Below are 142,870 nucleotides of genomic sequence, written 5' to 3'. Positions count from 1 at the left end.
CCAAGGGAAGAGGCTTAATGGCCCAGGTCAGAGGTTCCCATACCTGGACTAATCAGCTAAGGCTAAGGATGGGATCAGAGTACAGACAACGAGGCTCCCTGGTTCCTGGCTAGCCCTCTGTGGTTGCAGAAGGCAGACAATCCCAGCATCTAGAACACCCTTACAAAATGAAACTCCCCTAGGTATGTGCCCTCCACTCCCTCACCTCATCCCACCCGGCCCTACCCCTGCTTTCTTACTTTCACAGTCTCACTTCTGCTCCTGAGAGGCAATCTTACGGCCTATGCTCCAGCTCAGTCCCAACTCTTTAAAATAAATAAATATATATATATAATTTAAAAAAATTTATATTATTGACTAGAGTCACCCTGTTGTGCTATCAAATAGTATGTCTTATTCATTCTTTCTATTTTTGTACCCATTACCCAACCCCCACGTTCCCCCTACTACCTACTATGTCCATGAGTTTGTTTTGATTTTTAGATCCCAAAAATAAGAACATGCAAAAAATTAAAATTAAAAATTAAAAAAAAATTTTTGTAGGGATAGAGTCTTGCTCTATTGCCCAGGCTGGAGTGCAGTGGCGGGATCATAGCTCACTGCAGCCTTGAACTCCTGGGCTCAAGTGATCCTCCCACCTCAGTCTCCTGAGTAGCTGTGACTACAGGCATGCACCACCATGCCTGGCTTTTTTTTTTTTTTTTTTTTTTTTGGAGAAACAGGGTCACATCACCTTGTCCAGCCTGGTCTTGAACTCCTGGGCTCAAGCCATCCTCCCACCATAGCCTCCCAAAGTGTTGGAATTACAGGTGTGAGCCACTGCACCCAGCCTCAGTCCCGACTCTTAAGGTCAGTCTTTGAGGTTGACCTCAAGTGAGTCCCACTCACTTCATGCATGACCCCAAGTCACCACCAACACCAGGCTACTGTGTACAGCAGGTTTTACTGAAGGTCTGGGGTTGACAGATGGGGAACATCCCATAGCTCACAAGACCAACTTATGCTCCAATAGAATCATTTCTCAGTCTTCCAGGGCTCAGACTAAGGATGTTGCATTGTTTGCTCATTGACTTCTCCCCCAGGGTGCACCCTGAAATTCCTTGTTACTTTCTAATGCAGAAGTATTCACTTTTCAGCTTCCATCCAAATCAACCTCCTGAGCCTACCTTGGCATAGTCTCAAAATACATTAAGTGCTTTGCTAAACAAAGGAATCTTCATTGTGAGCCTCCAAAGGACAGGAGAAGCTTTGGGGCTGTAGATATTTTTTTTAATTTATCTGCTCTCAAATTCTTAGGGGTCCTATTCCCAACAACCACAGCAAACACAGGAGGTGGGATGGAGCAGGGTTCACACATGCACTCTGATGTGGCCCCAGGATAAAGTGCTGTCCTACTCAATATTCAATAAAGTGCTTTCCCCATCTTGTAAGGTTGATTGGGGAAACTTAGATGTGTTATATTTTACTATGTCTCCTATCTTAGTCTGTTGTGTGCTGCTATAACAGAATACTTAAGACTGAGTAATTTATAAAGAACACACGTTTATTTCTACTGTTCTGGGAAGTCCAAGGTCAAGGGTCCTGCATGTAGCGAAGGCCTTCTTGTTCCCATGGCAAAAGGTGGAAAGCAAGAAAGCGTGGGAGAGAGCCAAAGAGCAAGAGATGGAACTCGCAGCCTCAAGCCCTTTTATAATTGGCATTCATTCATTCATGAGTGTGGAGCCGTCATGACCTAAACATCTCCCATTCAGCCCCATCTCCCAACACTGTGGCATCGTGGATTAAGTTTCCAATACATGCTTTTTGGGGAGACACATGCAAACCATGGCAAGGACAGGAGTGAGAGTGGGAGAGTTCATATATCCTGACGTGGCCCCAGGATAAAGGGCTGCTCCCCTCAATGCTGAGCTCTTGTAAGGTCGATTGGGAAAAACTTGTATGTGGTATAACTCACTAAGTAGAGTTACATCGGGGTTAGATCGGGGCTGCATGCTCAGATCCCTTAGCATTCCTTTGAGGGATGGGTTCAACAAGCTACACACCAGCCCAAACCCCGACAGTAACACAGGGGAAGAATGAGTGGCTCCCAGACTGTAGAGGTGGGGGACACCTCAGCAAGAGACACAGATCAGAGAAGAGAAAGACTTATGAAACTTGGGGGGAGTCACTCCCGCCGTCAGTTCTATTTTCCAGCTAAAGAAGTTCAAGTGCATGCTTGCATTTCCAGAGCCTACCCTTTTCCGTCTCAGAGCTATGGGATCTGCAGACGCTAAAATTCTAAGAGTCATCTCCTCTGAGTCTCCCTATTGGATCCATAAAGATTCAAAGATGACAGGCATCTGAGGCTGGGCATGATGGTTCACGCCTATAAGCCCAGCACTTTGAGAGGCCAAGGTGGAAGGATAACTTGAGCCCAGGAGTTCAAGACTAGCCTAGCCAACATAGTAAGACCCCAACTTAAAAAAAAATTATAACTTTTAAAAAAAGAAAAGAAAAAGAATTTGAGACAGGCATCTAAGAAGGTGTGCCCTTACACCTTTCCAGCTGCATGAAGTAGTTTCTATGAACAATGAAGGCCCTCTCTGTGGCCTCCCAGGGCCTGTGCAGGGGTAGACGCTCTGCCCGGGGCACTCAAGCATGGGTCTGCTGCTTTGTCTGAAGGGCCATTTGCAGTCTTCTGGAGGGATGGGAGGCAGCGGTAGGAACCCAGATGCACACTTTGCTCCCCCAGAGAATTCATATGAAGAGAATTACCAAGATCTTGGTGTTCATTCCTTAGAAATCTCCTTCCACCTTATTAACTCTAAGCAAACTGCAGGCTATTTCTGAAAATGCACTTGACTTTGAATCTAGGGGCTAGGCTGCATGGTCATTGAGATCTCTTCCCCTTCTCGCAAGAGGGAAGTAGCAGGCATATTGGAGTAAGCACTGGGCCAGGAACCAGGGAATTTTGTCATCTGGTTTTAGCCCTGATGAGGTCTGACCTTGAGTAAGTCCCTTGCACGGCAGGGCCTTAGATTCCTCATGTGTTAAATGCATGTTTTGACTGGTGTAATTTTCTATCATCTCAGCCACTCATATCCACCATCATAATTTTTGTCATACCCGGGTGTCACCTGTATTTTTATATACTTAGTATGCTTCTGAAAATTGAATTCGCTTTTTAACTTGGCTTCATGCCAGGCAATATGTCCAAGAAATCACATATTTAATGTACTAGTTTTATTTTTACCACTATGTACTAGAACACTTTTTTATTTTAGGAGACGGAGTCTCATTCTGTCACCAAGGCTGGAGTGCAGTGGCACAATCTTGGCTCACTGCAACCTCTGCCTCCTAGGTTCAAGTTATTCTCCGGCCTCAGCCTCCTGAGTAACTGGGATTACAGTGACATATCACCATGCCTGGCTAATTTTTTTGTATTTTTAGTAGACACAGGGTTTCATCATGTTGGCCAGGCTTGTCTTGAACTCCTGACCTCAAGTGATCTGCCTGCCTCAGCCTCCCGAAGTGCTAGGATTACAGGCGTGAGCCACCACGCCCAGCTTATAACACTTACTTTTAATCATATTTATCTCTATAACCTCTGAAACCATCCTGTATCACCCTTTGGGAAATACTGGACCACAGCATCACTTTGATTACCCAATGTCTTCTCCCCTACTGAGAAATTGTAATAATCCCAAAAGGAAATGCAATTTCAGAAACAAAAAAGGAAAAAAAAATGTATATTTGTGTGTGTACATATGTGTGTGTATATATGTGTATATATACATATACAAATATATATATATACACACATATACATATATATACAGGAATTATATATATACATATATATGTATATACACACACACACACACACACACACACACATATATATATATATAAAATTCCTGAGCCAACAACCAGCATGACCCTTGGAATAAAATGGTTGTATTTTGACAACTTTTTGTGTCCCATCACAGGTATGGGACCCAACTCTGACTCCCATTTTCCCATTTGCTGAGTCTGAGGAGTCTCCTGGGCCCTGCCCACTTTCCCTTGGAAGCACCACAGAATTCCTTCAGCCTCCTGAGTAGCTGGGATTATAGGTGTCTGCCACCACACCCAGCTAATTTTTGTATTTTTAGTAGAGACAGGATTTCACCATGTTAGTCAGGCTGGGCTCGAACTCCTGACCTCAGGTGATTCACCCGCCTCGGCCTCCCAAAGTGCTGGGATTACAGGCATGAGCCACTGCACCCGGCCACTCTTAGGTATTTACTCATGATAAATGAAAACATATTTATAGCAGCTTTATTCATGATAGCCCGAAAGAACCCTCAAAGGCCTATATAGATGAAGAGATAAACAAATTGAGAAATAGCCAGATAGCAGAATGTGATTCGGCAGTAACAAGTACTGTACTATTGATATGACACACGCAGCAATGGCTGATTCTCAGAAACATACGAGAAGCAAAAGAAACCAGGCACATAGAAAAATGATTTTTTTCTTTTTTTTTTAATGTAAGTGAAACTGTGAACAGAAAAGAATGCATGTTGTATGATTCCATTAATACTACTTTAAAGAACAGGCAAAAATATTCCGTGGTGTCAGAAATCAGAACAGTGGTCATCTATGCAGGATGGGGTTGAGCAGAAGGGGAAATCTTCCGGGGTCACGGAAATGTTCTATATCTTCATTGGGGTGTTGGACATGCAAGTGTATACATTTGTTAAAATTCATCCAGTTATACTCTGAAGATTTTTGCATTTCATGGTTTGCAATTTTACCTTAATTTTAAAAACAAAACTAAAAAAATACATTCTCTGGCCCCACCCTACTGAATTCATACTGAATCCAAATCCCTGGAGGAAAAACCTGCAAATTTATGTCTTACAAACCTCCCCAGGTGTTTCAGATACACAGTCAGGTTGGGGAACCTTTGGCTCCTAAGTAAGCTTCTGCTGACTCATAGTTAATCAAATGTGGGGAAGTTATAGGGCTGCTATTAGAAAGCGAGACCATAATAACATTTATTGCTTATTGAGCATTTATCTTCTCAAATTCTTCCAGTAACTCAGCAAGGCAGGTATTATTGTCTTCATTTTGTAGATAAAGAAATTGAGGGCAAGACATTTGCTCAGATCAGCTGGTAAGCAGCAAAACGACTAGCCCAACTCTTCCTTAGCACAAATATCTCATTCTTTCTATCATTCATTCATTCATTCATTCAGCAATCAAAAACAGATGAGTATTGTGTGCCTTCTTGGTGCCAGGCACTATGCTGGGCATGATGCCACACCAACCTCCCTGAGAAGGCTGCAGTGAGCAGTGATGGCTGTGCTAGATGAAGGCTGTAAAGCAGCTGTTACCTCTGCTTTGTAGACTTGGGCAGGAAAAGGGTTCCCAGGCCTCTTGATTTTAATTATTCAGGTAGTTTCAGGGAGAGGCAGGAGGTTTATGGTTATATAAACATGACTAAAGAAAACCTCTGTGTTGTTTACTTTGAGAACTTTCCAGAAGCTAACACCAATAGCAGGTCATGTTAAAAATGGGTTAAAATCATTATCAGATTATGAATAATTCACCAGGCACCCCCTGTTGCCCATTACGTTTTATACTACATAATTGCTTCCTGGAAGTCTGCTCCCAGTGCAGGGAATTGGGAGTATCCATGAAATTGAATATTTCTGCTTTTGACAAGTAAATTTAAACAAAATTGTAGATTAGTTTCAGTCCACTGCTGCCTGTCCCTTTTGAGTTGATAAGACCGGTCCTTTACCCCCAGCAAAATAGCTGAGCGAGTAAAAAAGGGTCCAGCTCCTTTGAAAGGGAAATTAGCCCCAGATCCTATTCATACCAGGCAGTGTTCCAAAGATTCTAAGTATTTTGGAGGACTAAGTGTGGAAGTGGGGCTGGGGGAGGGATGTCTAAAGGAGAATCAGAGTCAGACCACAAAATGTACTCTGGATACTGTGATATAAAAAAGGGAATGATCAGAATAAGAAGAGCAATGATACTTAAAAAAAAAAATTGAATTAGGCCAGGCTCCGTGGCTCACGCCTATAATCCCAGCACTTTGGGAGGCTGAGGCGGGTGGATCACTTGCATTCAGGAGTTCAAGACTAGCCTGCCTGGGCAAAATGGTGAAACTCCGTCTCTACAAAAATACAAAAATTCGCTGGGCATGGTGGCGCACGCCTGTAGTCCCAGTTATTGAGGAGGCTGAGGTGGGAGGATCACTTGAGCCCAGGAGATTGAGGCTACAGTGAGCTGTGATTGCAACACTGCACTCCAGCCAGGGCAACAGAGTTGAACCCTGTCTCAAAAAAAAAAAAAAAAAAAAAAAAAAGAGTTGGATTAGATGTAACTCGTGTACCCAACCCAAAATTCATCCTTTTCAAATATACATGCCACTGTTTTTTAGTATAGTCACAAGATTGTGCAACCATCACTACTATCTAATTCCAGAACATTTTCATGTCCCAAAAGAAACTGTATATCCATTAGCAGCTACTCTCCATTCCTCTCTCTCTCTAGCCCCAGCAACCACTAATCTACTTTCTGTCTCTATGGATTTGCCCATTCTAGACCTTTCATATACATGGAATCATGCAATTTGTTGCCTTTTGTTACTGGCTCCTTTTGCTTAGCATGATATTCTTAAAGTTCATCTGTGTCACGGCATGTATCAAAACTTCATTCCTTTTTATTGCTGAATAACATTCTGTTGTATGGATAAACCATATTTTGTTTATACGTTCATTCACTGATGAGCAATTGGATTGTTTCTACTGTTTTGGCTATTATAAGTAATGTTGCTGTGAACATTTATACACAGGTTTTTGTATGAAAATATGTTTCCAGGGTAGGTGCAGTGGCTTACACCTGTAATCCCAGCACTTTGGGAGACTGAGGTGGAAGGATCGCTTAAACCCAGGCATTTGAGACCAGCCTGGGCAACATAGCGAGAGCCCCATCCCTACAAATAAAAAAACATTAAAGAAAATATGTTTTCAGTTCTCTTGGGTATACACCTAGGAGTAGAATTGCTGAGCATATGGTAATATATGTATAATCTTTTGGGGAACTGCCAGACTCTTTTCTACAGTGGCTGTGCCATTTTACATTTCTACCAGCAGTGTTCAAGGGTTCTGCCCTTCTCTACAATGCCTGATTTCTCTAGCAATGCCCTTACTTTATCTTCCTTGTCAAAACTTATCTGTTCTATGTACTATTCACAGTTTATATGAAAAGCTCATCAACATTACTGATTCCATGTGTCATCCCTTCTAGATAACACATTTGCAGTTCAAGAAGAGCCTCCTGGAGAGGCAATTAATCAGGACTCTCTCAAATCCAAGTGGTCTGAAGCAAAAAGAGAATTCATTTACCTATGTAGCTAGAAGGATAATGGGGTAGCTTATAGACTTTAAGGGGGAGTTATAGGAACAGAGACTTCAGGGTAAATTTCTCTCTCCCTCTCTCTCTCTTCCCCCCCACTCCACCCCCCAACCCCTCCCTTCCCTGTGTGTTTCTTTGGGTGCCCCTTTTGTTGTTGTTGTTGTTGTTGTTCTTCTTCTTCTTTTTTTTTTTTAGACAATGTCTCAGTCGGTCACCCAGGCTGGAGTGCAGTGACGCGATCTCAGCTCACTGCAACCTCTGCCTCCCAGGCTCAAGCAATCCTCCTACCTCAGCCTCCTGAGTAGCTGGGACTATATGCGCACACCAGCTCGCCCTGCCAATTTTTATATTTTTTGTAGAGGCAGGGTTTCACCCTGTTACCCAGGCTGTTCTAAACTCCTGAGTTCAAGTGACTGCTGGCCTCAGCCTCCCAAAGTGCTAGGATTACAGGCATGGGCCACCACGCCCGGCCTGGTGTCCCCTTTCTATGGCTCTCTCTCTACCTCTCATCTCTGTTGCCTCTGCCTGGCCTCATTCCATAGTCAGTTTATTTCCTTATAAGAATGATGTCTGGCAGAAGACTCAGACTAACACCCTCCCAGCTTAGTAACATAGGGACAGGGACCCTCTCTCTCCCTGCATTGGCTATGCCATGCCCATCCCTGGACCAATCATGTGTCCAGGAAAATGAAGTCTAATGTTTGGCCCAAGCTGGCTCCCATGCCTGTCTCTGTGGTCAGATCAGAAGAAGGGGAATGGATGTGTGGAAGTAGGTGGTGGGAGGCACACACTGGGGAGCCAGAATTAATTGCTGCCCAAAATCTTAATTTAAAGGAGAAGCTCCAATGATAGGAACTTCAGACACCATGGCAGACAGGTAGAAGGATATTTGGGGACAGGAAGAGCTGGAAATCAACTCCAGAGCTTACTCTGTCTAGGTCTGGAGGCAGCCCTGCTCTGGACAGACTCCTGGAGTAGTAGAGAATACTGAGCCCCTGAAAACCCAACAGGCACTTTCCAAATTACAGTTCAGCATGCACCACCACAGCGAACCTGGAGACCAGGGCAGGCCCAACACTTAACCGCATTACCACCTCCCTAGTCATCTCAATCTGTGCAATTTTACTTTTTCCAAGTGAGTAGAGCAGTCTTTTTTAGAAAATGGAGGAATAACTTCAGTAATTGAAAACATTTTCTTTACTCTCAGTGGGTTCCAAAATCTGACAAGGACTCTTAAGGGACTTCAAAACACTTCTCAATTACGATTAAATCAGATATTAGAGTCTACGCTTTAAAAAGAGGAAATGAGCTGCATCCTCAGATGTCAGAGCTGGAGGAGCCCATGGGACCACTTAGTTCCCTCAGTTGTTTTACAGAGGGAGAAACTGAGGCCAAAGGCTGGAAGGGACCTGTCTGGTCCTCCAGAGCACAGGCGGCAGAGCCAGCACTTAAATCCAGATCTCCTGGCCCAGCATCCTTTCCCCCTGACCAGGTCTCTTGGCTGCACTCTCCCTCATGAGCACCAACTCAGATAAAAAATACAGCTCCAGATACATAGTAAGGGTCTAAGAATGGGGTGCTGAATGAATGCAAAGACTTTCCTGTTTTACTTTTCTCTTTGGGCATCATTGCAGGAACGCAATCTATGCCTTGGGGACGGTTTCTTGCTGAAATCAGCACTGCCTGTGCCATAATCTAGCTGTGAGTCACAGATTGCACAGGAAGCATCTTAATGACATTGCTCTGAGAGAGACAAGAGGAGAGTACTTGAGGGGAGGAACAGAAAGAAGCACAGGCATTTTTGGAAGTGGTATAAAGAGCTGCAATCAACAGACTCTATCTGAGTACTGACAATGTGTAACATTCTGTGAGCAGTAAGAAGACATTTCAGACACAATGCTGTCTTCCATGGTTACAATCTAGTTACCCAGGGAAGGAGACATACTGCTGGGACATGTTTTGGAGTCCTGTTGTTGTTGTTGTTTTTACATGAAATTGTAAAAGTTCTTTATTTAAGGGTTTAGTTCTTGTCGTCTTATAGGTTGCAAATATTTCTCTTCAGTTTTCGTTTGTCTTTTGACTTGTTTTTTTCTCTTCTGAGGTATTTAATTTGCATATGTAATCACGTCTATCAGTCTTTTCTTTGGTGTTGCCTAAGCTTCAGTGTCATATTTTAATATCCTTTCTATTTCAATTTTTTTTTTTTTTTTTTTTAACAGGGTCTCACTCTGTCACCCAGGCTGGCCAGGCTGGAGTGCAGTGGTGCAATCACAGCTCACTGAAGCCTTGATCCCCGGAGCTCAAGTGATCCTCCCTCTTCAACCTCCTGAGTAACCGAGAAAATAGGCACACGCCACCATGCTCAGCATTTTTTTTTTTCTTGTAGTATAATCAAGATCTCCTTATGTTGCCTAGGCTGGTCTTGAACTACTGACCTCAAGTGATTTTCCCACCTTGGCCTCCCGAAGTCCTGGGATTACAGACATGAGCCACTGTACCTGGACTCTACTTCAATTGTCTTTATCGAAATTTTTTCCAGTAGTTTTAAACACTTAAATATTTAAACCATCTGGAATTTATTTTGGCGTAAAATGTGAGGTAGAAATCTAAGTTTTTTTTTTTCCAATGGTTCATCAGTTATGACAATAATATTTATTGACTAATAATTCTCCTCACTTGCCAGTAATGTTTTATAGAGGTACAGAGAGAAAATGTATACTTGTTGTTTTTTTTTTGAGACAGAGTTTCGTTCTTGTCACCCAGGCTGGAGTGCAATGGCACAATCTCAGCTCACTGCAACCTCTGCCTCCCGGGTTCAAGCAATTCTCCTGTCTCAGCCTCCCAAGTAGCTGGGATTACAGGCAAGTGCCATCACACCTGGCTAATTTTTGTACTTTTAGTAGAGATGGGGTTTCACCATGTTGGCCAGGCTGATCTCAAACTCCTGACCTCAGGTGATCCACCTGCCTCGGCCTCCCAAAGTGCCGGGATTACAGGCATGAGGCACCGCGTCTGGCTTTTTTTTTTTTTTTTAAAGTATGTACACAACTTTCATGACACTACTTTTTTCGAAGGGTGCAATTTAATTTCCTTTTCCTTGAGTGTCAACTGGACTTAGTAAGTTCCTCTCTCTCTCTTTTTTTTTTTTAGAGACAGCTCTCCTCTCTGTTACTCAGCTGAAGTATAGTGGCACAATCATAGCTCACTGCAGCTTCAAATTCCTGAGCTCAAGAAATCCTCCCACCTCAGCCTCCCAAGTAGCTAGCACTACAGGTGTGCACCACCACACCCAGCTAATTAAATTTTTTTTTTTTTTTGTAGAGACAGGGTCTTACTATGTTGCCCAACCTGGTCTCAAACTCCTGGCCTCAAGTGATCCTCCCACCTTAGCCTCCCAAAGTGCTGGGATTATAGGCATGCGCCACCATGCCTGGCCTGGACTTAGTAAATTTTAATGACTAAAATATTATGGATAGTGTAAGTGATGTGTGACTTCTGAGACTAAGTCATATTATAAAAGGCATGCAACTTGCTTCTTGCTGTCTTGAATCACCCACCCCAGGGGACACTCAAGCAGCCCTATGGGAAAGATCCATATGGGAGGAACTGAGGCCCCCCAGCCAACAGCCATGAGAGTGCACCTTTTAGAAGTGGATCTGTAGCCCTTGTCAAGCTTTCAGATGACCGCAGCCCCAGTCAATGCCTTGAGCGTAAGTTCATAAGAGACCCTGGGGACTGGGCACAGTGGCTCATCCCTGTAATCCTAGCACTTTGGGAGGCTGAGGCTGGAGGATCACCTGAGCCCAGGAGTTTGAGACCAGCCTGGGCAACATGGCCAAAACCCATCTCTACAAGAAATACAAAAATTAGCCAAGCATGGTGTCATGTACCTATAGTCCCAGCTACTCAGGAGGCTGAGATGGGAGGATCACCTGAGCCCAGGGAGGTTGAGGCTGCTGTGAGCCGTGATCATGCCACTACACTCTGGCCTGAGCCAGATGCTGTCTCAAAAAAAAAAAAAAAAAAAAAAAGACCTTGGGCTATAATTACCCAGCTAAACCACTCCTGAATTCCTGGCCCAGAGAAATTATGAAATAATGCGTGTTTTTTATTTTAAGCTGGTAAGTGTTGGGACAGTTTGCTATGAAACAATAATCAATACAATGGTTATAAGATATTCATTGAATGAATCAATTAGTCTGTAGTGAGTTTCCATCTATCTCTTCTTTTTCTCACCTCTTACCTTTCATTACATTCCCCTTGTGCTATTTGCATCATCTAAAAGTCTAGTTAGACCATTCTGTAAAATCTCCCTGATCTGCAGTAAGTCATATTAGTTGAGACGTTTGTTCAGCTGTTTTAACAAAGACCGAATAAAAATAGTTTTGAAGAGGTAGATACGGCCAGGGGCGGTGGCTCACACCTGTAATCCCAGCACTTTGGAAGGCCGAGGTGGGCGGATCACCTGAGGTCAGGAGTTTGAGACCAGCCTGGTCAACATGGCGAAACCCTGTCTCTACTAAAAATACAAAAATTAGCTGGGCACCTGTAATCCTAGCTACTTGGGAGACTGAGACAGGAGAATTGCTTGAACCCAGGAGGTGGAGATTGCAGTGAGCCGAGATCACACACTGCACTCCAGCCTGGGTGACAGAGTGAGACTCAGTCAAAAAAAAAAAAAAAAGGTATTTTTATATCTTTATAAAAAAAAAGATATTTATATCTCTGCCATGTAAAAGTCTGAGCCTAGGAAGCCTGGAGGAAAGGGGAGGCTTTGTTACTTGAGGGGGCCCCAGGCACCCAGATGCCTTCTATCTTGTTGCTCTGCCATCTCTAAGAGCCATGCTATCCAAAACTGCAGCCACTAGCCACAGATAGCTCTTTTACTTAATTAAAATTAAATAAAATGAAAGATTCAAATTATCAGTTGCACTTGTCATATTTCAAGTGCTTAATAGTCACATGTGGCTAGTGGTTCTACGTTGAATAGTGCAGATGTATAAGATATGTAGTATTTCCATCATCACTCTGCTCTAGAGTGTTACCTTCATTCACAAGGTAGACAATTCTGCTCTACCATGTCCACATTCTAATTTATAGAAAGAGATAAAATAAAGTATAAACAGTTTCCTTCCCTTTTTTTTTGAGACGGAGTCTCACTCTATTGCCAGGCTGGAGTGCAGTGGCGTAACCCCAGCTCACTGCAACCTCCGCCTCCCGGGTTCAGCGATTCTCCTGCCTCAGCCTCCTGAGTAGCTGAGATTACAGGCATGCGCCACTACGCTCGGCTAATTTTTGTATTTTTAGTAGAGACAGGGTTTCACCATGTTGGCCAGGATGGTCTCGATCTCTTGACCTTGTCATCCGCCCGCCTTGGCCTCCCAAAGTGCTGGGATTACAGGTGTGAGCCACCATGCCCGGCCCAATTTCCTTTCAGTGCCATGACCCAGAGGGTGAATGCGTCACTTCTGCACTCACATCCCATTGGCCAGATCTAGTCATGTGGCCACACCTAGCTATAAGAGAAGCAGAAAGATATTGCCTCCTGGAGAGTGGCTAACCTCAAGTTGAGACAGCCTCTTCCTGGAAGGAAGACTCAGAGAATGGACATTGGGGAACCATTAGCAGGGTCTGTCCAGTCACGTTCCTCCAGGAGTCACCAGGTGTTCTCACGCAGCATGCACGTTTCTTCCTGCAGCCCATTAGGCTGCTGGCTCCACAGCCCCCACCTGTGCAACAGTGGGACCTCTGCCTTCCTCAGAGTGTCCCATTGCTTTCTGAGAGGCTCTGAGAGGAGCCTCACAAGGGCACGCAAAACCAGTCTATCCCTGGAGTCACCAGGCAGCCTCTAGTCTTTTTTTAATCTTTGGCCCCATTTCTGCATGTCTGTGCCCCTGAATCCCCTTGGAAAGGCATCACCTCTGCCTTAACCATCATGAGGGGCCTGTGGCTTTTCTGGGCCCCAAGGCAGAGCATTTCATGCAGAGCTGGAGACTGGATTGGCTCCCTCTGAGCTACACCAGCTTGCCTGGGCTCTCAAGCAGCTCTGCCTGGTCCTGAATTTTGGGAAGTCCCATCTTGAATTGTTCCATCAGCTTATTCTTGCTCTAAGTCCCTCTCTTTATAGAGTGCTTATGTCGAGTCTGAAGGAGTGAGTAGGGGGCACAAGTACTTCCATCTACTTCCAGACATTTCTTCCCCTCTCACAGAGCAAAACTTCCCACACAAATGGATAGAGATCAAGGAGAGCTGTTGGGAATATGGATTGTCAGAAGCAACAGCTGCCAAGTCACAATGTGCTGTTATTCCCTGACCTCTGTCTGTAGACCTCACCTGAGAGACCCCTCTGGCCTCTCTGACTTACTTGGTTAGCATCTGCCCTCTCACAGATCCACATTTCCCTTCCTAGACTTCTCCGGAAACCCAACAGCTCCTGCTCGGCCCTAGAGACACCTGGCCTGACTGTGCTTTTGTGTTATAGATTTACTTCACATTCTTGGGGAAGGAGTGCCTCCTGCACGAGAGAAGGAGCAATCCTGTGTTCTAGAGGGGATCCTCTTCAAACTGGCAATTGTTGATTAGAAATAGGTTTTTGTCTCAAGGGTGGGGAGGCAGCTGCTCGGGAGGACAGCTTGGCAGCCTTCAAATCATGCATACCAGCCTTTTAACAAGCAGCTCCACTCCTGGAAATTTTAAAGGACATAAGCAAAGATTTAGTGGCAAGATACTCATTATAAATGTGTTTATAATAGTGAAAAATTGGCAATAGTCTAAATGCTGAAGAATAAGAGGATGAAATTATGGACAGCCATATGACGGAACACTATTTGGCTTTAAAAAATTATGCTGTATGTAAATATTCATAGACATGGAAAGACGGTCATGGTAAACTGTTAGAAAAAATATTGTAGTATGTTGCCATTTTTGTCAGTTTACACACTGATACACATGCAGGTGGATATATAGCAAATGTTAACAGTGATTTGCTTGGGATGATGAGTATTTTTACTGTCTTCTTTTTGCCTATGTGTATCTTCTAGGTGGGTGTTTGTTACCTTGCAAAGGGAAGAAAATGATTAGAATTATTTGCAATTCAAAACTAGACTGCTGGCTGGGCACGGTGGCTCTCGCCTGTAATCCCAGCACTTTGGGAGGCCAAGGCGGGTGAATCACTTGAGGTCAGGAGTTGACCTGGCCAACATGGCAAAACCCTGTCTCTATTAAAAATACAAAAATTAGGCCAGCGTGGTGGCAGGCATCTGTAATCCCTCCCTACTCGGAAGGCTGAGGCACAAGAATCGCTTGAACCCAGTAGGCGGAAGTTGTGGATAGCCAATATCGTGCCACTGCACTCCAGCCTGGGTGATGGAGCGAGACTGTTTCAAAACAAACAAACAAACAAAAACAAAAACCCAAAAAACAAAAATGAAAAAACTACACTGCCTCCCAATCAGACTAGATAAAATCAAAAGGACTGACAATACCAACTGTTGGTGAGGATATGGAGCAACCAAGACTCATCCATGGCTGATGGGAGTGTAAACTGTAACAACCACTTTGGAAACCTCCACCTCTGGGTTCAAGTGACTCTCCTTCCTCAGCCTCCCAAGTACCTGGGATTACAGACGGGGTTTCAAAATGTTGGCCAGGCTGGTCTCCAACTCCTGACCTCAGGTGATCCGCCCACCTCAGCCTCCCAAAGTACTGGGATTACAGGTGTGAGCCACTGCACCTGGCCAATGGCTTCTGTATTGAATAGCACAGGACTATATCTTGAGTGGTAGCCTTAATGGTATATACTTACATATAAAAATTCATCAAGCTGTACACTTAAGATATAAAAGTTATATCTCAATAAAATAATTTAAAAGAATTTTTAAACCCTTTTTTTTTTTTGAGATGGCATTTCGCTCTTGTTGCCCAGGCTGGAATGCAATGGCACCATCTCGGCTCGCTGCAACCTCTGCCTCCCGGGTTCAAGCGATTCTCCTGCCTCAGACTCCCAAGCAGCTGGGACTACAGGCATGTACCACCATGCCTGGCTAATTTTGTATTTTTAGTAGAGATGGAGTTTCTTCATGTTGGTCAGGCTGGTCTCAAACTCCCGACCTCAGGTGATCCTCCAACCTCGGCCTCCCAAAGTGCTGGGATTATACGCATGAGCCACCGCAACCGGCCTTAAAACCCTTTTTAAAAAGAGGTTTGAGAGGCTGAGACAAGCGGATCACCCAAGGTCAGGAGTTTGAGACCAGCCTGGGCAACATGGTGAAACCCCGTCTCTACTAAAAATACAAAAATTAGCCGGGCATAGTCGGGGGAGCTACTCTGGAGGCTGAGGCAGGAGAATCTCTTGAACCCGGGAGGTGGAGGTTGCAGTGAGCTGAGATCGCACCACTGCACTCCAACCTTGGCAACATACGGAGACTCTGTAGAGGTTTAAAAGTTATATCAAGCAAAGAAGACCAGCTGCTCCAGGCCCAACATGGTTCAGCATTCCAAGGGCAACCCCTCAGGTCAGCTGACTTGCTCGAATGACAGAGACTCCACCCAGGGTGTGGTAGAGCAGAAACCAGTTCCACTAAAAAAAGGAAGAACAGAAACTTGGGGAGAATGTCCTAACGCTAATAGAGCTGTGGAGCGATTCTAAAGGTCTGCACTCAGCACTTTATTACTGTTTGCCCCACAGTTGAAGACAATGATTGGAGACTCATGCAGAAGAAAAGCAGGGCAGATCCCGAGAAGGTCCTCATGGTAACAGCTGGTCCTTGTTCCACTCAAGCCTGAGAAAATCCACCTCCATAGATCTACTCTGAGCCCCACAATTGAGGCCAGTGTTCCTGAGATGGGGTGCACATATCAGATGATTTTAGTGGTATAACAGTACTTTTTTTTTTTTACTAGTTATGTATTTATTTAAAATTATAAGGCCAAGTGCAGTGGCTCACACTTATAATCCCAGTGCTTTGAGGGGCTGAGGCGGGCGAATTACCTGAGGTTAGGAGTTCGAGATCAGCCTGGCTAACATGGTGAAGCCCCGTCTCTACTAAAAATAAACTGGGCGTGGTGGTGCACACCTGTAATCCCAGCTACTGGGGAGGCTGAGGCAGGAGAATCACTTGAACCTGGGAGGCGGAGGTTGCAGTGAGCTGAGATCGTGCCACTGCACTCCAGCCTGGGTGACAGAATGAGACTCCGTCTCAAAAAAAAAAAAAATTATACATATATAAGTTTGTGTGTATGTATAATGAAACATAAAATCCATGACTGTATAGGCAGCAATTGATTAGGGTAATGTTAAAGTTTAAGAGATGATTGTAAGGCTGGATTCAATGGCTCACACCTATAGTGCCAGCACTTTGAGAAGCCAAGGCAGAAGATCACTTGAACTCAGGGGTTTGAGACCAGCCTGGGCAACATAGTGAGACCCCATTTCTACAAAAAAAAACTTTTAAAAATTGGCTGGATGTGGTGACACATGCCAGCAGTCCCAGCTACTTGGGAGGTTGAGATGGGAGGATACCTTGGCCCAGGAAGACGAGGCTACAGTGAGCTATAATTGTGCCAATGCACTTCAGCCTGGGCAACACAGAGAGACCTTGTCTAAAAACAAAAACCAAAAAAACAAAAACAAAAAAATCCGTAAAGAAAAATATTGAGTAAATAATGACACAAATGGTACCTAAATAGAGAAAAAATATCATGAAGTATGCAAATCTTTGAGGTTTCAAAAAAAGTGGTCTATGCCACTCTCCCTCTGTGAACTGATCCTGGAGACCCAGGATTTTGGGGGTGGGGGAAGGGGAAGCACATAAGGGGCTACTCCATGTGGGTGAATCAGGAGCAAAATTAAATCAGCAATTTGTTCAGAATCTAACAGCACAGAAACTGCGTGTTGGAAGTTAGAAGCTAATAGGCCACTTGCTAGAAAAACGAAGACCTTTGCAGGGATCAGGAGGACCTTTGGCTCTGAAGATTCACTGAAAAATTAACTCACAAAAGGCAGATTAATTGGAGAAAAGGTGTACAAATTTATTTAACATGTATACACAGGAGCTTTCAGAAAGTAGACCCAAAGATACAGAGGAAATTGTGCATTTGTATGCTTAGCTTCAACAAATTATGGACAGCTGTGTTGAAATATGATTGGACCAAAAAGATATGCTCTGGCTGGGCACGGTGGCTCATGCTGTAATCCCAGCACTTTAGGAGGCCTAGGAGGGCAGATCACTCAAGGTCAGGAGTTTGAGACCAGCCTGACCAACATGGTGAAACCCTGTCTCTACTAAAAATACAAAAATAAGCCAGGCATGGTGGCGCGTGCCTGTAGTCCCAGCTACTTGGGAGGCTGAGTCATGAGAATCACTTGAACCCGGGAGGCATAGTTTGCAGTGAGCAGAGATCATGCCACTGCATTCTAGCCTGGGTGACAGGGGGAGACTCTGTTTCAAAAAAAAAAAGATACACTCTAGACTGGATGGGATAACCCAGCCAGGCTTGTCTGTCTAGATTCTTCTTGGCCTCTCTGAGCAGCATTCTTTCCTTCTGGTGTGAGGCAGGACCCTCTCTACAATGGGGGTCTTATGACCTGCAATCAAACAAGGTAGGTCAGACCATTTCTTTACGGCCAGTTTTTTACACGGAAAAGTGGGGAGAAAGTTATAGTAATATTTTCAAGTTTTATGGCTGGCTTTAGGGAAAAGGGGCTCTGGTTGCTATGAATCACCTTAGGGAAGAGGGATCCTAGTTTCTATGGCTAGAATGGGACTGGGAGACAGAAGGGCAGGAGAAGGTCAGAGAAAAACTTTTGTCCCTGATGTTTTTTCTGAGGCCTTCATTTTGGGGTGTTATTTTCTGAGACCCAACACCTTAAAGACAGCAAATGGTGCAGATTTCTCTAGAATAGCTTATTTTGTAGTCACAATAGAGATTTCCTTTTTGTTTTCCTAGGGCAAAGGGCAAAGTCTCCCAATCCTCACCCAGGTGATATCCCCAGAGCCATGCTCTTCCCAGTTCAGGCATCTCCCCACATGGGAACTTCCTGTTTGTTGAGACCACAGACAAAATGGCTGCCCACAGGGCTGACCGTCAGCCATGGGAAAGTACATATACTAAACCATTAAACGACCAAAGACATGGAACAGTACTCTAACTTTGAGTGGACAGTCTCTTTCTTAAATCCTATCATAAATCCATTTTAAGAATTTAGGTTGCCAGGCTGGGTGCAGTGGCTTACGCCTGTAATCCCAGCACTTTGGGAGGCCAAGGTGGGTGGATCACCTGACATCAGGAGTTTGAGACCAGCCTGGCCAACATGGTGAAACCCCATCTCTTCTAAAAATACAAAAAATTAGCCAGGCATGGTGGCAGGTGCCTGTAATCCCAGCTACTTGGGAGGCTGAAGCAGGAGAATCGCTTGCACCCAGGAGGCAGAGGTTGCAGTGAGTCTAGGTCATGTCATTGCACTACAGCCTGGGCAACAAGAGCGAAACTCAGTATCAAAAAACAAAACAAAACAAAAACAAGAATTTAGATTGCCTTTCAATATTCTGAAATCTTTTCTTTTCTTTTTTTCTTTGTTCTTTTTCTTCTTGTTTCTGAGTGAAATGCTTCCTAACTTGGATAAATTTACCGTCAGATACCAAGGCTAGCTGTCAAGGTCAAGGTCATGCAAGAAATGGAGCAAGTAAGGGCGTTGCCCCAGACTTTAGTTCCTCTGGGCACTCTCAGAACTCACTGGGAAGAGTAGCCCTGTCCCCCAGCCCTGTGCACAGGGTGCTGTAGAGGAGGACGCAAAGATGCCACCACCTTGTTCTTAGTGGAGCTCAGTGCAACTGGGAGCAGAGAGGCACACAAACAATACAAAGGCAGAAGGAGGCTGAGAAGGAGGAACACATAGGGCCAGGCTGAGGATGGAAGAGTCACCCCCAGGGCCGTACCCTGGCTCATAAGACAGGGCTGGAGGAGGGTGAATTTTATATCCCTTCTCAGAGCTCCCTGCCATACAGACAGGCCCATCATAGCAGTGACCATTACTTCCATATACTGACTGTTCACCACGTGCCAGGCACCACTCAGAGTGCTTTCCATGCATTATCCCATTTGGCAGAGAGACAATCATGCGCTCTGGAGTTTCTTTTTCAGTCAGCAAATTGTTTTAAGAGCCTACTACGTGTCAGGCACAGTTTTAGGTACTGGGGAAACAGCAGTGCCAAGGCCAAGTCCCTAGTCTAAGAAATGGCCAGGCATGGTGGTTCATGTCTGTAATCCCAGCAGTTTGGGAGGCCGTGGTGGGTATATCACCTGAGGTCAGAAGTTCAAGGCTAGCCTGGCCAAGATGGAGAAACTCCATTTCTACTAAAATACAAAAATTATCTGGGCGTGGTGGCGTGCGCCTGTAATCCCAGCTACTCAGGAGCCTGAGGCAGGAGACTCACTTAAACCTGGGAGGCGAAAGGAAAGGGAGGGGAGGGGAAGGGAGGGGAGTGGGGAGAGGGGAGGGAAGGAAAGAAGGGAGGGAGGGAGGGAAAAAGAAAGAGAGAGAGAGAGAGAAAAGAAAGAAAGAGAAAGAAAAAAAGAAACTACACCAGAGACCAGGTCTGGGTATCATATCTGACTCTGCCTTTTATTAGATGAGTAGCAATTAGTGCCACTAGACTTCAGCCTCTCCATTTGTGAAACAGCAAAAAATATATATGCGAGAGAGATATTGATATAGCATATCTATATATCGTATATAACAGATATATATCATGTCTATATAAATTCACCTTAAAGGTTTGTGCAAGGATTAAGTAAAATAAATATGTGCCTAAAGTTCTTGGAACAGTGCTCACAACACAGTAAATGCTTAATAAATACTGGAAACTACCTACAACACTTGAGGTAGGTACTCTTATTGCCTCCACTTTTAAAAATTGTGGTAAAATATACATAACATAAAATTTACCATTTTAACCTTTTTTTTTTTTTTTTGAGACGGAGTCTCGCTCTGTCGCCAGGCTGGAGTGCAGTGGCACGAACTCGGCTCACTGCAACCTCTGACTCCCTGGTTCAAGCAATTCTCCTGCTTCAGCCTCCAGAGTAGCTGGGATTACAGGCACGTGCCACCATGCCCAGCTAATTTTTGTATTTTTAGTAGAGACGGGGTTTCGCCATGTTGGCCAGGATGGTCTTGATCTCCTGACCTCGTGATCCTCCCGCCTTGGCCTCCCAAAGTGCTGGGATTACAGGCGTGAGCCACAGCGCCCAGCCATTTTAACCATTTTTAAGTGCACAGTTGGTGAAGTACATTCACATTGATGTGCAACCATCACCACCACCATCCATCTCTAGAATTTTTTTCATCTTCCCAAACTAAAACTCTGTATCTTTAAACAATAACTCCTGTTCTCCTCCCTCAGCCCCCAGCAGCTACCCTTCTACTTTCTGTCTTTATGAATTTGACTACTCCAGGTACTCACAGACCCACAGCTATATGAATCAAACAGTATTTGTCCTTTCGTGACTGGCTTATTTTCACTTAGCATAGTCTGTTCAAGGTTCATTCATGTTATAGCATGTGTCAGAATTTTCTTCCTTTTTAAGGCTGAATAATATTCCATTGTATACATGTACCACATTTTGCTTATCCATTCATCTGTTGATGGACGCTTGGGTTAGTTCCATGTTTTAACTACCTGTATTGTGAATAATGCTGCCAGGAACATAGGTGTTGTTAAAGCAAACTAAATATGGCCTGAGAAGGACTCCGTACTTCTATATTTGAGTCCTCGTGGAGGAACTGTAACCTAGCTTAACAGGCAGACAAGATTGAAAACCTAACTTAGGAGTGTGCACCTGTAACAATAGCTGAGTCTTGGCCAGTCCCAGTGGCCAAACTTCAACCACTCATAGACTGCTAAGTGTTCAAATTGTGTTCAAATAAGGCAACGCCAACCTGTAACCAATCCAGCTGTTTTTATACCTCACTTCCAATTTCTCTACACCATTTCCCTTTTTTTTGTCCATAAATCTTCCGCCACGTGGCTGTGCTGGAGTCTTTCTGAATTGGCTGTGATTCTGGGGGCTGCCCAAGTCGTGAATCCTTCATTGGTCAATTAAACTCCTTTAAATTTAATTCGGCTGAAGTTTTTCTTTTAACAGTGTACAAATACCTCTTCAAGATTCTGCTTTCAATTCTTTTGGACATGCACCCAGAAGTTATATTGATAGATCGGCCCCGAGGTGAACTAAAGCCAGCAGCCCCACATCATGTCGAAGCTCGGCCGGGCCACCGGGGGCCTCAGGAAGCCGGAGGTCGGCGGTGTGATCCAGACCATTGTGCGGGCAGGCCTGGCCATGCCCGGGCCCCCCCGCTAGGCCCAGTGCTGGGTCAGAGAAGGGCTTCCATCAACCAATTTTGCAAGGAGTTCAATGCGAGGACAAAGGACATCAAGGAAGGCATTCCTCTGCTTACCAAGATTTTTGTGAAGCCTGACGGGACATTTGAAATCAAGATTGGACAGCCCACTGTTTCCTACTTCGTGAAGGCAGCAGCTGGGATTGAAAAGGGGGCCCGGCCAGCAGCCTCAGTTCAGAAGCGCTTGCAGCTTCCCAGAAGGAACAAGCCATCTTCCTGGCTGCTCAGAAGGAGGCAGATTTGGCCACCCAGGAGGAAGCTGCCAGGAGGTGACCCTTGCCCCCTAACTCCTAGATTTCAAAGGAGGCAGCTGGGAAGGGGGCCAGTTGCAAAGGCTGTGCCCAAGGGGAGGAAGGAGTCACACCAATATGATGATGGTTTTCGTGACTTTGAATGATATATTTTTGTACATCTAGCTGTACCGAGACATCAGGCCTGAATAAACATCTTTTCTAAAAAAGAAAAAAAAAAGGAAGTTATATTGATAGATCATATGGCAAGTCTGTTTGATTTTTTTTTTTTTTTTACTTAAAAAATAAATAGAGGCTGGGCACAGTGGCTCACGCCTGTAATCCCAGCACTTTGGGAGGCTGAGGCAGGCGGAAGAGGTCAGGAGTTCGAGACCAGCCTGACCAACATGGTGAAACCCCGTCTCTACTAAAAGTACAAAAATTAGCCAGGCGTGGTGGCTAACGCCTGTAATCCCAGCTACTTGGGAGGCTGAGGCAGGAGAATTGCTTGAACCCGGGAGGTGGAGGTTGCAGTGAGCTCAGATCGTGCCATTGCACTCCAGCCTGGGCGACAAGAGCAAAACTCCATTTCAAAAATAAAAAATAAAATAAAAAGAGACAAGGCCTCACTACATTGCCCAGGCTGGTCTCAAACTCCCGCGCTCCAGTGAGCCACCCACCTCAGCCTCCCAAAGTGCTAGGATTACAAGCATGAGCCACCACACCCAGCTACCTGTTTGATTTTTGACAAACCGCTATACTGTTTTCCATAATGGCCGCACCATTTTACATTCTTACCAACAGTGCACAAGAGTTCCAATTTCTCCACATCCTTGCCAACACTTGTTCTGTGCTGTTGTTTTGATAGTAGCCATCCTAATGGATGTGACTTGTATCTCATTGCAGTTTGGATTTGCCTTTACGTAAAGATTAGTAGGCTTGGGCACAGTGGCTCACGCCTGTAATCCCAGCACTTTGGGAGGCCGAGGCGGGCGGATCACCTTAGGTCGGGAGTTCCAGATCAGCTTGACCAACATGGAGAAACCCTGTCTCTACTGAAAATACAAAATTAGCCGGGCACGGTGGTGCATGCCTGTAATCCCAGCTACTCAGGAGGCTGAGGCAGCAGAATTGCTTGAACCCAGGAGGCAGAGGTTGCGGTAAGCTGAGATCGCGCCATTGCACTCCAGCCTGGGCAACAAGAGTGAAACTCCATCTCAAAAAATAAAAAAAATTTAAAAATTTAAAAAAAAGATTAGTGATGCTGGGCATCTTTTCGTGTGCTTATTAGCTAGCCATTTGTATATCAAAGTACTTCAACTCAAGTACTTTGCCCATTTTTTAATTGGTTGTTTTTTGTTATTGTTGTTGAGTTGTAGCAAGGTGTTTTACATGCATTTCTTTCTTTCTTCCCATATGCATGTGGCATCTCTTATTAATCCCCCACCCACAGCCAGGCACAGATATAGGTCCCCTCTGCATTCACTCCTCCACCTAGAAGGAGTGACATCCTCCAGGGCACCTCAGGCACCCTCAGATGATAAATGAAGTCTGCGATAGTAGCTAGAGACAAGAAGTACACAAACAGGAAGGAGGGAGGGGAAGGCCAGCCAGGGAGATAAAACAAACAGGCTCTAGTTCTCTCAGTCCAGTTCATATTAAATTAGCTACAAATTATCAGTGCCTCAAATCCAAAGACAAACTGATTTCATATAAATTTCATCTTTGAGCTTCACAAGGGGAATGGGTCTTTTGCACATTCTAGAGGTACCCTCCCAACCTGCTCAATAATTGAACACCTGCAGCAAAGACCAGAAGTTAGAAAAAGGCTGAGAGGCCTGGGAAGATGTTAGATAATGTGCAAACAGCCTTCTGGAAGGAGAAACAGAGAGAGTGCTTGCTCCCCCACCATATTCTTCAGAGGTGGAGTCTTAGAATCACAGTGTAATAAGGAAGTTGATGGTAACAAAATAAACGAAGCCATGACAAAAAGTTGTGCAGGGAAGACATGTGAGAGTGAAATCACAGACGCCTAGAAAATGTAACCAGAGACCTCAGTTTTAAAAATCACCCACTCTCCCAGCCTGGGCAACATGGTGAAACCCTGTCTCTACAAAAAAATACAAAAATCAGCCAGATGTGGTGGTGTGCACCTGTAGTCCCAGATACTTGGGAGGCTGAGATGGGAAGATCGCTTGAGCCTGGGAAGTCAAGGTTGCAGTGAGCTGAGATTGCACCACTGCATTCCAACCTGGGTGACAGAGGGAGACCCTGTCTCAAGGAAAAAAAACAAAAAAACAAAAAAACAAAAACTAAACACTCTCTTTTCTTTTTTAATTTTAATTTTTTAGTTCTGGGGTACATGTGCAGGATGTGCAGGTTTGTTACCTAGGTAAATGTATGCCATGGTGGTTTGCTGCACCTATCAACCCATCACCTAGGTATTAAAATCTGCATACATTAGCTATTTTTCCTAATACTCTCCCTGCTACCGCGCTCCCCCAACAGGCCCGGTGTGTGTTGTTCCCCTCCCTGTGTCCATGTGTCCTCATTGTTCAACTCCCACTTACAAGTGAGAATATGCAGTGTTTGGTTTTCTGTTCCTGTGTTAGTTTGCTGAAGATAATGGCTTCCAGCTTCATCCATGTCCCTGCAAAGGACATGATCTCATTCCTTCTTATGGCTGCGTAGTGTTCCATGGTCTATATGTACCACATTTTCTTTATCCTGTCTATCATTGATGGGCATTGGGTTGATTCCATGTCTTTGCTATTGAAACACCCACTTTCTTTTTCTTCCTTCCTTCCCCTCTCACCTCTTCCTTTCTTCCCCATCTGGTTATACGTGCTTATCTAATTATGCTCTTGCTTAAGAAATCCCAAAGGCTAACCTTGAAACCAGGCACGGAGTTTTCTTTTTGGAATCCTCCTGTTTAGGAGGAGTCATGAACAATTAGTCCACCACCATCAGGCCAAAATCAAGATAACACCAACCAGACCTCTGAACGGGCAATTACCCAAGATAGCCATAGGAACAAGACACACAGATGCTGTACCCTGCACCACTCCCTCATGCCTCCCATACCAAGTTTCCCTTTAAGAACCCTAAGGTAATGTTAAAATTTAAGATGGTATTTTAGAACACTAGCTCACCATCTTCTTGGTTTGCTGGCTCTCTGATTAAAACCTGCTTTTCCTCCCACCAAACCTCACCTCTTGTGTTTGGCTTTTGAATGGCAGAGCAGAGCAGAGCAGAGCAGACAAACCCGGGTCCAGTTACAAAAAGGCAGTAATCTATGAGGCGCTTTGTAAACGTACTCGCTCCTCTAACAGTGATTGCAGTCCTGCCCCAGGCTTCTCCCCATTAATGTTAGAATAAGACTATAGCTTAGGAAATGTGCTAAAAATGCAGGGTCATGGGCACCATCCTTGAGATACGGCTCTAGTAAGTCAAGGTGGGCCAAGGAGCCCGCATCTTTACCCAGATGCCTACAAGGAAGGTGTTGCTGGTGACCAGAGCCTACAATCTGAGCCATGCTGGCTACTGTCAGTGACAAAAGCTCCCCTGGGCTTTCCCCAGTCTGTGGAACAGTGGTCATAGACTCTGTTCCACCTTTTCCTCTTCAAATCCTGAAGAGGATTCCTGAAATTATGAACGGAAAAACTAGAGGGTGAGGACATCTATCCCATGACAACAGGATTCTTCCTTTCCCAAAAGAATTGCTAAGAGGTGCTCTTATTTTTCAGGAACTCGCCTGTAAGTGTTTGCCACGTTAAGAGCGCGAGGGAGCAGTTTGGCAGATGTTCAGGGAAGAGATAGAGAGCATTTAAGAGCTGTGGTGAACAGTGCATTGCTGAGCAATGAAGATAAAATGGGAATCACAAGCTAAAGTTACAAACGGAATAGGATTTGGCTTATATATTTGTCGAGAACACATCCATTTGCAATTGAAATAATAATGACAGTCTTGTCTAGGTGCCGTGGCTCACGCCTATAATCCCAGCACTTTGGGAAGCAAGGTGGAAGGACTGCTTGAGCCCAGGAGTTCAAGACCAGAATAGGTAACATAGTGAGACTTCTGTCTCTACAAAAGTAAAAAGAGAAAAAAAATTAGCCAGGTGTGGTGGTGCACGCCTGTGGTCTTAGCTACTTGGGAGGCTATGGCAGGAGGATCACTTGAGCCCAGGAGGTCCAGGCTGCAGTGAGCCATGATTGTGCCACTGCACACCAGCCTGGGTGACAGAGTGAGACCCCATCTCAAAATAACCACAATAATAATGACAGTCTCATGAGCAAGTCCTTGTGCTAATTATGCTTTATACATTAATTCACTTAAAAATATATTCGCATGTGAAATGTGCACATAAATTAACAAGTAAAAACAATAAAGAGGCTGCATGTACAGATGGTCGCAGATCAGCCAAGCAATACAGCCTGTAGTTTAGCCCAGGAGCTCTAGACAGCTTCTGGTTCAAGTCCTGGCTCTGTTATTTATCAACCGTGTGACCTTCATAAGGAACATCTTCAGGCCTTGGTTTCCTCATCTGTTAAATAAGATGACACATGTAAAGCTCTTAGCACAGTCCTTGGCATGTAGTAAAACAGCCTCTAAGTGTTTTTAGTTATTGCTATTGTCTTAGTGCTGCTGGAGCAGAGCACGAGTCCCCTGCCCCACAGCAGAGTGAGTTGGGTCTAAAGCCGCTTTGGACTTCACACACAGCCCCACGGAGATCCACAGGGATCCAAGGAGCGCTGTCAGGCTGGCCTAGATACCGAGATGGTATCCTGAGATGACAGCAACTGCCATCTTTTCCTTGTGTCCCTCTGACGAGTGGAACATCACCAGTACTCACACTGGAAGACGCTCCCTATACAGAAAGCATGTCCTAGAAACTGTGGAGACCTATAAAGTAAGTGTGAGTTTGCTTTAAGAATCAAATGAGGTAGTAGACATATCATGCCTGCCACACAGCAAATAATCATTATTATGCATTATTATAATCTATAACTTTATATAATTTGCTGTAGTATCTCTAAAACACAACCTCACGAATAACAATTAGGATTAATTGAGCACCTACTCCAAGAGCCATCCATTGGGTCTGGATGCTCAATACCTTCACCTTTTTCTGATGACCGCACTCCATTTTCCTATGGGGAATTGCCTACCCGTCTCCCATGGTTCTGGTGGGACTGCCAATCACAGTCCTCTATTCCAGTCCCTGACAGTTTCTTTAAAACCTCATCAGCCAGAGACCACCAGGAATGAGCCTACAGTCTGAGGAAATCAGATTTCTTTCCTCCAAGCAGTAAGGTGGAGCACTCCAGAGGATCTCCGGAAGGAGGGCAGCTGTCTTGCAAGATTTGGGTTCCTGCTCAAGGATTCTAAGGAGGGTTGAAGGGAAGCAGGCATCAGTTCTGGATTGGATGCTGTTTTGGATGAGGGATTAAGAAGAGCAAGGATTAACTATGGATTGAGCATTGTCATGGGGCCAGGGCAGCTGAGCAGCTGGTTAGCCCCAGTATTAGATGAGAATAGCAAAGCACGCCTCTGCCTTTGTCTTTGGTCATAGGTAGGAGAGCAGTGGCCACTTGCAGAGGGTCCTTACAGCATTTCACAGACACTACATGACATTGGGAGGAACAATGTTTCTTGCCGGCTTTGCAGCTGGCTTTAACTTTTCTGTCCTCTTAACCTGCTGTTTTCTTTTCCAGGACAAGTTGATTTTCACTTTCAGTCCTAGATAGAGTTTTACTCTTTTTGCCCTAGTGGTGACTTTCAACAAAGACACCCTTCCTCACGACATTTTACTGCTATTTGCTAGACAACTGTCATAATGGGTGTTCAAACCTCTGATGACTGTGATGGGTAACCCCTGAAGTTTACAAAGCCTAATTCTAAGTGTTGGCAGCAGCCCTGCCCCACGTGCCCTGAGCTGGGGCAATCAGGCATTGGGAGCTGGGGCAGGAGACTCTCAGATGGGAGGCAAACGTTGGAGCAGGCCATCTAAGGAAGAGCCCCAAGGGAGGCTGGGCCACAAACAGTTGTCGCTGAGATTGCTGTCACTGCCTGGGCTCTTCAGGGCCTCCCTGAGGACTGATTGTTTATCTCTTCTTTTGATTCTGGAGCAATCCCAATCATTTCCCTGTAATCCTTGTTAAACTGAGCTAGTCAGTTTCTGTTGCTTACAACCCCAGACCCCTAAATAACATATCTGTTTTTGTAGGTCTTCTGTTGGATGGTGGGATAGAGAGGAATAAAGTGCAGGCTCACAGTGGTATACTCACTGTGTACCTATGATGTAAGGGAGTGATTACTCCCAAGACAAAATGATTCTTCCCTTTGCAAAGTAATTCACCCCTGAGTCCTTCCCTTTCTCTCCTAACCCCTCATTCTGTAAATTCTATGAATTCTCACTATATCCCCAGTGACTGGCCCACAGTAAGCCCTCAACAGATTCACTGAATGAATTAATGAATAAATGAATGGAAGTTATCAACATCTCCATTTCTACAGATAGGAAAACTGAGCCTCAAAGAGACTCATAACTAAGCTTATGCACATGCTATTAACAAGTGGTAGAAGGCCAGGCATGGTGGCTCATGTCTGTAATCCCAGCACTTTGGGAGGCTGAGGTGTACCGATCACCTGAGGTTGGGAGTTCGAGACCAGCCTGGCCAACATGCAGAAACCCCGTCTCTACTAAAAATACAAAATTAGCTGGATGTGGTGGTGCATGCCTGTAATTCCAGCTACTCAGGAGGCTGAGGCAGGAGAATCACTTGAACCCAGGAGGCAGAGGTTATGGTGAGCCGAGATCGCACCATTGCACTCCAGCCTGGGCAACAAGAGCAAAACTCCGTATCAAAAATAATAATAACAATAATAATACAAAAATCTTAAAGCCACTAAACTGTACATTTAAAATGAATTAAATGGTGAATTTTATGTTATGTATATTTTACACACACACAACATTCACACTCCAGGAGCCACTCTGGCACTCAGAAACACCAAATGTTGCCCATGGCATCTCTCCTAGCCCTGAGGAACACAATAAGGACTCAATGAATGCTGACGTTTTTAACTCATTTTTAGGCTGTGCTGGAGAGAAGCCTTCTCCTGGAGGCAGTATAGTCGAATGGCTAGGAGTACAGACACCGGAGTTCAAACCCCAGGTCAGCCACTTATCAGCTTGGTGACTTTGGGTGACTTATAAACCTGTCTATGCAAGTTTTCTCATCAGTAAAATTGGAAAAACAGTGCCTACCTCAGGGGGTTGTTCTAAGGACTAAGTGAAATGATAATGTGTGAAAAGCACTTGAAACCATCCCTAAGACACAGTAAGTGTTCAGTAAGTATCAGCTGCTGGCACAAGGGTGATTATACACTACAGTGAGTTCTGCTGCTCCCAACCCCTCCATTTTCACCAATGTTTACCATACTACCTCTCTGTAATACATTTCGTGCTGCAGATAACTGTTTTTGGCAGGAAAGGAGCTATTACCTTCAAAGCAAGCTGACTCCCCAAAGAGGAGACTTTTTGTGATGAAATTCCAAGGAAGCTCCAGAGACCCCCTCCTTGGTGTTTCCGTCCATCAGCAGTAGGGAGCTCCCAGGAAATTAATTTTTCTTTCTTTTTTTTTTTATTGAGATGGAGTCTTGCTCTGTCACCCAGGCTGGAGTGCAGTGGTACGATCTTGGCTCACTGCAACCTCTGCCTCCCGGGTTCAAGCAATTCTCCTGCCTCAGCCTCCCAAGTAGCTGGGACTACAGGCGCACACCACCACGCCTGGCTAATTTTTGTATTTTTAGTTGAAACAGGGTTTCACCATGTTGGCCAGGATGGTCTCGATCTCCTGACCTCGTGGTCCTCCCACCTCGGCCTCCCAAAGTGCTGGGATTACAGGCGTGAGCCACAGCAACCGGCCTAGGAAATGAATTCTACACGGAATGATCAGAGTGGTTCCTGTGCCCTTTGGCTGCTTGTGCAGTTAAGCACATTTATCATGAGCTCTTCTTCTCAGTCATTCGCTATGTGGGATGAAGCTGTTCCCCTCTGGGATTAGGACTTCCCCCATTTCCACCCAGGGGCTGTTTCTTGTGCTCCGTGATATGGAAGAGACTTGGAGATATGGGAAGTGTCCCACACTGCTGATCAGCCAGGCGTGGAGGTCCACCCACCTGCAGAAGGGTCACCAGGCTCAGAAACATCCTGTCCACACCTGCAAATCTATCCGTGTCTCCTGTTCATGCCCAGCCCACACATTCGATTTTTAAAAATTTATTGTTTTCAAAATAATTAAAAGTCTCTTGCTCACTCTGACAAAATAAGCTGCCATGTTGTGAGATGTTCTGTGGAGAGGTCTACATGGCAAGGACCAAGGGAAGCCTCCAGCTGACAGCTCATGAGCAACTGAATCCTACCAATAAGCATGTGAGTGAGCCAGTGTTCCGCAAAGGGGCTGGATATGCAGAGCGACCCCCAAATGCCAGAGCCAAGAAACCAAAGGAGGCTGACAAATCCAGCTTGTTGGTAAAGGATGATTCGTTAAGGTAACTTAGACAGAAGTGTGGTCTTGCGTGGCCACAAGACAGGTAGATGTGTTACTCCCCAGATCCAAGGATTATATACTATGGGGAAATAGTAAATATGCCCTGGCAAGACAGTTAAAGGCAGCCCTCCAGAACAGTCAAGAATGCTGTGTGTGTCCTAGCCTATAATGTGTGCAATAACATCAAGGTTGCTTTTATCTTACACTAGGGATAACAAATAAAGTACAAACCAGGAGACAAAATTAGCCAGGTGTGGTGGTGTGTGCCTGTAATCCCAGCTACTTGGGAGGCTGAGGCAGGAGAATCGCTTGAACCCAGGAGGTGGAGGTTGCAGTGAGCTGAGATAACAACAAGAGCAAAACTCCATCTCAAAAAAAAAAAAAAAAAAAGTCCTAGATAGGGGCCAGGTGTGGCAGCTCAATCCTGTAATCCCAGTACTTCGGGAGGCTGAGGCCAGAAGACTGAGAGACTGAGGCAGGAGGATTGCTTGAAACTAGGAGACCAGCCTGGGCAACAAAGCGAGATCCTGTCTCCACACACACACACACACAAAAAAATTTAAGGAAACAAAAAAAGACCCAGCTAAGCTGCACCTAGATTCCTGACCTCCAGCAACTTTAAGATAATGTTGTTGTTTTAAGGCACTACATTTTAGAGTAATTTGTCATGCAGTGAAGAATGACTAATATAGGTTGAGGGTCAGTTTTATATGTTAACTTGTCTAGGATACAGTCCTCAGTCAATCAAATAGTAATTTAGTTGTTGCTGTGAAGGTTATTTTGTAGATATGATTGAAGTCCATAGTCAGTTAACTTCAGGAAATAGAGGCCAAGCGTGGTGGCTCACACCTGTAATCCCAGCACTTTGGGAGGCCAAGGCAGGTGGATCGCTGGAGTCCAGGAGTTCGACACCAGCCTGGGTAACATGGTGAAACTCTGTCTCTAGAAAAACTACAAAAAATTAGCCGGGCGTGGTGGCACATGCCTGTGGTCCCAGCTACTTGGGAGGCTGAGGTGGGAGGACTGCTTGAACCCAGGAGGCAGAGGTTGCAGCGAGCCAAGATCACAACACTGCACCCCAGCCTGGGCGACAGAGTGAGACTCTGTCTCAAAAAAAGAGAAGAAAGAAGAAAGGAAGAAGAAGGAAGAAGGAAAGAAGGAGAAATAAGAGATTGTCCAAAATAATCCGGGTGGGCCCGATTCAATCAGTTGAAAGGCCTTAGAAGAGAGGAGCTGAGGGTTTCCAGAAGAAGAAATTGGACAGCAGTTTCAGTTCACGCCCAGGAGTTCCTGCATGCCTTCCTCACAGCCTGACCTATGGATTTCAGAACTTCCTCGCCAACTCCCACAACAGTATCAGCCAATTCCTTGCAATAAATGTCTCTCTCTCTCTCTCTCTCTCTCTATATATATAAAATATATGTAATTAAAATTGTTTGATATACATAATGCGGCCGGGCACGGTGGCTCACGCCTGTAATCCTAGCACTTTGGGAGGCCAAGACGGGCGGATCACAAGGTCAGGAGATCAAGACCATCCTGGCTAACACCGTTAAACCCCGTCTCTACTAAAAATACAAAAAAAAATTAGCCGGGTGTGGTGGTGGGCGCCTGTAGTCCCAGCTACTCGGGAGGCTGAGGCAGGAGAATGGCGTGAACCCGGGAGGCGGAACTTGCAGTGAGCAGAGATCGCGACACTGCACTCCAGCCTGGGCGATAGAGACAGACTCCATCTCAAAATATATATATATACATATATATACATATTATATATACACACATAATGCATCACAGAGAATAAAGAAATGAAAACAGTATCAAAGGATATGCCATAAAAAGGAAGACTCCCTCCGCTTGCTGCCTTTTACTTCCCTTCCCCCAAGGAGATCACTGCGACCTGTTTCTTTAGCATCCTTCTAGAAATTGTCTATGCACGCAGGAACATATCTTTATTCTTACCTCCTGACCCTCATGCATGTTTTAGCACACATGCTATACACAGAGTTCTGTATCTTGCTTTTAAAAATTTATTTAACTATTGTGGTAGTCTTCCTATCAACTCATGGAACTGGCTCCTTTTTAGTAGCTGTATTGTATTCCATTTTACAAGTGTGTAAAACTGTTCAATCAGTCCCTGATTGACGGATATTTAGGTTGTTCTAATATTTTTCTTTAACAAGCCGGGATGCCATGGATGCCCTTCCAGAAAGACAAAGGACTTAGATTTCTTTCTGTCGGGTATGGGGCTTTCCCTCCCTTCCCCTCTCACTTTCCCCATAGAGTTGGCTGTGTATGTGGGGCACATCCTGTATTTTGTCCTACTTGACTTTGTCAAGACTCCTTGAATGTCCTGTGTTCAGCTTTTTTCAGTACATTCAAAAATTCATCAGAGCTACTTTTCCTCCACAGTAACTGGCACCTAAATTAAATCACCTAAATGGCAACACTAGCTGAAAAGCTTATCTCCATAAGGATTTGGACAATACCTTCTTGGTTTCATGCAGGTTCGGCTGAGGGAAGAACAGAAGGGAAGACTGAGAATTAAGGGTACTTATTTTCTTATTCGGGAAAGGAAAACACTGTTCTTTGCAGAAGTCCAAAGTCATGAACAGGAGCCACTGTTAATTAGAGATAACTTCCAATCATACACACGTTCTGAAAATCGGCCAGTCGGCGACAGCATCGCTGCAGTAACTGCACTCCTAAAAGTAAGTGGATTCACGACAGCCCGAAAGGCAGCGCATCAGGGCCGGCCCCTCTGTCCCCTCCGCTGCTCGACAGCAGCCAATGAGCAAGTGTCTCGCTCCCGCGCCGACGCTCCCGGAAGTCGGGGGCGAATGGCAGCCTCCGCCTATGATTTGCTAACACAGCTGAAAGGCCTTAGATTCCTAAATACTTACGCTTCAGAAGCGCCACCAGACCCTGCATGACCCGCTTCCCTAAACCTTACACTAAATTAGCCCTGCGGGTTGGGAGACTTTCCCATACAGGTACGGTTCTCTCTTGCAATCAAATCGGAAGTTCACTTTTTTTTTTTGGCATCAGATGTCAGGTTCAATGTAACGCAACTCTTTTAACAGTTGGACCTTGTTTATGGTTTGTTATGAGTTTGGACTTAGGAGTGACAGATGTACTGAAGTGGCTGTGAGCTTAGCAAAGTCAGTCTTCCATTTTTGCAGTAGTTTATATTATCTGTTTTTTATTTGCGTATATTTGAACCCCTGATTGTCAAAAAGCAGGTGTAAATTTTGTGATGAAATTTCTGACCAGTGGACATGTATTAAACAAGGAAAAGTCCTTTTGAAGCTCTTTGTGCAGTAATTGTTCATTTAGTATAAAAATGATAGAAAGTTAGATGGAAACTAGCATACATTAATGGCTAAACATAAAAGAGATGTAAGATTTTCTCAACTAGTATTAAGAAAAGTGATACACTAACAAAGTTTTTTGATTAAGAGAAACTCAGATTAAGACAAAAATAGTTGTAATAGAAGTTGTAATGGCCTTCCACATGATATCATTATCAGTCTTTCTGCTCAAATAACTATTTGAACATACTACTAACAAAGTATTTTCTGGTTCCAAAATTGCAAGCAAAATTTCACATGGTAGGATAAAATCGACTGCCCTAATAAAAAATATAATAGCTTCATTTATTATTACAGAGATTATCAAATATCTAAATGCCTCATCTTTTTATGGCATAGCCACAATACAAGTATCACAATACAGGTACAACTTTTCCTGCGCACACTAGTTTTCTCATAAAAACACTTGCAACAAGGCAATTGCAGGTAGAATCCCTTCCAGGTGAGACTTCAGAAACAATAGCAAATATTTGCAGAGCCTCTTGAGTTAGCAGTTAATGAAAACATTTTTACTGCTTTTGTTGGAGATAATACAAATAGAACTTTTGGTAGATGTATGCATACAAGTACACTGTTTATCTGATGTTGAAGCAAAACCTCAATGATCCTATGGAAGGTATTGGCAGTCCCGCTCGTGTTCTCATAATGCTGCGTAAATAGCATTGGATGGATGTCTTCTATTGAAACTGAAGTAATTATCCTGAAATTGTTCTCTTACTTTAGTATTTATAGGGTTCTAACTGAACATTTTAAGGATTTTTATGATTTTGGCATTCAGAATTCTTCATTTCTCTTGCATTCAAAAACCCATTGGATCTCTTTAACAAACATAGTCGAGAGAATCTTCCATTTATTTCAAGCACTGAAATTATACTTTAATTATGAAGAAAAGGCCCCCAAAATTCTTGACTTTTAAAATAATCCATTGAATGATGCCTAGTTATTTCTCATTCATAGTTTTCAATGTCAATTCTGCTATAGGATTCTGCAAATTGAAAGAGCAAATAGTGTTATGGAAGTACTACTCCATTGCTAAATGTATTTGTTGAATGTGTTGAAGGAGAATTGATGAAAAATGCATCCCTTGAATTATCAAAACTATTGTTAAAAGGGACATTACATATGAACAGGAAAATAAATTTTAGCTCAGAGTGGACAATTATTACAACACTTGTTATGACCATCTTTCAAGATGGATTTCATCCCTTGAAAAATTCAATTTTTTTTACATGCATGTCACTAAATACTTGTCCAGTGCGGGTACAAGTGGAATCACCATGTGTGGTGTGATGAAAAAGAAAGAATAAAATCTATACTACATTATATTACATGTGTTTTTTTATTTATTACATGAGTTTTTATTCCTTCTTTTCATTACACTACATTATGTGTTATGCATACAGGTACAATGATTATTCAAAGTTGAAGCAAAACCTAAATGATTACATTACGTGAAAAATTTCATGATAATTACTTCAGTCTCAATAGAAAACATCCAATGCTATTTAAGCAGCATTACGAGAACATGGGCAGGACAGCCAATATCTGTCACAGGATCATTCAGGCTTTGCTTCAACTTTGGATAAACATTGTACCTGTTTGCATACATCCATCAAAAGTTCTATTGTAATCTACATGTAGTGTAATGAAAAGAAGGAATAAAAACTGATGACAGTGCTCCTTTTTGTCAGTGGACAACATTTTAAAGAGTCATTGATCAAAAGATGCAATGTGATCCTGAAGAATGGAAAAGCAAGTTATGCACGAAAGATGACACATGTGCTTCAGCCAATCAAATTTGAAGAGTAATTCTCAGAGTTGGTAACTTTATGCCTATGTATGTTCAATACACTGGCTTGTAAAGCTAATGTCAAGCATGATTTCTCATTCATGAATGTTCAGTGGCCAAAAGAACAAAATAAATTGGATGCAACCACTGCAGAAGTCATGATAAAATGTAAATGGAACACAGACTAATTGCAAGGAATTTTATAAATAAATTCTGCAAAATGAAGAACTATTAGGGAGCGCCAAATCTCCAGGGAAATATAATAAAAGAGGTATGTAATTTAGATATTTACAATTTATTTCAGATAAGCAATGAATATGTTACTAAAAGTAATTTACTAAAAGTATAAGTCAGTGCATGCAATATTTTTCTATCTCAGTGTACACATGCACAGGCAATTATAAATAATTCAGATTTCACTGATGTTCTGTACTTTTATTTGTTAAATCTACTCCCTCAGCCTCCGTGCCGCTGTGCCTTTGTTTGTGCCTGTCTGTAATGCCTTCCTCCTCCTCTTAAATGATCAAATCCTGACTCTTTTGAGCCCATCTCAAAACGCTAGTAATAATGGTAATGGTCCCTTAGTGAGGGCTAACTGTGCCGGGCACTGTTCTAAGGGCTTTATATATGGTAAATCATTTGTTCCTCCCTGAGATTATTATTCTTTTTTTTTTTTTTGAGATGGAGGCTCGCTCTGTCGCCCAGTCTGAAGTGCAGTGGCGCAATCTCGGCTCACTGCAAGCCCCATTTCTCGGGTTCACACCATTCTCCTGCCTCAGCCTCCCGAGTAGCTGGGACTACAGGTGCCCATCACCACGCCCAGCTAATTTTTTGTATTTTTAGTAGAGATGGGGTTTCACCATGTTAGCCAGGATGGTCTCAATCTCCTGACCTCGTGATCTGCCTGCCTCGGCCTCCCAAAGTGCTGGGATTACAGGCAAGATTATTATTCTTGAGAATAATACTACATACAATGTGGCAGGTATTATTTGCCTTAGATGCTTTACATCATTTAACCTTCGTGAGGCAACGGCTGTTGATAATAATAGTACATACTGTAAGGTAGATATTATTTTTCCTATTTTATGGGTGAAGCCATTAGGGAACAAAGACATGTCATAACTTACACAGAAGTTACACAGCCCAAAAGTGGTAGAGCTGGGATTCGAAGCCAGATAGTGTGGCCATGGAGTCCATTTCTGAACCCCGACCTGCATGTACCCTGCTCTGCCCTGTGAGACTCTTTAAGCTATGACCCGCTTTCCCATTTAATGTTGGAACCACACAATTTATTATATAGTTTTTTTCTTGTGATGGAGCCTAAAATTACTAAATTTGTTCTCATTTCCCCCTTTAAAAGGAATCTGCCATAGACAAGAGGTGGAATCAACTCAAACATCCATCAACAGATGAATGGATAATCAAAATGTGGTAGGAAGAGGCATAGCAACAGTGATGATAAAAAGCTCAGTGAGGCCAGGTGCGGTGGCTCATGCCTGTAATCCCAGCACTTTGGGAGGCTGAGGCTGGCAGATCACTTGAACTCAGGAGTTCAAGACCAGCCTGGGCAACATGGCAAAACTCCATCTCTACAGAAAAAAAAAAAAAAAAGGCTGGGCATGGTGGTGTGTGACTGTAAGCCCAGCATTTTGAGAGCCCAGGGCAGCAGGATTGTTTGAGCCCAGGAGTTTGAGACTAACCTGAGCAACATAGGAGACCCCATCTCTACAAAAAAAATTTAAAAATTAGCTAGGCATGTTGGCTCATGCCTGTATTCCCAGTTACTCAGGAGTCTGAGGTGGGAGGATTGCTTAAGCCTGGGCAGTGGAGGCTGCAGTGAGCTGTGATCACACCACTGCAGTCCAGCCTGGGCAAGAGAGCAAGACCCTGTCTCAAAAATAAATAAATAAATAAATAAATAAATAAATAAAAAGTTTAATGATTGCCAAGGGGTTCAGAGAGTTAAATAGGTCCTAAATTATAGTGTCATATAGAATAGTTTCCGTGTCCTAAAAAAATCCCCTATTTTTTAGGGGATTTTTGACACTATGCATGTGTCAAAACCCATAGAATTTTACAGCACAAAGAGTATACAAATTTTTAAAAAATCATTTAGGAGAAGGATCCCAGGACAGAATATAGAATGTGACAAAACAATATAACTGCATTAAAATGTATTAAACAACCTCACTGAAAGTTATAGAGGGGGAAAGATGCTGACAAGTAACTTTGGAAATTAGTGGAGCCTGTCAGATGAAAGGCAAAAGAAGCTGTACATAAGCACTGTGCTCTACTTGATAAAGTTGTTTCAGACGGGAGGGAGGGTTACAATCATGGTACTGCTATGCATGTGTACTGAAACCAAATAATTAAGTAAATGGATGGCAGATAGTAGGGGAAAATGTGGTATATACATACAATGGAATGTTATTCAGCCTTGAAAAATAAGGAAATCTTGTCACATGCTACAACATGGATGAAACTTGAGGACATTATGTTAAGTCAAAAAATTGTTTAATGGCTATAAAGTTTCAGTTTTTCAAAATGAAAAAGTTCTGGAGATTGGTCACACAACAATGTGAATATATTTAATACTACCAAACTATAGACTTAGAAATGGTTAAGATGCTAAGCTTAATGGTGTGTGTGTGTGTGTGTGTGTGTGTGTGTGTGTGTATGTTTACTAAATTAAAAAGAAAAAGAAAGGCCAGGCGTGGTGGCTCATGCCTGTAACCCCGGCACTTTGGAAGGCCAAGGCAGGCAGATCATGAGGTCAAGAGATCGAGACCATCTTGGCCAACATGGTGAAACACAATCTCTACTAAAAATACAAAAATTAGCTGGGCATGGTGGTGCACACCTGTAGTCCCAGCTACTTGGGAGGCTGAGGCAGGAGAATTGCTTGAACCTGGGAGGCGGAGGCTGCAGTGAGCCAAGATCGCGCCACTGCACTCCAACCTGGCAACAGAGCGAGACTCTGTCTCAAAAAAAAAAAAAAGAAAGAAGAAATTCTTCCTTTGCCTTCCAGGCTTCTCCCCTCTCTTCTGCCCTCTAAAAAGCCAGTTTTCGGTGGTTTCAAATCTGGGCTTTTGAGAAGAGAGAGAAGAAGGGAGAAACAACTGAGAAGCCAAAAGGACTAAGAGAAATTTACTACAAGGAAGAGGAGAACAGAGCTAAATTGAAAGGAAAGCAAGGTAGAAACCCACTTTGGCTGGTCATGTGGGTGTGCTGTTGGGGCAAAGAGATTTTTTTAGTCAGAATTAAGAATTAGTATCCCAGCACTTTGGCAGGCTGAGGTGGGCGGATCATGAGGTCAGGAGATCAAGACCACCCTGGCTAACACGGTGAAACCCCGTCTCTACTAAAAATACAAAAAATTAGCCAGGCCTGGTGGCGGGCACCTGTAGTCCCAGCTACTCGGGAGGCTGAGGCAGGAGAATGGCGTGAACCCGGGAAGCGAAGCTTGCAGTGAGCCCAGATCGTGCCACTGCACTCCAGCCTGGGCGACAGAGCGAGACTCCGTCTCAAAAAAAAAAAAAAAAAAAGAATTAGTGTTTGGCTGGGCGCAGTGGCTCATGCCTGTAATCCCAGCACTTTGGGAGGCTGAAGCAGGCAGATCACTTGAGGTCAGGAGTTCGAGACCAGCCTGGCCAACATGGCAAAACCCCGTCTCTACTAAAAATACAAAAATTAGCTGGGTGTGGTGGCATATGCCTGTAGTCCCAGCTACTTGGGAGGCTGAGGCAGGAGAATCGCTTGAACCTGGGAGGTGGAGGTTGTAGTGAGCTGAGATAGTGCCACTACACTCCAGCCTGGGCGACAGAGCGAGACTCTGTCTCAAAAAAAAAAAAAAAAAAAAGGGGGTGGAGAAAGTTTTCCTGGTTAGCAGTAAAATTAACGAAGGAGAATTTTAAGAGGTGCTCTGAGTTCTGATTTGGATCATCTTTGATTTTCTTCTAGAGACACTAATAAAAATGTTAATTTTCAGTTGCTGGATTGTTTCTCTGAATATCTCTGATGAAAGAATAATAATATTAGGTTAAACAGTATGAAATTGCTGATATTTTATAGTTTTTGACCCAGAAAAGTCACAGTTTCATATGGTTTAATAACTGGTATTTATTGACCACCCGCCATATGTCAGGTGCAGTTCCAAATGCTCTACACGTGTCAATTCATTTCATCCTCACAACTATCCTATGAGTGGCCACTATGATTATCCTCATTTTACAGTTGAGGGAGCTGAACTACAGAAAGGTTAAGAAAAGTGTCCCAGCTAATTAGTGATTGATCTAGAATCTGAATCCAGTGGGCTTCGGAGCCAGTGTTCTGAGCCAATTGGGGCTTTGGCTTTGATGTGCAAGGTACCACTGAGCTACAGGGAGTATGGGAAACGCAGGGAGTAGTGACATATGGCTATCATTATAGGAAGTAAGACAGGTCCTCAGAAAATGAAAAGGTGGAAAACAGCAAGTAGCAGAAAGAAAGGCTCAGCAAAAGCCTTGGCAGGGGATTCCACAAACATGTGGAAGGGGGCAGGATGTTGGAGTATAGGGGTGGGGAGTGGGGAGTCTCTGATGGGTCTGACATTGCACCTCCAGACACAAGGGAGTGGCTACAAAGGTTCAATCTCTTGTTCGCCACCCTCACCATTTGTGGATTTTTTTCTGAGCGTATTAGATATATTGCTGCAAAACAAATCACTCTCAATTTAGCAGCTTAAAACCACAAGTGTTTATTATCTCACAGCTTCTGTGGGTCAAGAATTCAAGAATGACTTAGTTGAGTGGCTGTGGTTAAGGGTCTCTCATGAGATTTCAGTGAAGCTACTGGCCAGGGTTACAGTCATTTGCAGTCTTGACTGGGACTGGAGGATCCGCTTCCAGGATGGCTCCCATGGCTGTTGGGAGAAGTCTTGTTTCCTTGCCACCTGGGCTTTTCCATAAGGCTGCTCCAGTGTGTCCCCCAAATGGCAGCTGACATCACTGAGAAAGTGATCCCAGAGAGAAGGCAAAGAAGAAGCTGCAATGGCTTTTATGACCTAACCCTAGAAGACACACCCACCATTTCTGCACTATCCTATGGGGTTACACAGGTCACCCCATCCACTGTGGAATGGGACTACATAAGAGTGTGAATCACTAGGAGCCGTCTTGGAGGCTGGCTGTCACACCAAGTTACTAAAATTCATAAAAATGTAATTCCTAGAGCCTGGAGGTCCACAAGGGTATGGACTTTGCTTTGTTCATTGTTGTGTCCCCAGAACCTAAAATAGTGCTGGGCACATAGTAAAGGCTCAATAAATATTTTATAAGTGAATGAAAAAGAAGACCGCAGGGCAGGTGGCACTTTACTTGGCTTGGATGGAAGCATAAGATTCATTAAGTTTTCAAGGTTTTGCTGTTTTTCCTTCAAGACAAAATCATTCATTTCATACAAATATTAGGCAGAATGTATCCTACGCCACAGCACCCACTTTGAAAAAATATGATGAGTCAATGAGACGATGCTTTAAAAACTTTTAGCACAGTGCCCAGCACAGAGTAGATGGTCAATTACTTTGATCAAATCTTTTTATTAATTTTTTTTTTTTTTTTTTGCCAAATGGGGCAGGGGGGTTTGTTTGTTTGAGACAGAGTCTTGCTCTGTCACCCAGGCTGCAGTGCAGTGGTGCGATCTCAGCTTACTGCAACCTTCACCTCCCGGGTTCAAGCGATTCTCGTGCGTCAGCCTCCTGAGTAGCTAGGATTACAGGAACGTGCCACCACGCCCGGGTAATTTTTGTATTTTTAGTGGAGACAGGGTTTTACCATGTTGGCCAGGCTGGTCTCAAACTCCTGGGTTCAAGTGATCTGCCCGCCTCTGCCTCCCAAAGTGTTGGGGTTACAGGTGTGACCCACCACTCCTGGCAAGATCAAATCTTAATAACAAGTTAGTGTGTGTCTGTGGCAGATAGTATTTTTTAAACATGGCCATACTTGTACATGTATCCCGTCCAACATGCTCTTCTTATAATATTACTGAACTTCTTACACAGAGAGATGGGGGTCTGTTTTCTCTGTTTAAATCTGGATAGGGGCTTGTGATTTCTCCAACCCACAGAGCTCAGCAGAAGTGATGCTATATGACTTCTGAGACTAGGTCAGAAGAAGGATACAGCCTTAGCCCACCTTTGTCCCTTGATACGCTTGCCCTTGGAACCCACCACTATGTTGTGAGGAAGCCCAGGCGACAAGGAGAGCCATGTGTGAGTGTTCCACTGACAGTGAGCACCCGTTGTCAAGATGTGTGAGTCAATGAGCTTTCATATGATTCCAGCCCCAGACTTTGAGTCTTTCAGTTGAGGGGCAAGATATCATCGCCACTGTATCCTGTCTGAATTTCTAGCCCACAGAAACTGTGAGAAATAAGTCATTATTGTTGTTTTAAGCCACTAAGTTTTGGGGTAATATGTTACGCAGCAATAGATAACTAATAAAATATCCTTCCAGAATTTCCTCTAACTAGCATCAGGGGGAAATGATATTTAATTATGTATTCACTCATTCACTCACTCAACCACGAAACCAAAAGGGTATATTTGGCTTCAGACATGCTATTCTAGGGGGCTCAAATGATGTCATCAGAGTTCTGTGTCTCTCTCCTATTTGTTGTACCTTTCTGTAGCTCTAAGCTTTCCTCTGTTTTACGGCTTAAGATCTCAGGAGAAGTGTATTTTCCCCCAGTAGTGGCATAAACCCTAAGGAAGATCTGAATCACCTGCTGTAGCAGTGAGTCATGTTTTCAATTTCAAGTCACAGGAAATTCTCCTAACAATGATTTAAAGTTTAAATCATAAGGACATTTACCATTTACTTAGAAGAAATCCAGAAGTAGGAGGTCCCAGCACTAGTCAGATATCAAGGACATAAGTGTTTTCCCTTCTCCACTCTATCCTTATGCTTGGTGCCTCACAGTTACAACGTGGCCTCCCCAGCTTCAGTCATCACAACTGCCTTCAAGGCAGGAAGGAAAGGGAAGGAACCAGAAACCGCCAGTTTGTTTCTCAAGCACAGCACTTTTCTCAGGAAGTAAAATATCTAACCAGAAGCCATCCTCCTCCCTCACTGGGCAGAACGAAGTTACTTGGCCACCCCATAGCTGTGGGAGAAGCTGTGAGAGTCGTTGACTTTCCAGTTTCTCCAGTGGGAAGCAGCAACGGAGAAGGAGTCTCTGAATGGCTGCTTGGTTAGTGTCTTCCATGCCTGCCTGGCCTTGAAGTAATCATGGCCAGAGCCATGGAGTTTCTAATTGGTTCGCTCCTAAGTCAAAGGGTAGGGCCAGCACCACACAAACTCTATGAATTGAGCAGAATTTGGGAGGTAACATCTGGGCAGGTTGTTTGCCCAAAGCAAGGGTGCATTAGAAGGTATAAAAATATCTGACCATACAAGAGTTGCAGAGTGTTCCATTGTATGGATAAACTCACAATTCTTTTAATTTGGCAACTTTAGTTCCACGACAAGAGGATGGGAGGATAGGTGTGGGTAATAGTTTAAACACAGATGTGGAGCAGGAGGAGTACAGGGAGACAGGAGGTTAGGGCTAGAGAGCATTTCAGTATGGTTAGAGAGTGGGCTGTAAGGAGGGTTAGGAGGAAATAAGGGGTAAGTAATAACAGCTGGCTGTGAATGCCATGCTATGCTAATATTTCATTTAATAGTCATAACAGCCACACGAGGGCAGTATTACTTAATTTCCACTCAATGCTTATGTTTCAGGTAAGAAAACTGAGACCTGGAGAAGTTGAGTCATTTGCTTGAATTACTCACTAAAGAACCAGAAATTAGCCAGACCATAATTGAAACGCAGGTCTTTCCGATTAGTCCCCACGCTGACCCAAGAGCCTCCAGGCTTCACAGAGACCCTCACTGGTTCCCTGCAGAAGGGATAACTCAGGGGAAATGGGCTTAGTCACCAGAAGTCACTCTCCTCCTGGAAAGGTCTGGATGCAGATGCTGCAGACCTGGCCCATGTTATCAGACGTGTTCGGAGATTGGAGTTGGAGCTTCATTGTGAAACATCTGCAGTCCTCAAGCTGAGACAACATTTCTGGCTGGGGGCAGTGGCTCACGCCTGTAATCCCAGCACTTTGGGAGGCCAAGGCAGGCGGATCACTTGAGGTCAGGAGTTCACGACTAGCCTGGCCAACATGGTGAAACCCCGTCTCTATTAAAAGTACAAAAATTAGCTGGGCATGGTGGTGGGCATCTGTAATCCCAGCTACCTGGGAGGCTGAGGCAGGAGAATTGCTTGAACCCAGGAGGCAGAGGTTGCAGTGAGCAGAGATCACACCACTGTACTCCAGCCTGGGCAACAGAACGAGACTCCATCTCAAAAAAAAAAAAAAAAAAAAAAAGATTTCTGACTGAATTTAAAAATAAACAAAAACTACACCAACACCGAGCCATTCTCAGGCTCTCAGGATTTGGAAAACAAAACAAAACAAAATAACACTGAGGCAAAGAGCAAGTCCCCCACACTGTAAAGGTATCAGCTCCATCATCTCTGGTCTCATCAGGCTCTCACCAGATGAAGCCTACCCCTAGCAAGCTGGTCTGGAGCTGCAGTTGGGCCCAAGGGCTGCTGGGTGAGTGCCTGGGGCTGTCCACAGTGAGCAGATTCAGCAGAATTGCAGATGCAGAACGTGGCCACCCGGCTGACTGAGGAAGGCCCTGTCCCGTGGGCATAAAGCCAGGATTCCTTTGGCCTTTTGCTGCTGGAGGAAAACTAGGCTGATTCAGAAGGTCTCACCACTGCTCCCTAGCACTGACCAAAGTCCGGGATGTCAGACTATGAGGTCATATATCACAAGTCTCTGTACTCCTTTGATCCCCAGTTTCCACATCAATAAAATGGCGGTAATCATATCTGACGATTGGGCAGGATTCTATGAAATAATGGGCAAAGCTCTTGCAAAACCCTACGTAATGGAAGATGTTACTGATGACCAGCACTCAAGTCCTTCCTCCAGCCTCTGCATGGAAAGTTCCCAAGTGTCCCTAGAAGTCTGGAACACTCTAACGTTGACTGGAAAGAATAAGATGGATCTCTTGTTCTGATATAGAAGCATCCCAAATCCAGTCATACCAGCTGGGAGGCAGTGCCCACTAGCGGTAAAAAGCATGGATTTTGGATTTGGACAGATCCCCCTGAATTGAAGGCACAAGGGAAACCACTTGTGCCTCTGGCCAAGTTAATTTTTCTCTCCAAGCGTCAGTTTCTCCACCTATTAAAAAGTAATGGCAAACCTACTTCACTGGAGCTTAATAAGGATTAAGTGAAATAATGCAGGTCAAATATCTGAGCCTTGATATATATATAAGCCTCATGTGTATGTGTTCCCATTTATGTAAAATAACAGTGTAAGCATATTCATAGAAAGCAATTCAGAATGTACTCTAAACTAAGGAATGGTTATCTTGGTGTGGGGAGTTGGGGAAACCAGGGGCCTGCCTTTTTCTCTATTATGTAATGCTGCAAAGTTTGATCTTTAAAAAATGACATTAAAAAGTCCAATTGTATTTTAAACAACAAAAGTTTTAATACTTGGCTAAATAAATGGCATCTAAACAAAGAAAGAAACTGAAGGCAGAGCCAGGCCCAACCCTAAGAGACTGAGGAAGCGATTCTGCTTTGCCTGCCCCCAGCTCAACCCCTGCACTAAAAACCCCCAGCCCCAGCCCCAAGGTCCAGAGGGTTGTATTCCTGGGGGCGACCCGGCACCCCTCAAGTCTCCCTCCTCTTGCACACACACACACAAAAACCAGGCTCGAATCCCCGCCTCCCAAGGGAAAGTGTTTTTTAAGGTCTGTTCCAGGGCCTGCCGGGGCCAGGGGCCGAGGTGGGACTGAGTGGCCGGAACTCCTCCGCGAGGGAGAGTCAGTCCCGGTAGCTGCGGCCACGCTGAGTCAGCCCGGCGGGCGGCGCACGCGGCGCCGCGTGACCCGCAGCCACGTGACGCGCGCGGGGCCGGGCCGCCGGCGCAGTCGCTGCTGTCGCCGCGGGAGGCGTCCGTGTAAGTGGTAGCAGGACTGGCGGGGACCTTCCTCGCGGGCCGGAGCGCGGAGCGCTGCCCCAGCCCTACGGCCCTCGGGGTCGGGACCCCGGGGAGCCGCCCTCACACATTTTCCAGGCGGGATCGGAGGGGCAATGGGGTGGGGGACACGCTGTACCCTACCGACGACCGCGCGGGCCACCTTCGCCTCTTTCCTTCACACTCCCACTAACCGCAGTGCTGGGGGAGCAAAATGTCCTCCTTCTGGAGCGATTACCTTTTCCCTTTTGTGCTTTGGGGGAAACTGAGGACCCAGAGGGGTTCGCAAAGCAAGGCGGACCAGTAGGAAGACCCCTCCGCTAGTCCAGAGAGAGCACACAGCTCCCCAGGCAGAGCTCATTGCCCCATCTGCTCTAGTGGCCCAGCATGATCCCATGACCTCTCTACTTCTTGAGGAAGAGTCGTGGGGTAGAGGGCGGGGAGGGGGTAGGGTATCCCGTTCCCGTTGGGGCAGGGATGAGGGAGGCGGGGCTGAGCCGAGCATCTATCTGGATGGTAACAGCCAACGTGGTAAATACTAAATTGTTTATATGCATTCTCTCATTTCATATTACCCATTGTGAAGTCTGTGAAGTAGATACTATTGTCCCAATTTTTACATAGGAGGAAACGGCTCAGAGAGAACTTAGGTCCTTTGACCGAGGTCCTGCAGTTGGTAAGTGAAGGAGCTGAGATTAGAACTCAGACCTGCCCCCAGTGGCGCCTCCTGGTGGGCTGTGGGTGGTGGAGGCGACTGGCCCAGCCTCTTAGCTCCTCTGTGAATAGAAAGTCAGGCCTTTTTCCTGGCTCAGACAGCTTGGGAAGGGGATTGTTCCTGGGTAAGAGAAGCTTCTCCCACCACCTCCATCTCTTTCTCTGCCCCTTACCATTGATTCCTTTCTGTCATCCCCTCTCCCCCACTGCAGGACAAGATGAAGCTCATCATCCTGGAGCACTATTCTCAGGCCAGCGAGTGGGCGGCTAAATACATCAGGAACCGCATCATCCAGTTTAACCCAGGGCCAGAGAAGTACTTCACCCTGGGGCTCCCCACTGGTGCGTTCTTGGATGGAGAGGGTGCCGTGGATAGGGGTGGAGAGAGTAGGCAACAGGGGCCAGGTACACGGGCTCACTCAGCCAAGGGACTTCACGGGGGCTCTGGGGTACTGGTGCTGAGAGAGCACCTTCCTGCCCCTTCCACATACAAAGGACCCAGCTTCCCTTATGGGTTGGTTTAGTCGCTGCCTGTCCCTGCAGAATCCTGGAGCAGAAGGGATCTTGGTTAGGCAGGAAGAATTTGATTTTTAGGCTACATCCTAAGTCAGCCCTGTCCACCAGGGTTTCTTAACAGAATTAAGTCCTGATACCCTAAGGCATTCATTTTATGTAATGAATTAATTTCTTTTCTCTGCATCTAGAGGGGTACTAGCTAAGTACCATCCTTGGGAGAATTGAGAAGATAGTCACTTAGGTAATTTTCTGTAAGGCTTAATTAAACACAGGACCTAAGTAAAAAAACAGTTCTAATTTCTTTGGGAAAAAAATCAAAATGTTGCTTTTTCAGAAAGATATTTTGACCCCAGCTCCTCAAGACAAATGTCCTGATTATTTCTTTCAGAGATGGATGGGTTTGCCCTAGTGGCCCTACCTGACCCATCCATTAGCGTGTCTATGTGTGTGTGTGTGTTGGAGGGGTCTTCAAACTTGTTCTTTTTCTTTTTTTTTTTGGTCTTCCTTGCAGTCCAAACTTTTTCTATAAATGGCCAGTAGTAAATATTTTAGACTTCACTAGCCATATAGTCTCTGTTGCAACAACTTAACCCCTCTGTTGTTTGAAAGCAGCTATAATTAGCCTGGCGTGGTGGCGCTCACCTGTAGTCCCAGCTTCTTGGGAGGCTGAGGTAGGTGGATTGCTTGAGCCGGTAGATTGAGGCTGCAGTGAGCCATGATTGTGTCACTATACTCCAGCCTGGGTGACAGTGAGACCCTGTCTCAAAAAAAGAAAAGACAGTATATAAGTGAATGAGTATGGTTGTATGCCAGTAAAACTGTATGGACACTGAAGTTTGAACTTATATAATTTTCACATGTCACAAAATATTATTATTCTTTAATTAAAAAAAAACTATTTAAAAATGTAAAAACCAGGCCAGGCATGGTAGCTCATCTCTGTAATTTCAGCACTTTGGGAGGCTGAGGTGGGCAGATTGCTGGAGCCCAGGAGTTTGAGATTAGCCTGGGCAACATGGCAAAACCCCATCTCTACAAAAAATACAAAAATTAGCTAGGCATGGTGGCACATGCCTGTAGTCCCAGCTACTGAGGAGGCTGCGGTGTGAGGTGTGATTATTGCTTGGGCCAGGAGGTCGAGGCTGCAGTGAACCATGATTGTGCAATTGCACTCCAGCCTAGGTGACAGAGCAAGATTCTGTCTCAGAAAAAAAAAAAAAAGAAAAAGAAGAAAAGAAAACCATTCTTAACTCATAAGCTGTATAAAAACAGGCCACAGGGCCGGGCGTGGTGGCTCACACCTGTAATCCCAGCACTTTGGGAGGCTGAGGTGGGTCAATCATTTGAAGTCAGGAATTTGAGACCAGCCTGGCCAACATGGTGAAACCCTGCCTCTACTAAAAAACCAAAAATTAGCTGGGCATGGTGGCGGGCACCTATAATCCCAGCTACTCGGGAGGCTGAGGCAGGAGAATCGATTGAACCCAGCAGATAGAGGTTACAGTGAGCTGAAATTGTGCCACTGCACTCCAGCTTGGGTGACAGAGCAAGACTCTGTCTAAAAAAATAAAAAATACAGGCCACAGGCCAAATTTGGCCTGTGGACCAAAGTTTGCTGAGCTCTGCACTAGAGGTTTGTGGGAGTAGTATCCGCCTGTGCCTGTGAAACCACCAGTGTCTCAGGCCCTCGGAGGCTGTGCTAACATCCTGTCTCCTAACTGTGGAGAGACCCAACCTCTCTATGGGTCAGAGTCTGGCCTTCTGAAACCATTCCCTCGTTCCCATCATTGCAGAGTCAGATCCAAGCTCTTCAGAGTGGCATTCAAGCCTGTTCTGCTTGAACCAACAGGACGGCATTTCCACATGGGTTCCTTGGAACATTCCTTCTGTTAGATGTAGCACCTGTCAGGGTTCTGAGTGGACACCACAGAAACCAACTCCAGCTAAATTAAGCAGAAAAGGAGTTTATTGGCTAGATATTGGGAAGTTCAGAGAATTCATGGGAAGGCTAGAAGTTTGGAAAATGGCAGGAGAGAGGAAGCTATGTGGCTCAGGCATAGCTAAGGCCTTGTCACACGGACCAACTGATTATTTTGGGTGGGCTGCAGGGAGCTGCCATTCACTCAGCAGGTATTTATTGAGTACCCTCTGTATGCAAAACTGTTCTAGCCTCTAAGGATACAGCAATGAACAAAAAGGATATGAACTTCTGCCTTCTGAGGCTTAAATTATAATGGGAGAGGCAGATAATAATTAGCAAAATATAGAGTGTGTTAGATGGTGATAAGAGGAAAGGAGAAACATGAAGCAGGAAAGGATAGGGAGTGTGTCGGCAGGGGTGGGGCTGTGCAGTGTTGGATATGGTGGCAGGGAGGGTCTCATAGCCAGGGGCCAGGTTCTGTGGAGCCTTAAAATGACTGGTGTTGCTGAGGGTGAAATGAGAAGCTATTGGTGGGTTTTGGAAAGAGGGGTGACATGACGTAATCTCGATGGGTTTTTTTTTTCCTTTCATTTTTTTAGTTTGCAAAATTTCAGATATTCAAAAAAGTTGAAAAAGGTCAATACCATTCACCTAAATTCACCAATTGTTACCATTTTGCCACATTTGCTTTTACCTTTCTCTGGCTCTTGTTCTCTATCTACACACACACACGGTTTTTTTCTGAACCACGTGAAAGTAAGTTCCAGACATCCTGACACTTATCTCTAAATCCTTCAGCACTTATCTCCTGAGAATAAGGACATTCTCCTACACAACCACGATACCATCATACCTAAGAAAATGAAAAATCATGCCATCATCTCATATGCAAACTGTGTTCACAATTTTTTTCTCAATTGTCCACATTTATAGGTTGGTTTTTAAAAAATTAATCCAGTGTCCAGTCAGAGTTCATGCATCTTTAGTCTTTTAATATACAGTGTCCTCCTACCTTTTATTATGTGTGTGTTTTTATGACATTGACTTTTTTTTTTTCAAGATGGAGTCTGGCTCTGTTGGCCAGGCTGGAGTGCAGTGGTGCAATCTCGGTGCACTGCAACCTCTGCCTTCCAGGTTCAAGTGATTCTTGTGCCTCAGCCTCCCGAGTAGCTGGGATTACAGGCACATGCCACCATGCCCAGCTAATTTTTGTATTTTTAGTAGAGATGGGGTTTCACCATGTTATCCAGGCTGGTCTTGAACCCCTGACCTCAAGTGATCTGCCCGCCTTGGCCTCCCAAAGTGTTGAGGTTACAGGCGTGAGCCACCACGCCCAGCCATGACATTGACTTTTTAATGAGACTCAACTAGGGCTTCGCTGCTCCTCAGGGAAGTCTTCCTTGAACCCTGAAGCACTGGGTGAGCCTGTGCTTTACCCTATCACAACTGACGTTCCTGCTTTGTGTTCTACTCCTAAACAGTGAGTTATCTTAAGAGTAGCTACTGTCCCTTCCTTCCCTATGTCCTTATCACATGGCCCTGTGCCTTGCACATAGTACTTGTTCAGGGAGTATCATGTCAATAATTAAGTCTGACGTTCACTCATGTACTAATGAGAGTGATTTCAGTCATCAGTGTGCTGGATACTGGGGATTCAGCAGTGATCAAGGCAGACACAGTCCTGCCCTCCTGGAGCTTACAGTCTAGTGGCAAAATAGGCATTAAACAAGCAATTAATGGATGGATGGCAGTTAGGATTGGAGTACTGGGTAGGACTTCAGATCTGACAGGTTCTCCCTGTGAGCAGCCCTGACTTATTCCTGTGTACCCTTTGGGCTTCCAGACTTGGGGTGCAAGGGGTGTTCATGGGTGTGGCCACTCTTGCAGGGAGTACCCCACTTGGCTGCTACAAGAAGCTGATTGAATACTATAAGAATGGGGACCTGTCCTTTAAATATGTGAAGACCTTCAACATGGATGAGTACGTGGGTGAGTCTTTCTCTTTCAAGATTCTTTCCTGATTCTAGGGGACTGATGCTCCTCCTCTCATTGGCCCAATTCTGGAGAGGAATCGGGGAGCCAGTGACATTTGATGATAGGCTCAATTATCAATACTTACCTCTTGGTTTACTCAGCTATAAAATGGGGCTAATAAAGCTGACCTCACAGGTTGTAAGCATTAAATGAATTTAATGCTTTTATGATAAAAGATGTGGAAGTTTCTTATACATAACAAATACTTAATAAATATTAGAGTATCTCCTTCTCCTCTGCCTGCTCCTCAACTCCATTTCATTTCTTTCTGGAACAAATGATTGCAAGTGGGATCCTGGCTTGGGTGTTTCCCCTAGGATCTGTGTCTGTGCTTTCTCTTCTGTGTGTGGCCTCCAGCTCCCCTTTCTGCCAGGTACACTTGGAGGGGACCTGAGATTGGTATCCTTCCTGCTGCTGAAAGGCTATACCTTGGTCTTCTATCACCTCCCCCTCACCCAGTCCTTTTGTAATAGCTTCATTTTAAACATCCTTTTTTTAAAAAAAAAATTGTGGTAAAATACATGTAACATGACATTTACCATCTTAACCACCTTTCTTTGTATAGTTCAGTAGTGTTAAGTGCATTCACATTGTTGTGCAACCAATTTCCAGAACTCTTTTCATCTTGTAAGACTCAGGCTCTATACCCGTGAAACAACAACTTCTCATTTCCCACTTCACCAGCCACGGAAACCACCATTTTACTGTCTGTTTCTATGAATTTGACTACTCTAGAATCAAACTAGAGTATATAACTGGAATCATAAAGTGTTTGTCTTTTTGACTGGCTTCTTACACCTAGCATAAATTCCACAAGGTTCATCCATTGTTGTAGCGTGTGTCAAAATTTCCTGCCTTTTTAAGGCTGATTTTACATATTCTTAATGCTTAACATTAAACATTATTATTTTTTTTTCCTGGCCAAAAAAAAGTTGATTTGGGGAAGCCCTGAGATAGTTCTCTCTAACTACCTGGTGTTCAAGCTGGGATTTATTCAGGCTGAGTGGGGTAGAACTGGGAGTGGATGGTGGGTTGAGAGGCACAGGGTGAGGGGTGTGCTTGCTTGCTTTCTGAGTCCAGCCCTACCCCAGGTGGCCAGAGTGTCCCCAGCCTCTAACCTATGGTCATTGCCTTATGAAAAGCAGATCAGAATGTGGGGATTTTCCAGGCCGTTGGTGTGCAGTTACTCTGGCCAAGCCCTGTGGCCACAGATGGTGGTACTGGGTGGGTGGACACTTATGGATACTGGCTAAGCCTGTCCCGAGTGGCTAGGGGTCAGAGGGCTGGTGCCTAAGGCTCCCAGATGGGCAGACCCCTGGGAGTGTCTCTGTAGGTCAGCATGGTGTCCTGGCATCCTTCTTAGGAGGGGGGCTTTGGCTTGGCCTAGGCATAACTGTCTCATGGCCCCACAGGCCTTCCTCGAGACCACCCGGAGAGTTACCACTCCTTCATGTGGAACAACTTCTTCAAGCACATTGACATCCACCCAGAAAACACCCACATTCTGGATGGGAATGCAGTCGACCTACAGGCAGAATGTGATGCCTTTGAAGAGAAGATCAAGGCTGCAGGTGGGATCGAGCTATTTGTTGGAGGTGAGCTTGACACTCTTCAGCACACATGTCCAGGGCCAGACCTGTGGGAAGGAGGACAAGACACCATGCCTGTCTCCAGACAGCTTCTTCTGGGTGTGCTAGTGACCACAGAGACAGAGGCAGGAGAAATGGGCCCTGCCTGGCTCTGTTACTCAGGAACTATGTTATCTTGGAGATCTCTTTCTGCAGTTTGATGCCTTGTCTGTAAACTGAGAGGTTTGGGTTTGGACTCTGAGATTCTGTCTACTCCCCCGTCTTAAGGTTTTATGGATCAGTCCTGGAACTTATCTAAACATTTAACATCATGGACTCATGTAGTTCCAGAAGGCTCCACATAGCCCCTATAGATAGCCAGTTGAACCCCAGAGAAGTTAGGTGACACTCAAGGTTCACAGGTGGGAGCAAGTGTCTGCTTCTTGGATTTGTGCTCGGGTCCTCTGGGCTGCCCTTCTGTGTGTCCATCTATCGCCACCTCTGGAGTTACCCATGAGGGGTAACATTGAACTGCCTTTTATTGCTCTAGAGATCACTTTTCTATACTTCAAGGTGGGGAGGAGGTGGGCAGGAGCTCTCATCCCCTGAGATTTTAGAACCTCGGCAGCCCCTGTCCAGGTTCTCTGGGTGTTTTGTTCACTGCACCTCTATCCCAGCAGCAGGACCCTCTAACTACAGGCAGAACAGACAGAGAAGGTCCACTTTTCTGACAATCTGGGGAGGCAGAAGCTGTTTGGAGTGCTTCCTCCTCAGCTTTTTGAGGGTGATAGCAAGTTAACAATGTCTGTGTGTGCCTCAGATAGACATGGTGGGGAGGGTCTCCTCTGAGACAGTATGGCAAAGAGAAAGAAATGGTAGGGAGGGGGACAGATCATATGTTTAAGGTGTACCTGCCCAGGGCTGCAAATGAGAAAGGTGACACAGCTTTCAATGATTTTTTTTCAGACCCTAGTTAGGGAAGGAGAGATTGTTCATTCTTGAAATCTTGGATCCCTGGGACTGACAGGGCTGCACGGGCTCTCTCCCTGTAGGCATCGGCCCTGATGGACACATTGCCTTCAATGAGCCAGGCTCCAGTCTGGTGTCCAGGACCCGTGTGAAGACGCTGGCCATGGATACCATCCTGGCCAATGCTAGGTTCTTCGATGGAGAACTCACCAAGGTGCCCACCATGGCCTTGACGGTGGGGGTGGGCACTGTCATGGATGCTAGAGAGGTAAGGGCACAAGGGCCCCACCAGCCTTGCACTGGGTGGACTTGTCTTTCTCTTGTTAATCTTAACTATACTGGTACCACCTACATTCTTATTAAAGATGAAGACATGATAAATAAGGCTAAAATCCCTGCTGACCCTGTTACTGTTCCTCTTGCCTCTTTGGAAGACATCATTATTCCCAGTGTGAGGTGAATCCCTTGAGCACGTTTTTGGTGCCTTTGGCTGACTGCCTGGGACAGCAGGCTCTCTGGCCTCGGGCCTCTTTCATGCTTTTCACAGGCAGAGAGGAGGCCAGCATCGCTAATGTTGGAATATTTGTACCTGACCAGGTATGGAGAGAGGGGCTCCCTTGTTCCTTGTAGTTGGTAGAGGTCACTGTTTGGACACCAAGGATGCTTGTGCTTCTAGCCCCGTGCTCTGAGATTAATAAATGTGGTGAAGTGTGATTAAAATATAAGTGTTTTAAACTGAATTTAGCTTTTCCCCTAAAAAATTGGCTATCATTTGAATTTGAATTTTTGTAGTTCCAATTTCCTTATTTTCATTAGAACTTTAGAAGCATTTTCTCTTCCTTTCTGACATGTATAGACATGTTAGATTTACATTTCTTTGCCCAAGCCAATAAACAAGCATCTAAATCAGTGAAAACTTCCCTGTTTAAAGTGAACTTTTGTGAAATGAGTGACGGCACCCAGATTTCTGTTGGGTAATCTTCAATCAGTACGTGGGGTGGGGGTGTTAACTCGCTGTTTTTAGCCTTGCAGCTTGGAAACGGGTTTAGGGCCGTCTTTATCATGAGGGCATCTTGATCTGGGAAAGGACCTGGGGCTGGAAATCAGGAAATTATCTTTTCTAAAGAGTTCTGGGTTGCTGAGGGGTCCGGAAGAAATAGTCACATTCCCTCTCTGTTTCTGCGTTCTAATCTTTTAAGGACCAGTAAATCCTGTTCACAATTCTGTGGCACATGTGAATTAAAATGAAAGGAAATCTATAGAACTGAGTTTTTTCTCTTTCCCTGCCCTTGAATAGAGCTGAGTTCTTTAAGATCACTTACATTCTTGATATTTTAACTGTTAAGTGGAGACTGTGCCTTTATTATATATTAACAAAAACCATCACCCCAAGTCACATTAGTTCATAGGTTTAATGCTGTGAACTGAAAGTGATCAGATAATGGGGCAACCTTTCTGGGATTCAGCCTTAGAGGCCCCACAGATAACTCCCACCATTGTTTGCAAAGCGCCCTTGCTGGTGGTGCGGATTGGGAGCCCTCTTTCACAAACTGTGCTTGTGGAGAGTCACCCAGCTGATGGGGTAGCGGGCCTGGGCATGGCATGTCTGTTTACAGGGCACCTTCATAGTCATCATCAAAGATACCTGGAGGCACTGTCACATGGTAGTCAAGAACATGAACTTTAGGGTCATAAATGACCCTGGGCAAGTAACTTAACCCCCTGGGGCTCTGTTTTCTTATAAGATGGAGATAATGATGCTGCCTGCCTCGGGTTGTGTGATAAAGCACAGGGAGCACTGAGCAAAAGTATGTTGCATGGTAACCACTTACAATGTGATATGAAAAACAATCATCCTTACAACTGTTTAGGGTGTCTGGAATGCTGCCCTCCATCACAGACTTGTTTTCTGATCCCCAGGTGATGATCCTCATCACAGGTGCTCACAAGGCATTTGCTCTGTACAAGGCCATCGAGGAGGGAGTGAACCACATGTGGACCGTGTCTGCCTTCCAGCAGCATCCCCGCACCGTGTTTGTGTGTGACGAGGATGCCACCTTGGAGCTGAAAGTGAAGACTGTCAAGTATTTCAAAGGTGAGGGAGGTGTGGGTCCAGGAGGAGATGGTCAAGCTCAGGGTGTGCTAGGAGTGAGGAGTAGATCCAGCTTTCATCCTCTGGTCATTTTAATTGACAACTGTAATCTTAAGAAATATCAAACCCAACTGCATCACAGTACACAGTCATTTCTCTTCTGCCTGTGACTGCAAAGATCCATTTCTGGAGATCTGTTTGCTCTGAGAAGGAGGAAAGAAAACGCAGTGTGGTCCAAGGACTATGTGGGGACCTCACAGTGCCATTAAGCCTCAGGTTTTCTCTTTTCAAATCTTAAACAAGCGATTCCCCTCTAGGTGAGACACTGAATTATCAGGAAGATCTTCCTTTCTTTTATTTACTTTTTTTTTTTGAGACAGGGTCTCACTCTGTCGCTCAGGCTGGAGTGCAGTGGTGTGATCTCAGCTCACTGCAACCTCCACCTCCCGTGCTTAAGTGATTCTCCTTGCCTCAGTCTCCCAAGTAGCTGGGATTACAGGTGCCTGCCACTATACCCAGTTAATTTTTGTATTTTTAGTAGAGGTGGGGTTTTGCCATGTTGCCTAGGCTGGTCTCAAACTCCTGACCTCAGGTGATCCACCCACCTCGGCCTCCCAAAGTGCTAGGATCATAGGTGTGAACCACCATGCCCGGCCCTTCTTTTACTTTAAAAGGATGCACACTGCTTTAGGCAAACATGTGAAAGTCCTCCTTTACTCAAGCAGGTCAATTAGGAATTTGTTCTTTGCTGAAAAGACTAAGCTTTAAATAGCCAACTCCCATAGTGATTGAATTTATAAAAGTTCCATGAATGTAGTACTCACTGTGAATAACTCTTTTTGTACTCTTAGGGTGTTTATCATTTGGGGATCATAGAGAAAAGAGAGAAGTGTCAGCTCTAAGACAAAATTTGAGAGCTCCTGGATGTTGTGATTGATAATCAAGGAACTCTTGCCACTGCCTGAATTAACTACTTTTTGTTTTTAATTTTTTGTAGGTTTAATGCTTGTTCATAACAAGTTGGTGGACCCCTTGTACAGTATCAAAGAGAAAGAAACTGAGAAAAGCCAATCTTCGAAGAAACCATACAGCGATTAGCCTGTGCTGGGACCTAGTGTCAAGTACCCATAGGGAAAGGCAGGTCTTTCTGGAAATTGTCTTTAGAAGAAAGAATTGTATTTCTTTAATCTAGTATGGTTACTCCAGATAAGTGGGTGAACTTATTGTTCTTGGCCATGAGGCTGGGAGCCTAGTCACGGAGTTTAGCTATAGGGAGAATGTTTGTAACTTAATCAGAAAAAAAATCTCTGCAAAATGTACTCCATCATTTTGATGTCTGCCAAACCGAGGTTGGGAGTTTTAAACTTTTTGTTCTGCTTCAGCCATGGTTCACATGTATGACACACTCCCGTCAGGAATTTCTCTCCTTACATGCACTGATTTTCAAGTCGGAGGGAATTAGGGGCTTGTGTATATTGGACACCACCTCTTTGAAGAGTCTTGAGAGTCCTTCTTGCACAGGCCTGCCCCTTGGTTGAGAACCATTGTTCCAGGTTAAGGCACAAACTCTCAATATCTAAAATAAGTGCAAGAAAGCAGTCTCTTTGGTCAGTAACAAGTGCAATGGAAAGAAAACGATCCCTTCCTTCTTCCACTTTCACAGCTTTTCTCTGAACTAGGAGAACCTGGGGGTGGATTTGGGTGGGTGGGGCCAAAGAGGAGGTTTCTACTGATAAACCCAGAGCCTCAAGGGGCCATGTCAAACTTCTCTCCCTCAGGGACTCTCCAGCACCAAAAGGCAGAAGGTGGAAGTCGTTTTCCCCCCAGAGCCCTGTGTTTTTGTGAAATGCCTCACTGTGGCTCCTCTGTTTTACATACTCATTAGTAAGTGGGAGGTCCACTGGGGCAACAGACACTGCCACAATTTCAATATTGTGTTCAGCCAAGGGGACAGTCTGGGCAGGCAGCTTAAGTGTGAGTTTAGTCACAACTCCTGAGTGTCCCGTTCTCCTGCTTCCCTAGGAGGTGAGTGCCAGGAAAATACATCAAATGCTTCTAGTATTGTTTCCCCACTTAAAATAGTCCTGCTTAAATTCACATGGTGTGGTCTGATGTTCTGAGAACATCAGGAAATACAGCCCTTTTGCCCATTTATCCTTCTCCCCGGATCCCAAGGTAGTCTGTTGCTCTGGCTTCCTTTCATTGTCTTAGGCCTTCATGGAGTGGATGTTGCCTCCTCCTCGCTGTTTTTGTGCCTGTTTGAAGCTACTGCTGCCTCCATTTCTGGGAAAGACCTTTGAGAGCCTAGCTCAGGCCTAAGGGCTATGTTTGGTACCAGTGTTTTGTCTTTAGCTTTTCTATGTGATTGTGCCGTCATTCTGTTTTAAGCTCATGGATCAATGGATTTGTTTACAATGTGATATTTTCTATTAAATCTAGTATTTTCAAATAACATGTCATTTGTGGATTTGAGCCCCCAATTTTAGAAGACTCTCTGGGCTATTTATGTATTTTAGAAAGAGCTGGTAAGCAAAGCCTCACGCTCAGTCCTCACAAGAGCTTGTAGGAAGGTCACAAGCATAGCAACCATCTATTGATCTCTTCTTCAGTCATCAGAGTGAAAAATAAGATTTTATGAAAATGGAGCACTTACAGGAAAAAGGGTAGGAATGAATAGATGAGCAATAACTTATCATGTTGGGGCTGTACCTGAGATCCAAACGAGGATACAGCTGTTATAAAGATTAAGGCAGATTTGTGATGAGAGATATTATTGCAAGGTATGGAAAAATACATTTAGGTTTTTTTTTTTTAAAGTTAACATAATAATGGAATATCTTAGGTCAATATAGCCAATTAAGGAGGTAGATATAGAAGTTAAAAGAAGGGTTTAATTTTTTTAACAACTATTTTGAGGCTGGGTGCAGTGACTCATGCCTGTAATCCCAGTGCTTTGGGAGGCCAAAGCAGGAGGATCACCTGAGATCAGCAGTTCAAAACCAGCCTGGGCAACATAACAAGACCCTGTCTCTACGAAATTTTTAAAAATTAGCCAAGCATGGTGGTGCATGCCTGTAGTCCCAGCCACTCAGAAGGCTGAGACGAGAGGATTGCTTGAGCCCAGGAGTTCAAGACTGCTGTGAACTATAATTGCATCACAGTACCCCAACTCTGGACAACAGAACAAGACCCCATCTCAAAAAAAATTTTTTTTTAGATACAAATCCAATGATTTTTATGTTTATGGAATTGTGCACTTCCTTACCACAATCCTTTTTTTTTTTTTTTAAAGAGAGAAATTCTCGCCCTGTCTTCCAGGCTGGAGTGCAGTGGTGCGATCTCGGCTCACTGCAACCTCTGTTTCCTGGGTTCAAGTGATTCTCCTGCCTCAGACTCCCCAGTAGCTAGGATTACAGGTGTGCACCACCACACCCACCTAATTTTTGTATTTTTAGTAGAGACAGGGTTTTGCCATGTTGGCCAGGCTGGTCTCGAATTCCTGGCCTTAAGTGATCTGCCTGCCTCGGCCTCCTAAAGTGCTTGGATTACAGGCATGAGCCACCACGCCCAGCACCACAATCCATTTCTATCATTCCCAAAAGCTCCCTACTCCTAACCCCAGCCCCGGGCAACTACTGGTCTGCTTTGTGTCTATAGATTTACCTTTTCTGGTCATTTAATATAAATGGAATCATGTGACATGACATCTTTTGTGTCTGGCTTTTTTCACTAAGCATAACATTTTTCAGGTTCATACAACACGTAGCAGCAGTCCATTCCTTTTTATTGCTGTATAGTATTCCGTTTTGTGGACATACATTTTGTTTATCCAGTCAAGAAGGGTTTAAATTTTAAGTATGTTATAGTAACTACATTAACATGAGACAAAAAAGGACTTAGTGATGACAGCTAAACTGGAAATATCTGTATGAACTTGAGACCTTAGAAAGATCTGATGTCTTTCCCAAGTCTGTGTTTTCCTGGTGGCTCAACAGCAGTGTACTGCTACAACCAGTGCTTATGCCATCAAGTGGGATGTACACCCTTGGGTCATCTTGGGCCTCTAATACCAGGGCTCCTTGTACAGGAGCTAATATGTTTGGGGGTAGGGATCAGAGTAGTCCTGGAATATCTTGTTACTGGAAATAAGGGTGCTTTCAAAAATGTCTGGGGCTGGCTGGGCGCGGTGGCTCATGCCTGTAATCCTAGCACTTTGGGAGGCTGAGGCGGGCGGATCACCTGAGGTCAGGAGTTCAAGACCAGCCTGGCCAACATGGTGAAACCCCATCCCTACTAAAAATACAAAAAGTTAGCCGGGTGCAGTGGCGTGCACCTGTAATCCTAGCTGCTGGGGAGGCTGAGGCAGGAGAATCGCTTGAACCCAGGAGGCAGAGGTTGCAGTGAGCCAAGATCATGCCACTACACTCCAGCCTGGGCTACAGAGCAAGACATCGTCTCCAAAAAAAAAAGTCGGGCTTGTCCCAGGAAGTCTGGGGATGAAATAAAACAAAACAAAAATGTCTGAGGCAGTTCTCAGAGGACAAAACAGCCAGTTAAATGTGTTCCCACTGACCAGGTTTCCACAATTTGATCAAAAAGGAAATACTAAATACAGCTGACTGGAACAAGTTGTATTTGTAAAACAGCAAGTTTGATAAGAAAGGGAAAATGTAATATTAAGTGCACACAAAGCTGTATTTCAGGAAGAGTAGACACAATGTGTTTACTTACATTTAGTAAAAAGTGGCAGTGTTGACATCAATGGGTGCCGCCTTCCTTCTATTAGTTTATAAAGTAGAGGTGAACACGAGCCTGGCTCACTATTCCCCCTATGGCCTACTCTTCTACTCTTTCCGTCCTTCAGGCCTTGCCTCGAATGTCATTTATCAGATTAACTCTTCCCTGATCCTCCAATATAAAGCTGCAATCCCCAAGTTCCCATCCTTGCCATGCGCTATTTTCTCAGAACACTTTACCACTGGACATGTATTTTGTTTCCCACTAAATGTAAACTCCATGAAGGTACATGTTAAATACTGCTCTATTCTGCCCCTATAGCAGTGCCTTGATATCTAGAAGGCACTGGTACTTGTTGAACCATAAGCCTGATAGTTGTCCCCATGAGTAGTGATCGTACATAACAACCAGGAGAAATCATGGCATATTACATAATGGATTAGCCAACTGGCCTACTGAGGAGATCTAACTTGGAAAATTTGATGCTTCTTTCCTGGGAACCAAAATCCTTACTGTGATGAGATGCTAATGAAACACATCCGTTTCCACTAAGATACAGTGTGACAGGATTTAGAGTTAGGCAATAATGGGCAGGTAAAACAGAACATAGTACTTTGGACCTCAGGGGCGCCATTACCACCAGCTGGCAGTCATACTATATTAACAATCAGACTAGTCCATTTAGTATCCTCAAAGACTAAATCATAAGGTCCCAAACCTCTAACCCCTCTACTCCAGCTTTCCTTTCACCTGATGATCTTGAAAACAGAAGCAATCAGAAAAGAATGTCCACGAGTTCCCATCATCACACACCCAGACGTCAGCCCCGCTCTCACACTTGCTGTCTTCCTGTTACCTGCTCCTTGGCCGAGCCCTCTGCTTGCACACCAGATCCCATCCTCTCTTGCCTCCTTGAGGACATTGCTTTGGCAACACTCCCAACTCTCACCTACAGCATCAAATTGTCCTCTCCTGGACCACTCCTATGGCATTCAAGACAAGATTTAAAAACAAAACTGTACCTCATTTGCCCCCTCAAGTACACCCTCATTTCTCTGATCTCCTTTAGAGCAAAGTTTCTAGTTACCCATACTCTGACTTTAATCTCTCCCTCTTCTATTCTCTCTTCTCCTTCTGGTATGGTAGTTGCCCCTTCATCCACAGGGCATATGTTCTAAGACCCCCAGTGAATGCCTGAAACCGTGGATAGTACTGAACCTGATATAGTTTTTTTTTGATACACATATACCTATGATAAAGCTTAATCTATAAACTAGGCGCAGTAAGAAATTTACAAAAATAGAATAATTATAACAATACACTGTAATAAGTTATGTGAGCATTGTCTCTCTCCCTTTCTCTCAAAATCTTATTGTACTGCACTTACCTATTTTTGGACTACAGTTGACTGTAGAAAGTGAAACTGTGGATAAGGGGGAACTACCGTATTCCCATTATGCATAGCTACACTTTGCCTTTTTTTTGAAACAAGTTCTCTGTTGCCCAGGCTGGAGTGCAGCGGCATGATCTCAGCTCACTGCAATCTCCACCTCCCGGGCTCAAGCGATCCTCCCACCTCAGCCTCCTGAGTAGCTGGGATTACAGGTATGCGCCACCATGCTTGGCCAATTTTTGTATTTTTGTATTTTTTTTTTTTTTTTGTAGAGACTGGGTTTTGCCATGTTGCCCAGGCTGGTCTCAAACTCCTGGCCTCAAAAAATCGCCTGCCTCAGCCTCCCAAAGTGCTGGGATTACAAGTGTAAGCCACTGCATCCAACCTACACTTTTAGAAATTATCCCACAGTTCTTGGATAGTCTGCTGTTTTTAAAAATTTTCCATTCCTTTTTGAAATCTTTCAATTTCAATTTGGGAAGTTTCTATTGACATATCTTCAAGTTCACTGATTCTTTCTGGCTGTGTTCAGTCTTATGAGCCCATCAAAGGCATTCATCTTTGTTTCAGTGTTTTATTTCTAGCTTTTTTTTTTTTTTTTTTGAGACAGAGTTTCGCTCTTGTTGCCCAGGCTGGAGTGCAATGACACGATCTTGGCTCACTGCAACCTCCGCCTCCTGGATTCAAGCTATTCTCCTGCCTCAGCCTCTCGAGTAGCTGGGATTACAGGCATGCACCACCACGCCAGGCTAATTTTGTATTTTTAGTAGAGATGGGGTTTCTCCATGTTGGTCAGGCTGGTCTTGAACTCCCGACCTCAGGTGATCCTCCCGCCTCAGCTTCCTAAAGTGTTGGGATTACAGGCGTGAGCCACTGCACCTGGTTTTTTTTTTTTTTTTTTTGCATTTCTTTTTGATTCTAAGTTTCCATCTCTTGCTTATACTACCTGACTATTCTTGCATGTTGTTCATTTTTTCTATTAGAAATCTGGCACATTAATCAGTTATCTTAAATTCCCAGTCTGATAACTCTCAAATCTCTGACATATCTGAGTCTGGCTCTGATGCTTGCTTTGTCTCTTTTTTCCCTTTTAGCATGCTTTGTACTTTTTTACTGAAGCCAGACATGATATATTAGGTAACAAGAACTTACGTAAACAGACGTTTAATGTGAGTTGTATGTTTATGTGGCTAACAGGCTGCATCTGATATTCGCTGTAGGTGCTAGAGGCTCCAATTTTCCTCAATATCTTTGTCTCCCCTGTTGTCTTTGGGTTTCCCTGGAAATTCCTTCTTAAAATAGAGTCCGTGTCTTGGAGCTCTCAGTTGTAATCCACTGTTATCCTGGAGCCCTACTGATGTATTGGTGAGAAGATGCACTGCATATTCTTATGATTAAATCTGTCTTTTTTTTTTTTTTTAGTAGAGACTTGTTTCCTCCTCCTCTTATGTGAGACAGGAAGGCTAGAGGGGGGTTGAGCCATCCAACTGCCCTTCTCCTAAGCTAGAGAAGGCTCCTGCAAGTAGTTTTCCCTGAGAAAACTGTTCTCTGCCATGGAGAACAGAAGACCTGGGGCTGATTTCTTCCTGGATGTATTTCAGAAGGATTACTTTCCCCCCTCCCGTGTCCAAAGCACAAGGGAATTTTCCTGCCATCTTTACAGGAGAACCTAGTGGGTCTCCTTGAGGTAAAACCCACCAAAGTGTGGGGTTTCCTTAGACAAGCTCCCGGTTTTGAACCCTCAAGCTAGTCCACACTTAGCCCACAGCAATATGTTTAAATCTCAATTACTGTCTCCAATAGCTTCTGCCTTAGGTGAGCCGATCTCTATTTTCCTGCCTGTTTTGGCAGTGAAGGTTTGCCCTGTAACCTCAATTCTGACAGATATAAGAAAAGCTGCTGATTATCACTTTACTCAGCCTTTTTCTTATTATGAGGACACCCCATTCTTTCTCAAACGTACTCTAGATTTGCAACTGCCCTCCACTGAAACAGCACTTGTCAAAGTCCCCAAGGACTTCAATACTGACTGCTTCAATTGTTACAGCTCACAGTACTTGACCTTTTTGCAGCGTATGACACAGTTGATTACTCCTTCCCTCAAACTTGACTTGGCTTCCAAGACACCACACACAGCTGGTTTTCTTACCTCACTGGCCACTGTCTGTCTTTGCTGGTTTTTCCTCATCTCTTTGACTTCGTAGCATCTGGAGTGACCCAAGACTCAGTCCTTGGACCTTTCTCTACATAAAACTCACCCCCTTTGTAATCTCATCTAGTCTCATGGCTTTAAATGCCATTTACATGTTGACTCCCATAATTCTATCTCTACCCTGAGTTGCTCCCTTGAACTCCAGACTAGAATATCCAACTGCCTGTTTATCATTTCCCCTGGGATAACTACCAGGCATCTCAAACTTACCTGTCCACAATCAAATTCCTGATCTTCAGCCACAGACCTGTGCTACCTACAGGTTTGTCATCTCAGCTGCTCAGACAAAAATACCTAGAAATCAACCCTGATGCCTTACTTTCTCATATAGTCAGCCTGTCAACACATCCTATTAATTTTACCTTCAAGGTAAGTACAGAATCTAACCAGTTCTCAAGATTCTAACTTCTGGCACACTGGTACAAGCCACCTGCACTTCTCACCTGAGCTACTGCAAATGGCCTCCTAACTGGTCTGTTTCCACCTTTGCTCACCAATCCCCTAAAGCACACATCTGACCCTATCACTCCTCTGCTCAATGGCCCCCTCTCAGAGTGGCAGCCAAAGTTCACACAAGGCTCTATATAGTCTACAGGACCACATGCTCACATCCCGTCTCTCACTCTTCGTGGGTCTGCCTCAGCCCTCACTGGCTACCACACTGTTCCTGGAGCCCTCTTACATGCTCATAGCCCAAGGGCTTTGCCCTTGCTGTCTCTGCCTGGAATTCTCTCCTCCCAGGTGTCCAGAAGGTTCAATCCCACACTGCTGAGACTTTGTTCAAGTGCTATCTTGATGGAGTCTTCTCTACTCTTTAAGATTCCAACATTGCCCTGCCTCCCCTAACTCCCTATTTCTTCTCCCCAACTTCTATGGTTTTTTTTTTTTTTTCCTTTTTTCTTTTTTTTTTCTTTGAGACAAAGGTCTTGCTTTGTCATTCAGGCTGGAATGCAGTGGTGTGATCAAGGCTCACTGCAGCCTTGACATCCTGAGCTCAAGAAACCCTCCTGCCTCAGCCTCTTGAATGTCAGCTGGGACAACAGGCACATACCACTGCACCCAGCTAATTTTTAGTGTTTTTTTTTTTTTAAGAGAGACGGAGTCTTACTATGTTGCCCAAACTGGTCTCAAACTCCTGGCTTCAAGCGATCCTCTCACCTGAGCCTCTCAAAGCACTGGGATTACAGGAGGGAGCCACTGTGCACGACCCACGGTACTTATCTTCTGATGAACCAGATAATTTACTTAGTGTCTCTTTCCTTCCGCCAGAATTTAAGTTCCACACGGGCAGGGAGATTATGTCTGTTTTATTTACTGCTATATTCTCACCACCTCGAAAAAGAGTAAGGCCCATTGCTGGGTATTCCATCAGTATTTGTTAAATAAGTGAGTTATTCTAGGAAATACTATAGGTTGCAAAAAGTAGAATGGTACTGAGGGTAAGACAATCGCTTTTAAAATTTACATGTATTTATGTTGTATTAGTGTGAGTTTAGTTGTTTTTCCTTTTTTGGTTTGTTTTTATAATGAGGGGAAAAAAAGAGATCCAAGCAAGGAAAAGAAGTGACTGTGTTAACTTTGTACTTAGCAACTTCAGCATCAAATCTCCCTAAGTTTCCAATGTACACAATCTTCTCCAAAGCATCCTCTGGCTCAGAGAAATGTGGGAGTCCTTGGAGTGGTAAATCTTCAGACAACCTGAGAAACTGTACAGTCTAAACAATGGGTGATGAAAATTGATCACCATAAACGTTTGCTAAGAATACCCCTAAAGCTCCCATAGCCAGATTTCTGACCACACTCAGTCTGGCCTGATTTTTTTAGTTAAGCTAAGGTTTGGGGAGCAGGCTGGCTACTCTTACCAGCATCAGAGGGCACCATGGTGTTACAATTCCTTGGTCCTACTTAGGGGCTTTATATACAACTTAATTTCCCTACTTTGGTGGTTGAAGGTTAAGTGCCACTATCAGGAGTGACACTCTACTATGTAACAATTGCATAAGATGTCAACTGTGGTTCACATACACTTTTGAGTATTTAAAAATTTCTGATAATACTGCTGTTCCTGCCTTGATAGTATTGTTAGATACCATTCTGTCTACTAAAGTATAAAACAGACTACAATGAAATATAATGAGGAAAATTTAAATACCAGAAATTAAATCTACTTCTGTAACAAAACAGCATACTCTATACCTGTCTTAACTAGTGACTGTATTTTTAGAACATGGGAACTGCTGCCACCTGCTGGTGATGCTTATGGCAAAGTTAATACTAGGTGGGAGATCCAAACTCCAAAATTCTGGAATTCCCTTTCAAAGCAGACAGCCACGTGAACAACTTTATTATTATCTCCTCGAATTAACTCTCATTGCTCTTGACAGAAAAAATAAATACTAAGTATATTAAGAGATTACCAATGTAAATTAGAACTGTCTACTACTAAAAAAATGACTTTGGGCAAATGACTTTGGGCTGGGTGCGGTGGCTCACACCTGTAATCCTAGCACTTTGGGAGGCTGAAATGGGTGGATCACTTTAAGTCAGGAGTTCGAAACCAGCCTGGCCAACATGGTGAAACCCCGTCTCTACTAAAAATAAAAATATAAAAAAATAAAAAATAAATTAGCTGGGTGTGGTCGTGGGCACCTGTAATCCAGCTACTTCGGAGGCTGAGGCAGGAGAATCACTTGAACCTGGGAGGTGAAGGTTGCAGTGAGCTGAGATCAAGCCACTGCATTCCAGCCTGGGTGACAGAGCAAGACTCCATCTCAAAAAAAAAAAAAAAAAAAAAAAAAAGACTGCTGACAACACCACAAATCTGTCTGGGAATATGGCTTCTGATTCTGAGCCTTTCTTACGTTCACCAGCTCCTCCACAGGTCAACAGGAAGAGATACATCTACTCAACAAACTTCGGGATTTAGCCAAGATGGCAGGCTAATTCTCACACCAGGGCACAGTCTAATGGGTCCAGCTGACTTCCTGACTTGATCAACCTGCCCAGTGTTTAATGATGTTTTTCAAGACGCTGAGCAGGAAAATTACCAGAACAGGTGAACAGCCTAAAACTGCATATACAGCACTGAAGCATCCTGAGAAGTAACTGATTTAAAGCTATAAAAGACCTCAGTCAAAAAGAAATCACTGATTTGCTGAGCCTGCTAGGATTAGGTAGTCTGTCTTCAAAAAGTTTTTTGGCTCCTGCCCAATCCAGATGTACCAAGGTATAATTAATGTTTATATAACAGTAAAAACAGATGAGACAACTGTGACAGCTGAGAGGGGTCTAAGGAGACATGACGACTAAATGTAATAACGTGGTGTCCTAGAAGGGATCCTGGAACAGAAAAAGGACATTAGGTAAAACTAAGAAAATCTGAATAAAGTATGAACTCTACTTAATAATATCAATACTGCTTCATTAATATGATAAATGTGCTGCACTAATATGTTAATAAGGAAAACCGAGTGAGGGGTACATAGGAGCGCTGTACAATCTTGGCACTTTTTGTGTCAATCTATATTCTAAAATAAAAAGTTTCTTTTTAAAAAATGGATGGTCTGTTAATAGGGTAGCTAAAAAAATAAAAATTATAATAAAAATTTAAACTAAAAGAAAAATAGATGAAACAAGATGCATCTCAATTGACAAAGGCAGGCCCTAAAGTTAGTTCGATCACAAGCTTAAAACGTCACAGAGCTATTTTGATTTAAAAAAAAAATTATGGCCAGGCGCGGTGGCTCATGCCTGTAACCCCAGCACTTTGGGAGGTTGAGGCGGGTGGATCACTAGGTCAGGAGTTCGAGACCAGCCTGGCCAACATGGTGAAACCCCGTCTCTACTAAAAATACAAAAAAATTAGCTGGGCACGGTGAGCATGCCTGTAGTCCTAGCTACTTGGGAGGCTGAGGCAGGAGAATCACTTGAACCTGGGAGGTGGAGGTTGCAGTGAGCTGAGATTGTGCCACTGCACTCCAGCCTGGGCAACAGAGTGAGATTCCATCTCAAATAAATAAATAAATAAGTTATTTGATAGCTTATTTTCATTTATCAGCTCTAGACCCAAACCTTTTATATAAAAATGAAGAGACACTGACTATTCAAACTCCCCCAAAAACACCCAGGAGGCCAGGCACTGTGGCTCATGCCTGTAAATCCCAACACTTTGGCAGGCTGAGGCAGGAGGATCACTTGAGCTCAGGAGTTCACAACCCGGGCAATATAGCGAGACCTTATTTCTACTAAAAAAAAAAAAAAAAAAAAAAAATTAGCTAGGCATGGTGCTATGTGCCTGTAGTCCCAGCTACTCAGGGGCTGAGGTGGGAGGATTGCTTGAGACCAGGAGATCTCAAGGCTGCCGTGAGCTACGATCGCACCACTGCACTCCAGCCTGGGTGACAGAGTGAGACCCTGTCTCAAAAAGAAAAAAGGCCCATGAGGTTCATACTAATTTATGGCAAATCTCAACCCACTCATAAAAAAAGGCTTTCATGAAATTAAGGTAGGTACAAAACTCTTTATTCTATCATATATTTTGCTGACACCACAACCTTCCACAAACCCATTTGTTTTACAGGACATTTGGGGAGTTACCCAAATCTTTCATTTTACTGAGACAAAAGTACTCTACCCAAACTATACTATCTTAAAATTAGCTCATAACTCATGCTTCAAAAGTATAACTTTATAAGCCCTATTTTCTTTGTTGAAATTGAGTGATGAGGACTTTGTACCTAAGAATCACTAAGGTGACCAAACAAATTTTTGAGACTAAACACCAAATACCTGTGTTGTTTTTAATATCATAAATGGGAAAAAAGGCTCCCATTTCTTTCATAAAACTGTATTATAAAGGCTTCTTTCCTACTTCTATGACATCATCAACAATGTACAACAGCTTAACATAAAATGGTCTCTAGAAAATATCAAGTAGCTCATGAACTATAGAGCTTCTGAGTAGCTCTTTCTGAATAAATCTGAATTGAACTCTTTGATCAACAGAAATCACTCTCCTCAGGTATATACTGTAGAACAAATCATTTTAATTTCCATTTCTTATCTTTAATTTATTCTTTAAATTAACCTCAATTTTTTTTTTTTTTTTTTTTTTGAGAAGGAGTCTCACTCTGTCGCTCAGGCTGGAGTGCAGTGGCGCTATCTTGGCTTACTGCAAGCTCCACCTCCCAGGTTCACGCCATTCTCCTGCCTCAGCCTCCTGAGTAGCTGGGACTACAGGCACCCGCCACCACGCCCGGCTAATTTTTTGTATTTTTAGTAGAGACGGGGTTTCACCGTGTTAGCCATGATGGTCTCGAACTCCTGACCTCGTGATCCACCCGCCTAGGCCTCCCAAAGTGCTGGGATTACAGGCGTGAGCCACTGCGCCCAGCAAATTAACCTCAATTTTTACACAAAATGTCCTGAATGGAAGACCATGAAACTATCTGGTTTAAACAAAATATGGGCCCTAAAACCTAAGCTCAGTCACAAGCCCAGGTAAAAGAGATGCTATTCTGTGACATTTTTCTTCTTACTTTAAGAACATGTTATATGCTGAACAGTTTTAAAATGTGATTAGTTGCCTTGGTGACAGAACAAATAGCAGCAACTCTGTTCTAATTATAAGATGATTTTTAAATTTATTTTTATTTTAAGATTAAGCATCCTCTTTGACAATCCAAAAACATAGTCCTTGCTCACTCTGGACACACACACCTAAAACAGTTAAAAGTGATTCCTCAATTTGCAATGACAAAGTAGGAAAAAAAGAATACGTTCTCAAGCTGCAGTTCAATTTTTCTGTCCTCTTTTCCAAAAAATGTTACTTTGCTACCAAGCCTCCCACCAATGATAAGGAAAGACAATTTTTCAAAAAGCCAACAAAACCCAGAAAAAGGAACAGGTATCAATTCAAAATTATCACCCAGAACACTGCTGTTGCAAAAAAATGAGTATGAAGCCAAATTTCCATAGCTTGTTAGAGAAGATCTTTAAAAATAATTCAGAAAGTTAGGACTGGAACTGCTGTAGTATAGACAGGTTATAATGTCACTATATGCATATACAGTGGTAAATGCAGATAATTCAAGAACATTCAGCTTGGGAATATATTAAGCTTTCTCCTATTCCAGCAGAGGAAATAAAAACATGTGTTCCTGGAATTAATATTAAAATCATCCTTACAAACAGAAGGTAGGGCAAAGGTAAAGAAAGAGAATGTGGAACAAAAGTAGCAAAGACAAGTCATTTTGAATGACTTGTTCTAACACCCAGGAAAGTTGAATAGAACTTAAATTCTTCTGAGCCAGTATCACTAAATTCTAGATTTGGCCTGAAACCAGTGGACCATATACACCACTAATAAATATCAAGTGCCCCACACTGTTTGTGGTATTAAAACATATATTTATATTATAAATTTCCATTCTGAAAAGCAGATAAAAATGACACTGGACCATCCAGTCAGTTACAGAGTAAAGGGCTTCCTCCAAAGAGAACTGACTTGGCAGAAATTTAGGTTGGTAGGAATGTGACTAACATGGAGTAAATGAGATCAGGTTCTCAGTATAATTTTCATAAGGCTTCTACCCACTCCAGTTGTAAGGAATAGTACTGAGGGAACTCCAACAGAATGTCTTAGAAGGATGCTTCTCAGAGACAAAGGGTCTCTAAGTTTAACTCTTGACCCCTCTTCTCCTTACCTAAAGCTTGGGGAAGAAAATAAATATTTAATTTTTAACTATTCAGAGCTTTGGGCACATTATAATATTTAATATTCTGTAGTTTCATTTTCTGAACCTTTGGCTTCTAATTTTTCTCAACTTACATTAAAAAATGTATGAATGCACCTTCTTCAGTAGTACCACATGAAAATATAAACCTTGTTCTTCCATATCTTCTACGCAGGATGAGTGAATGAATAGTACCCTAAATATCCCGCAAAGTTACTTTGTGTACTTGACGAAAGATTAGGGAAAAACAATCCACTTCCATATCTTGAGCAGTAGTTAACTAGTCTTCAACCTCATCTTCCCAAATATCGTCATCAACATCCACAGCATAAAACAGCCTGGAAGCATTAAAAAAGGTACATTTTTATACACTTGAATGAAACAATATAAATTGCCTCTCTGCTGAAAAATATTTTTTGTACTGTTATAACATTTTTGTATATCTTTTCTTCTCCTTTAATCATTGCACTGAGGAGGGCTGAAATATGGGTCCCTCTAAACAATCTACCCTAAAGTTGGTTAAGAATGGCCCATTTAAGGTGGATGAGTACCTGTCCAGCTCCATTCCCACTGGCCTGGAAGATTTAATTGGCTGTCTTTTGGCCTTAAGTCCCTTGGCCATAGGGGTCCCACTGAGGGCCTAGATGGAGGCGAGGCAGGTTAGCCACACCACTCCAGCAATGATATGGGACAAAATAAGTTTGACTATCAATGCTGCCTCTGGCAAATCTCAGCCAAAAAGGGGAAAATGAGAAATAAAAATGATACCCTAAGCCCCACAACCAACTGAACAGACCCTCTCCTGGCCAAGGGAACCCCAGATAAACCCTGAAAACAGTTCCCGGCCATGACGGGATGGGAGGCCAGACACACCTGGTCATACCCCCTTCCCTCACTGACCACCATTAGGCTTTCTTTCCCTAAGCGTTCAAACCAACCCTTTGGGAAGACTTGCTCCACCGCTGATATCAACCAACCACCTGACGCTGCCCCTCCCTTCTGCAGTTTTGGCACAAAAACCAACCAGCATTTCTTCCTGCCAATAGACCACTGACCATGGAGTGGTTCTAGCCAGTCTATGGACGATGTGTACTGAGGTTTTCGTGTTCTCTGCTTCACCTTTTGATATCAGAGAACTCCCTCAGAGATCATGCTTATGCCACCATTTTTTGAACATGGGTCCCCTGAAGGGTAATGAAGCTCAACTGCACATGCAGCGTATTTCTCCTTTCATAAATATTCATGACTCCTCCTATACCTTACTGAATATGTATATCTGGCTATCTTGTAGGGCATAAATCCCTGTCTTCCTCTTCCCATCCTTAAAGTGTCTGTTTCCAGCTTCTCGCTGAAGACTATGCTTCCCAACCTGTCATAATGGCCACCTTGCCGGCTTCAACTCTTTATAAGAAATAAAGCTCTCCTTTCCAAATTAAAACAAACGAACAAAACAGTCCTTTTAGAATCCAGACAAATTTTCCAGGGCCAAGGATAAACAATAATGGGGGATGGGTATCACAAAACTGATATTCAGCGTATACAATACATGGAACAAGCCAAGACTGGGGAAGTCAGGCAATTTAAACTGAACTCTTTCAAGACACTATTATTACTATTACATGCTCATCACTCCATTCTATCTTCACAGTCCTTGCACCCTCCATTTGTAGAATGTTTTGTAGCTGTCAATTTGTCTTCCTTTCCTTATGTTATCTACAATTTATGCAATTTCCAACACTAGATTCCGAATAGTTCATGGCAGGGCTTGTTTCTTCAATTTCTCTTACAGTTTCACAATACCAATGTGTTTACTTAACAGACACCTCTTAACAAAGATCATCAACTGATGCTGAAAGTGGAGAGCTCTTGGAGAACAGGATATTCACATTGTGCCAAGGAATCACCCCACAGATTACTTCCTAATAACAAAATGGAAAACGTGCCTTTACAATAAAGCAAACTGTAGAACTGAGCACCACACTAATGAGGGACATCATGGACCTCTTGATGTGATCCAATACGGAATACACATCACTCCTCATGAATTATCAGCATAAAAAATGTTATTCTAAATCTAATCAAACTTCAGTCTAGACCTAACTTCCAGTTTATAGCAAATAAGAGAAACAAGCTAAAGGACACCATGGACAAATAAAACTCTAGAAGGTAAGACATTATATAAGACAACTGGCCTGGACTCTTCAAAAAGTGAATGTTCGGCCGGGTGTGGTGGCTCACGCCTGTAATCCCAGCACTTTGGGAGGCCGAGGTGGGCAGATCACGAGGTCAGGAGATCGAGACCATCCTGGCTAACATGGTGAAACCCCGTCTCTACTAAAAATACAAAAAAATTAGCCGGGCGTGGTGGCAGGCGCCTGTAGTCCCAGCTACTCAGGAGGCTGAGGCAGAATGGCAGGAACCCAGAAGGCGGAGCTTGCAGTGAGCCGAGATAGCACCACTACACTCCAGCCTGGGCGACAGAGTGAGACTCTGACTCAAAAAAAAAAAAAAAAAAAGTGAATGTTCACAAAACACACACACAAAAAAGGTGGGCCAAAGCTTTTCTGTATTAAGAGACTAAAGAGATAGAACCAAATACAATGACTGAACTTGTTTAGATTCTGGTTCAATCAACTAGCTTTAAAAGATATTTTCAGAAATAATTAGGAAGTTTCAAATATGTTTGTTTACTAGATAATAGTATGCCACTATCATTAAATTTTTTAAAAGTACTGTCATTATGTAGAAGCATTTTCCTTATCTTAGGAGAAACGTGGAAATATTTAGAGTTGAAGCATTATCATAACTCCAACTTCATGTAGTTCAGTAAAAATATTAAGGGAACAAATATGGCAAAGTACTATCAACTGTTAATTTGGGTGGAAAGTATCCTACTATTCATAGTCCTATCCTTTCAAATTTTCTGTGTTTGAAAACTTTCACTATAAAAACTTCCAGATGGTGTATATTCTCATTATAAAACTCATTTTTGAGAAAATAATATAAAAATTCCTTTATAGGGGAAAACATGTAAGAGAATTCTCTAAATAAGTCCAAGTACTTAAATAAAACACTGGATTTGTGGTCTGCAAATCAAGTACCAAAAATTGCTGGTGAGCCTAAGGAGTTCTGTGTATACATACCGGTTAAAACATGGTGAACCAGGATCATTGAAATGTTTGTAAGGGTTTGCCCTAGAGAGAGAACCCATGCAAATCCAACAGAAATATTGCATACAGCCAGTACATGTCATCTTGTTACATCCATCTAATTTCTGGTGGGAAGGACAGAAAGAGAAAAATATCAAGGCTGTAAAAGCAGAAGAGACAGCACATGCCAAAATGATTCAGTACAACATTGTCCTGGTCTTCTCCCTTTTCTTATGCAGGGTTGAGATATCAATGTAACACACTGATGACTATGTAATACTTTCTATTTTGCATTAGAAGTAAAATACAGAAAATAGCTAGTGTTACTACAACTAGTTACTTGACACAATCTCTTCTGACAAGCAGTAGATAAAAATCACACACATATAACTGGAAAATGTAGTTAGATTAATATTAAAATGTTTGGATGTAATGTTTGGGTTTTTAATTTTTACAGAAATCTAAGTAAATATTTGGTACCAAGTCCTCCACTCTGTCATAGGGCTAAGGTATGTCAAAAGTGATTATATGGCCAGGTGTGGTGGCTCATGCCTGTAATCCTAGCACTTTGGGAAGCCAAGGTGAGCGAGTCATTTGAGGTCAGGAGTTCGAGACCAGCCTGGCCAACATGGTGAAACCCTGTCTCTACTAAAAATACAAAAATTAGCCAGGTGTGGTGGCTGGCGCCTGTAATCCCAGCTACTCGGGAGGCTGAGGCATGAAAATTCCTTGAACCTGGGAGGCGGGGATTGCAGTTAGCTGAGATGGCACTACTGTACTCCAGCCTGGGCAAGAGAGACTCAGTATCAAAAAAAAAAAAAAAAAAAAGTGATTACATATAGTCCCAGTTTCCTTAACTGGAGCCCACTATGTTCAGTTCAGACATAACAGATTAGAACAACAGAATCAAATGCAAAGATGTATTTTGATTTTAAAACATATTAAGATTTTTGTCAAGAAGTAATAGATCTAATTATTTTGACTCAAATTAATTCCTGAGTGTATCTTAAACAGGTGTGCAGCATTCCAGGATACATAGTTCTGAGAGATCAGATTTGATTTTTTTTAATCACATAGATGAGGTAAGAGTTGACCATAGCTCTAGTATGCCCTCCTTACAACCCATTCAATTTTGAGGTGGATACAATGTGAGAACAATGGTCACTGTAAGCAAACACTTTGAAAAGGGAAGTCTACAAACATTTAAGGTCGATAACAAGATCTAGTAGTGAAATTTCCACCTTCCACGTAAGAAGGTGTAATAATACCAGCATGTGTTTTATAAATCATAAAATTGACTAGTAAGGCTTCTTAAGGTAATCATAACATCCTTGCAAGTCTGATGGCCTCCAAGTCTGTCCCAAAACATTTACCTCTATGGGAGTTCCACAACATGGGCAGCTCTTTGAGTTCTTCTCTAGCCACTCCTTACTTTCCATCTCTTCCAGTGCCTTCTGAATCACTCTCTTACCATACCTTTGATCCAAAAGTCTTTTATTAGCCTCATCTGCTTGCAGGTATTCATTTCGTAAGTCCATTAATTTTTCTACAAAGTGAAATGGAAAATTAACTTTTATATAACTTTGTAATGCTGACTAAAAATCATTAAAAATGGCTATAATCTTCGACTATTCAATAATGTTATTCCTAGAACTTTATCATAAGGAAATAATCCGAAGTCATATGCATGGAGATGCATATAACAATGGCAAAAAAATTAAATTTCTAAGGAAATAATTATGTTTGGAAGAGCCATTTAATGACATAATATTCAATTATTAAAAACATAATTAGGTTCGCTACAACCCAATTAAAACACTCATCACAGAATCCAGAAAAAAAGTATATTTATGTTATAACCCAGTAAAAATTATACATGCACAAATGATAATAAATGGAAAGGAATCCCCCAACTAGAAAAGATGTATCTGCTAAAAGTGGTAGAATAAGATAGGCTATTTTTTTCCTTTGATTTTGATTTCTTAATGTTGGTATGTTTATGCAACTAGAAGTATGCAGTTAAAGACTGACTTATCTAGAAGACACAAAGGTTGAAACAGACATTGATTTTTCCACTAAGTCAGCACCATTCACTGTTTGATAATGAAGAGGCCTACCAAACACAAAGGCACCTTTGGCTTAAGGGCAAAGACTACCTCTTCAATTCTGTGTAAAAAAAAAAATCAGTGAATAAAACTTACCACCCAAGTCTCACCCTGTACTATGCTTTGCTATAGGTGCTGAAAAGTTTTCCCTCGATACTCTTCAATCTGGCTTCTACTGCTTTATCATTTAACTGAAATGGAACAGGTAACCAATCCCAAAGGCTTTACTTGCAGACAAAAGGCTTTTGTTCACAGTTCTATTACCTTAATTTTTCAACACAATTAATTAAAGAGTTTTCTCAACAATGTTCTAGTTATTTTATCAGTTTACTTTCCTCACATTATTTGGAAGTCTATCTCCCTTTTAAAGCAAAAGACATCTTCTGATATAGAATCCTATATCCTATCTCCACTCTTTGCTTTCACCTGTGAATTCTCTGTGTAGTACATTCCCACAGCTCCATCACCTCTACTTCAATGTAGCAGTGAAGCAATGTAAATCTCATCCCTCTAATAATTCAATGCATTTTGTGTTCCTAGGCATCTTAAGGACAAAGGTTATATTGCTTTAGTCTTTCCAAAATAATAAAATTATTAGTATTTCATATTTTATATAATATATACATACAAAGAGAGGGAGAGATTCCTAATTTCGCTAAAGCCCTGAGTCTATCTTCAATTTCTTCCCTGAATGCTGTGAAACACCTGAAATGTACTGTCGACTTTTAATGAAAAGGTTACAGAAGTCTAAAGTAAAGGCTTATATTATACTTTGCTAAGTTCTCCATCCCATCTGGCCTTACCTTCCACAAGATGCTGCCTGAGGCAACTGAAATTATCTACTCAGTCTTTCCTTTCATGGTACTTTCTTGGAAATAATGACAGTCTGCTAACATTAGCAAGTAATAACTACAATAATAATAGCATTAATAATTACTATTTTTATTTTTCCTCTTTTTTTTTTTTTGAGACACGGTCCCACTCTGTCCCCCAGGCTGGAGTGCAGTGGCGCAATCTGGCTCACTGCAGCCTCTACCTCCTGGGTTCAAGCGATCCTCCCGCCTCAGCAACCTGAGTGGCTGAGACTACAGATGTGCACCACCACACCTCGTTAATTTTTGTATTTTTTTGTAGACACGGGGTTTTGCCATGGTGTCAAACTCCTGGACTCAAGCAATCCGCCCACCTTGGCCTCCCAAAGTGCTGAGATTACAGAGGTGAGCCACTATGCCCAGCCCCATTCTGCATTTTACATGTATTAGCCCACTGTTTCTCAAACTATTTATGGTAAAGGCCCAGTTTTTTTTCTCTAATACATCAAAGATCAACACTTTTATAAGATATAATCAGGTTTGCTTGATTTAATTTTTTTAGAAGCAGAGTCTCACTACGTTGCCCAAGCTAGTCTCAACTGAGGCTCAAAAGATCCTCCTGCTGTAGCCTTCCGAATAGCTAGAACTACAGGTGTGCACCATCACAGTCAGCTAACAATCAATTATTAGAAAAATGAAAAAAAGTCTAAATTTTTATTAGATTTGACATAAAATTATGTGAAATCACTATAAAAGTTTCTAACCCTCTCAATTTCTATATCTCATTATAGACCAGTGTAACAAATATAACAATTTTGAATAGCACGATATTCGTTCCCTTCATCCTTAGAATAACCCTGTGAAGTTATTGTTATCTGCTCTAGTGCGATTTTGTGAGGTAGCTGTTATCATTATCCCTGTTAGTCCGAAAAAGACTAAGCCACCAAAGTCCAATTAAATCGACGTTAAGGGCCTGATTTATGATTCCTTATCTAGACTGGAAATGGCAAACACATTTCACTCCTGTGTCTACTTCATCAGAGGGTAGTTTTCCGAAGTGCCATGTTGAGGGAGATTCTGAGGCCTCTCTGGGCTCAAGGAGAAAGCATTTGATGACTAGTCAAACACATGTGCCATGGAGACAAGAATGGCAGCTTAGATGCCCTGCACTGGCCATCCAGGATCTACATTATTCCATGTTCGTATATAGAATTTCCCACGCCATTCCTTCTCCTGGAATGTTCCTCCCTGGTATCTGCACAGTTTTTCTTACCTCCTTCAAGTCTTTACTTAAACCACTTTGCCAGTGAGGCCTCCCCTGTTTTCTCTAACTAAAATCCCAAGTCCCCTCCCCTTCAGAACACTTAATATCCTGTCCTTGCTTTATTTCTTCTGCCTCTTCAGCACTTACCACCACCTAATATCCTTATTTTGTTTTCCTGTCTCCCCTAGTAGAATGTAAGTTCCATGAGGGCAGAGATTTTCTCTCTTCTGGTCACTACCACAGCCCCAAGGCCTGAGACAGTCAGTGACACAGAAATATCTGCTAAATGAATACTTCCAAATTGAAGAATGAAGTCATAAGGCCCTGGTAGTAGAGTGAAATGTGAGGGAGAGATTGGGGATGGGGGTTTGGGTTCACAGTTAAAACATACCTGCAGTCACCTTACATGGAGAGACCCCATGGTAGGTCAACCTGCACAAAGTACAGAAGGCAAAATTGCAGCTAGAGCAGATACCCATGGTGCAGCCAGGCTCCTGCATCACAGGCAGCTGGCAGCACGGCCGGGGGCAGTACACCACATCTGCCATCAGGTCCAAGGAGGACTGGAGGAGAAGGCGGTCATAACGGGCAAATAACTCTGCTTCCACTAACTCTTTGACCTGGAGGGAAATACAAAACACCATAGGTTTGATGATTCCACAACCAGTTCTGAACCTGAGGAGATTCTTAGGATGCTAGTGTAAACCAGATGGGCACATAAATTAAAACCTCTCTTTCACTTCAAATTCAAACCAAGTACATTTTGACTGAAATGACAATTATAGGGGTCTACACATTTGTTAAAACTAAGCAAAGTGTCCAATTTATTTTATATTTTAGTTTTATTTCTTTAGAGATGGGGTCTTACTCTGTCGTCCAGACTGGAGTGCAGTGGTGCAATCATAGCTCACTGCAGCCTTGAACTCCTGGGCTCAAATGATTCTCTACCTCAGCTTCCCAAGTAGCTAGGACAACAGGCACTTGCCATCATGCCTGATTTTTTTTTTAAGACATGGAGTCATGCTATTTTGCACAGGCTGGTTTTAAACCCCTAGCCTCAAGCGATCCTCCTATCTTGGCCTCCCAAAGTGCTGGGATTATAGGTGTAAGCTACCATGCTAGCCTTGTATGATTTAAATGTGTAGTTTATTTTAAGTAAAATTATGCTTTAATAAGAAAACAAAAAACTGACCAGGCGCAGTGGCTCACGCCTGTAATCCCAACACTTTGGGAGGCCGAAGTGGGAGGATCACTTGAGGTCAGGAGTTCAAGACCAGCCTGGCCAACATGGTGAAACCCCGTCTCTACTAAAAATACAAAAAAAATTAGCCAGTCATGGTGGCGGGTGCCTGTAATCCCAGCTACTTGGGAGGCTGAGGCAGGAAATCACTTGAACCTTGGAGGCAGAGGCTGCCGTGAGCTGAGATTATGCCCCTGCACTCCATCCTAGGTGATACAGCAAGACTCCGTCTCAAACAAAACAAAACAAAACAAAACAAAACAACAACAACAACAACAAAACCTAAGTAGGCTGTACTTCTGCTGAAGTCTATAAAAAAGTTGGTTCATCATTCTAAGAGATGTCCCCTTCAGATCCCAACCTCACACAAGAATAAGCTAGTGATTCCCCAAGGTTTATGGGATCCTAGCAGATATACAAAGTAAATTATCACAATTACTTAATAACCACTTTAACACTCATCCTTGCCCATTGCAAGGCCAAAGGAAGCATTCCATTTGCTTAAGCAGTAGACTAAGACCATAGCATTCTTAATGGATACAGCAAAACAACTTGTGGGCTGGCTCCAAGGCCTCAGACTGCCCCATGAGCCCTATCAAGGAAGTTCCTGAGATGATATCTCCATTTATGGAAGAGAATTAGGAGGCAACCATCAGCAGGGTAAACAGTTACCTGACCAGGAGTGGCCACCGAAGGGCACTTTGGTTCTGGGCAGTTGAGGCATTGAACCTGGCCATCTCTGATCTGGATTTCAAAGTAGTCCTTCAGACAGGCTTTGCAGTACACATGCCTGCACTCCAAGAAGTACATGCATTCACTACCCAGCTTCTCACAGAAACAGATATTGCACAGGAACAATTTACTATTAAAGCATTTTATCTGCTGAGCTTGATCAAAGTCCAAGATTTCCTGGATCAGATTTGACAGTGATTCCACATCCTGCACAGCTCTCTCATCCACAATTTCCTCTTGGTCTACATTAGATCCAGCAGCTCCTCCAAAATCTAGCTCTGTGTTGGGAGAAGCTTGAGCTGTCCTTCTCTGCACTTTTTTCTGAGAACCAATCTTGAGCTCAAAAGGAGAGACAATATTCAAGTATGCTAGGGTCTCTTCCTTAAGAAATTGCATCCAGGCAAACAGGACCACGCTGCCACGGTGTTCTTCCCATAGGTTGTCTAAGTGCTTGCATAGAGCAGATAGCTAGGAGAAAACACATGAAGATGTTGGTGAGTTTGGAAAGATGATGCTGCTGCCAACTCCTGGTTTCCCTAGAAATCTCTTCCACTTGCAAGTTAGGCCCTTATTCTAACACTATTTTTTACTGCTGTGATACACTGTGCTATAAAACAGTACAAACATTCTTACTGGAGCACTTCTTAAACTATTCGGCAACATGAGCCAGAGTAGAACACAAAGTCAGAAGCAAGAAGTACCATGAGAACAAGAGAAATAGCAAGACTCCGTAAGGTAGAGAAATAGCTGTACATTTTAGCCACTGAAATGGAAGACTTTCTTCTGTTCTTTAATCTTTTAGTACTGCCATATACCTCATGTAGGACAAAGAGATCTAGTTCTAAAAATAAACTATTTTTCTTCCATTAGGAGTCCTAGCCCTGTTGGTATCCTAGAATAATGGTTAGAAAAAGAATAGTTTAAAAACACTATCCAAGTTTTAAAATTAATTCTTTCAGTTTTATCAAAAAGTCAACTCATCTGAAACAATCACTAACAGAATTCAACCTCAGAGTCCTTGTTCAGATTTACAAACTGCTTTTAAGTAAGCAATCTAGGCTTATATCAGATCCTGGTTAATGGAGGGAAGCTGCCTGATATTGACCCTGGTCCTAATCACAAGCCCTCAGCAAGGTTTGGCAGCCATAGAGAAAGCTTACACTTCCTAAGCTAAGCAACCAAAGTTAAATTATTTGGAATTTTCCTCTTTAAAACTGGTCTGTTCAATTTGAAAGGCAAATGTAAGAGGATTTTCCATTAGAAATATAAAATATTTATAACTAGAGCACAGGAATTATAAGCAGCTTTTCTTTTTTAGGTAAACATCCAAAAATATGCCTTCCAGATGGCAAACAAATTTTGTAAATTTAAATGACAAATGAAAAGGGACCAGATTTTCTGTTTCTCACACTCTGTGTAGTGCCACTGACTAAACCCTGCATAGGTACCACCTTAAATACTTATTGATGAGTTAAGATTGAACAACTAATGATTTTTCACATTTGCATAAATATCCTTATAAATCAACCATGCTTTTGAGAAATCTGCTAAAATCTGTAAAATGTGATAAATACTAAAACGGAAGCTCTGAGTGCTGTGTGAGCTACCAAGTCCTATGAAGAAGCCATTCTCCAACCTCTTTTCTACCCCAGTCCCTTCTCAAGAGAGGCAGCTGGGGCCGGGAGTGGTGGCTCATGCCTGTAATCCCAGAACTCTGGGAGGCCAAGGCGGGTGGATCACCTGAGGTCAGGGGTTGGTGATCAGCCTGGCCAACATGGTGAAACACTGTCTCTACTAAAAAATACAAAAAATTAGCCAGGTGTGGTGGCGGGCGCCTGTATTCCCAGCTACTCAGGAGGCTGAGGCAGGACAACCACTTGAACCCACTAGGCAGAGGTTATAGTGAACTGAGACTGCGCCCCTGTGCTCCAGCCTGGGTGACAGAGCAAGACTCCATCTCAAAAAAAAAAAAAAAAAAAAAGAGAGAGAGAGAAAGGCAGCTGGAATGCATGTAAATGGAAGAGGGACGGGAAAGAGACTGTGTAAGTATATTGGGGGAGGAATAAGGAATAAGGTTTTAGAAAACTAAAACCACTTCCCTCTGTCTACCCACCCCAATTCAGGGAATGACAGCTCTATGTGTCAATTTCACCATTAACAGGTGAGAGTCATAATGCCAAGGAATCAGCGTACAGCAACAAACAAGAACTGAACCAAGAAGGAACATAAGAGACCAATTAAAATGTTAATTATATGCATAAACATTTATTTGATAAAGAATTCTACTGTAATTTTAGCTGTAACACATAAAACAACTCTCTTCCCCAGCACACACCCCCGCCCCCAAATCCAGCATTAAGTAGATGCTGGTTAGCTGGAATCTGAAACCACAACCACGCATCCAGTTAATCTGTCCCTGTTTTGTGCGTGTGTGTGTGCATGCACACACATGCGTGATGTGAAGTATGAAAAGCTCTCTGGTGAAACAGGACTATGAAAATCTAAATAATTCAGCCAATTATCAGTAGCCTAAATGCCAAACAGTCTTGATATTTCTGGACAAATCAACTGTCTTGCATCTGTTGCCTCTGGCACAGACATTAGAATGTAAGGTAATACTCCTTTTTATTCTACCTGTGTTATCCTTTTTAAGGTTTAATTTTGCTTTTAAACCATAAGCTCTAGTTTGCGAAAGTACTCTCACTTAAAAGATTAGATTGGTGGATGGGGGAATGAAAACTCTATGATCCAAAGAGAAAAACTAATGAGCTATTCCTTGAGGTCAGCAACTCCGACAGCTTTTGTGGGTTTTTTTTTTTTTCTTTTTTTTGAGACAGGGTCTCTCTCTGTCACCCAGGCTGGAGTGCAGTGGCTCAATCTTGGCTCACTGCAATCTCTGCCACCCAGGCTCAAGTGATCCTCCCACCTCAGCCTCCCAAGTAGCTGGGATTACAGGGACGCACCACCACTCTTGGCTAATTTTTGTATTTTTTGTAGAAATTGGGTTTTGCCATGTTGCACAGGCTGAGCTTTTCTCTTAATACACATCAGTCTATCAATCTTCATTATGACTTCTAGAAAAGCAGCTGCTGATTCATTATCTCTCCCAGAATGCTTTATATTATTTATATTTAGCTTCAAGCCATATTTATGTCTCAATCAAGAGTTGAGGTTGTTACCAGAAAAGTATATATAACCCAGAGGAAATGAGGTGCTTAATTAACATAAGGCCTCAAGCCTTACTGAGATATCTACAGGAACTATACACATTTCTACTTGTATGCATTTATGTCTATGTGATACCAGTTGGCTGTTATTTGTTATCAATACAGATTTTTACAAAGAAAATCAGTTATTGTATTCACTCAGAAAATTTGCTTATTATAACTACATTAGCTCAATTTTTAGTCCTAATTACAATGGAATCTTTCATTTAAGGAATGGATAAGAAACTAAGAAAAAAGTAGTATTAATATCTAAGGAAAATGAGGAAGACCTCAGAGTCTCCATTATAATACAGATTAAACAGGAAAATAGCAAGATAAGAAAAGAAATAATATACTTGATTAAAAATTACTCCTACTACAATTCATGATTGTTTTAATTACTGCCATTCCTTTTTAAAACACCAAACATTTTCAATTTCTTAACATCAGGATTCACCAAGGCAAGGGAAAAAAATTACAAAACCAAAGCCATTTGTTTTTCATGCACTGAATTCAAGATCATTAAGATAGTCTTCAATTAAAGATGATTTTTAAGTTTCTAAAAATGGATAGGAAAAATTAAGTTTCAAGTCTAACCTGAGTTGGTGACAGCCATTTGCCACTAAGTGTGAATGAAGGTGGGGAAGAGGATGGATAATCTGGTGGCAGTTCAAAGTTCAGCACAAGTGGAGGCAGAAAGCAAATGGTGTATTCAAAGCCACTATTCTGGAGACACTCATTTGAATTGCCTGAACCAAAAACAAAGATTAGAAAGGATCAGTTGGTCAACACTTGAGTGTCCACTACTGTTGAGCAGCACTCAAGAAAGACTTAATGCTTTAGTTGAGGGATAAAAACCCTCCCCCAAAGCACTTTCTATTTCCTAATTTTAACTTGGTAGCCACCACCTTAAAAAAAATCTTGTAAGCCCTTGAAAAATCTACTCAGCACCATGAAATGTATAATGAAAATACTACAACTTATTCTTGTATACACTTCTGGGTACAATTCCTAACACTAATGACCAAGGAACACACAATGTTTGTTTTGTTGTGGTTTGGTTTACAGTAGATGATTAAAGACACAATCTAGAGAAAAGATGTTCATTTCCATTGAACAGCATGACCTACTTAGACCAGCATGTCCCACTTAGACCAGCATGTCTCAACTACCCATGAATCAGTTGGGAAAATTTGTGCCAACACAATGATCTCAGGTTTGAGGATATGATAAAGCACACAACACTCTCACAATCAAAGTTTCATTTAAATTACCACACTTACGTTCTTTACTCAATCCCTTTATAGTAGAAACATTTTGAGAAAGTGTGCATCAAAGTCTTCTGTAAATGTCTGTATCAAAAGCAGCAGTTTTGTTTTTTCTGAAGCAAAAGGTCACAGAGTAATAGTATGTGTCATATGTTTATAATAGTTGAAATGATTCTGGAAACCAAATATTATTAACCACCACCACTGTACTTGAAAATTTCTAAGTGTTTTCACATACATTCATTTTCTCTTTGATTATTACTACGTAACAGCCAATGACTCACGGCTGATAAACTGCTAGTTAGCAGACTAGGATGTATGAAATATGCAGGACAATATCCCTCTTCAGTGATCAAAAAGGTAGAATCAAATTGAAAACTGCTTGCCCCTCATTGCAATTTTCATTTAAAACAGAAACATGCATTACATCTGTAATACTACCACCTATCACTAATGCCTATAAACACAAAATGACAAATAGTTTAAGGTACACTAAGAAATAAAGAATAATAGAAAAATCTGTTTAAGAAATTATTAACTAACCGCTCACAAATATCTTGAAATTCTGTGGCAAATCCAAATAGATCCTGGTTTCTCCACCTTGGACAGACTCTGCTTTTCTAAATTCATCTCCATCGTAAATACTTGCCAGGGCCAGCAATTCATCCTCCTGAGCTTCTCGATCTTCTGACGACATAAGGACCTGAAAACATTAAAATCAGTTAAGAACAGAAAATGCACAGAGGCTGGCCGGGTGTGGTGGCTCACACCTGTAATCCCAACACTTTGGGAGGCCGAGGCGGGCAGATCACCTGAGGTCAGGAGTTCGAGACTAGCCTGGCCAACATGGTGAAACCCCATCTCTACTAAAAATACAAAAATTAGCCAGGCATGGTGGCAGGTGCCTATAATCCCAGCTACTTGGGAGGCTGAGACAGGAGAATCGCTTGAACCGGGAGGTGGAGACTGCAGTGAGCCAACATCGCACCACTGCACTCTAGCCTGGGCGACAAGAGCGAAACTCCGTCTCAAAAAAAAAAAAAAGAAAAGAAAATGCACAGAGGTGGAAAAAGCTTAATGGCACAAACAACTGCAAAGAATTAATCGATATTATCACTTTTCTCCTAAACCAAAAATGACAGCCATATCTGGCATTCCATTAGTTTTGCAATATTAATAGTCTTTTTCAAAAGGGATGGTTGTGGTACTTCTAATTCCTGATCTTATCAGTTAGATATTTTATGACTGAATTAGAGGAAAAAAAGCACAATTTGAAAATTTTCTTTGAAAAGGACACATCACAAATTTACTTGGACTTGTCCACTGAACCTAGCAATGTGCCTGGCTCGCAAAAGTGGTCAAAGTATATTACACTCCTTCCTTAAGTTAATTTGCCAGGCGTGGTGGCTCATGCCTGTAATCCCAACACTTTGGTAAGCTGAGGCGGGCAAATCACCTGCAGTCAGGAGTTCGAGACCAGCCTGGCCAACATGGTGAAATCCCATCTCTACTAAAAATACAAAAATTAGCTGGGTGTAGTGGCGCACCCCTGTAATCCCAGCTACTAGGGAGGTTGAGGCAGGAGAACTGCTTGAATGTGGGAGGCAGAGGTTGCAGTGAGCCGAGATTGCACCACTGCACTCCAGCCTGGGCGACAGAGACTCTGTCTCAAAAAAACAAAAAAGTAAATTTTTTAAATCCACAGGAATCTTTAGGGCAAGTTTTCTTAGCTTCAGCTCTATTGATATTTTGGAGTAAATAATTGTTGTTGGAGAGCTGTGTTGTGCATTATAGAATCTTAACAGCATCCCCTGGCTTTTACCCACTAGATACCCAATAGCGGCCTGCTTCCACCCACAAGAGCTGTGACAACTGAAAATATCTAGCCAGGTGTGGTGGTGCTCGCCTGTGGTCCCAGCTACTTGGGGGGCTGACATGGGAGGATCACTTGAGCCTGGGAGGTCGAGGCTGCAGTGAGCCATGATAGCACCACTGCACTCCAGCCTGACTGACAAAGTGAGACCCCGTCTCAAAAAAAAAAAAAATCTCCAAATAGCGCCAGGTCCTGGGGCAGGATGGGGGTTGGAGGCAGAATTGCTCCCAGTTGAGAAAACAGTGCTTGAGGATGTTACAGGCATAGATATTATGGAAGAAAATTAGATAACTGAGCAAGCAGCAAAATAATATTAAATTTTTGAAATAATAGATTTTGTCAAATCCAAGCAGTCACCGATTTTAAGATTTACCATTATGACTCAAGAATATTTAAAAGATAAAAATTTTAAGAAAGATTTACCATTATTTTAGGTAATACTAAGAATTTAGCTACAAGGCCCAGGCACAGTGGCTCAAGTCTTTAATTCCAGCACTTTGGGAGACCAAGGCAGGCAGATCACTTGAGGCCAAGAGTTCAAGACTAGCCTGGCCAACACAGCAAAACCCCATCTCTACTAAAAATACAAAAATTAGCCGGGCGTGGTGGTACACACATGTAATCCCAGCTACTCGGTGGCTGAGGCACGAGACTAGAGAATTACTAGAATCCAGGAGGCAGAGGTTGCAGTGAGCTGAGATTGCACCATTGCATTCCAGCCTGGGTGACAGAGACAGACTCTGTCTCCAAAAAAAAGAAAGAAAGAAATTAGCTACAATTAAAGTATGAACTGGCTGGATATGGTGGCTCATGCCTGTAATCCCAGCACTTTGTGGGGCCAAGGCAGGAGGATCGCTTGAGGCCAGCAGTTTGAGATCAGCCCTGGCAACATAGCAAGATCCTGTCTCTATAAAAAATTAGCTAGGTGTGGTGGTGTGTGCCTGTAGTCCCAGCTACTCAGGTGACTGTGGTAGGAGGATCGCTTGAGCCTTCGATGCTGAGGCTGCAGTGAGCCGTGTTTGCACCACTGCACTCCAGCCTGGGGGACAGAGCAAGACCTTGTCTCAAAAAATAAAGTATGAATCAATGTTTTTTAAAATAGCATCAACTGAAAGATACAGCAATTTCAGATAATTTAAATGTGGAAAAAATATGCAATGAGAATTTACAAAAATCATTTTAATAAAACAAAAACTACCAGTCAATTAAAATATAGAACTACAATTGCATTTGCAAATATCCTCCCTCACAACTAAAATATTTTTAATTAAAATGTACATAAGTAAAAAGTTAGGATTTTTTACATTCTAAAAGGTCATACTATGAAATTAAAAATGATTTCATTTTCAAAAAACACTTTTTTTCTAGGAGATGTTAGTTCATGGCTCTGCTTAAGCTGCATCCCTAAGACACAATTATATGTTCTACTTGAGGTCAGTTAGTACCTGTTAACAACAATCAGAAGAAAAGGATATTAACACCACAGTCTGTATTTCAGCTCAGAGTGGAGTTCATGCAAATCCCATTTACTCTCTAACTGGTGGAGCTGAGACTGCTGAAGCTGGGTAAGAGGCCAAGATGTGGAACTCATACTACATATATTATGAAAATCCTGCCATCTGCAGAAAAGAAATACAAAAGATGGTGTTAGGACCCTCTCCAAATTAAAATTCTGAATTTCCATGATCACCGCTTAAGTCAAACATATCCTAACACATAGCCAATCCTAATCTACAGGTGCATGTTACTCTCCTAGGGCAGGCTAACTCAGCCATGTGGTTAAAGGAGTATTTGCATGTCCCCAGCAATGACTGAGGACTTTTTATCTGTCTGCCCTCAGCCATGGGAGGAGCTAAGGAGGAATACCAAGGTCATATGAGAGGACAGGACACCATGCCCCATAACAAACAACCTCTTCAGTTTGTTTTTTGTTTTGTTTTTTCTCCTTTCCTCTTCTGCTTCTTGTATTCCTTCATTTGCCATTCCCCTCCAGTTTTTCCTCTCTTGTTCATGAATTAATCCTGCCAGTGGCACTCAAGGTTAATTTTGGTAACAGAAAAATACTTCAACAAAACAAGAGTACAGAAACACAAACTTTTAAGTTTTATTCTAAATGCTTTAGAGCTAGGCTTCTTCACTGGGGTGAGGGGAAAAGGGAGTATGGTCTATAGATGGGTTACGGAGAATCCTATCAACACCCTAAAATTATATGCAAAAATACTATATACAAAACCATAATTAAAAACCAGATTCTCGGATGTGTAACTCCCAAATGAGATAAGAATGAGGTTCAGAATCAATTTATATTTCTTGAGCACCTACTATGTACTGTATTAGGTCCTTTCACATTGTTTTATTTTACTAGGTGGGAGTATATGGTGCTAATTGAATTAAGCTTTTTGTTTCTTCCTGTTAAAACATTTGCAAATGGGATGAGAGATTCATTCATGCAGTTTATGGTTTTAGGTTAGTGTTCTCCATCCGACTGCACATTAGAATCTTCTGAGGAGCTGTTTTTTAAAATCTCAATACCCAGGCCACACCCTAGAACAATGAATTCAGGCCTCAGTAGTTTTCCACGTTCTCCAGGTGATTCCAATATGCAGCCAGGGCTAAGAACTTCTACTCCAAGCAGTGTTTCAACACTTCCTCATGACCTACCCTACAAGATTTAAGCTTGTGAAGCTGTCACTTGGAATCCAGTACCTCAATTCAGGTTGCTAACCCCCATTTCCTTCTCATTCTATCCATTTGGTCTTCGGGTGTCCTAGTCTGGGTTCAGCTCGCCAGTCGGCGTGCGGAGTCGTTTGGGCGACTGCCCAAAAACAGGAGCAGGCCCAAGGCTAGCTATCGGCCCCAACGCTGGGATCAGAGGACGCAATGCGGGCGTGTGAGCTGCTGGCCAGCCTGGGGCGTCCCGAAGGAGCAGGGCCCACACCTTCCCCTTCCTCCTCAGCGTCCCGAAGGGAGTCCCGGCCAGCCGGGCTGCGGACGCCCGGTCCCGGATTTGAGGGACTGAGGCCCAGTGTACAGTCCCGGCCCGGTCCCCTTCTCTGCCTCGCGCGCCCAGAGAGCTATCCCCACCGTACCTTCCGGCCTCCCGGCAGTGCCGAACCCCAAAGTTCCGCCCTCCGCCCTTGCCTGGGGCCCACTCACCGCCGCCAGCCGACCAGGCCTAGAGACGCCCTGCTCAACCGGCGCGCCGCCTGTTCCGTTCTCGGGAGCTGTCAGCTGAGCCAGGCGGATCCCGCTGGTGCGGCCGCCGGCGTAGGGAGGACTCTGCGCAGCCGCCGTGGTCGCCCCTGCCTCTCAGGCGCCTCCCGCAGGCCCAAGGCGGCGCTGCCGGCGCGACCACCGTGACCCCCACCACTGCGAGCCCTGTGCTCACTGGAGGCTCTTTTCAGTAGTTCTAATGGGGCCCGAGAATTCGAATTTTTACCAATCTCTAGAGGGGATCATGAGGCAGTGGTCTACCTAGGGCAGAGACTCTCACAACAATCCCAGACCTGCTTCTCTAAGTGGACTAAGCAAGCCTACTTCTTCCCGTTTACCTTCTCAGAAATGCTGCCGGTCTTTCTGGCACTCCACTGTAGAAGCACGCATTCATCGCTCATGTTGTAACTGTAACACCGACCACATTTATTGAGCAGTTAGGATGCTTCAAGCAGTGTGATAAATGCTCTACGTAAATTGTCTCTCTATCTTCACTGTAATCTTATGATTTAGCTACCATTTGTTATTCTCACTTTACAAATAAGGAAATTGAGACTTAGGTGCAAGAACTTACCAAGGGTCACATGATTATCGTCAGGCTATGCAGGAATTAAAATTATACGCTTCCTACCTCACACCATATGCAAAAATTAACTAAATATGGATCAACGACCTAAATGTAAGAACTAAAACTATAAAACCCTTAGAAGGCTTCCTACCTCACACCATATGCAAAAATTAACTAAATATGGATCAACGACCTAAATGTAAGAACTAAAACTATAAAACCCTTAGAAGGCCGGGTGCGGTGGCTCACGCCTGTAATCCCAGCACTTTGGGAGGCTGAGGCGGGTGGATCACGAGGTCAGGAGATCGAGACTAGCCTGACCAACATGGTGAAACCCCGTCTCTACTAAAAATACAAAAAATTAGCCGGCCGTGGTGGCGGGCACCTGTAGTCCCAGCTACTCGGGAGGCTGAGGCAGGAGAATGGCATGAACCCGGGAGGCGGAGCTTCAGTGAGCCGAGATCGCGCCACTGCACTCCAGCCTAGGCGATAGAGTGAGACTCCGTCTCAAAAAAAAAAAAAAAAAAAAAAAAACCCTTAGAAGAAAATATAGGAGTAAATATTTGTGAACTTGGATTAGGCAATAGTTTCCTAGATATGAAACCAAAGGCACAAGCATCAAAGGAAAAAAACACATAAATTGGATTCACCAAAACTAAAAACTTTTGGGCTTCAAAATGTCAGAGGCATTTGAACCAGAGCAACTTCATCTTGAGTAGGGGCTGGGTAAAACAAGGCTGAGCAACCTACTAGGCTACATTCCCAGACAGTTAGGAATTCCAAGTCACAGGATGAGATAGGAGATCGGCACAAGATACAGGTTATAAAGATCTTACTGATAAAACAGCTTGCAGTAAAGAAGCGGGCTACAACCCCCCAAAACCAAGATGGCCACCAGAGTGAACTCTGGTCATCCTCACTGCTACACTCCCACCAGCGCCATAACAGTTTACAAATGCCATGGCAATGTCAGTAAGTTACCCTATATGGTCTAAAAAGGGGAGGCATGAATAATCCACCACTTGTTTAGCATATCATCAGGAAATAACCATAAAAAATGGGCAACCAGCAGCCCTTGGGGTTTGCTCTGTCTATGGAGTAGCCATTCTTTCATTCCTTCACTTTCTTCATAAACTTGCTTTCACTTTATGGGCTCCCCCTGAATTATTTCTTGTGTGAGATCCAAGAACCCTCTCTTGGGGTCTGGATTGGGACCCCTTTCCTGTAACAAAAAGACACTATCAAGAAAATGAAAAGACAACCCACATAATAGAATAAATATTTGCAAATCATATGTATCTGACAAAGGTACATATGGATAAAAGGTACATTTATCCAAAATTTATAAATAACTCCTGCAACTCAATAACAAAAAGACAAATAATCCCATTTTAAAATAGGCAAGGGATCTGAATAGATTATTCTCCAGAGAAGATATGCAAATATCTTTGCACATAAGAAGTAAGTAGCACATAAGCACATAAGAAGATGGCCAACATCATTAGTCATCAGAAAAATGCAAATGAAAACCACTATGAGAAACCACTTTACACCCACTAGGATGGCTATTTTAAAAAGACAGATAATAGCAAGTATTGGTGAGGATGTGGAGAAATTGGAACCTTCATATACTGCTGATGGGACCGTAAAATGGTGCAGCCATTTTGGAAAACAGTTTGGCAGGTTCTCAAAAAGTTGAACATAGTTACAATAAGACTTAGCAATTCCACTCTTGAAAACATATGTTTGCACAAAAACTTGTAGACAAATGTTCATAGTAGCAGTATTCACAACAGCCAAAAAATGGAAACAACCCAAATGTCCATCAATAGATGAATCAACAAAATGTTATATTCATACGATGGAATATTGTTCAGCTATAAAAAGGAATGAAGTGAACCAAGATTGTGCTACTGCACTCCAGCCTGGGTGACAGAATGAGACCCTGTCTCAAAATAAAAAAAAGTAATGAAGTACTTAATACATGCTGCAACATGGATGAACCTTGAAAACATTATGCCAAGTGAAAGAAGTCAAACACGGCTGAGTGTGGTAGCTCACGCCTGTAATCCTAGCACACTGGGAGGTCGAGGCCGGTGGATCACCTGAGGTCAGGAGTTCTAGACCAGCCTGGGCAACACAGTGAAACCCCGTCTCTACTAAAAATACAAAAATTAGCCGGGCATGGTGGCACATGTCTGTAGTCCCAGCTACTCAGGAGGCTGAGGCAGGAGAATCATTTGAACCCAGGAGACAGAGGTTACAGTGAGTCACTGCACTCCAGCCTAGGTAACAGCGAGACTCAGTCTCAAAAAAAAAAAAAAAAAAAAAAGTCAAACACAAAAAGCCATACATTGTTTTTAATTTATATGAAATGTCCAGAATAGGCAAATCCATAGAGACAAAAAGTAGTTTAGTGGTTGCCAGGAACTAAGGCAGGAGGGAATGGGAAGTGACTGCTAATAGATACTGCTAATAGATATGGGGTTTCTTGGGTGATGAAAATATTGTGGAATTAGAGAGCAGTGATAGTTGTATAACTTTGTGAGTGTACTAGAAACCACTGGATTGTATACTTTTGAAGAGTTAATTTTATTGCATGTCAATTATATCTTAATTAAAATTTTTTTTTAGGTACAAAGCACTGTTCTCAGCACTTAAGTGGAATACAGAAATGTTGGCTCCTTCTCCTGGGACTCATCGAACTAATGTGCTCCTCATAGTCTAATAAGCTCCCGCGTCCGCTTTTTCATATATTTCTTCCTCCAAAAGAGTAACTTGCAGAGCTAGGACTCTAACCCAAGCCTATAGGATTCTAAAGCTCTTACCACCATTGCCTCCCAGGCAGGATTAGATTCATGGGCCAGCAACCCGTGCAGTCACACAGGGCCCTGCACTTAGAAGGGCCCCAGATTTAGAAGTGCCCTGCTTTAAGAATGATACAATGGACTTTGGGGACTCAGGAGGAAGGATGAGAGGGGGACGAAGGATAAAAGACTACAAATAGGGTGCAGTGTATACTACTCGAGTGATGAGTGCACCAAAATCTAACAAATCACCATTAAAGAACTTACTCATGTAACCAAATACCACCTGTACCCCAATAACTTATGGAAAAATTAAAATAAAAAAGAAGTGCCCTGCTCTTGATTTGATGCTGTGCTGTCACCCTCTTGAAGTTCTTGATAATTTTTGAATGAGATGCTGCATTTTTATTTTGCCCTGGGCTTTGTAAATTACGTAGTTGGTCTTATACCCAGGAGAGAGAAAAAAACCAACTGAGTAAATCAGGGCACCCAAGGGATTACCTGCCTGCCACAGGAAGTACCTTGAAATAGAAATAATCACTTCTAATTTTCTGTACTATAAATCTTGATTGTCACAAAACAGAAACCAAAATACCCTTCTAATAGATACCAAAACCAGAAACATATCTCAGAAAAATGCAAAGGAAGGAAGAAGAATCTCCAAAGCCGTTCATTAATATCATTATTCATGTTTAGCCAAAGGAATTAGACCAAGAGCAAAACGCACAGCAACCCTACCTCAGAGTGCTCAGAGAGGGGAGACCAGAGACCTCATCGATGCAAAAAGTGAGGAAGCCCATGCACCAACTAGCTTGGGAAATTCTTACAAAGTCAGAGCAGAAGGTGAATTGTGACATCATGTCAGAGGTCACAGGATAGAGAGAATAGAAAGAGAATTTCAAAGCAGTGTTAATAAATTTACTGAATGTTTAAAGTGAACTAAAGATTTAGAGTCAATTTTGAGGACAAGATTGGGTAAAGAGAGTCTTCTAATAAGTTTTGTTTTTGACTCTAGGAAAATAACAGACTTTTGTGTCTTTGGTCTCTTGTGCCTGGTTAGTCTTTTAAACTGCACTCTCCCCGTGTGCCTAGCCCTCCACTGTGCTAAATATTTCACGTACGTTCTCTCACTTAAATGCCCAGGACCCTATGACTTAGGTAATTTTATGTGCCCACTTGACAGAAGAGAAAACTGAGGCACTAAGATTTGTTTTTTAATAAGGCCTTTTATATTTACACAATTACTATTTATGACATTTTTATTTATTTATTTTTAGTATAAAAAGATGTAATAAAAGACAACAATGTCATAAAATTGAAGTCAGATGTATTATACTTTGGGGTTTTGTTTTGTTTTTGAGACCGAGTCTCACTCTCTCACCCAGGCTAGAGTGCAGTGGCGCAATCTCAGCTCACTGCAACCTCTGCCTCCCGGTAGAGGGTTCAAGTGATTCTCGTGCCTCAGCCTCCCGAGTAGCTGGAATTCCAGGTGCACACCACCACACCTGGCTAATTTTTGTATTTTTAGTAGAGATGGGGTTTCACCATGTTGCCCAGGCTGGTCTTGAACTCCTGGGCTCAAGTGATCCACCCGCTTCGGCCTCCCAAAGTGCTACGACTACAGATGTGAGCCACCGCGCCTGGGCCACTTTTTTTTTTTTTTAAACTTTTAAGTTCATGGGTACATGTGCAGGTTTGTTATGTAGGTAAACTCGTGTCACGGGGGTTTGTTGTACAGATTATTTCATCACCCAGTGACAAAATATTAAGTCTAGTACTTTATTATTCTTCCGGATCCTCTCTTTCCTCTCATCCTCTCATCCTCTACTCTGTAGTAGGCCCCAGTGTCTGTTGTTCCCCACTTTGTGACCATGTGTTCTCATCATTTAGCTTCCACTTACAAGTGAGAATATGTGGTATTCTGTTCCTGTGCTAGTTTGCTAAAGATGATGGAGGCACTAAGGTTTGGCCAGTATCACACAGTGGTGGAGCCAGGGTTAGAGCCAATTCCTCATCAGTCTGACTCTCTCCAGGAGCCTGTAAGAGAATAAGGGTTTTTTGTAACAAATTCACAAAGAGTAAAATAGTTCTGGCCTTAAGAACTAAACAGGAAAGCCGTGGGGAAGTTAGGATTCGAGTTTATGATTTAAGGATAGGTGAGAATGAGAACACAGACAGAGAAAGAGACCCAACTCCCACCCCCTGTCCCCAGGGACACCGGATGATGACGGAGCCTAGGGAGAGGAGAGGTTACAGTGTACAGCCTAGACCTGAGGTTGGGACCCAGGCCATGGAGTGGAGAGTAGAAGTGAGTCACAAACTATGGCTTGTTTCTATAGGGGTTAGCAGACCTGACGGTGCCTGCATTTGTTCCCATCTATCACTGGCATCTGGTGACTGTCCAGAAACTTTGCTGAACTCATCCACCATCCCAGGGGGGACTGCCTCTTTTTCCATGGCCGCCACTCACAAGCACTCCTGCAACAAGCCCTTGAACATAGAGGGGCAGCAGTGTGGACAGGAAAACCCTGCCCAACTCTTGGATAAAACTGAACCGTAATGAGCCCTACCCCAGTACAGAAGTGTCCCTGAATTCTTGCCGGTCTCTTGTCATTGTGTATTTGCTCATCATGTAGATCTTAAAAGTCTATTATCATGTTGGCATCTGAAACATTGTTTTAAAAAAACAAATAGAGGTTTCGGGCCAGGCGTGGTGGCCCATGCCTGTTATCCCAGCACTTTGGGAGGCTGAGGCAGGTGGATCACCTGAGATCAGGAGTTTGAGACCAGCCTGGCCAATGTGGTGAAACCCCGCCTCTACTAAAAATACAAAAAAAAAAAAAAAAAAAAAAAAAAAAAGCTGGGCTTGGTGGCGGGCACCTGTAATCCCAGCTACTCGGGAGGCAGATACAGGAGAATCACTTGAATCCAAGAGGCAGAGGTTGCAGTGAGCCCAGATCGCACCATTGCACTCCAGCCTGGGCGACAGAATGAGACTCTGTCTCAAAAAATAAAACAAAATAAAAAAAAAGAGGCTTCATCCTAAAAAATTGGAAGTGCCTACACTAGAAGCACAATTATAAATAACGCTTAAAGTGCTGCTTATGTCCCAGGCTCCACTCTGAGTGCTGTATGTTAACTAAGCTAAACCCGACATCAACCCTATAACATAGCACCGTCATCATCATCATCATTCCTATTTTAAAGCTAAGGAAACTGATCATAGATAAGTTAATTGACTTGCCATTGTCACACAGATGGTAAATTACAGAGCCAATCCCTGAACCCAGGCAATTGGTGCCCTGGGCCCACATCATTAACTCCATTGCTATGCTTAGACCAAGTCAATACTTGGCTCAAGGAAAGTGGTCAGCTGGGTCTGTAAGGAGAAATAGCCAGATTACCTGTGTGACCAGCTTCCCTGTCCAGTGTAACCTAAACAATAACTGAGGTCAGGTCAGCCCAGGGTTATATAAAGACAGACTGCTACAAGGGCTTGAGGTGGCTGACAGTATAAAATGTTTTCTGTGCTTTTGATGCAAGGTAAAATTTGATTTACAATAATAGGCACAGAATGATCATGTTTATACTCGCAACCTGGCATTTTACTATTATTCCCCTGAATAACAGTGAAAAGAGTTTTGTAACCCCAAGGTAACATGGCTCTGTAAGGAGGAAAGAGGGGTGAGATTTAGCAGCAGCTGCCATCATAAATCAGTGTGTGGCTGTTTCTCTCAGAGCTCCAGGCTCAACTCCTGGCTGTCATAAACTTATAAAGGGAAGCCCCATGAGAATTTATGTAATGATGGGAAGACTCATTTTCCTTCCTGCAGGAGCCTTTCTGAAGCAAGGAGAGAATTAGGCCGATTAGATTCTATATGAACAAAAAAAACCAAGCCAATGGTTTAGAGGAAGGGAAAATGTGGGTCAAGTTGAGCTACTTCCCTTGCCAAAAAAATGACCTTGTAAATAGAGAGGAACATGCTGAATTCCACCAAATAAATGAGTGACTGGATGACCGAATGATTTAATAAATGAGTGTAATCTAGGCTTCCTCCAGGGTGGTTCTTTCGTGTAAAACAGTTCGATCTTGGAGTCACCCAGAAATGCTGAATACATAACAAGGCCAATCAACAGAGTTCGCTTCTGAATATTCATGCACAGATGATGCTCCCAGTCAATATGTTTGATTTTTTTTCTGTTTACTAATAGGTTTTCAAATTCACTGTGCAAACCAAAATTCTTTAAAAAAAAAAAAAAAAGGAACGTGTTGAAAGCATACATTATTTCTGGGCAGACTTGTCAGATTAAAATATTTATACTAAAAATTATTCATTGTTTATCTGAAATTCTAATTTAACTGGGCACTCTGTATTTTTATTTACTAAATCTGGCAACCCCTTTCTGGACCAATAACCCTACGTAGAGGAGAGGACAGAAGATAGCTTCTAGGGGACATGCCTGCACCTGGGAGTTAGAAGGAGGGAAAACCAAAGAAGGAGCCAGAGAGGCAGATAGAGGAGTCTGCAGAAATATGGAGAGAGAACCAGGTGAGTATGGAATTCTAATGAATAGTGACACACATGTCAGGGAGAGGTGGGGACCATGAGGACGCTGGGTTAAGGAAGGCCTGATCGCTATAGAGTTTGGCCTTTGCAAGGGGGGATGGTGATTCTGAGAATTTCTAATGAGTGGTTCTCGATGAAGTTGGGGTGGAGATAAGGATGTATGTTGGAATCACCCAGAATATATCAAAATTGAAATCTATACACCAGAAGTAGTGCCCTTCCTCTCAAGGGTTGGGGAGAAAGACATGTGTGTGTAACTCTTATCAACCCAGAACTCAAGTGGTCCAGTTTTGGGTCCATGTTATGGTTACTAATGCACAAAATAAATTTGGAAAAGAACATATAAATCTTTTCTTGTATTTTTCTTGAAAATCATGAGGGAGGTCTATAATTTGCAATAATGAATTCAAAAGTCCTTTTCATCTTCATTCTACCTCCTTCACAGCCTCTGCTGTTGTCTGCTGTACTGCTCTCCACAATTTTCTCAGATTGCAGAAATCCCCCTCCTCCTGTCTATTTATTTTTATCACGTAAATCAACTTAGCCTCTCTTTTCAGCAAAAAGGTCCAATCAAATTCCCCAACCCTGTCCCAAATGAAGGGTGCAGAACTGAGCTGGCAATTACAGACTATTCTTTGGCAGTATTCTGGGAAAGGGAAAAGTGTGAATTTTCTTGCCCTGTCCCTGGTATTTTGTAAAGCTTTCCAAGTGACTTTGATATCTGGGCCCTTTTGAGAACTGCTGCTCTTAACCAAGACATAAAGCTTTTTCATTTCTTGAAAAGTCCTATTTCTTGGCAAATTTCTCCCTGCAAAGTGCATTCTTTTTTCTGCACTGACCCCAGAAAGAGGTGCCATTGTGTGGGAGACAGCACCTGTCATCTGTCTCAACAAAGTCCACAAAGTGCCCTGCTAGGAGCAGATAACCCAGAACATCTACCTGAGTCTCCCAGTCAAGATTCCTGGTCTGACTAGGAATCTAACTGCAACAAGATCTTCCTGAAAAAAGATGCTGAGCTTGGATGGTCCAACCACCTTCCTACCTGGGATAAGCCAGAGGATACTTCTTGGCTTCCCCAAAGCTGTCTTGGTGGTGATGCTGTGGCAACCACAGGGGAGATTCACGAGGAGCCAGCCTGGAAGACCTGAGCCCTGGAAGTGGGCAGCCAGCCCAGCGGGACATTCGTGGGGGTGAGGTGTGATCTCAGCCTTCATTCAGCTGGCCTGGGAGTCCTCCAAGGGTCAGAGTCACACCTTACCGGTCTGACCCCTCAAGGTTCCTTAGGACTCCAGGTGTTTTAAGAAGATTCTCTGACCCCCCCCCCACCCTTCCCACTTCACCCCTCAGCCCTCCCTTGTGGTTAAGAACCCAAGTGTGAACAATCCCAAGGCTGGTGGTTAGTGAGACCTTCAAGCACAAACCCTAATCCTGCCCTTTTTAAAAAAATATTTTGGACTTAAGGGAGGCTGTCCTCAATTGTTTCAAACCTATTTCAGAGTACCTCCACTCCTTCAAACCTATTTTCAAAACTCAGGAAAATGTCGCCTTTCCAGATGAACTCTAGTGACAGCTCCATTCACCCCTTGGCATTTGACTGCTAAAGATCAGCTGACCCCTGCAGCCAGAAGGCGGAGAGAAAATTGCTAAATGGGGACCTCATTTCCAGAGGTGATCACCTTAAAAAAGTCTGGGGCCTTGTTTGCCAGCTTTGAAATCTCAAAGGGTAATCTTAGCTTCATGCCCCCAGTGTGAATAAAACAAACAATAAAAACCACCTATGAAATCTAAATTCAAACTTTCTTGTGACCTATGCATCATTTTTTTGCATTCACATTCCCAGTCAAAACACACACACACACACACAACAGATATATAACTGCATGTAAAATACATATAGATAAAACCATGTCCTCTGAAGAATATAAATGTTAACACAAGTAAAATTATCATGAATTCCATAACTCCTTCTGTGGCCTTGGTCCACGTTAGGTTTTCCATTAAGAGATACTATTGTCATCAGTAAGTAGCTTCTCCTGTTGTATTCTTCTGTGTAGCACGGGGCTGGAGCTGTGGATATTTATGAACCCCTGGCACCCACTTCCTGTCCTCGTGGCTGTCCCGGCCCATGCCTCTGTGCCGTTTTCTCTCCCTTTGGCCACCAGATGGCGCTCTGGAAACGAGTTTTCTGCATCAAAGCTCCCCTGCATTACTCTCAGCTAGGCTCCCTCTCTCTTCTCTGTTCCCTTCCAAGCCATTTTCCAGGGTGCAGCCAAAAGGCCTTTCTGGAGGGCACATCTGTGTGATCTTGGGCAAGTTACCTAACGCTCTGTGCTCAGCATCTTCAATGTGATGGCATGGCTGTGAGTGTGTCATGAGAGGATGTAGGTAAAGCACTTAGGACAAGGCCTGGCATGTGGTCGCTGTTCTCATTATCCTGCGTTGAGCTTTTCAGAAGCACTCCATGACCTTCAGGACAAGGTCTAAATTCTTAGCCATGGGAACCCAGGCCACTGCATCATCTGAGGACCCCTGCTTATGTCCCCCGCCCAACCTTCCTCCCTACGCTACTGCACTGACCTTGCAGCACAGCCAGGAGCCAGCCTGCCCACCTCGGGGCCTTTGCCCATTTTGCCCCTGCCACCAGCTTTGCCTCTCTCCTGCCTATTCAACTTCCTCGGGCTCACTCCTCCAGGTCGGTCAGGATTCAGCGTGTGCCCTCCATGAGGAGCCTCCCGGACCCCCAGGCCTGATTCCAGAGCCATTCTACTGGCCTCTCGCCTTTCATTTTCCCTGCCCCTACCTGCAACTGTCAGCCCCTTGCCTTGTTCACTGTCAGATACACAGGGGGATGATTGCGGGGTGGGCAGTGAGGCTGTTATGTGGGCTGCCAGCAGGCGGCAATGGGCACCCTTGTGTCCCTGAGCTCCCAGGGGCTCCTAGTAGCTTAGGCAGCACCTTGCCCACACCAAGCTTAGGGAGATCTGAGAAATGGGATTCCTGCCAAAGAGGCAAAGAAAAAAGTCAAGGGACAAATGCAAGGCCATCTTTGCCATTTGCATATGAGGCATAAAACTTGGAAGATAATAAATAGCAAAATCATAGTCCCTATGTGCTGAGTACTTTCTCTGAGCCAGGCCCTGTGCTGAGTCCTTACCCCACCTTGTGAGATCGATGACAGCCCTCAGAGAAGGAAACAGAGGCTGGGAGAGGTTAAGTCCCTTGTGCAGTGTCTCAGAGCTTGTGAGTGGCCTGTCTGTCTCCAGGGCCATGCTGTAGGAGGTGGCCCTGGATTCAGGCCCCTTGCTATGGTTTAATGGGTTTCAGTGAAATAGTTGGGAAACCTCAGGAGTGGGATATGGAGTTAAAGGAAAGAAAAGCCAGAGAGAAAGGGAAGGAGTGCAGGTGACTGTCCCTTAGCCACCCCAGTCCTGATGACCACAGGCCTCCATGCCAATAAGCCCTGACTAGTGCCACTTGGGTCCAAACACGGCATCTCTGGCCCCAAGGGCTTAGTAGCAAACACCCATCTAGGGAAGCTGGTCTTCATTCTCATCACCTCAAATGCTTCATGAGCCTCAGGGATCAACCTTGAAGTGGGTATAAGGCTGGGAGAATGTTGGGGGCAGCAAATTGAAGGGCACAATGAGAAGCAATAAGGCCACCTCAAAGCTCACCCAAGCAAACTGCACATTCACCTCCTTCCTTCCTGAATTTCACCTTATGAGGAGGTGAGTGGGAGGGAGGGCATCCCTTAAAACATCTAAAAGGAGAGTTGGGGGCAGCAAAGGAGTTGTGCTTCACGGGACTCTTATAAACAGAACTGGGGAGAGAAGAATTGGAGGAAGGGGGAAAGACATAGATGAAAGGGAGGGGAAGGTGTGGGAGAGGGAAATGTATAAAAGCTTCCAAGAGGAGTGGGAGGCTGGTGGTTCCCCAGACAGAGACTCAGGCTGGACCAGATGCAGAGAACAATGGACTTCAAGGCTGGAGGGGGGCAGAAGGGAAGCGGGAGGAGAGCCACACGGTCAAGTTGCACAGGTTCTTGCAGCTTCTGGAATCAAGACCATAGGCACCCTCATAGGTCCAGTGTGGGCAGGGACTGCCCCAGGGCCAACCCAAGATCCAGAGGTAGCCATAGGGTGTGACAAGTTGTGCAGATTACAACACTCACCCCTTGCAATAACATCACTGCCTGTGACTCGGGGCCAGGCCCAGGCCAAAGCCCTTCATACATCATTTCATTTAATCCTCACAGTTTCCTGCTGAAAGGGCTACTATTCTTACTCCCATCCCCACTCTACAGATGAGGTAATGGAGGCCCAGAGAAGTTAAGTGACTTGTCCCAGATGACACAGCTGGTAAGTTGCAAAGTCAGAATTTGAACTCAGGCAGTTTAGCTCTGATGGCTGCTCTGTTAATCTCAGCTGCTTTCCAGTGAGACAAAAATGGGTGATCAGGGCAGAGTCAAGACAGAGAGGTAAACAAGACTGGGAAAAAGACAGGAATGAGAGGGGAACAATGGGGGAAAAGATAGGAACAAAGGGAGTTGGGGAAGGGGAGAGAAACAGGAAACATGACTTGCCCGGGAGGGGCATCAGTCCACGTGCAACCAGGTGGAGGCTCAAGTTTTCTGCTCACTTGGTGATGCAGAGGCTCCCTTTCCCTCAGCAGCCGCCTTGCTGCGTGGACAGCAGCTTCCCATCTGGCCTGTCCCCGGAGCCCCAGCCTCATCCTCCTCAGCGGCAGGCCACTTAGCTTCACAGGAAATGCTCTTTCTCTAATTGGCATTGAAACTCACAGCCCTCCCTTTTCCTGTAGGTGGGGTTTCCATAGGAAAAAGCTGCTTCTCTGTTTCCCCAGCCTAGCAAATGTTTGGAAGTCAGAGTCCCACATCCTGCTCAACTGGGTCAGGTCCCTCTTAAACCAGCTCTTGTCCATCATCTGCTGAAGTGGACCAACTAGTTCCCCAGTAGGGGGTCTCCCCTGGCAATTCTTGATTGGCGTTTGGACATCTCAGATCGCTTCCAATGAAGATGGCCTTGCCTTGGGGTCCTGCTTGTTCCATCATCATCTAACTATGGGACAAGGTTGTGCCAGCAGGTCTGGGGGAAGGAGGACGGGGCTGATCAAGCCATCCAGGAAACACTGGAGGACTTGTCCAGCCTTGAAAGAACTCTAGCGGTTTCTGAATCTAGCCCACTTGGCGGTAAGCATGATGCAACTTCTGCAACTTCTGCTGGGGCTTTTGGGGCCAGGTGGCTACTTATTTCTTTTAGGGGATTGTCAGGAGGTGACCACTCTCACGGTGAAATACCAAGTGTCAGAGGAAGTGCCATCTGGCACAGTGATCGGGAAGCTGTCCCAGGAACTGGGCCGGGAGGAGAGGCGGAGGCAAGCTGGGGCTGCCTTCCAGGTGTTACAGCTGCCTCAGGCGCTCCCCATTCAGGTGGACTCTGAGGAAGGCTTGCTCAGCACAGGCAGGCGGCTGGATCGAGAGCAGCTATGCCGACAGTGGGATCCCTGCCTGGTTTCCTTTGATGTGCTTGCCACAGGGGATTTGGCTCTGATCCACGTGGAGATCCAAGTGCTGGACATCAATGACCACCAGCCACGGTTTCCCAAAGGCGAGCAGGAGCTGGAAATCTCTGAGAGCGCCTCTCTGCGCACCCGGATCCCCCTGGACAGAGCTCTTGACCCAGACACAGGCCCTAACACCCTGCACACCTACACTCTGTCTCCCAGTGAGCACTTTGCCTTGGATGTCATTGTGGGCCCTGATGAGACCAAACACGCAGAACTCATAGTGGTGAAGGAGCTGGACAGGGAAATCCATTCATCTTTTGATCTGGTGTTAACTGCCTATGACAATGGGAACCCCCCCAAGTCAGGCACCAGCTTGGTCAAGGTCAACGTCTTGGACTCCAATGACAATAGCCCTGTGTTTGCTGAGAGTTCACTGGCACTAGAAATCCAAGAAGATGCTGCCCCTGGTACGCTTCTCATAAAACTGACCGCCACAGACCCTGACCAAGGCCCCAATGGGGAGGTGGAGTTCTTCCTCAGTAAGCACATGCCTCCAGAGGTGCTGGACACCTTCAGTATTGATGCCAAGACAGGCCAGGTCATTCTGCGTCGACCTCTAGACTATGAAAAGAACCCTGCCTACGAGGTGGATGTCCAGGCAAAGGACCTGGGTCCCAATCCTATCCCAGCCCATTGCAAAGTTCTCATCAAGGTTCTGGATGTCAATGACAACATCCCAAGCATCCATGTCACATGGGCCTCCCAGCCATCACTGGTGTCAGAAGCTCTTCCCAAGGACAGTTTTATTGCTCTTGTCATGGCAGACGACTTGGATTCAGGAAACAATGGTTTGGTCCACTGTTGGCTGAGCCAAGAGCTGGGCCACTTCAGGCTGAAAAGAACTAATGGCAACACATACATGTTGCTAACCAATGCCACACTGGACAGAGAGCAGTGGCCCAAATATACCCTCACTCTGTTAGCCCAAGACCAAGGACTCCAGCCCTTATCAGCCAAGAAACAGCTCAGCATTCAGATCAGTGACATCAACGACAATGCACCTGTGTTTGAGAAAAGCAGGTATGAAGTCTCCACGCGGGAAAACAACTTACCCTCTCTTCACCTCATTACCATCAAGGCTCATGATGCAGACTTGGGCATTAATGGAAAAGTCTCATACCGCATCCAGGACTCCCCAGTTGCTCACTTAGTAGCTATTGACTCCAACACAGGAGAGGTCACTGCTCAGAGGTCACTGAACTATGAAGAGATGGCCGGCTTTGAGTTCCAGGTGATCGCAGAGGACAGCGGGCAACCCATGCTTGCATCCAGTGTCTCTGTGTGGGTCAGCCTCTTGGATGCCAATGATAATGCCCCAGAGGTGGTCCAGCCTGTGCTCAGCGATGGAAAAGCCAGCCTCTCCGTGCTTGTGAATGCCTCCACAGGCCACTTGCTGGTGCCCATCGAGACTCCCAATGGCTTGGGTCCAGCAGGCACTGACACACCTCCACTGGCCCCTCACAGCTCCCGGCCATTCCTTTTGACAACCATCGTGGCAAGAGATGCAGACTCGGGGGCAAATGGAGAACCCCTCTACAGCATCCGCAGTGGAAATGAAGCCCACCTCTTCATCCTCAACCCCCATGAGGGGCAGCTGTCCGTCAACGTCACCAATGCCAGCAGCCTCATTGGGAGTGAGTGGGAGCTGGAGATAGTAGTAGAGGACCAGGGAAGCCCCCCCTTACAGACCCGAGCCCTGTTGAGGGTCATGTTTGTCACCAGTGTGGACCACCTGAGGGACTCAGCCCGCAAGCCTGGGGCCTTGAGCATGTCGATGCTGACGGTGATCTGCCTGGCTGTACTGCTGGGCATCTTCGGGTTGATTCTGGCTTTGTTCATGTCCATCTGCCGGACAGAGAAGAAGGACAACAGGGCCTACAACTGTCGGGAGGCCGAGTCCACCTACCGCCAGCAGCCCAAGAGGCCCCAGAAACACATTCAGAAGGCGGACATCCACCTCGTGCCTGTGCTCAGGGGTCAGGCAGGTGAGCCTTGTGAAGTCGGGCAGTCCCACAAAGACGTGGACAAGGAGGCGATGATGGAAGCAGGCTGGGACCCCTGCCTACAGGCCCCCTTCCACCTCACCCCGACCCTGTACAGGACACTGCGTAATCAAGGCAACCAGGGAGCACCGACAGAGAGCCGAGAGGTGCTGCAAGACACGGTCAACCTCCTTTTCAACCATCCCAGGCAGAGGAATGCCTCCCGGGAGAACCTGAACCTTCCCGAGCCCCAGCCTGCCACAGGCCAGCCACGTTCCAGGCCTCTGAAGGTTGCAGGCAGCCCCACAGGGAGGCTGGCTGGAGACCAGGGCAGTGAGGAGGCCCCACAGAGCCCACCAGCCTCCTCTGCAACCCTGAGACGGCAGCGACATCTCAATGGCAAAGTGTCCCCTGAGAAAGAATCAGGACCCCGTCAGATCCTGCGGAGCCTGGTCCGGCTGTCTGTGGCTGCCTTCGCCGAGCGGAACCCCGTGGAGGAGCTCACTGTGGATTCTCCTCCTGTTCAGGTACCTGGGGCATGGGCAGCTCTTTCTCTGGTCACTCCTGGGCCACCAAAAACAGAATCAGACACCCCTATAACCTGCACAGTCCTCATGTTTCTTCCTTAGGCTCACCTGGCACTTTCTGATGCTTTGGGTAGCAATGGTTCAGGGCACAGCTTTGTGATCGGCTGAACTCAGCTGTGTGATCCTAGGCAAATTCCTTACTGTCTCTGGGCCTTAGTTGTCTTATCTGTAAATTAGAAATGATAGTAAGAGTGTCTACCTTGTAGAGTTGTCCAGAGGATTTGATCAATTAATTCCTATAAGGCATTTATGGTGCCTCACAAGTAGACACACAGCAAAGGTAGTGATTAAGAGTATAAGCTTTGAGCAAGGTTGCCTGGGTTCAAGTCCTGGCTCCACTTCTTCCTAGCTCTGAACCACAGGGGAAGTTAATGTCTCTGTTGAAGATGCCTATGTTAACAGCACCCATCTTCTAAGTTTGCTTGAAAATAAAATGAGTGAATGCTCTTAATGCCTGTAGAACAGTGTCCATCTGACATGTAGTCAGTACTCAGCAACTTATCACTATTACTTCCTCAAAGCACTTCTCCATCTCCACTCTTTGCCTGCCTTCATCTCATCTGGGCAACCTCCCTATGAAGAAGGCCAGCATAGGCATCATTGCACCCAAACCCAGGTGCTGCAAATAATTTGTCTGAGACCCCAGAGCTTTCTGGCTGGGCCTGCAGGATGGGGCAGTGGAAATAACCTTAGAACTTTGCAGTTAGGCAGACTGGAGTTCAGATTTCAACACAGCCACTTAGCAGCTGGGCAACCTTGTACACGTCCTTCAACATCTGAGCCTCATTTTCCTCATCTATAAAATGGGGATTATGAGACCAAACTTACCCTGTGTCTGCCTCCTTAGAGTGTGAGGGCTAAATGGGATGATGAGTAACGAAATGTCTAAGGACCTGGGATTTTCTAGACACAAGTGGGGAAACCTTTCCAGGGATGATGCTTGATCTCACACCCATATCTGCTTCTGTGAACCTCAGATATTTTCACTGTGCCAGGCTGCCCGCCCAAGGCACACTTCTGTTTGGCCAGGCCATCAGCTCAGGTTTCCTGTGAAGCAAAACACAGTTTCCTTCCCTTATTCCCTCCTCAGGAAGCCACCTGGAGATGGCCCAGCTGTTCTCTTAGGAATCTTGCCCTGGGATCGGTGCAGACCCAGAGGTTGCCGGAGCCAACCATTCATTTATCCTTCCATTCATCCATCCATTTATCAGGTGCTTTTTGGATAAACTCTGTGCTGAACACTGTGCTGGCTGCTGGTAGACAGGACAACAGAGAATAGGCCCTGCGGGTGACCCCGCTGAGGTGACAGAAAGAAAGGTGCCCATTTGGGATCAACTTGAGGGTAAGAGGCAACTTGCCCAATGCTCATATCTTTCCAGCAGCACATAGAGTCAGATCTGAGTGTAAATTCTAGCCTTCCCACTAATTTCTGTGTAGCCCCTGTGAGCCTCCAATTCCACCTCTGCAAAATGGCCATAATGGTATCTCTTCGTTTAGGCTGTTGTAAGAATTAAATGAGATTATATACCACTGGACAATCATTGTTTATCATGGGATTTATTAATAAGCTCATTTAAACCTCGTAACCCACCATATGACCTGGGTCTCATTAATATGCACTTTTTTTACTTTTGAGGAAACTGAGTAATTTTCTCAGAATGCTTAATTCCTCAAGGCCACACTGATGGGAACTGGGGCAGGGACATATTTAGGATTTAAACCTGAGTCTGACTGATTTGAGTCTGTGCTGTAAATGTGAAGTGACCCTGAATGACAGTGCTCAGCATAGGGCTTGGCATGTAGAGAGTCATGTCATGAAATGGCAGCTGTCACTTGAGCAAAGGGTGGCAGGTATCTTAGGAGGGCTTCTGGGCCTGGGCTGGGAGGTGGGATCTTCCCTGAGGCAGGCAATAAGACCCTGAGTCTCCCAAGTCACAGTGAAACTCCAGTCCTGGCCATCTCCTCTTCCAACTCTCCTCTGAGGTTGACACTTCCTACCTCAAGCTGCACGGAGGGGCATGGTGGACCTCCTAAGGGAGGAATGGGGTTGGATCCAGGAGGTGGAAGCAGTGTTTCTAGGAATAACAGTCCAAACTCCTTGCTTTTGCAGAGGATTTTTAACTTTTTCAAACCATTTAATCCTGACAACACTGAGAAGAAGGTTGTGTGGGTATTTCTAGCCCCCTATTAGAGATGAGGAAACTGAGGTCTGAGGAGGTCTAAAAACCTGTCTAATGCTATACAATAAGCTACAAATGGCCTTGAACTAGAACTCTGCCTCCCAGGACTTGATCTGTTGCCTCTCCCTCCCAGTGGCCTATAGGGTCTGGCCCTGATATCTCACCCATCCCCTACTCCATTCTCCAGTCTTTGTGAAACTCTACCTTCTCTTCCAGCCTTTCAGCGTGCAGTGCTTCTGCCTGAAAACCTCCCCACCCCTTACCCAGATCTTTATTCTCTTCCCACTTGCCAAACTCCTATGGAGCCTTTGGGTCTCAGCAGAGGTGCCTGGCATGTGGTATGAACTCAGTAACATCTGTTGAAATGAATGAATTAACTTAATCCGGTACCACCCCCCTGCTTCCTCCCTGCTCCAAGTTGGGCTAGGGGCCCTCTGCTCCCACAGAGCCCCCACTCTTGCCCTACGCCTAGAGGCAACCCCTGTGGTAAACACTCTTCGCTGCCCTGATCTCCAGCCAGCCTCCCTGTGGGGCTGCCTGCAACCTTCACATCCTGACAGATGTGACCATGCTGAGGGCAGCAGCTGGGTCTCCTCCTCCTTATTACTCCCATAGCAACCAACCTGCCTGGCACTTATTAAGTACTTGTTGAATGAATGAAAAGATGAATAAATGAGTAATTCAATGACACCATTTTGCCTTCTCTACAACATAGTCTTACATCTATCTGGTCAACAAAAATTGGCCGAATGTCCAAATACTGCTAAAGGGGAACATAACTCTTCAAGATAATCTTTATCAAAGTAACAACAAATTGATGGTCAGGAAATGCCTTTTTCACCCCTATCTCTCAGAGTCCACCAGGCGCAGGACACTCAGAGGAATGAGTATGAGGACCCCCAGAGGGTCCTCTTGCTCTCCTTCAGACACTCAGGTCCTGGGGTGACACGACAGAGCAGGGGACCTGCCCGCCCAGGTCCCTGTCTCTGTCACTGGGCACCATCCCCCATCTGATCACACAAACATCTGAAGCCAGAGGAAAGACTATAAAAAGAAAGCACCGGCATTGAGGGAAACATCCGGCGAGGAAGTGTGCTGAGTCGGAATTGTGTGGAGTCAACAGATTTTTCCTGTCTTGTAGCAAATCTCCCAGCTGCTGTCCTTGCTGCATCAGGGCCAATTCCAGCCCAAACCAAACCACCGAGGAAATAAGTACTTGGCCAAGCCAGGAGGCAGTAGGTAAGCAGCACGTAGCCCCCACAAGGCCCCTACTGGCTGCCCCTCATCTCTGCAGCCTCTGTGAGTGAGGAAGGGTGAGCATATGCCAGACACCGGTCCCCTGGGAGGGTGCAGCAGACAGCATCCATCCTCCCACCCTGGGAGGCTTGGTTGTGTGGTAACTGTATTGATAGTATTTACAGGACCTAGAAGTCCTGTAGGACTAACTAGCTGTATTGATAAATACTATCAATACAGTAGTCACCAAGGAAATGACTTCATCCCTGAGACTGTATTTGTCCCGATTACAGAGGTGCTGTAAATTGCCTTTATATCTGTAACTGTCACCTCTCTTTCCCTTGACCCATAAACATAATATGAAGGCTCCCCACTAAAGACATGGCTGTGTGGGCGTGTCCCTTTGGGCAATCCTAGAATTGAAGAGACCTTAAGAGAACATCAAATCCAACTTCTTGTTATGGATGGAGAAACTGAGGCTCTGAGTAGTTTGATTCAAACCAGCTATGTAAACTTGAGCAAGTGAGATAACCTCTCAGGACCTTAGTTTCCCCATCCGTAAAACAGAAGCCATCCCATTTCCCTTGTGGTAATGGGGTGAGGATTTCATGATCAATTGTATTCTAAGCCCATAGCCCAGCAACTGACACATAGTAGGTGGATGCACAATGCTACCTCCTTTCCCCTTGAAGCAATTTTGCTAAAGGTCATGCAACAAGTGAGTGGCAAGGCTGGGACCAGCTCTCAGAGTTCCTGACTCCTGCATCAGTGCTCTTGCCCTGACAACTTACAGCTTCTTTTTACAAGGATGGTGAGAGGTAGTGTACTGCAGGGGTGAGTCCACACACTCCAGAGTCACACTGGCCTGGATTTGAATTCTTGCTTTATCTCTTAATCTATGGGGACCTTGGGAAACCTGCAAAATCTTCACAAGTCTTGGTTTTCTCATTTGTACAATGGGGTGATTAAAGAGAACCCCTTACAGGTGTGGAAGGTTTGAAGGAGACGGTGCATGGACCTTGCATCGCATGAGGCCTGACTCAGACTCACTGCTCAAAAACATTAGTTGTCATTATCACCCACACACTTGCCATCTCCCTGCTCATTTCTTCACGGCAGCAGAAATGGCTACAGGGGAAAAAACCAAACAAACAGAAGGACTCCTACGCCTTAAAACCCCTCAGGGAGCCTTCCCACCTGCTGGGATGAGGGTCCAGGCCTGTCCCCAAGTGTCTATGGGAGAGAGGGACCAGGATGGAGACAGCAGGAGACTGGGGTGCAGGTAGCAGATTCTGAGCAGCTTTAGGCTGCCTCACTCCAGCTGCACCCTCCATAGGTCTGCTCTTCTGGCCTAGGATTTGGCCTAAAGTAGGGAGGAAGGAATGTTCAGTCACTCATTAAGTATTGATTCAGCACCCACTGTGTGCCACACCCTGTTCTGAACATCAGTGAGGGAGCAGGGAATGAGACAGGCAAAAATCCCAGCCTTGCTGGAGCTCTTCTCCTACGGATGGATGGACGGCTGCACTGGCTCCACTGAGGTTTACTAAACTCCTCCTGTGTGCCAGGCAACGCCTAGGCATGGGAGGGGCAATGAGAATGATATCAATGAACTCATCTTCACTTCTGTCTGCTGAGTGCTTACAATGTGCCAGGCTCTGTGGTAGGCCCCTTTACCTACAACATCTCATTTTACCCTCACAACACCCCGTGAGGTGCGTGTTATTTATTACTCCCATTTTACAAATGAGGAAACAGAGTAAGAGGAGGGCGGGAATCACATGATCCAGGTTGGTCTGACTCTAGAGGCCAGGCTGTGTATCCAGTTCCCTATACGGGTAAATGAATGCAAACATGAATGGGCATGAATGAATGAATCTATACGGGAATGTCCCTACCCATGGACTGGTTGGTTTCTTTTGCAGGAGTGCAATCCCAGACACAGATGGCCCAAGTGCAAGGGCTGGAGGCCAGACAGACCCAGAACAAGAGGAAGGGCCTTTGGATCCTGAAGAGGACCTCTCTGTGAAGCAACTGCTAGAAGAAGAGCTGTCAAGTCTGCTGGACCCCAGCACAGGTAGGGACCCCCTAGAGTCACCTTACTTCTGCCCCATGGTGTCCAGGCTTCAGAGTTCTGCTCCAATCCACTGCAGGGAAAAGCCATTCTGTTTCTGTGGAGGAACATCAGCAACATTTAACTTCCCTTGCACCCTTGCAGCCTCAGAAAGTATTTTAAAGACCGGGTTCTACTTTGATTTTTTTTTTTTTTTAGACAGGGTCTTGCTCTGTCACCCAGGCTGGAGTACAGTGGCATGATCACAGCGTGATCACAGCTCACTGCGGCATTGACCTCCTGGGCTCAGGTGATCCTCCCACCTTAGCCCCCCAAGTAGCTGGGACTACAGGTGAGCACCACTACCACATCTCGCTAATTTTTTATTTATTTATTTTTTTGTAGGGATGGGGATTCACCTGTTGCCCAGGCTGGTCTCCAACTCCTGGGCTCAAGCAATCCACCCACCTCAGCCTCCCAAAGTGCTGGCATTAGAGGCATGAGCCACCTGTAATCAAAGCCAAAGTAGGCACCTGGCCTACGTTGATTATTCATTTTAAAAATCATTGTAAGAATAGTGAACATGCCAGGCACTGGGGAAGCATCTTATGTACATGATCTCATTTAAGCCTCCAACCAATCCCCTCAAGTAGATAATTATTACCTCGAATTTACAGATGAGCAAACCGAGGCTCAAAAAAATCAAGTAGCCTTCCCAGTCACCCAGCTCACCAGTGATCGAAGGGGTGCCAAACCCTGAGCCAGCCTGTCCTCTATGGACTTCTTACCACTCATTTGCGTTTGGTGTGTTTCAATACCCTTTCACCCTGGGAACCAGGTCAACTCTTTAATATGCTAACAATTGCAATGAAAACAGAAAGATTTTTTTGCAGAGAAATAATTAGCTTTGACAATAAATACATAATGTGAACTTGAATTCAAGAATCTGCTAGCGCCCCCCGCGCCTGCTGTGGACAATGGTCAGCCTCCTTTGGTAACACACCCCACGGCGGACCATCCCTGTGCTGTGGTTTTCTATCTATGTAGTTAACACTGTTTCTCATGTGCTCCATCTGGCTGCAGACACACTGAAGGTACGGCAGGGACTTCTCTTTCCTTGGTTAAAAAAATATTGCTGACGCTTATTGGGCACTTTCTATGTGCTAGGCCCTGTTCTAAGTACCTCATGAGAAAATCTTATGAGATAGGGGCTATTCATTATCTCCATTTCATAAAGGAAAAATGTGAGGGTCAGGGGTGTTTGATAATTTGCCCAAGGTTGTGCAGCTCGTGGATGGTTATTAACACAGGCAGTGTGGCTCTAAATTTTAGAGCTGTGTTGTTCAATGAGGTAGTCACTAGCCACATGTGGCTATTTAAATTTAAGTGAATTAAAATTATATAAAATAAAATATTCTGTTCTGCCATACTGGCCATATTTCAAGCGCTCAATAGCTATGTATGGCTGGGGGATACAGCTTTGGATTCTATGTCTATTGGTCAGCTCTGGCTGGAACCTGTGGGGTCAGTTCCCACACGGTCCTGCTTGCCCACAGCACAAAGGGTACTGAACACAGGGGCACTGTAAGGAGCTGGGGGTAAGGAAAGAGGAGGGGCAGAAAAGCCTTTGCTGCTCACAGGCTGGACTGCCATGGGGAGACTGGGATCTTGCTGCTTCAGATCTGCTTCAGATTGCTTCAGATTTGCTGCATCAGATTCAGATTGCCCCACTTGAGAATGTGACCATGATAATGTTTTACTGGTTGCATGAACTCACTGAACGTCACAACAACTCCACAAGATAAGTACTACTGTCTCACCACTTCCTAAGAGGAAACGGGAGCTTAGAGAGGTTAAGCCATTTTCCCAAGGTCACACACACTGCCCCTAAGCGGCAAAGCTGGGAAATCAAACCCGGGTTGGCCCAGTGCCCACCTGCAGCTAGAACTGGTGGGTGATGCTGGGTGAATTCAGCATCACTTTTCAGCTGTTCTCATACGCCCCAGTGATTTTCTCATTCCAAGCTTCACTCCTTCTGAAGTTCTCTGACCCGTGTAAAAGGAAAGGCCTGATTCTATAACACCAAGAGTTCCATCCAACCTTATAGCCTCAGAGTCTCAAGAAACTAAGGTTTGCATTTCCCAAATGTTGAAGGTTAATATTTATGTTCATTCAATCATTCAACAAACATTCACTAAGTCCCAGGCATGGGGTTAAACCCAAGGATCCAGTAGGGCAGGAGCCCAACACTGTCTCACAACCTGCACAGTCCAGAATGCAGGACAGAGATTCATTTATCAGTTCAATAAATGACTACACGTACTTTGGAATAACTTTTTCAAATTACATAAGTAGTATTTGGTTAATATAGAAAAACATAGATAAACAAAAGAGAATGGATTGCTTCTGCCCAGAGGTAATTTCAGTTAACATTTTGACATATCTCCTTCCAGTCTTTTATTCTGTGCGCAGATTTTAAAGTAACTCACCTTAGGCAAACATTAGATAAATGTTAAGTAGATGTTGTGCTTTTTTTTTTTTTTTAATTTTTTTAAGACACTGTTTCTTAACTACAAGACTTATAATTTCTTTCCTCTGGCTTGGTCTCTACCATCAGGCCTGGGACTGGTTTCTTGAGACAGGATTTTCTGATAAAGGGATGGGAAAAGAAGTGTGACTGTGGCATTGCAAATGTAGGGGCCAGTTTTTTGAATCCCCAGCCACCAGGCTGACTTGCCACTGCCACTACCCCAGTCCCTCTCCTGGGACAGCCCTTGGACAGGCAGCCCCTCCCCAGCCTGACTCTAGGCCAGGGTTCCAGCAGCTTAAGAGATGATGTTGAGGAGGATTTGAGGATCTGGGGCCAGGTGGTAACACTGCAGACCTTAGGTAGCCTGGGAATTCCAGAGGCCCCAGCTGGGCACCTGTAGTATCCAGGGGGAGGAAGGGCCAGCTCTTCAGAGAGAGGGTAGGGTGGTGCCATCATAGGGAGGCTTCAAAGTCATCAGACCTGGCATTGAATTGAGGTTTGGTTGCCTAGCAGATGTGTGACTTAACTTCTTTCAGCTTCAGTTTCCTCATCCATCAAATGGGGATAATACTCTTGACCTCAAAGGTTTGTGTGGAAGTTAAATGAAATAATTATGTAAATTGCTCATCCCATAAGTACCTAATATGTGGTCCCTGTTATTACGGATGGGAACAAAAAGCAGCGCCAAGTCAGGAACTCCAGCCTTGGCTAAGAAAGGGGATTTTCCCTCCATCCTCAGCTAGTGGAGCCCCGAGGGGAGAAGGCGCCCTGAGGAGTAAAAATCCTGGATGAAATATAAAAGACACTGAGACTGGAAACACACGCCCAGATTGGGAAATTCTTCAGAAAAAGGCAAATTTCTACTTCTAGGCCTTCTCCTCCTCCTGCTGCTTCCCCACTTGGTTCGCCCGGGTGTGTCAGTCGACTGCTTTCCTACCCAGGGAGCTTCCCTGTCAGGGCCTCTTCCTTCCTGTCCCTGTCTGGCCACTCTGTCTGTCCCCCGCCATTTCCCTTCCCTCCTTTGTCCACTGCCCTTGCCCTGCCCATTGCCCCACCCTCACCCGCCTGGCCCTTCCCAGAGCCTGGCCCTCACTGTGTCCCCTCCTTCCCCCACAGGTCTGGCCCTGGATCGGCTGAGTGCCCCTGACCCGGCCTGGATGGCGAGACTGTCTTTGCCCCTCACCACCAACTACCGTGACAATGTGATCTCCCCGGATGCTGCAGCCACAGAGGAGCCGAGGACCTTCCAGACGTTCGGCAAGGCAGAGGCACCGGAGCTGAGCCCAACAGGCACGAGGCTGGCCAGCACCTTTGTCTCGGAGATGAGCTCACTGCTGGAGATGCTGCTGGAACAGCGCTCCAGCATGCCTGTGGAGGCCGCCTCCGAGGCGCTGCGGCGGCTCTCAGTCTGCGGGAGGACCCTCAGTCTAGACTTGGCCACCAGTGCGGCCTCAGGCATGAAAGTGCAAGGGGACCCAGGTGGAAAGACGGGGACTGAGGGCAGGAGCAGAGGCAGCAGCAGCAGCAGGTGCCTGTGAACATACCTCGGACGCCTCTGGATCCAAGAACCAGGGGCCTGAGGATCTGTGGACATGAGCTGGTTTCTAAAATCTTGTAACTCACTAGCTAGTGGCGGCCTGAGAACTTTAGGGTGACTGATGCTACCCCCACAGAGGAGGCAGGAGCCCCAGGACTAACAGCTAACTGATCAAAGCAGCCCCCTGTAAGCAGCTCTGAGTCTTTTGGAGGACAGGGACGGTTTGTGGCTGAGATAAGTGTTTCCTGGCAAAACATATGTGGAGCACAAAGGGTCAGTCCTCTGGCAGAACAGATGCCATGGAGTATCACAAGCAGGAAAGGATGGCCTTCTTGGGTAGCAGGAGTCGGGGGCTGTACCCTGGGGTGCCAGGAAATGCTGTCTGACCTACCAATAAAGGAAAAGCAGTGATTCATTCTCCTGTTTGCACCTGTCAAGAGGGAGAAGGGAAGAATAATAGAGTGAGGGTTATTTGTCATCCAATCCCTGGCAAGACTGTCACACTGGGCCTGGACAGGAGTGGGGCACCTTGGTACACAGTAACAGGTACACAAATAGCAGACATGTGTGCTCTTAACCCTGTTCCCCTGTCACTGTTACCAACTAATCTGCTTCTCAGCTGCAAAATTAGAGCTAAGAAAGCACAACTATTTATAAAGCATTTACATGAGCCAGGCACCAGGCTTTACAGTAGGATTTAATTAGATTTTCCAACAATCCTGGGAGGGAGGTATTATTAACCCCATTTCACAGACATGGATATGGGGCTTGGAGAGGTCAAGTGGCTTTCCCAAGATCAAGCAGGGAGTAGAGCCAGAGCCAGGATTTGGACCCAGGCTGGCCCAACACCAAAACCCATGCCTTCAACCTTGACACCAGCTTGCCAACCAAGGAGAGGAGAAGGAAAGGCCCTGGAGGTGAGCTGTTGGCAGCAGTGAACTTGCCCGAGCTCCCTCGGGAAACACTGTCGAAAGAAACATTTCCAAAGCCATGCAGGCCCGCACCTCTCTACATTCCCAAGCACAAGGCGAAAGGAACTTGGATCTGAACTGATGCAGGCCCCTGTTCTTTCCCAACAAGTAGCTCTTCAAGTGCGGATGTCATCTTTCCCAACCCCATTTGTGGGTAAACCTTCCTCTGTCATTGCAGGTTCAGGCTTGTGAATCCCAGAGGACACTGTGTGAACTGGGTCTATGAAATCGGCACTGACAGCAGCCAGCCTTCCAGGGGATGGGGGAGGGAAGAAATAGCAGATATTTTCCCAAGGTTCAGCTTTATAATTTCCTTGGAAATTTCCGAGCAGCCAATCAGCTAGCTGCTAAATAGTGTGGGTCTCTCCTGGACACTGCAGGCAAAAGTTCCTCTATCTGCTCCTCTTTTTGTCCTTTCTTGGAGCTCAGTGCTCATGTTCACTGTTCACAGAAATGGGCCAATCACACTCCCAACTAGGGATAATGGGCATCATACATACTTGGAATACAGTGTGGTATCATTATTCTATTTTACAGATGAAGAAAATGAGGCTCCCCAAAGTTATGAGTTTCAGGGGCAGAGTTTCTCCTCACCTCACTCTAGGCCAGAGTGATCTACTTACAGAATCTGTGATTTTCAGCTGGATCACAGAACTGTTGGGTTCTGTGGGCCAGTGAGAGAAGCTGGGGGAAACCAAGCAGGCAGGCAGGGCCTCCAGCCTGACCAGCCAGGTGCCTGCCACAAAGCAACACTTGATGAATACCTGTTGAATGGATGTATGAATGAATAAATGTGTCAATGAATGCTTCAGAGGCCCCTTTTATCCATATTGGAGCTCCAGGTAGGACTTCATTAGAAAGAAAGATTCTGTTATGTAAAAGCAAAGTCTGAGAACCACAGTACTGGAGTAGACCATGGTGACCTCCCAGTTACCAGCAGATTTTCAGTGCAGAGCAGATGCTGGGAGGGTAGAGAGAAGAGAGTGGACAGGGGGAGGTGACCTGAGGAAGCTGGAACTATAGCTGGCAACTGGATCACTAGACACATGGGACCATTGCATCATTCTAGTTCAAAAGCCCTAAATCTGTACTCCTTGGGCCCCCTGAATACTAGGCAAAACTTTGTGTCTAGGCTTTTTTTTAGGCAGAAGATACAAAATTCTCATCAGATTCTCAGAGGAAACCTTGACCTTTAAAAGGTTACGCAGCATTGCTTTAAGATACTATCTAAACATCCACAGACATGGGCAATTGTCATAAGGAGTCTGAACTTTATCTATTTCAACTCTTCATTTTATAGCCAAGAATATAGAAAGAAATGGCAGATGACTTGCCCAAGGCCACCTGGCAGGTTTGTGGGGGAGAGCTTTCCAAATTAAGACACTTAACTGAGTGCTTGCTCAAATCAGGATTTGGATCTGGGATTTAGTATGGTGGTCTTTTTAATACATCAAGGATTCTTAATCTGACGTCCTTGGTTGGACTTCAGGATCTATGAACCTGCTGAACTGCATGCAAAATTGGGAGGATATGCATTTTTTCTATGGAAAGAAGTAGGTGCTTAGATCAGATTCTCGAAGAGATTTCGGGCCCAATTAAGATTACGAAGCACTACAATCCTCTAGGTCAGCCCTCAGCCCTGCCTTCCCTGCAGAACCTGGAGAACTCATGGGTAGAGCTGCTCCTGTTCTGAACTTTGATCAGAATGGGGGTGTATGTACGTGAGGGACAGTGTTCTCTCCCGCACCATGTATCCCCTCCTGATGAGCTGATACCAGCACCTTTCCCAATAACAAGCTCAGAGTGAGACCGTGTCTATCTATGGTGACAGAACTGGGTGTGTTGAACAGGAAGGTTACAGAAACTTCTTGACATCAGCCAAGATGTCAAAGCTGAGACTTTGGACATACTCAAAACAGTTTCCACCAAGATGGGCTCTGTCTCCTGGGAGACTGAGGGAGCAGGCGAGCCAGCAAGCACTGTTACATGTCGTCTTAATTTGGAAAGCATAGAGGGACATTTTTTAAATCAATAGTCAGCCGTTCTCCAGCACCAGGAGTGCAATGCAGTGCTCACTCAGAGCCTGGGGGCAGCTCAGAGATTGACAGGCAGCTGCCTTGTCTGTCACCCAACTTCAGTTTGGTAGTTCATTGACCCTGCCTGTTCTCTGGCTGAAATAAGAGTGATGTGGCAACCACTACCTTTGAAACTCTGGAGAGAACCAAATCCCAAAAAAGAGAGGACAGGAGGAGGGAGAGGCTTGGCCTGGCACATAGTGTGTACCTAGAAAATAGATAAGCATTTTCTAGCTCCTACTAAATTTTGGGTACAATGTGGGAGGAGTAGGACATGATCAGAAACACTCATGCAAGAAACATTTTGTGTTTATTGAACAATTACTAAGTGCCAGAAGCAGCACAGGAAACTGTGTGTGTGTGTGTGTGTGTGTGTGTGTGTGTGTGTGTGTGTGTGTGTGTGTGTGTGTGTGTGTGTGTGTGTGTGTATAGGTGGCAAGTGGGGGCAATACAGAATTATTCATTCAAGTTATTTAAAATTATTCATTCAAATCACTTAAAGTACCTACTATGTGCTGGGTAGGCTTGGTGCTGGGCATTGAGTGGGTGGAGTTGAGTATAATCACTCACTTATTTGTTGAATGTATATTTACTGAACATCTGAGTGCCCCACACTATATTAGCACTAATGATATAGTGAACCAAATAGCCTTGTTCCCATCATAGTGTCAGGACTCCCTGAAAACAGCATCTCTGGATAGGGAAACTGAGGCAGTAGAGCTTCCCACAGAGGTCTCATTGGTGAGGGCGCCGGGCTTTAACCCAGCATCCTGACCCAGGCTGGCCCTGCTGATGGGAGGCACCTCCCTCTCGTCCTCTCACACTTCCTCTGGGGCACTGATGATGAGTCATTAATAACAGAATTTTAATGGCAAAAGCACAGCAGTCCCCAGCTCTGCCAATGAAGCCCATCCCCCTGGGGCTGGATCAAGACCGCAGTGACTGAACAGCCAAGGATTTTTGGTCCCTTGACAACACCTTTCTCATGACTCTGAAATCTTTCCCTTTCCACATGAGAGGCCCTTCCTTTTTAAATTGGAGAGCTTAAAAATATCCTACCCCCAACCTTTGGCACCCCAGATTCAATCAGTATTTAGCTCAGTAGTGACTGAGTGGGAGGGAGAGCCACTCAGGGAGGGCTGCATCTGGCCTTCACCACAGGATGCCCAGTGGCCAGACTGTGAACCAGCCCTCGGCCCCAGCTATGGCTAGAAGGAAGTAGTCAGAAAATCCAAAATGACCACAGATGGGAGGAGGCTGGGGAGTGGGGCTCCACAGGGAGGGCACACAGTGACATTTCACGCAGAGGGTGCCCCAGGAAGGCTCAAAAGCAATCTGTAGGGAAACGGGCTCTGGGCTCAACTCAGTGAGGGAAAACATTGGGTTAACCAAGTTCTTTACTGGAGAACTTCTTGGAACCTCAAATATGCTGATGTGTATTGTGAATCTATAAAAAGGGGACGTCTGGTGCAGCGTTTCCCAAACTTATTTAACCACAGAAACCTTTTTTTGTTTGTTTTTTGGCAGAGAGCTTAGTGCACTGCACAGCTTAAAACCCTGAGCTTGAAACCTCAGGTTTCCTACCCTGCACGGGGCCTTGCACTCAGTGCTGGGGACATTGGAATACAAAGAACAAGGACCCTGCTCCCAAGGAGTGCCATCTATGGAAGGTGGCCATGTGCAGGGTCCAAAAGTGGTGAGCCAGTGTGCAGGGCAGCCCTAAAAAGGAGGCAGGGAGCAGGCGAGGAGCTGGAGCTAGAGGACGCTTGGGCTCCCCAGGTGAAAGGGAGGTGCTAGCAAAGTGTGGCAGGACCATTTAGAAGTTGAGAGAGGTGGGGTGGGAAGCAGAGAGGGAGAAACGTGGACAACTTTACCCCCTCAAATCTTCTTGCCTTTGAATTGGCCGAGCTGTTTGGTCTCCACTCACACAGTCATGGGATTGTGGGTGGTGGGCCCTCTATCCCTCCCAGCCCCCACCCTCAACCACATCTATGCTATTCAACTTGGGCTAACATCCAGAAGCCAGGGAATAGCTATTCACAAATTCAGTAATTGGACTCATTAGCATTGACTCAGAAATCTTTTTTTTTTCCTAAGTCTCTCTCTTGGAGAAGCTTTTAAGGTCCTTTAAATTGGTTAATGGAGAGTTTAGAGTTTAGAGATGAGGACAGAGCCTCAGCTTTCGGCTCCCCCTGCCCGTCTCCCTGGCTCTTCCCAACATACTCAAGGGCAAGAGTGATGAGATAATCCAGTATCTGTTTTATTAAACACCTAGACATTTCTGGCACGTTTCCCAAAGGGGGACCTCAAAATCTACACTTAAATCTACGCTTTAAGACTCCTAGCGTTCAATCTACATTTACTCTCCCATGGGTAGGACAGTCATAATGCTTTCACATAAAATTGCAGTGGGAACTGATGGACAAGAACTCTGGGCCAGGAGTCAGGAAGCCCAGATCCTCATTCTGGCCCAGCGACTCATAAAGTCATGCAACCATGAGCATCACTGCCTCCTGGGCCAAAGTGAGCACAAAGGTCCTCTCTGTGGTGAAATGCCCTTGCATTTGTCTTATAAGGTAGGAGGGCAGACACCATTGCCTTTGGTCTACAACTGAGGAAACAATATAGGGAGTCAGGTCACTGCTTCAAGGTGACATGGCCAGGCAAGTGGCAGAGCCAGACCTGAGTCTTCACACACTTTCCTCTTCTTGACTGTACTGGCGCAGGTGCTTAGGGTTTGGGGGAAGGTGGGTGGGTAACTGGCCTCTTCTTTGGGACTCAAGTTGTGATATCTCTCTGAGAACCCACAGGCTCCATCTTTAGAGCTGAGGTGAGAAGTTCTGAAAGTCAAGTAGACACATCCAGGCATTTGGGCAAGAAACTTCTTCCTTCCAAATCAAAGGTGAAATGAAAACGATTATGAGCCCATGGGGGATGAACAGAGGTGAATGGTGGAGCTAGTTTCGAGGATGGCCTAATTCAGTTTCCTAAGTGTCAGCCATTCATGGAACCACCCCTGTGATTTTTGCTACCTCTCTGGATCTGTGCCCACTTTTTTATGTTATGCTTTTCTTTAAACTGATTCACTATTTTTTTACAGTTAGCTTTATCCTAGACAGAACATCTGTCAAACTACAGGTCAATATGCTAGTCATATTTTTATATTATACATTAAATACATAACTACTGAAATAGAAAATATTAATTTGAATACCACCTAAAATCTTCTTGTGAACCAGGGATACACACATCAGACATTGGCAAACAGGAGTACAGATTTAAGTGTGAGAAAACCGAGGCATAGGAAGGAAGAAGGTAAGTTATTTGCTCAAAGACAAAGGCTAAGGTGAGCACCAGGGTCTCTGGACCCTTCAGTAGGGTTTTTCATAGGTCACTGAATGCATCCTTTGGTGCACAGACCAGAAATGACTGTGAATGCATCTAAGACTCATCTGTGAGGCTACCAAGTGGGGGGAAAGATCAGTCACTTACTAGCCATGTACGTGAAATTGCTTGGGAACCTGAATTCACGCTGGAATTTCTACCTGGAAAGGGTTGCTGATGCTCTATTTTTGTTATCCAACCTCCTGCCCCCTCTGGCCCCTAAGAGGCACCAGTGACTATGTTTTATCTCACCTTAGCCAAAACCTAGTCTTACAACACTCCTTTCCAGTGGGTGGGGGTGTGGGGGAATAGCCCTGCTGGAGGCTTCCAGGCTGGCTCCGAGATGCCCACTTCTGCAGAGGAGGCCAAGGTTCCCTGTGCTCGAGGCGTGTGGTAGGCGTGAGGTTCCTGCTAGCAGGGTGTTCAAGCTGCAGAGGGATGGGCTGGAGAAAGACTTCAGTCCTGTAACTGTCAGGTCGCTGGGCCCCGGGGCTACAAGAAGAGGTGAGAGCAACTCTTACTCATGCTGTATATTCTTGGACTCCTACTTTGGAGCCAGCACTTCTTCAAGGGCTTGGTTCCCCAGGCATTGTTAACTCCCAACTCCAGTGACTCATGAGTGAGCAGGGCTCTCAGAGCCCTAGAAGGGTAATTCAGGCAACCTTGGGATATTGTCTCTCCTAGAAAATCATCAGAGCAGCTACCATTTGTTCAATACCTACTGTGCTGTCAGGCTGTGCTAAGTCCCTTAGTGTCATCTCATTTCATCCTTATGACAACTTAATGAGGTGCTACCATTACCTTCATTTTTAGAGGTGAAGAAACTGAGGCACAAAGCCATGGAGTCCAAGTTCAGTGACAGTGGGGGTTAAAACTCAGGTTTGACTGGGTGCGGTGGCTCACACCTGTAATCCCAGCACTTTGGGAGGCCGAGACGGGTGGATCACCTGAGGTCAGGAGTTCGAAACCAGCCTGGCCAACATGGCGAAACCCAGACTCTACTAAAAATACAAAAAATTAGCCGGGTATCGTGGTGGGTGCCTGTAATCCCAGCTACTTGAGAGGCTGAGGCAGAAGAATCGCTTGAACCCTGGAGGCAGAGGTTGCAGTGAGCCAAGATCGCGCTATTGCACTCCAGCCCGGGCAACGAGAGTGAAACACCATCTCAAAAAAAAAAAAAAAAAAAAAAAAACTCAGGTTTGTCTGACTCCAAAAGCTGCATTTTTTTTTTTTTTTTTTTTGAGATAGAGTCTTGCACTGTCACCCAGGCTGGAGTGCAGTGGCGCGATCTTGGCTCACTGCAAGCTCTGCCTCCCAGGTTCACGCCATTCTCCTCCCTCAGCCTCCCAAGTAGCTGGGACCACAGGGTCCGCACCACACCCAACTAATTTTTTTTTTTGTATTTTTAATAGAGATGGGGTTTCACCGTGTTAGCCAGGAGGGTCTCGATCTCCTGACCTCGTGATCCGCCAGTCTCGGCCTCCCAAAGTGCTGGGATTACAGGCGTGAGCCACCACACCCGTCCCAAAATCTGCATTCTTAGCCACCACTGGGGTTGGAAATGACTAGGAGACCAGAGACTACTGCTACCTACTTATCTGTCACAGAGTACTGAGCTCAGGGAATGAACCTGTTGGCTTGGACTTGGGTCTGTACCTGCAGCCTCCATGGAAAAGAGGGCTCGCAGCCTCTCCTGGGCGGCCTCATTTCCCAGAGCGGCTGACTGCTGGTAACATCTCAAGGCCTCTCCCAGATTCCTCTGCACACCAAGGCCTTTCTCATAGCAAATTCCAAGGTGGTACCTGCTCTGTGAGTCCTAAGGAGAAAATGGACAGACAAACAGATACACACACGCAGGAATGAGGAACTGAAATGCTAAGGGAGGAAGAAGGTGAAGTCAGGCATGCTGGGACTTCATCCACACAGGGTCAAGGCCCAGTCCTGGCCCACCCCATAGCAAGGGATCTCAACTACGAAATGCCAGAGGCTCAGAGCTCACCCAACACAAAGGAGAGGGGGATCCCTCCACCTGGGGAGATTCCAGCCAGGGCAGTGTGGAGGCTTCTCTTGCATAGGCTGGCTGAAAGCATGCACAAGGAAGGCTACAGGAAATACTCAGCCCAGTTATAGGAAACCTGGGAGTTGGGCTCCTACGTTGCCCTGAAACAGCAAGGAGGCGAGGGTGGAGGGTTGTCTTCCCAAAGGCCCTGTGCCTTCCTGAATCTCTGCCTGGGAGGGCTGACAGAAAAGGAAACTCTTCTCCTTTAAAAAGCTATGCTTGGCCTGGGCGCGGTGGCTCACATCTGTAATCCCAGCACTTTGGGAGGCCAAGGTGGGCAGATCACGAGGTCAGGAGTTGGAGACCAGTCTGCCCAACATAGTGAAACCCCGTCTCTAAAAATACAAAAAAAAATTAGGTGGGTGTGGTGGTGTGCACCTGTAATCCTAACTACTCAGGAGGCTGAGGCAGGAGAATCGTGTGAACCCGGGAGGCGGAGGTTGCAGTGCGCTGAGATCACGCCACTGCACTCCAGCCAGGGCGACAGTGCGAGACTCCGTCTCAAAAAAAAAAAGCTATGCTCTTTGCCCCAGCTCTGGATCCTCGATTCTCTCTCCTCTCACTGAGAACTATGCTCCTGGGAGGAACAGGATCAGGTAGAGGCTGGATGTCCGGCTGCATAGCCAGACTGTCTGCGCTCCCATCACGGCTCTACCACTTACCAGCTGTGTTAACTCAGGCACGTGACTCTACCTCGTGGTGCCTCAGTTTTCTTACCTATAAAGTGGGATACTAATAGCACCTACCTTATTAGGTTGTTGCAAGGATTAAATACACTATATGAAAAGTGCTTACATTCACTATACGAATCATATTCACTCTCCCAATTAAAAAAACAAAACAAAACACTATTGACTCCCAACCATGGTCCCATTTCTCTTCTACCCTCCACAGTCAAATTTCTGGGAAGAGTTGTCTACACATTCTCCCCCTGCTTCTATAACACACAGGCCAAAGTCTCTCCAATAAATATGGCAGACTCATGCCTACAGACTAGGTTACAACACAGCAGTGGACACACGTAAGGCCAAAACACCACCGCTGCAACACTGCTCAGTACAAACCCAGAAAGACACAATTCCCTGTGGGGTGGAAGAGTGTGGGGTCTGAGTCCCAATACAGCGTCACATAGCAGGTGACAGATATCCTTTTGTGCATTTCTCCTGCTAGCACGCTGGTCTGATTAAAGCAGGCCAGCATGCCCACAGTCTTGCCCTGCACATGGATGTGCAGACCTGCCCAACTTTGGAAGGCTCTGTGGGGCTCTTTCAAGGCAAGGCAGGTACAGCAGTGGACACTTGTTGGTGACATTGGTCCCCTTTTGACAGCTACTATAGATACTTTGGGCAACACAGAGTAGACAAGGAAAAGCATTCTGATGCCCAGGAGTTCAATGATGCTATCAGTGTGTTGGCCAGAAAACAAAGGAAGCAGCAGTCCCCTATGTAGGGAGATTACAGTTCACGCATATATTGCTTGATTTAATCCAAGACTCCTGGTCCTTCAAGATGCAACTCAAAAGATATACTGGTCAAATACACTTGAGGAATACAGCAAATTACAGATGGCCTTTTCAGTGATCTACAGTGACATAAAGCTTTGAGACTTCCTGTGTTAACTGTTTAACTCAGTATTTCCCAAACCCATCTAATCATTTTTTTTCTCTTATGACTTACAAGCATTCCAGAGAACTAATGCTTCATGGAACACATGTGAATTGTCTGAATGCCAATGACCCCAGTTCACAGACAACCAGACATCCCCACCCACCCCAAACTGAGCAGTGTTCCCTGTTTACTGTCTCCACTTGATGCGTCTTCTGATTTCCCTGGGTTACCATCACTTGTAATGATGCGTTTTTCATGTGTACAGGTTTTACAGCACTGTCACACCTGTTAGTTATCTCAGTCAGATTTTGATCCTCACAACTACCCTGTGAAGTACTGGACAGGTAAGGCAAGCATTATTATGCTGATTTTAAAGACGAGGAAACAGGTTTGAATCAAGAAGTGACCAGGCCCAGTAGTGTGCTGGTAAATGTTGAACAGCTGGCTCTGGAGGAGGGAAAAAGCCCTGTTTTGTGGCATTTAGCAATTTCTGTGGTGCAAATATTCCCACCATTGCAGATTTTAAGCTGCCAACAGCTCTCACAGCCTGGTGCAAGCCAGCTCTGGCGTACTACTGCAACTGCCCAACGGTCACACAGTAAGTCAGTGAGCGCTAAGGCTTGAAGCCAGGCCAAGGCTCCTATCAAACAATCTCCTAAGCACAGAAGAACTCAGTACCAGTTCCAAAATCCCTTCTCTTATCAGGCTTCATCCCCAACATGCTTGTCCACTGGAGATCGCATACCCCATTGCTGGCTGCAAGCCAAAGATATTTCACAGCTCTCTGCTCATCCAGGTAGGGCTCCTTGGTGAAAAGCACCCCGAGGAAAGCTTGGGCCTGTGGTCAAGGAGGAAGGAAAAAAAGGCATCTTGGTCACTTTCAGGCTCCACAGGCCTCAGAGACCTTGAAAAGACCCTGCCAATGGCACTTACCTCTCTCAAGCCTGAGTCTGCAGCCTGCTTCAGCAAGGACACTGCCCTCTGCCGCTCAGGGTTCCACGAAGAGGCTGGGTCTCGTAGTAGGCACCTGGCATAGCGGTACTGAGCCAGGCTGTGGCCCTGGCTGGCAGCCAACTGATAATAAAGGACCGCCTGGGGCAAAGGGAGAAACACCCAGTCGGCTGGCAACTCTGTAAGCATCTTTTGCACTCAGTGAAATTTTTAAAAATTATTTTAATTAAATAATACATAATAATTATAGACTAGTCAGAAAATTCAGATAAGCCAAAATTTAAAAATATAAACCAAAAATAGAAACATAAAATCCCAAGAAATTCAGCCTCCTAAAGATCATTCTTGCTTAAAATTTTAGCATACAGCCTTGCAAATATCTTCTCACATATATGTGTCAGACATACTCACACACATACATTTTAGACATCTATGCATTTGCACACACATACGTGTGTGGAGGGGGCAAAGAGAGAGAGAAACTTAGGTCACACTATACTACTTTATAACCTATTTTTTTAACTTTAATAGTACACCATGAATGTCTTTCCCTGACATACATATCTAGCACATCATATTAAGGCCCAAATAGATGTAATTAACCAGTTTTCTATTGAAGAAACTTTCAGGTTTTTTTGCCTTCACATACAACTCTAAGAAATATATTCCTATATATAACCTCTTTGTGTTCTTATCCCACTTTTTAAAAATTAATTAATCCATTCATCAAGATGCTATTCTAGGCTGAGGATATAGTTGCAAAGAAGAAAGGCAAAATCCCTGCCCTCCCTGAATTTTGAGTCTAAATTCCTGGAAGTTAGGAGCTTCTTTCTTATTTTTCCTTCGCAGCTGGGCTAGAACCAAGTGGAGAAAAGAAGCCAAACTTTCCCCCATCCCTGCCCACTGCTCATTTCTAGACATCAATCTCAGCAGCCCAGCACAGAGGGCGGGCTTGGGGGCAGAGAAATACCTTGCTAATGTCCCTGGGGGTGCCTCTGCCATGCTCATGACACAAGCCCGCATTGTACTGCGCTTTGCTGTAGCCACGGGCTGCAGCTTTCTGGAAGTAAGAAAAGGCTGCCATGTGGTTGCCACTCTTCATGTTCTCTGTTCCTGTAAGAAGGCACAGGGCACAAACACAGCTTCCTCAGTGAACTTCCCCACACCCTCAGCCAGGTACCTACAGACTCCTCATCTGATCCTCCTCCCTTTCTTTTTTTGTGCCAGACACTTTACATATATATATATATATTTTTTTTTTTTTTTTTTTGAGACAGAGTCTTGCTCTGTTGCCCAGGCTGGAATGCAGTGGCATAATCTCAGCTCACTACAACCTCCACCTCCTGAGTTCAAACGATTCTCCTGCCTCAGCCTCCCAAGTAGCTGGGTTTACAGATGTCTGACCCCATGCCTGGCTAACTTTTGGATTTTTAGTAGAGATGGGGTTTCACCATGTTGGCCAGGCTCGTCTCAAACTCTTGACCTCAGGTGATCCACCTGCCTCGGCCTCCCAAAGTGTCGGGATTACAGGCATGAGCCACTGTGCCTGGCCTTTGCATATTATTTCTATCTTCTGAATATTTCACTGGTTTGCCATAGATAGCAGTGGGTTCTGCCCTACTATAAACCATTCCTCCTTCTCTTGGTAATAGCATCTATATTTCCCATTGGGAACAACCCCTCCCCTAGTGCTGTCAGTCAATGTGCTTGTGTTCTTCCTAACCACGGAGGTTCTTTCTCAGGAATCTGAACCTTGATCTGGTTGGGGCAAGGAGAGAAAACAGCCCTTGTAGGTTTATTCTGACAGCAGAACTCTAAAGATACTGTCTATCAGCTGCTGCCTCTTAGGTCTCTGGAGCTTCCCTGATTCCTGTCCTTTCTGAGGCTTGGCAGGTCAATAGATCCCAATAGATTCCTTTTGTGTTTAAGTTAGCCAGAGTGGGTTTAGGTTGCTCATAACCAACAAACCCTAACTGATACAAGTGATACTGTTAATCTTGTTTCATGAAGAAATTGGGAGCAGTAATACAGCAGTGTCAAGACCTGAATGCAGGCACGTCCAACTCCAAAGCCCATGCTCTTTTCATTGCCCAAACAAAAAGGAAACAGGAAAGGATCAGGGCACGGCCAATTCTCAACTCAAAGCCTTTGCTTCAACTGTCTCTCCTGCCTGGGATCTCTCTTTCCGCCTCCACCATCAAAGCTCCCATCCTGTGTCTGCTCTAGAACCTTCAGACCACACTCAGGCTTTAAACACTTTTTTGGCACTTACTTAATATACCAAGCCTTTTTCTACAAACTAAACTGTTTCAAAAGTACAAGTCCTGTCTCCTCAATTAGACTGTAAAATCCTGGAGGCAGAAGCAGAAAAAGAATGTAGAAGAAATAACTTTGCCTAGGGTGAAGGCGCCATACAAATGCAAAACATGATTATGGCTTATGCTCCTTTTGCGTTCTGCCACCGTGCCAAGTGCTTGCTGAATAAATGAATATATGAATGAAGGGATGGGCAAGAAAATTCTGAGAAGAGACTCTTTGCCCATCAAAATCACATAAAGCTAATGAGGGAGAAACCAGGTTCCATTCAGCCAGCAGTGAATTAAATAAAGTTGCCTCCCTGCTGCCTGAAAACTCACTGTCCAGGGTTGACAGAGCCCTCTGCCCTTGGGGAGAAGACTCAACAGTGCAAAGGATGCCACCATCCTCCTGCTTCCCACCTGGCTCATTAATATACCCAGATCCATCTACTCTTCTTGCTCTCTTCTTTCTCTCATCTAGACCATGCCACTGACATGTTTTGTTCAGCCGTCACCAACAGCGCCTACCTCATCTCCTTTTTCCCCTCTGGCAATCCTACAATCCATGTCTGTCTACATGGCAGCCAGAGAGATCTTTGGAAAAGTACATCAGATCACGTGACTGCCCCCTTTCCTGCTCCTGCTTAAAGCCCTCCAAAGACTTCCTGTCTCACTTAGAAAATCCACACTCTTTACTGTGGCTCAGAAGACCTCAGCTGATCTGACCCCTGCCTGCTTTTCTGGCTTTATCTCCTTCCGCCCTTCCCAAGATCTCTAAGCTCCAGCCACACTCACCTTTCTTTTGTTCCTTTAGCAATCAAAATCCAATCCTGCCTCAGGACTTTTGCGCTTACTCTTCCCGCCACTTGGAAAGCTCTTTCTCCAGATTGAAACAAAAGTGGCTGTCTTTGTGACAGGTCTTAGATCAAAGGTCTTCTGCTCAGTGAGGACTTCTAAATCAAAAACTGCTCCTTGCTCAAGTCACTAACACGTTCCTTTATTTTCTTCATAACATCTATCAACATCTGAAATTCTCTTTTTGTTTCTCAATTATTGTTTTTCTGCTCCCTGAGAATAACGACTTTGTCTTGTAAATCACTGTATCCCCAGTACCTAAAATAGGAACTGGCAAAAGGTAAATGCTCAATAAATTTGTTGTGAATGAATCCCAGCCTCTTGCCTATCTGCCCACTAGACCCCGATAGATGCTGTGGGGAGTCTAAATCTCCGCATTAGAAGGCCTAAAATGAGCCAAGTTACTGCAAAGAACAGGACAAATGGTGGAAGGGTATTTGGACTCCCCACATGAGGGTTAAGAGGTTCCTGTTCACACATCGAGGATCTGCTCCAAACCCCAGGAGCCTGTTCTTTCCTAAGTGTGGCAGAGAATGCTACGTGCCCTCCAAGATTTATTTTTTCCTTCACACACAGTAACTAGTCTCCTCTGTGGCGAGGTGTGGCCATGTGCCTATATTCTGGACAAGGATTTGTGCAACATCTAGATTAAAGGGAAGGAGTGATCCTTTAGCTTTCCTACCTTGCCCCGTCCAGCTGGCAGAATATGGACAGGAGGGCAGGAGCTGGAATTGCCAAACTGCGCCTCAAGATGGGAGCCAGTTTTAAAAATGGCAGGACACCTTTGCATAAGAATGAGTCCCTGCCATGCCAGATTTGGTCTACCTACCTGGGAGAAAATAAAATCTCTCGTTTAAGCCACTCCCTATCCTGACTATATCTGACCTGCCCCATACCCTTTCCATTTTCCCACCCTCCTGCCTTGGGGCAGGGTCCATTTGGTTACCCAGGAAGTTGAAAGCGATGGAAACACTGAGCTGGAAGAGCTGCTGAATGGAAGTCACAGCCTCCTCAAGGGAAAGAGTTTTTGATTTATCTTGTTCCTGGGAAAGAAATATAAAAGACTCACCAAGGGATGGTTTACCGGGATTGCCACCTGCCCAAGATAATGTTATGGGGATCCAGGTGGCCAAATCTGGATAATACCTTTTCACCAGTGGGCTGAGGCTGGGCTGGTTTTGCCTCGGACTCGATGCTACTACTGGCATGCAGGAAGCCAAAATCACCGGGACCTGCAATGGAAAGGCCGACACCCGGCCAGGGCAAAGGAGAAAGTTGTACTTCTTTTCTCCGACTCTCTCAGTCTACCCAGGCTTTCCAGCCAGCATCCTTGCCAGGAATCAAAATAACCCTGAATCACCTCACAAGGCATGGGACCTCACAGGAGTGCCAATTCCCTTCGCAGCAAACAATGTTCATCTGCCCAGCTCGCCACCGCCCCCTGCCTTCTACTGATTCCATGAGGCAGGGACATACCTTCCTCAGAGGGGTCCTGAGGACGAGCTCCTCTCAAAGAGTTGTGTGAGAAGTTCCGGGGCTGAGCTGAGGCTTCTTCCTGGCCAAGCCTGGGTTCCCTGAGGCCAGTGTGCCTGGGAGCTGGGCCATCAGGGCTGGGGAGGATGTGTTGTCGCAGTGCTGGAAAGAGCCAGCAAGAGTAGTCAGGTCTGGGCCAGGCGCGATGGCTCACGCCTATAATCACAGCAGCTTGGGAGGCCGAGGCGGGTGGATCACCTGAGGTCAGGAGTTCAAGACCAGCCTGGCCAACATGGCGAAACCCCATCTGTACTAAAAATACAAAAAATTAGCGGGGTGCAGTGGCACACGCCTGTAATCCCAGCTACTCAGGAGGCTGAGGCAGGAAAATTGCTTGAACCCAGGAGGCGGAGGTTGCAGTGAGCCGAGATCACACCACTGTACTCCAGCCTGGGTGACAGAGCAAGACTCTGTCTCAAAAGAGAAAAAAAAGAGTGATCAGGTCAGAAGAGGATCAGTGCAGGCTGCTCAGGCTTGACTGAGTCCTCCCTGAGGTTTTAGAGGCCATAGGAAGAATTTTGAAACTCCCGTGACACTTCCTTCACACTCCTCCTCCCCTGTTTCCTTGGCTTCCCTCCAGAGGAGTCTAGAGGAGCCTATATTCGTGCTGATCTCCCACCCTAAGCATCAATCACTCCTCTGCCTAAATTCTTCAGTGGCAGGGAGGCATCTACCTTACTCACGGTTATAGCCCCAGTACCTAGCACTTTCTTTGATAGCAGTATTGCTAATGATTATCATCATAATAAGGACAAGAACTAATGCTTAAACTAATAATTACTACACACTTACTATGTGTCAGGCATTGCCCTAAGTCCTTGACATGTATTAACTCATTTAGTCCTCCCAAGAAACCTATGGGGTGGGTTTTATTACTACCCCAATTTATAGATGAAGAAACCAAGGCAGAAGGAAGTTAAAAGTAACTTGTTCAGGGACATAAGACTAGTATGCAGCAATTTTGGGACTTGAACCTCTACAATCTGACTCCAGAGCCTCAACTACTAGGCTACGTTGCTTCTGCACCATGGCACATAATAGGTGCTCAATAAAGATTCATTTATTGATGAATGACTGAGTGACTGACCAGAGAATAATTTAACTGGTTGAATGTGGGCCAGGAAGCCACACCCAGAATCTAAAGTAGTCTGGACCCTGTGGGCCTCTCTTGGTTGGAGGTGATGGGAGGAAATGGAAAGACACTGAGGGGCAGGTGTGGCCCACGCCCTGGGTGGATAGAACTTCCCCACATTCCTCTTCCTCTGACTTCAGATAGGAAAGGCAAGGAGCTGCTGATGGCTCTTTTCCTGAGGTGTGTCCAGAGACGCTTCCTGGCCCAGAGAAACGCCCAGCCCAGCCCTCCTGTCCCCAGGACTGAGAACTCACAGGAGCATGGGTGCCACAACGGAGATGAGAGGAAACGGTCCAGGGGACTGTGCCAGGAGCAGTGTTCTACCCGCCGAGGTCCTGCTGGCAGGGATGCCTGGAAGTGGATCTGCCTTGCCAGCTGCAGGGCCAGCACGGCCAGAGTGCCCTGGGAAGAACAGCACGTTAAGGACACGGTCCTTCACCAGTCAACTCCATCAGACCCAGCCTTACACTCAAACATCACTTCCTCAGGAAATCCAGGTGGGGCAGCTCCCCGACTACAAACTTTCACAACACCCTAACTTCTCTGGAGCCCTGACCACACTGGCATTTAAACAATCATCTCTACAGTTATTTATCTAAGGTCTGTCTTTCCTGTTAGTCTATAAGCACAACATGGGCAGGGACCATGTATGTTTTACTCACCAATGTATCTCTGGTACCCAAGTATAGCACAGTGCTAATATACAGTAGGGACCTAATAAGTACAAACTGAATAAATGCTTGATCAAGTGACTAAATAAGTGAAGAATAAGCAGGCAAAAAGATAATGGGGTAGGTTGGCACCTAGTTGCAAATATAGCAACAGGTCAGAGTTCCCCATTAGGCTCTCTTTCCAGTCTTGCACAACCCCTCCTTCCACCAACTCCCATTCCCCCAATGAAGTCACCCCAGCACACACACATCTCCAGGTTTAAGCTTTGTAAAGGTGTTTCTTCTCTGACAGGTCTGCAGAAGACCTGAGCTAGCTCTTATTCCAGAGACTGCTTGGTTTTCCCTGTCTCCTGTCTCTCCTTATGTTATGCTTATGAAGGCTGACCCAAGGTCGGGTGCAGTGGCTCCCAGCACTTGGGAGGCTGAGGCAGGCGGATCACTTGAGGCCAGGAGTTCAAGACTGGCCAACATGAAGAAACTCCATTCCACTAAAAATACAAGAATTAGCCAGGCATGGTGGGGCACACCTGTAATCCCAACTACTCAGGATGCTGAGGCATGAAAATTGCTTGAACCTGGGAGGCAGAGGTTGCAGTGAGCTAGGATCACACCACTGCGCTCCAGCCTAAAAAAAACACACAGGTTGACCCAGATACTTACTTGTTGCTCCAGGCACTGCATACAATAGCAAGTAAGACAGACATAATTTCTGCCCTCATGAAGTTTATATCTTGTGTTTAGAAAGACAAAACACAACTACAGAGAGAAATACAATAATTACTAGTGATGTTAAATGCCAAGAAGGAAACTAATCAGAGAGCTACACAGAGCATAAGAGGGGTCCTGACAAGACAAGGAGTCAGGGAAAGCCTGTCTGTGGGGGTGACGTGTGGGCTAAGGCCAGAAGAAAAGGTACCAGCATTGTGAAGAACAGAGACAAGTATCTATGGTACTGAGGACAGCTTGCGTGCAGACCCTTTCACATAAGCAGTAGTGACAGAGCACAGGGATGGCATTGGGACTTCTGGAATCCAGGCCCACTTCCTACTTCTCACTATGGGACAGCCCTAGGGCTCAGATCTTCTTTGGCACATGGGAAAATGCTCCTCTCTTCAGGGTATGATATGGCCTTAGTCCACAGCTCCCTATAGAGGGGTAACCCTGTCATGGAGACATCCCAGGCTCAGCTCTGCTGATGACACCAATTTACGATGAGAAAGCCAAGGGTCACAGAGGTCAAGTCATTTGTCCAAAGTACACAGCATGAAAGCTGCAGGGATGAGCTGTGACAAACACGAGAGTGATGTGTGTGTCAACTTCATTCAGAAGATCTTATAAGCAGAACTTCTACCTGGAACGTTGCCTGAAAAGCGAAGACTCTGCCCTATGAGACCTAGTGTTCACTAGTAAGAATCTGACCTTATAGATCAGGTTCAACAAATATTTATTGAGCAACTATTATGGGCTAGGCTCTGTATTTGATGCAGCAACCAAGCAGTAGAACATGAACTCCAGAGTTAAATCTGGCTCCTCCACTTAACAGGTATGAGACCCTACGCATGTTACCTAATATTTCAGAGCCTGAGATTCCTCATCTGTAAAATGAAGGTGATATTTCCCTTTTAAGATTTTTGTAAGGATTACGCAAGATAATGCATGTATAATACTTTACATTAATAAATTATGCTATGAGGCCGGGCGCGGTGGCTCACACCTGTAATCCCAGCACTTTGGGAGGCCGGGGTGGGTGGATCACCAGGTCAGGAGTTCAAGACCATCCTGGCAAAAATGGTGAAACCCCGTCTCTACTAAAAACACAAAAATTAGCCAGGTGTGGTGGCACGTGCCTGTAATCCCAGCTACTTGGGAGGCTGAGGCAGGAGAATTGCTTGAACCCGGGAGACGGAGGTTGCAGTGAGCCGAGATCATGCCACTGCACTTCAGCCTGGGCAACAGAGCAAGACTCTGTCTCAGAAAAAAATAATAATAATTTAAAAATAAAAAAATAAATAATTAAAAAATGATGCAATGTATTATTATTTATTGTAAGATCCATGAAGGCAAGAATATATCTATCTTGTTTTCTGCTATGTCCGTAGTGACTAGCAAAAATGCCTGGCCCAGAGAACGTGTTACATAAATGTTTACTGAATGAAATGAGGAAAACATACATGGCGGGGGTGGGGAAAGTGGCAATATCTCCTTGAATATGCTCCAATACCATGGGTTACTTGTTAAATGGACACAGGGATTCCCTAGCCCTTGTTCCAGGTTAGGCTGTATACCCATGCAGGATCATTCTCATCTACACTGAAGGTCAAGGACCAGGCTGGGGAAGCCTTACCCAAGATATGGCATCCCATAGGGTGTTCGGGGAGACACGGGAAGACATCCATTGGAAGGCATCCTTCCATCCATGGGATCTTGGACCCCCGCTTGTGCCTGGGCCATGGGGACCCGACCTAGATGATGAAATAAGAGGCTTTCAAGTAGGGGCAAAGGGAGACCAGGGACTGGGTGCGGTGGCTCACACCTATAATCCCAGCAATTTGGGAGGCTGAGGTGGGTGGATCACGAGGTCAGGAGTTCAAGACCAGCCTGGTCAAGATGGTGAAACCCCATCTCTACTAAAAATATAAAAATTGGCTGGGCACAGTGGCTCACACTGTAATCCCAGCACTTTGGGAGGCTGAGGCAGGTGGATCACAAGATCAGGAGATCAAGACCATCCTAGCTAACATGGTGAAACCCCGTCTCTACTAAAAATACAAAAAAAATTAGCCAGGCGTGATGGTACATGTCTGAAATCCCAGCTACTTGGGAGGTTGAGGCAGGAGAATCACTTGAACCCAGGAGGCGGAGGTTTCAGTGAGCCAAGATTGCGCCACTGCACTCCAGCCTGGGCGACAGAGCGAGACTCTGTCTCAAAAAAAATAAAATAAAATAAAATAAAAATTAGCAGGGTGTGGTGTGACGGGTGCCTGTAATCCCAGCTACTCAGGAGGCTGAGGCAGAGAATTGCTTGAACCTGGGAGGCGGAGGTTGCAGTGAGCCGAGATTGAGCCACTGCACTCCAGCCTGGGCGACAGAATGAGACTCTGTCTCAAAAAACAAAAAACAAAAAATTAAAAAAAATAAAAGGGCGACCAGGGGAGAAAATGAGTGGTAAAATGGCAGTATCTTACCTGTCAAGGTGAGGCACAGGAACCAGCAAAGTGGAGGAGGTAGTCTGAGGCCCATCTGGGCTGGTGGACTTAGGAGTCACCCTCCAGAGGCTAGGTCCCAGTGTACGGGGAAGAGCTGTACGGAACCAAAACTCACGCACCTCAACAACCCAGGAATCACTGTCATCTGCCTCAGCAGAGGTTCTTAAACATAGATACACATGGTAATCTTTTATCTACTACAGATTCTAGGGTAGTACTCCAGAACCAATAAACTAAGATTTCTCAGGGTAGAGCATCCACGTTTTTTAAAAGCGCCCATGTGATTCTGCCGCTCTCCTGTGGATGCCAACCACTGTTCTAAGATGACCAAACGTTCATACATATACTCTCACTAATGTTTGGGGCTCTTTGACTCTAAACCTCTCCTCTCTTCACTGGCTATGCCTACTCCATTGGCCCCTAATCCTCTTTCATTCATTCAGTCCACCATCTCCTGCCATTGGACTCCTCCCCCTCCCCACAGTCCCACCAACTCCTTGGACTCCACCCTCTTCTAGCTAGGCCCACCCACATCTCAAACTCCAATAGCCCCTGACTTCCCCGCCCTCTTTCAGGCCCCGCCTTCCTTAGCTCTAACCCTGCCCACGATCGCTTCTGCTGTTTCCTCGGGCCCGCCCCCACTCCAGTTCGGTCTTTGCGGCCCAGAGTGACGCTGGTTGCTTGGACGTCCCTTACCTCGGCCCAGGAGTCCCGGGAGGCGCCACATGTCGCTGCCAGCACCACAGAGAGCTCGCAGCAGAAAGCGCGAGGCCAAACCTGGGGACAGCGGCTAGAGAGGCCAACGCGATACCCCGAGTGGCCGACTCCCCGAGGAAGCTCTGAGCCGGCCAATTAGAAGGGAGCCCGGCCGGAAAGACGGTGCTGCAGAGAGGAAGTGCAGGGCGGAGGCGTATTCGGGGGCCAGCGGGGAGGTGACGTGCGGCAAGGGCATGGGGATGTGGGCCCAGGCTTCCGTGGGGGATGTCCTTGGCGTTCCCAAGTCGAGGCAGGGGACCGCAGGTGGCGAAGCGAGCCGCTCGGAAGCGGGACCTTTGAGAAGCGGGGCTGGAGCGGCTTCAGGGAAGCAAGAGGACCTTGCAGGCCGTGAGGCCGCGAACGAGGAAAGGCTTCCCCAGGCCCTAGGCTTGAGGAGGTGGGAGTAACCAGGCTCCGTGGGCGGAGGAGAGGACCCCCAGGGTCCCACAAATGAAGCCAGTAGGCCGGGCTTCCGTCCAAGGCCACCTGCCTGGAGATGTCAGGCCAGGGCCCGACTGCGTAGGCGATGAGAAACCGCACAGGGCAAGGCTTTGATTCTGGGTTCTAGCTCTGGCCCAGCTTTATCTCACTGTGCAGCTTCATGCCAACCCCTTACCTTGTCGGGCCCCAATACGCGCCAGATAGGGTCAAATGGAATGACTGGCCTGACAGGCCGAGATTCTTGGGTAGCTCCTTTCAAAATACCTGAGACACCACCCGCGCCCTATTAGAACCCTCGTCTTCAGACGTGGCAAAAGTTATGTATGTGTTTGTTCTTTTGTGGAAAAGAATAGTTCCGGCTGGGCACGGTGGCTCACGCCTGTAATCCCAGCACTTTGGGAGGCCGAGGCGGGCGGATCACCTGAGGTCAGGAGTTCGAGACCAGCCTGGCCAACATGGTGAAACCGCGTCTCTACTAAAAATACAAAAATCAGTTGCGCGTGGTGGTGGGCCCCTGTAATCCCAGCTACTCTGGAGGCTGAGGCAGGAGAATTGCTTGAACACGGGAGACGGAGGTTGCAGTGAGCCGAGATCACACCTGGGCTACAGAGTGAGACTCCATCTCAAAAAAAAGGAAAAAAAAAATAGTTCCTTTCACCACACTTGAATCCGTGAAATAATGGAGCTCATATTCAAGTGTAAGATGTTTAGATTTCCTCCCTATCCCCTTCCTCCAGGTATGTGACTTTAAGGTGGGTGGAAGTCGCTACCTGGGGTAAAAGTGTACTGGGGGCACCTACTTCTAGACCGAGGCATGTGGCTTGAAAGTTGTATTAATACGTTAAACAACTTTTTTTTTTCTTTTGAGACAGATTCTCTGTCGCCCAGGCTGGAGTGCAATGGTGTGATCTCGGCTCACTGCAACCTCCGCCTCCCAGGTTCAAGCGATTCTCTTGCCTCAGCCTCCCAAGTAGCTGAGATTACAGGCGCCTGCTACCACATTCTGCTAATTTTTGTATTTTTAGTAGAGACGGGGTTTCACCATGTTGGCCAGGCTGGTCTCGAACTCCTGGACCTCAGGTGATCCTCCTGCCTTGGCCTCCCAAAGTGCTGGGATTACAGGCTTGAGCCACCGCACCTGGCCGTTAAAGAACTTTTGAGCTATATAGCAGCCCGTCCTAGGATCTGAGAAGACAGATGAGGAAAGAGCATTTGTGGCCTCCAGGAACACGGTCCAGTGGATTAGTAGTGGGCTTTGGAGTCCCACAAATCTAGGTTGGAATCACAGCTTGCTTACTTTGTAGGTATGTTATCTTGTGCAGTTTCCTTAACCACACTAAGTCTCAAGAGCTTCATCCGTAAAATAGGGAAAATACCTCATGCAATTGTTGTGAGGTTTAAATAAAATAATATGTTAAAAATGTTTAACTTGGTGTTTCGGGAATACCCTTCAAAAAATAAAAAATAAATAAATAAAAATGTTTAGCATAGTTCGTGGCACATAGTAAAAGCCCAGTAAGTGTGTTGCTATTAATTATAGTAGTCGGCGAGGTAAGTAGGCAAGTGTAATAGATTAGGTTCCCATACAAGCAAATGCAATGGGTTGTGGGATCCCTTCGAAGGCTTCAGAAAAGTAGTTGCATTTAAGTGGGGCCTTTAAATATGAATAAGAGCTTGCCGGGTGGAGAAGGAAGAAAGGCATTGCAAGCGGAGGAAACAATAAATAAAGGCCCAGAAGTTTGAATGTTGGACAACTATTCAGAAATAGCCTTGCTTCGGGATTTGGGACGGCAACCTTTCACATTCCTTGTGTTGCTGTCCCCAAAATAAAGTAACAAACAAGTATGCTGGTTCGGCTGTGTTCTTCCTCCTGCGTCTTTTGTACCCTCCTTCCTTTCAGACTATCCAGTTTGTGTCATTTCTCAAGGCTCAGCCCAATCCCAGCTCTTCAGTGTAGACTCCTCAACTGTTTGAGCCCTCCCTACTCCCTACTTTTCCCAATTCCTATAGCACTTAATTTCTTACTACACAATTTAGCAGTAATTCTGTCTTGGTATTTATCTCATTTGTGTAACTCTAGCCTTCCCAGTTCTCTCCTTTCAGGACAGGAATAGCATTTTCCTATTCCGTGTCCCACATAGGGCTTGACGTAAATTGTCAGCCCAAAGAATATGTCCAAACAATCCCTGTTGACAGAACATCTTGTACTAATGATTATTACAGCCAAGGGTATCAGACCCCAGCCAGGGGATTTACTGATTTGAGTGGAAATGTATTCATTGCACATACAAACATTCATTGAAGGCCCTCCCTGTTTGAAGCTAGTTGAAAAGTTTTGAAGGAGAGACTAGGACCTCTGTCCCCATGTATAGAATGGCATTATGGCATCTCTTGTCCCCATAAACGGAAACATCAGCAGACCACTTGCGTGAAGGTAGATGGCGAGGGTGGCTGGAGCCCACAGCAGATCACCTGTTCAGTGCAGCTCACGGGAGCGCTGTTGGTTGGATGGCAGCTGCCTCAACTGCCAGACCCCAAAATGGTTTTGGATTGTGGCTCAGTCACTCTACACAGTCCCTCAAGTTGACTCAATCCCTCCACAAAGGTAAACTGACATTGGGAACCTGTTGCCTGTTGTCCAGTTAATCACCTTTTATGATGACTACACATGCCATTGTGTACTTTGTGTACTCTCACTACAGTGAGTATTCTAGATACTTGTTGCCTTCATTTTTGTAGGCATTCTTAATTTGCATTAATCAAATATATGATAGCTTATTTAGTGCTAAAGGATATGCTAAGTATAAAACAATTTTAAAACATGGATGTGGGCCAGGCGCAGTGCCTCACGCCTGTAATCCCAGCTCTTTGGGAGGCCGAGGTGGGTGGTTCATGAGGCCAGGAGTTCAAGACCAGCCTGGCCAACATGGCGAAACTCCATCTCTACTAAAAAAAATACAAAAATTAGCCAGGTGTGGTGGTGCGCATCTGTAATCCCAGCCATTTGGGAGGCTGAGGCAGGAGAATCGCTTGAACCCAGGAGGTGGAGGTTGCAGTAAGCCAAGATCGCACCATTGTACTCCAGCCTGGGCAACAGAGCAAGACTCTGTCTTGAAGAAAAATTAAAAAAAAAAAAAAACATGGATGTGGTCCTTGCCCTTACAGAAAATAGCCTAGGAGTGCAAACAAAGTCAGTAAGCAATTAAAATACAGAGTGGTGTTTTTGTACTTATTGCAGCATAACAAACACCCCAAAATTCAGCGGCCTAAAACAATCATTATCTCTCACAGTTCTGCAAATTGACTGGACTCAGCTGGGCAATTCTGCTGGTCTCACTTGGGGTCTCTCGTGAGGTTGTAGTCAGATGGCAGTCATATGAAGACTCAAGTAGGGCATTGGAAAGGCTGGGCCTCTTTCTCCATGTAGTCTCAGGTCCCCTCTGCTCCACATGACCTCTCTAGTTGTGTCGCTGAACTTCTTACACAGTGGCTCAGAGCTTCCAAAAGTACACAAGTGGAAGCTGGCAGGAACTGGCATAGCATCGCTTCTGCACTCTGTTGGTTAAAGCAACTCACAGGGTCAGCCCAGAATCAGTGTGGGAGGGGAAAACACAAGGTCACAAATACCGGGAAGTAGACTTTGGAGACAAGCAAGTGCTGTGGTGAAGAAAGTACAGAGTGCTATGGGAACACCCAGGGAAGGCCCATAACCTAGGCGTGGAAGTCAGGAAGACTTCCTGGAAGCAGTGATGCTAAATTAACCTGAATGATGAGGCCTGGAAACTAACCAGGTGAAGAAGAGGAAAAGAAACCCAGTTCAAGCAGGGGACACAGCTGATACAAAGTTCCAGAAAGGCAAAGAAAGCACAATTTAAGATCACTGTAGCTGGAGCTGGGAGGGAGGCATAGAGTCATGGCGATGGGGTGGTGATAGGCCTTTAGTCTGGAGAGGTAAATAGCACAAGGTCATAACGCCTTGGAAGCCCGTAAAACGTTTGGACTCTGTCCTGAAGGCATGGGACATCTAGGAAGGGGTTTGACAGGGGAGTGACCAGGCCAAAGGGATCCAAGAAAGGCTATTGGCTGCTGTATTAGTGGGGGTCAAGCCCTTATTTTCACCCTGTCCCTTCTAGGCCAGTGACCTCACCTTCAGCACTGAGAAAGCTGAGTCATCACCTCAGCACCGATACTAGTACTAGCTCTTCTTGCTTTTGCTTTTTATTAGTGGGGATTTTGTTTTTATTTATTTTTTATTTTTTGAGATGGAGTCTTGCTCTGTCACCCAGGCTGGAGTGCAGTGGTGCGATCTCGGCTCATGGCAACCTCTGCTTCCTAGGTTCAAGCAATTCTCCTGCCTCAGCCTCCTGAGTAGTTGGGATCACACACCCAGCTAATTTTTGTATTTTTAGTAGATACGGAGTTTTGCCATGTTGGCCAGGCTGTTCTCGAACTCCTGACCTCAGGAGAGGAGGTCTGACCAAAGTGCTGAGATTATGGGTGTGAGCTACTGCACCTGGCTGGGATTTTTCTTATAAAATAGTGCAAATGCCTTTATACAAATATTTTTGTTTTAATTGCTTTTTAAAGAACATATCATAGAAAACCTACCTGGTAGGGATCTGGACATGGGGTTGGTCAGGGGTCAATTTATTTTATTTTATTTTATTTTATTTTTTGAGTTGGAGTTTCGCTCTTGTTGCCTAGGCTGGAGTGCAGTGGCACGATCTCGGCTCACAGCAACCTCCGCCTCCCAGGTTCTAGCGATTCTCTTGCCTCAGCCTCCCAGGTAGCTGGGATTACAGGCATGCGCCACCACACCCAGCTAATTTTTGTATTTTTAGTATAGACAGGGTTTCACCATGTTAGTCAGGCTGGTCTCGAACTCCCAACCTTAGATGATCCGCCCGCCTCGGCTTCCCAAAGTTCTGGGATTACACGTGTGAGCCACCACACCCGGCCAGGGGTCAATTTATACTTAAGTGTGACGTATATTAAGGAAGAGCCCACTGGCAGGGAGCATAGAGCAAGCCAAGCTTAGAGGATTTGACCCCTCAGATAAATAATGGTCGTCGAAAAGCTCCTACTCTAGTAAAAGTCAAATAATACTAAAGGCTTATATCAAAAGACAGCAGACCTCTGCCACACGCTCTCTACCCTCTAATCCTACTCTCTAGAGGCAATTATTTTCAACTCTGTGAAGTGTCAGAAAGCAGCACATGAGAGCAGGGGTTCTAGAATTGAATTGTCTAGCATCCAACACAACTGTCTCCCTTAGCAGCTGGGTTATCTCGGTCAAGTTCATTATAATATCTTTTCTCTCAGTTTCTTCATCTGTATGATGGGAATGATAATTGTATTCTTCTTATGAGATGACACAGTTAAACTGCTGGGCACATGGTCTATAAATGGTAGCTGTATTTGATGATGACGAAGAAGAATCTAACTTAAGAGCAGCTGTGAGTACACCTAGATGTTAGCTGCACACTAAGCAAATAAATGTAAGGCGTGTTTATGATTTGGCGGAAATGACAAGAACACAGTCTCAGTTGGAGAGGTCTGTCTCTTCCCTTTGTTCTAAGGCTAAACTGTTTGTTCTCAGTCCCATTCCCTTCCTGTCCCTTTTAGAACCTTGTCTCTATAATTATCCTGACCCTCATGCCAAAGCATACATCTTTCTCCTACCTTTTTTCTTTCCGTCTGTGAAATATACACAGGCCTTTCCAATCTTGGGGGAAAAAATC

At 44.9% G+C, this 142,870-nt stretch overlaps 4 protein-coding genes and 1 pseudogene across 15 annotated transcripts; 3 read left to right on the top strand and 2 right to left on the bottom strand.

Annotated features, from left to right (window-relative positions):
• The first annotated feature begins 21,642 nt into the window (after positions 1–21,642).
• On the top strand, positions 21,643–22,147 carry LOC100438603 (large ribosomal subunit protein uL11m-like; annotated as a pseudogene).
• Positions 22,148–45,305: 23,158 nt separating this feature from the next.
• GNPDA1 (glucosamine-6-phosphate deaminase 1) lies at positions 45,306–58,074 on the top strand. Of its 5 annotated transcripts, none has more exons than XM_024246799.3 (8): positions 45,306–45,790; positions 46,395–46,484; positions 46,735–46,864; positions 50,847–50,948; positions 52,406–52,588; positions 53,614–53,798; positions 55,451–55,625; positions 56,620–58,074. In XM_024246799.3, the coding sequence occupies exons 3-8, from the start codon at positions 46,741–46,743 to the stop codon at positions 56,718–56,720; spliced, it is 870 nt and encodes a 289-aa protein (XP_024102567.1). In that variant the 5' UTR covers positions 45,306–45,790; positions 46,395–46,484; positions 46,735–46,740; the 3' UTR covers positions 56,721–58,074.
• Positions 58,075–69,594: 11,520 nt separating this feature from the next.
• Positions 69,595–93,768, bottom strand: RNF14 (ring finger protein 14). Of its 7 annotated transcripts, none has more exons than XM_054555070.2 (10): positions 93,674–93,768; positions 89,504–89,968; positions 87,793–87,966; positions 85,018–85,177; positions 83,804–83,955; positions 79,941–80,468; positions 78,420–78,648; positions 75,221–75,393; positions 73,842–73,972; positions 69,595–71,036 (listed from the first exon to the last, which is right to left on the bottom strand). In XM_054555070.2, exons 4-10 carry the CDS (start codon positions 85,169–85,171, stop codon positions 70,979–70,981), a joined length of 1,425 nt encoding a protein of 474 aa, XP_054411045.1. In that variant the 5' UTR covers positions 85,172–85,177; positions 87,793–87,966; positions 89,504–89,968; positions 93,674–93,768; the 3' UTR covers positions 69,595–70,978.
• Positions 88,928–116,990, top strand: PCDH12 (protocadherin 12). 2 transcript variants are annotated; one of them, XM_024247072.3, is made up of 6 exons: positions 88,928–89,063; positions 97,362–97,485; positions 102,322–105,595; positions 108,977–109,074; positions 110,997–111,148; positions 114,771–116,990. In XM_024247072.3, exons 3-6 carry the CDS (start codon positions 102,716–102,718, stop codon positions 115,190–115,192), a joined length of 3,552 nt encoding a protein of 1,183 aa, XP_024102840.2. In that variant the 5' UTR covers positions 88,928–89,063; positions 97,362–97,485; positions 102,322–102,715; the 3' UTR covers positions 115,193–116,990. The 2 variants fall into 2 exon arrangements, with proteins under 2 accessions (XP_024102840.2, XP_054411977.1); XM_054556002.2 differs by lacking the exons at positions 88,928–89,063; positions 97,362–97,485; positions 114,771–116,990 and adding an exon at positions 114,394–114,758 and having other exon boundaries at positions 102,545–105,595.
• Positions 116,991–120,476: 3,486 nt separating this feature from the next.
• DELE1 (DAP3 binding cell death enhancer 1) lies at positions 120,477–136,812 on the bottom strand. The gene is made up of 13 exons (XM_009241144.3): positions 136,629–136,812; positions 135,912–136,026; positions 135,071–135,188; positions 132,310–132,457; positions 130,867–131,025; positions 130,537–130,622; positions 130,337–130,433; positions 127,209–127,351; positions 126,221–126,379; positions 126,033–126,125; positions 123,278–123,437; positions 121,874–122,113; positions 120,477–121,125 (listed from the first exon to the last, which is right to left on the bottom strand). The coding sequence occupies exons 1-12, from the start codon at positions 136,657–136,659 to the stop codon at positions 121,875–121,877; spliced, it is 1,548 nt and encodes a 515-aa protein (XP_009239419.1). The 5' UTR covers positions 136,660–136,812; the 3' UTR covers positions 120,477–121,125; position 121,874.
• Positions 136,813–142,870: the final 6,058 nt, after the last annotated feature.

Source organism: Pongo abelii, chromosome 4 (assembly GCF_028885655.2).
Source record: "Pongo abelii isolate AG06213 chromosome 4, NHGRI_mPonAbe1-v2.0_pri, whole genome shotgun sequence".
Classification (NCBI taxonomy): Eukaryota; Metazoa; Chordata; class Mammalia; order Primates; family Hominidae; genus Pongo; species Pongo abelii.
This window is presented reverse-complemented; position numbering and strand designations above follow the sequence as displayed.

Bases quoted from the DNA above. Each gene is read 5' to 3' on its own strand.
- GNPDA1 (XM_009241136.3), top strand. From the start codon at position 46,741: ATGAAGCTCATCATCCTGGAGCACTATTCTCAGGCCAGCGAGTGGGCG. The intron at 46,865-50,846 runs GTGCGTTCTTGG...CCACTCTTGCAG, and splicing joins CACCCTGGGGCTCCCCACTG to GGAGTACCCCACTTGGCTGC. The intron at 50,949-52,405 runs GTGAGTCTTTCT...ATGGCCCCACAG, and splicing joins CAACATGGATGAGTACGTGG to GCCTTCCTCGAGACCACCCG.
- RNF14 (XM_054555070.2), bottom strand. From the start codon at position 85,171: ATGTCGTCAGAAGATCGAGAAGCTCAGGAGGATGAATTGCTGGCCCTG. The intron at 83,956-85,017 runs GTTAGTTAATAA...TTTTTGGTTCAG, and splicing joins TTTCAAGATATTTGTGAGCG to GCAATTCAAATGAGTGTCTC. The intron at 75,394-78,419 runs GTATGTTTTAAC...TTCACTTTGTAG, and splicing joins TCCATGTAAGGTGACTGCAG to AAAAATTAATGGACTTACGA.
- PCDH12 (XM_024247072.3), top strand. From the start codon at position 102,716: ATGATGCAACTTCTGCAACTTCTGCTGGGGCTTTTGGGGCCAGGTGGC. The intron at 109,075-110,996 runs GTAAGCAGCACG...TTTCTTTTGCAG, and splicing joins GCCAAGCCAGGAGGCAGTAG to GAGTGCAATCCCAGACACAG. The intron at 111,149-114,770 runs GTAGGGACCCCC...CTTCCCCCACAG, and splicing joins TCTGCTGGACCCCAGCACAG to GTCTGGCCCTGGATCGGCTG.
- DELE1 (XM_009241144.3), bottom strand. From the start codon at position 136,659: ATGTGGCGCCTCCCGGGACTCCTGGGCCGAG. The intron at 136,027-136,628 runs GTAAGGGACGTC...GGTTCCGTACAG, and splicing joins CCCGGGACTCCTGGGCCGAG to CTCTTCCCCGTACACTGGGA. The intron at 122,114-123,277 runs GTACAGACCCAA...CTCTTCTTGTAG, and splicing joins CTTTTCCATGGAGGCTGCAG to CCCCGGGGCCCAGCGACCTG.